We start from the raw sequence: 107,512 nt of genomic DNA, 5'->3' as shown, positions 1-107,512 counted from the left end.
CTAAAAATATCACATGCATCATTGCCTGTATGCTTTTAAAATCACATTTTCCATTTAAGGAACCACTTAAGTAACTGCATGTCGCTGGCCTCTTCCAGGTACAGGACACGTGCACTCCCTCTCACCAACTCCCGCTGTGATTAGACATAGCAGGATTTTGTCAGCAGGTCCTGGCCAATGATTCATGTGATTCATGTGATTCATGGCCAGTACCGGCTGATCAGCTGTGTCCAATCACAGCCAACACAGGGCACTGTACAAAGGAAACAATCTGTTTCTTCTCCCTGCAAAGCAAGGGGAAGGAACAAAGATTTTTAGTAAAATGCAGCACATAATACACACATTAACACTTATTAGGCCCACATTTAACCCCTCAATTACCACAAGATATTAACCTCTGATGTTAACCTCTTCCCACCCAGTGTCATTAGTACAGCGACGGTGTATAGTATTATCAATAATAACTGTATTAGCGTCACTGATGATGTCAGTGTCAGTCTACCTTCCACGCAGTGTCAGATTGCTCACCGCACTATCACAGTCCCACTATATATACACACACACACACACACACACACACACACACACACACACCATACATTGTAGACACTATAACTTTTACACAGACTAATCAATATACTCTTATTGGGATTTGTTTTGCTACCAAACACATGTAGCAGAATACAGTTTGGCCTAAATTTATAAAGAAATTAGATTTGTAAAAAACTTATTGGATATGTTTTATAGCAGAAAGCAAAAAATATTTTTTATTTTTTTTTTTTAACAATTTTCAGTCTTTTTTCGTTTATAGAATAAAAAATAAGAAACCCAGTGGCGATCGAATACCACCAAAAAAAGCTCTATTTGTATGAAAAAAAACTGAATTATATAAATTTTGTTTGGGTACAGAATTGCATGACTGCACAATTGCCAGTTAAAGTAGTGCACTGCTAAATAGCAAAAAAAATCATGAAGGTCATGAAGGGGGTAAAACCTTCCGGAGCTGAAGAGGTTAACATAGGTGTGCTATTACTACAAAGCAATGACAGCAAGTCTGGTTAGTGTTGTTTATAAGCAATATTAAAATAAAAAGTGAATGAACCCAAATGTTTATAACCAAATTTATTTTGTAACATTGCATTGACCATTTACATATTTTCATTTTAAGATAGTTTGGAGTTTCTGTAAAAATGTTTATGAAATTAGATACAGCCTTTGTAATTACAAAGCAGTTCATTTACTTGCTGGCTCCAGGTATTTTGGATTTTTTGTAACTTATATTACACCATTACAACATGAACAGTAAAATACGACCAGAACAAAAAGAAAGAAAACGAAAAATGCATAAAAATTAATCACTTTAAAATAATCCAGTTTCTGTCCATTACAATCATTTTCTAATGATCAGCATTTATTTAAAAACTCATTTAACTCGAGTTATGATCAAACTGTAATGTTTAATTTTTGGTTTTAGCAGAAACAGAACAGATCACTTACTGAATATCATAAATATCAGAGATCATCCAGTTTTATCCAGTTACAATATAAGTATTTATATTGTCCACTATATTGTCTAAATGACAGTTAAGAGTCATCTTGAATACCATGTTCAACTGTTTTTTTATGGATTTACAACAATTTTGTCTTGCAACATAATACCTAGGGTCCACAACACTAAAGGTCTGCGAACCTTTGGCCTCATCGGTAAACACAACCAATTTAGTCTTTTTTGTAAGGGACAGACTTAGGCGGGCCATACATGGATTGATATTCGGCTGGCTCAGCAGCGACCAGTTAAATTCAACTGCTGTACGGCTACCCTGCCCATACTTGCACAGAAGTTGATCGGTAGATCCAATACAACTGCCCTGTTGGATTCTTGCCACTTGACTAGCACTGCCGGCTATAGACAGAAATGCTGATCAGTGTATTCTGACAGCCGGTAAGTTTCCCCACTGTCAGAATACAATAGCGCAGTGGGGAGGATTCCCACATCCATCCTGAATGGGTGGATGGGAGAATGTCTCTTCTATGCCCAACTTTATGTGGACTAAAGAAAGTATACCACAAGTGTGCCAAAGTGTTGCAGTGACTGGTGGGCATGGTGAAAAATGAGAGTTCCTAAATGAATGTTTATTTTGGATACATCTTTTCATATCTTCCAGCTTTCTTTGTGGGTACTGGCATTAGTTCACGTTGACTTCTAAAGGAAGTCAGTACTGGAAGGCTTCACTCTGCCAAAGTCTGTTATTGCAGGTCTGAACAGGGAGCTACACGATGCCCCATTTATTTCACTGACTGCATGTCCAAATCTGATCAATGTCTGAATGATGAAGCATTGCCACTAAGAGAAAACGTCATTATTGGCCCGGGGCAAATCACCCACCATCCCAGTTCTCCCCTTGCTCACAAAGGCCAACAAATTTTGAGACTCTGTTAGAAGCAAGTGGATATTAGAAAACAATTAAATACTCTGGTAAGCATATTAGATTTTATATATATATATATATATATATATATACACACATACATATATACACTTTCTTTTAGTTACTCATATATGACTTTGTGACTTGAATGGAATAGCGCACAATAAACCCATCACAAATCTCACCAAAGCAAACTAAGTAAACTGAGAAATGTTCAGGAGCTACAAAGATACCTACAGCTCGACTAATATCCTGATAATTTTTTTATCCTGTAAAAGTCAAGCTGGATCCAAGGCATATGCCAGTCTTCCCTGTTGGTCAACAAGACCAACAAGTACATTGAAGGATCAATAAAAAGGTAGGAAGGGGCAAGGTAAGGCTCAGTTTTACAGGAAAAGTTTAAAATATCATATAATTTCAACTGCTTAGCTCTCTGGATCAAATAGTTTGTTTACTGAAAGTAATCTCAGCTTATGTGTTTTTTATCATATAGTGTCTATTAAAAAAGTGTTCATCTTGACAAAGAAAACTGGATAAAAATGGGTTCATAACAAAATGCAGAGCTCTGCAAAGTGATTCAAATGACAAAAAAAACCCACAACATAACTGACTTTATAAGTATACACCCCCTTAGTAGATGCACCTTTGACAGCCATTACAGCCTGATGTATTTATCAGTCTATATCAGCTTCGAACAGCTTGCGTTTTTACATATTCCCGTGCAAAATTCCTCAGGCTCGGTCTCGCTTTGTGGGGGTTTTTTAAGACCAGCTACAAATTCTCTATTGGATTAAGATCTGAGCTCTGCCTTGACCATTTCTGATTGTCAACCTTATTGTTTTCGATCCATTCTTGGGTAGCAGCCCGCCTTGGCTTTATGATCAGAGTCATTGGAGTTGATATACTAATGGCAAATAGGCTGTTCACTTTGCAATTAATATTCTCTTTGCTAGGGAATTTTCCTTAACTTAGTGAATGTGGTTAAATTTCACTTTGCAAGGAATACCCAATCACATGCAAGGAAACTTTAAAATAAAATTATTGTTGCATTTACATGATTGGATGATGGAAGTCAGTGGTGCTTTACCTCATTCACTAAATGGAGAGAAATTTCCCTTGAAAACTGAACAGCTTATTTGCCTTTTGTAAATCAACCTCAAGGACTGAACATAAAGCCAAAACTATGAAAGAATGGTTTAAAAATAATGTGACCAAAGATCCATTATCTCCTGCGCTCAAGGACTCAGATCAAACAGGCGTTAGTGACAAGCAGCGTGTTTGTGTATTCATCCACTGGTGATCAGAGGTTGTGCAGCTCTATCATGAAGCTGGGGAAGCTTAATAAAACTGTAGAGGAAGATGAAAGAAAGAGCGCACAAACCTTGCGCATTACCTCAATAAATAGTGACTAATTTTATTAATAAGGAAATATGCTCACAAAATGATTGTATAACAGGCATATGTAACCATAATCCAAACAGGGTTACAGGTAAATCAAAAAGGGGGAAGGGGGAATGAAGGCTAACGCGTTTCGAAGGGTGCTCCCTTCTTCATCAGAGCTGGGTTTGGCAGATAGAAACTGAGGTATGGCAGAGTTCCCATGGCAAGGAGATATTCAGCCACTGAGTGTCAGTATTACAGCAGTTCCCTGTTTGGATTATGGTTACTTATGCCTGTTATACAATCATTTTGTGAGTATATTTCCTTATTAATAAAATTAGTCACTATTTGAGGTAATGCGCAAGGTTTGTGCGCTCTTTTTTTCATCTTCCTCTACAGTTAAAAATAATGTGTCCTGGAATGGCTTAATCCAATAGAGAATCTGTGTCTCGACTTGCAAAGTGAACATCCTATTTGTCTTTAGTAAATCAACCCCATTGTCTTACTTAATAGGAAAAAAAATCCTCCAGCAATTCCCTGTATTTTGCATTCTTTCTACCTTCTACCCCCACTCACCTCTCAGGGCCTGTTGCAGTGAACCATTTTGATAGAATGATGGTACCACCACCAAGCATTAAGGCGGTGCTGGTACATATATGATTATGTGCAGTGTTTGGTCTAATAGCCATAAATTCAATTTTGGTCTCCTAAGACCACATACTCTTCTTCCTGCTGATTTAGGCATCTTCAATGTACCTTCTGACAAACTGTAGGTGAGAGTTTTAGTGAACAGTGGTTTTCTTTTACCACTGTCCTATAAAAGCTGCAACTGGATAAACACTTAGGCAACAGTTGTATGCATAGTCTCTCCAGTCTCAGCCACTGAGGCTTGTAACTCAGAGTGGCCACATATCTCAGCATGGCCTTCCTCAATAGTTTTTGTACACTTCCTCACCAACCTTTTTTGGTAGGTGACCACTTTTTCACAAATTAAAACTTTGCTTTACCCATTCCATTGCTTTTTGCGTGTTTTAGTTGTATTTCAAGGGGTATTCAGAGACTTTGAAATTTAAATTTTTTCATCCTCTAAATTCTGCTTTTCACAGATTTTCTTGGAGTGTTTTTTTCCCTTCATTGTATACGTTATTCCACAATACTAACTCATCAGCAGTTTAACTTCTTAGATACGTTAATCTTTATATTGAAATCACTGGAAAACCCTTGAATTCACACAGGTGATCTCAATTTCACTAATTATGTGACTTTGGAAATGAAATGGCTGAACTGGTAATGATAGTGTATCATATTAAGAGGGGTATACACTCAGATTAAGGTTATTTTGGGGGTTTCTTTATGTAATTAATTTCATTAACTTACTTTGCAGAGATCCGATTTCACATGGAAAAGTATTTGTTGATCAGGGCAAAAAAAAATCTACTGTGATTCAGTGTCATGTGACAATAAAGATGATAACTTCCAAGAGTGTGAATACTTTTTTTTTTTCCAGGCACTGTAAGCACGGTTTGAATTGATTGGTCTTGTGACAGGTTAACATTACTATATTAAGCCCATAGTATAAATCTACAGTGCTTTTAAAAAATGTATCAGCATTAAGTGCATAAATAGACATCTACAAAGGGCATACTTCTGCTTTACTGTATTTTTACCCGTTTGTAGAATTATAGAAACCCTTTATTTGAAATATAATGCTGTATCAGTTTTATTTTTCTTTTAAAATGCTTACTATTGCTTGGCTGGTAATAAAGGAAATATGTCTTTGATTTGCTAAAGTGCATTATCACTGGTATGCTGAGCTTACTAACTAAATAGAGAAGAGCTCATCAGTCATGGTAGACTTTACAAAAAAAAAAAATGCAGAACCGCTCATATGTGCAGATCTTATTTATTTATAAGACCCCATTACAACTTAGATGAAAGAAGTCCCCTTAAGTGTCTCCTAGCTGACCAATGTGTCTTATTGTTCCGATTCAGTTCTTAGCCAAAGATCTGACTTTGCCTTCTAGATGACCATCTTGGAAATGCATCGCTCCCTACAAATGAAAAAAAAAAACAAATAAAAAAATCGGAATATTTAATGAAAAAACAATACTGCAATGTTAATAGGATAAGTAGGTCTAATTGGACAAGTGATTTTCAGTGATAACACTATTATGACTGCAGTGCTAATGTTATCCAGTGAGAGTTAAGCAGAATATACATGGACATATCTCCGCATCCACACAAAACCCCCCCCCCCCCATCAGAATACATTGATTACATTAGCTGCAAGCACTGATCGCATGCTGGTTTTCCAGCAGGACTGTCGACAAAACCAGTCTAATGAATGGCCTCTGTTTAAACAGGTACACACAAAGTGAAATATGGCTGATTTTGGGTCTGTGAAAACACAGCTTTATGCCAGGTTCACACTGCTGCTCTGTGCTTTGGATGCAGTGCGGTTGTATGTGCAAGTATCTGCTGTGCTTTCTGAAAGTTCTACAAACTGCATCTTTGCTGAACTTTCAGAAAACGTGCCATAAATGCACGACCTAAAAAGACCATGGCTAAAAATGTGTGTAAAACGCTGGGAAACTGTGCATACATCCAAGCTGTGCCAAAACACAATGCATCAGTGTGAACTCAGCCTAAGTGTCTGGTAACTTCCTTGCTGTCCTGAGTATTTAGTTATAGCACGCAGTGCAGATCTCAAAGTAGGGTAAGTGTTGAAAAAGGGTGGCTGGGAGCCACATGAAAAATACCATAATCCAGGAAAAGCCATGGCTATCAGATCTTTAGTATAAGTTTACTTAGAGTGATGGATGGTGTTGTGAGGCATCTGTTCTAAATAGTATAATTATCTCAAGAAGGCCAGGGGCAGTATTAAAGGGCACTTTATTTAAAACTTGTAATGTGATAACCATGGAGGTTGCCATTGATCACCTTCCTGTTTGAAAATGCCAAATGGCTGGCTGCAATGATGACCCCCTTGCTTCAATGTTTATATTTACTAACCTGCAACAAACAGTTCTAATGTTTATATCACTTTCCTGATATGCATACAAGTTACAGAATGGTGACTCAAAGTAGTGAAGCAAGTGGGCCACCACAACAGTCAAAATAGTTAAAAGTCAAAATTACAATAGGGGAAAATTAAAACCTCTCAGTTTTTTTTATTATAGTAGTTTAACTCGTTGGGAAGAATTTGTCCCTGTGACTCCAGGACAAGCCATGAAGGTTACAAGCATTACTGGAACAGTGATAAAAATGTGACAGAGATTCTAGCCCTTCTCCATTTAAATCAAAACATAAATTTTGTTGCCACCTTCGCCCCACCACTGGAGAGATTTCCTATCACTTCTTGTCTTTGTGACACCCAAGATTTGCTATACAATTATTACAAATATTTGAGTTAACATCACGTGGATAAAGCTAGATGCCCAGCTTAGGCTCTGGAGAAGACCAAGCTTACAGGTCGAGCTGAAGTATAAATTGTTTGTGCTGTTCCAAATGTAATCTGGATGAGGCTGGACCCTTAGCACAAGTTGTGATATAAACTTGTGAACTGGATAAGGATGGATTCTGGGTTAGACTGGGTCCCAAACAGCAGTTGTGGCATTAACTTTGTGTGCTTTGTGTTAGCATAGATTCTGGGTGAGACCGTATCTGCAAATGAGGTTGTGGTGTAAACTGTTTGTGCTGTGGGTAAAGATGGATTCTGGATAATGCTGGATGCTAGCTCAGGTTGGGTTATTAACTGTGTATTCTGCTAGTAATAATGGAACCTGGGTGAGGCTGGTTTTCTGCCCCGTCTGTCTGTTATTTACATGTTTGCACCGAATGCTGTGATGGACCAAGAGGTAGGGCATCAGTGCCCTGGCAGCATAGTTGCATGGAGAGCTGGTGTTAGAGATGGCTGCTGGAAGGAAGTGAGCAGTGTCAGGGTCTGGGGTTGCCAAGGTGATCAGTAGTGAAAGGGGAGTTAGAGATGATCAGTGATGGAGGAGGAGTTCAAGGGTTGCAGAAGTGCTCAGCGTTGGAGGGGGAATGCAGGGAGGTTCAGGGTGCTCAATGTTGGAGGAGTGCAGGGGGTATGGAGGATGTTCGGTGTTGGGGAAGGAGTGAAAGGGGTGCAACAGTGCTCAGTGGTGGGAGGAGTTTTGTTTTGTGCTTTTCAGCCCTCTTGTAGCAGAAATAAAATTAAGTGGAAAAAAAATAAAAAAAAGCAAAATACAAAGTATATAATAAAATAAATGAAACAAATGGGAAAGAATTAACTCAAGGAACATTATTTATCAGTAATTTAAGGGATGGCATCACTCGGCTGGTCAAGACTCTGGAGGGATCCCGACTTTAATGTCAGGCTGCTGAGAGCCTGCGCCAGTCACTCCCGCCCCCTCCACAGCCAAGAGCTCCAGTGAAGCGCTGGAGGGGCAGAGCAGAGAGCCAGTAACTGACAGTCACTGGCTCTTTGATCTCTGAAGACCGAGAACTGAGAGATCAGTGGTCTTTGATTGCTCAGTTCTCAGTCTTAATTGGCAGAAGAGGAACAGATGCAGCTTCCTCCCAATGCTGCATTCATCTAGGCGACTAAGATTGCTTCTTTGTTTGTTTTTAAATCCCACAATTCTCTTTTAGGATAAAAGCAGCTGCATTGTTCTGAAATTCAGGGTGCCCCCAATTACCCAAAATAAAAATAAATAGCAATGGCAATGGAGATCTATGCTTGCAGGTGATTTGTAGGTAAAAGACCTGGAGAATAAAAATGTTGCAGAGTGCTAAATGCTGGTAGTTCAGTAAAATCACAAGGAACCATTCTTTAATGTGTTCATATCGCAGTTCCGTGTGTTTATGAGACGCTAAATACAAGTGCAGAACAGCGTCTTTAAGTATTGCAAAGAATTTACCAGTGGAAGAACAGTTCTAGGACGGTGGCTGTAGGGAAGTGTGGGCAAACAAATCCAGTGGTTAGAGCTTGCTAAAAAATGCACCTAGAAGAATGCACCTAGAGTAGCAGGTGTCCAAGACATTGCTTATATGTGGCCAGAAAGTTAGATGAGCTCCTGGAAGAAAATCCAATACATTTTGATTATGAAAAAATCAGCTGTCAATCATGTGGTTTTGGAGATGCTCGTTCTCCGTCCTCAAGATTAATCTTGAAGGAGGAGAACAAGTATCTCTGAAATTGACTGAATGACAGCTGATTTCTCCACAGCCAGTACATGCTAGACCAGGGGTGGGCAAACTTTTTGACTTGAGGGCCGCAATGGGTTCATATATTGGACCCGGGGGCCGGACCAAGAGTAAATGAATGATGTGTATGTGTCATCCATAGTAAGTATAGTAATATTCCCCCATAGTAAGCATAGTAATATTCCCCCATATAGTAACTCATCCCCCATATAGTAATTCATCCCCCATAGTAATTCATCCCCCATATAGTAATTCATCCCCCATATAGTAATTCATCCCCCATAGTAATTCATCCCCCATATAGTAATTCATCCCCCATATAGTAATTCATCCCCCATATAGTAATTCATCCCCCATAGTAATTCATCCCCCATAGTAATTCATCCCCCATATAGTAATTCATCCCCCATAGTAATTCATCCCCCATAGTAATTCATCCCCCATATAGTAATTCATCCCCCATATAGTAATTAATTCCCCATATTAATTCATCCCCCATATTAATTCATCCCCCATATTAAGTCCCCAAGTCCCCCCTGTGTCAATTCACTTACCTTTGCTCCACGCGTTCCTCTCGCCGTGTTCCCGCGCCATTCCGGTGTAGCATGAAAATCTGTCTCCTATGAGGATCTGTCCCCCTCGACGTATCTGCGCATGTGCCAGTTTCAGGCATTAGCAGCCGATCGGCGATCTCCGGCACATGCGCAGATACGTCGAGGGGGACATCCTCATAGGAGACAGATTTTCATGCTACATCGGTCTTCAGGGCAGACTGTGAGAGGAGCCTAGCTCTGCGGGCTGGATTAAAAGGTCCGCCAGGCCGTAGTTTGCCCATTGCTGTGCTAGACTGTCTTCCATGTACTTTGCCATCTTGCTGGCCAGAGTAGGCAGTGTGCTGGGCAACCAGTTGCACTAGGGGGATTCTGTTATTTACCAAGCTCTATCAGCTGAGTTTGTTTAGTTACACTTACAAGAAGACGTCTTGGGGAAAATTTACGAAAACTGGAGCACTCAGAATCTGGTGCAGCTGTGCATGGTAGCCAATCAGCTTCTAACTTCAGCTTCTTCAATTATGCTTTGACAATAAAACCTGGAAGCGGATTGGTTTCTATGCAGAGCGGCACCAGATTGTGCACTCTCTAGATTTAGTGAATCTTCCCCCTCCTCTGCATATTCCTGAGGAGGATCACTGCTGTCACAGCACTGATCTCCCATGGGTAATTATTTGTGCTACACTGTTCACCTGTATTTGGCTTCTCAAAACACACACTGTAGAATGTCTGCCTAAACTGCGATTTTACATTGTAAACATTGCAACATTGTTTAGGACTTTTATCCACAATTCACTGGCGAGTGCAGAAAAAAAACTCACAACAGTAGTTATGGTCTGAACAGGGTACATAGAAAACAATTTTACTTAATAAATACGCATGTCCCTACACATGACATGAACAAGCCTATGCAAGTCAAATCTGCACATTTTATTCCATCAGTTTTTATGCATGTATGGTGTGAACGAGTCCTAAAGGCAATTTTTTTTTTATCTAATGCATTGTCTGCATTAAGGTTAAAAAAAAAAAAAAAACACTTTCAGAAGTTGTTCCCCCCCAGTCTCCCCCTAAATACTGAGCGCAATCCAGCGCTGTCCCATCTGCAGAAACTGTTCTCAGCTCTCTCTCCTCATAGGAGACTCAGGAGCAGAGATAGCCATTGATTCCTGCTGCTGTCAGTCAAAAAGTCTGAGAAGGGAGTGGGGGGGGGGGGGGAAGGGGCTGAGCCACACTGTGTGTGTCTATAGACACAAACAGCCCAGGCTCAGGATTAAATCTGCATGAGTGTCCCCCATAGGAGGTGAGTTGCTATGGGGACACTCGGAGAAGAGGAGCCAAGCTTACTGACGGGACTCCAGAAGAGGAGGTTTGTGACTGCTCTTTGCAAAACCTTTGCACAGAAAAGGTAAGTATGACATGTTTGTCAGCTAAAACATCTCACACTGCCCGTTTACCTGCAGCAGTGTAACTGTGGTTTCCTATAGATTTCTATCATGACCCATGTTTTTGGTGCATTTTCTGAAAATGCACCAAAGATGCAGCATGCAGGACATTTGGTGTGCATCCAGAAAAAGTGGGACAGAATAGAAGTTCTTGAGAAACCATGGGTAACCCACATGAAAACTGCACTGCTGCCAAACCACAGTGTGGCAGTGTGAAAAAAGACTAAGCTGGAAAGGCTTTTAAAACAATGTTACCTTTTGACAATTTTTGGCAAGTTTGTGCAGTGTGAATGCATGGAACAATCTGACACGATTGATCCTTTGGTATTGGGAGCATGCTTTTATCATCAGGCCCATCCTGCATTTAGACAAGACGGAGGGGAACTGACTACTTCGCGTTTTTGTGGCTGTGTACAGCTTACAAGTATGGAATGACCACGGAGCACATTTTTTAATGGCTGAAGAGTGAACTGTAATGGGATTCTGCAGTGCCCATAGTGACATCCAGGTTTATTTTATTATTTGGATCTTTTGTTTTTTTATCACTTTACTGATATTTTATTTTGGCCATGACTAAGTACCATCTCTATGCTGATGACACACAAATCTATCTTTCTACTCCTCACCTCACCCCTTCAGTCTCCTCTCGCATTATTAACCTACTAAGTGACATATCGGCATGGATGTCACTCCACTTCCTCAAACTAAATCTTTCAAAAACTGAGCTCATACTATTCCCTCCACCCGTGCCCCCCCCCCCCCCCCCGACTTCTCCCATCAGTTCTTTCAGCCCCAAATCCAATCATTGTCCAAATCTTGTAGACTTCACCTCCGCAACATCTCTAAGATACGCCCGTTCCTAACCTCGGGAACCATTAAACAACTCATTCACTTCCTTGTTATATCTCGCCTTAACTATTGTAACTCCCTCCTCATTGGCCTACCTCATCACAGGCTATCCCCTCTTCAGTCTATCATGAATGCTGCTGCCAGACTCATCCACCTTACTAATGGTTTTGTATCTGCCACCCCTCTCTGCCAATCCCTCCACTGGCTTCCCATTGCCCAACGGATAAAATTCAAAACATTAACAATAACATATAAAGCCATTTATAACTCTGCCCCAAATTACATCACTAATCTTGTCTCCAAAATATCACCCAAACCGTCCTCTCCACTCCTCCCACAACCTCATGCTCTCTAGCTCCCTTGTCTCCTCCTCCCATGCTCATCTCCAGGACTTCTCCAGAGCCTCCCCCATCCTCTGGAACTCTCTATCCCAAACTAAATGACTATCGCCTATTCTGCCCACTTTTAGGCGGTTTTTGAAAACCTCTCTTCAGGGAAGCCTATCCCGCCTTCAGCTAATAATGGAATCTTCTAATCCTCCTAGCAGTCGATCCCCCACAGTTATTACCTTTTGTACCACCAGCCCCTCCCTCTTAGATTGTAAGCCCTGAGGAGCAGGACCCTCCTATCTCTCTTGTATTGAACTGTATTGTTGCTGTATTGTCTCCCTTTATATTATACAGCGCTGAGCAAACTGTTGGCGCTATATAAATCCTGTATAATAATAATGCAACAATAGGAACAGCTGCATTATAGCATTATATTTGTGTTCAGATTTCAACGAAATGGTTTAGGTCTACTTTAGTAAAACACTAGTTTTTATATATATTAGAGCTAATGGTATTCTTTCAAACAAGGCAGAAATAAAAGTTATAAAGGAAACTCTGATAAATAGCTAGAACATCAACAAAACCTTAAAATTGTAATTGACATTTGGACAGTTCATACAAACTCCAGTGTACAGGCCAACACTAAACATAACATTATCATGTTCATTATCATTAAGCTTCATGTACAAACTGGAAGCCACTTAAAGATTATTACCACAGATCATTAGGATTCAGCATCTAGGCCCTATGTCACAGTTCAGTGCTCATGCTTCCAGTGCTAGATATTGAAAATATTCTGCTCAAAAGTTTAAGTCAGTATTAGGGATTTAGATAAGCTATGTTAGTGTTAGAGGGGCTAAAAGTAAAAGTTATGCCAGATTCACATTTATCCGTGTCTGCTTTTATACTTTTTGTGGTACGTTTTTTACCACATATTTTAGCACTTTGAGGTGCGTTTACCATATGCAGTGAAGAGTGTTCTTGATGCATTACCATGCATTTTTATGCATTGTGTGTTTTTATGTCCAGCCAATGAGGTCTACTTCCTGCAGTGACATCACTGGGAATTTGGATCTGCCTCTTGGTTGTCTTGTACACAGAAAAATGTCAGTTTTTATGCCACTTTTTGCAACTGCTACTATATGGGATTGAACAGGAGGCGCAGAGGAAGAGGATTCATCCGATAGTTACCAAAAGAGAACAGGATGGTGACTTCATACTTCTTTCTCACTCTTCTCATAAATTCTGCCTGTTAGCAGCAGCTGTCAATGTATGCCAAATGCATTAAAATGCACTATTTACAGTATGTATTTTAAAGTGTTGCCATAGACTACTAAGGGACATGCAATGTATGAAAATGTAAGAAAAAAAATGGATATGCCTCAATTTCCAAACGGCAACATGACACATAAGATCAGCAAGGTCACATTGAAGAACATTATTTCTTATGACACATGCATTGTTTTGCTTTATAACACAAGTGCTAAAATACAAAAGGTGTGAACTGGGCCTTTGGGCTTCTGTGGTTAAATGTTGGGGGAAAGCTAAGTGTTAAAAATTGAATTCAAGAGTTTAGTCAGGTTGAGAATCAAGGCTTACTGGTTAAAGATTTATGGTTAGTGAAATAGTTAAGAGGGGTAGGTTAGTTGTTAAGTTAGGAAATAATTAATTGTTAGTGTCTGTTTTACAGTTACAAAGAGAGAACAGGTAAGTGCACATGAAGGGAAACACAGCTTTTTTTTTTTTTTTAACGTTGCAGCATCAAAAACTGACAAAAACAAACTTACCAACATTACTGCCCATTTACCTTGATAAAGTTGAATGAGACTTACCTTCTGGGCATATCTGGGAGCCCAATCTTAGTAGAATAGTGAGTACTGTGGTGTTTCGGTTTAGGAGCATCTATGGACAGTTTCTGCTCAAAAGGTTTGAATCTGGAGACTTCTTTGTCCCATTCACTGTTAAATGAAGGTGCCTCCGCTGAAATAGAAGAAATACCTACTTGTATAATAATCCACTTCACCCATTATCAGCGTTTGATGTAATAGAAGCTTGCACATGCATTGTTGTTACAGTTTAAAGAGGCTATATTTAAAGATTCTAAATTTCAGGATCTTGTCATTAATATGCATTGCTAAAATAAATAATTTCCAATAAAATACATGGGCATTCAGGTGAACTTCGCAACACAGTTTAGACCTTACCTTACTGTGACCCTCATAATATTAAATTTATGTATTACATTACTAAAGGCTTTCTGCACAGGCTGAACCTTTATCAGCCAGCTGTGATGTCTCTTGGAAGACAAACAACACACCAAATTCATTCAAATGTTTTCTTCCAGCTGAAACAATTGGTTGACTCACAGATTTATACTGGCTATACACAAATCAGTTTGATATTTTTAATCAATCAGATCTGGAAGGAGGATACTCATAAGTATGTGTCTTAAAGATAAACATACCAACTCATTGCAGATAATGTCCAAGGTGAAAATTAGCCCATGACCTTTGTGGCAGTGATTTAAGTGACTGTAAAGGCTCGGGTTTTTTTTTTTTTTTTTAAACAGGTCATACTTACCTGCTCTGTGCAATGATTTTGCACAGAGCAGCCCCGATCCTCCTTTTCTCAGGTCCCCCACTGGTACTCCTGGCCCTTCCCTCCTGCCAAGTGCCCCCAGAGAAAACAGCTCCGGAGCCGCTGCTCTGTGTGTCCATTCACATGCAGACACAGCTCAGCCCCACCCGGCGCTCTCTCCTCATTGGCTCACTAGCTGTGAATGACAATAGCAGGAGCTGATGCAAATTGCAGCAGCAGTTCCTTCTGTACTTTGCATGCAGCAGTGATCACCGCAAGTAACTGCTGGCAGCACAGTGAGCCACGAAGAGGTGCAGCCATTGGCCAAGAATTTCTCTTCTTCCAATATGGCCCAGGAGGGTCAACAGGTTGGACACCCCTGCACTAATATGATCCACCTACTTGTTTTTTAGTGTAATTTATTTCTGAGAACAATGAACAGAAGTAATTGTTTAAATTGTTTGCTACATCCAAGTCTCCCTCAACATAAGTGTTGCACCCAGTTTTAATTTTTGTGATCATATGGTATTTTTTATTCCCATCCCAGATGTACCTAAAAAGAAAGGTTTTGTCTCCTTTCCTAATGAATTTAGCCATTTCCTCCTCTTTCTGTGCTTTGGCAGCACTGATACTGTGTTTGTCTTACTTTTGTCTGTTTTTACACTTCTCTATCATCCACACTTTGTATTTCCCACATGCTGAACGGAAAGTTCCCTTTGCACTGCTGTATACTTTTTATGTTGCTGATGCTACATACAGTTTATACAGCACATACAGCTGCTGCATGTGTTCACTAAGATCTAGAGTTAAGCTTAAAGATACCATCACATATTACTACTACCACTCACATTCATCCATATTTAAAAACTCCTGGTTAAGTTCACGATCCCCAGTCTTTTTGTTCTGCAATTGCTTGACAATGTGGGCCCGATCTTTGATGTGATGGCCGACAGCTATTTGTTCTACTCCAGTTTCAGAGTCCCTGATGGCTTTTTTAGTTTCCTTGATCTGAATAGAAAAAAATAGAAAAGTGTAAATGTTGGTATGATCACCACATAAACAGTCCATGTTAAATGATTCCAACTTCAACTATTCACTATGATTCTCATTCAGGAGAGGTTTTCACAACCGTTCCGATGCATTCTTCAAAGTAGTAAGTGGATGGCAGTAGAAATTTTTTTTTATTTACACCCTAAAAAAGATTTCACATTTTTCTGCATTTTGACTGCTGGTATAAAGAATTTAGGCGTCCTTGTCAAGGCTTATGCCATATATTTGGGTTGGTAGTAGGAACTTCCCTTGAATGCTCCATTGGCTGGAAGTGATGCTGAAGCTCTTTATTCACATCCAAAGTTGCAACATTCACATGCAATTAGTGTGGGTGTGCACTGCAACATCCTTTGGCTACCACAACATAACAATTGAATATACTATACCCCTGCGGATCTCTGCAGTGTACAAATGACAGTATGTTTTCACCACAGAAAGGAATGTAGATTGTCTTGCACTCACCAACATGTCAAAATGTCGGACATCAGTATTTGTTTCTTCAGAGCTTTTAAATGTTGTTGCCACACAAAACAATTCATATTAACAGGGCACTTAAAATTAACAGGGTCGACTGAATCCCTACCTCAATCTTTATATCTGTACACAAATTAGTGTACAGGTGAAACTCGAAAAATTTGAATATTGTGCAAAAGTTCATTTATTTCAGTAATGCAACTTAAAAGGTGAAACTAATATATGAGATAGACTCATTACATGCAAAGCAAGATAGTTCAAGCCGTGATTTGTCATAATTGTGATGATTATGACTTACAGCTCATGAAAACCCCAAATCCACAATCTCAGAAAATTAGAATATTGCGAAAAGGTGCAATATTCTCCGCTCAAAGTGTCCCACTCTAATCAGCTAATTAAGCCATAACACCTGCAAAGGGTTCCTGAGCCTTTAAATGGTCTCTCAGTCTGGTTCAGTAGGAATCACAATCATGGGAAAGACTGCTGACCTGACAGTTGTGCAGAAAACCATCACTGACACCCTCCATAAGGAGGGAAAGCCTCAAAAGGTAATTGCAAAAGAAGTTGGATGTTCCCAAAGTGCTGTATCAAAGCACATTAATAGAAAGTTATGTGGAAGGGAAGAGTGTGGAAGAAAAAAGTGCTCAAGCAACAGGGATGACCGCAGCCTGGAGAGGATTGTCAGGAAAAGGCCATTCAAATGTGTTGGGTTTATATTGTGGTTTTGTTTTTTTCTGGACACTGTGGGACTATATTTATGCATATTTTTTAAGCCTCCAGTATATGAATGGTACAGAGATTAAGAAGAAAACATCCGTGTAAATATTCCAATATCTGGAAAATGATGGAGGACACTCTGCAGGGAATACAGGAAATTCTGCCATGTTTCGCCATACAGTTGCTTAATAAAATAATATACTCTCAGAACACAAATATCTTACAAAATAGGGATTGTGTACTCCCTGTATATTCATCATAATAACACTGGTGCACTAGTATCCCAATAAGTGTGATGTTGCGCCTCCCTAAAATATATAGATATATATATCTGAAAAATTAGAGCAGGTAACTCCTGTTGTATTGCAGAGCTTATCTGTTGGAGATCTCATTAACGACGGGCTCCAATAATTCCATCCATATAAAACATCCAAAAAGAAATGAGAACAAGATCTCCAAGTTGCAAAAATTCTCTCTTTACTTCAAGTGTATCTTCATACAAAAATTAGTGCTGACTGTGCAGTTTCAAGCATAACACTGCTCTTCATCACGCTACAATTGTAATGCTAGATATCAAAAGATCACTCTATATAACTAAACACAGGGTGTGGTTGCAAAGGTACATCTCATCTATAGCACTATAGCAGCACTATAGCTTTACTCTCATATTAGGAAATACCTTTATATAAAAAATGAAACCATAAACAAATAATTTATCATATATTATAGCATATTATCCATATACTGCAATTCCAACTGTACAAAAACAAAATCTGAAGAATTAATTAACCATCATCATAAATCCAAACAAACTGATACAGAAAATTAATTATTTCACCCTGCCCGTTCTATTCCATTTCTCATAGGTCTAAAAGAAATAATGGACAAAACATAAATATACCAAATTACAAAAATAAATACAAATCATAATCCCTATTCAAACAAAGGGTGCTCCTTTTGTTTTAATTTAAGAATTTATGTCCTTTTTTTTTTTTTTTTTACCTCTTCCAATATCATATATTTTAAATCAGTGTCCTTATGATCATATGCCATAAAATGTTTATGAACCATTTAGGAATGAAGGAGCGATGTTGTGATATGCGATCCTTGATTGTTACAACTCTGAGATCTTGTTTTGAATATATATATATATATATATATATATATATATATATATATATATATATATATATATATATATATATATATATATATATATATATATATATATATATATACACACACACACGCACACACACACACACACACACACACACACAGGTTCATATATATTTGGACACAGGCACAATTTTAATTTTGTTCAGGTATTTACCAAAACATATTCAAGCTATAGTTATATAATGGATATGGGCTGAAAGTGTACACTCTCAGGTTTAATTTGAGGGTATGTACATCCAAATTGGAGGAAGAGTTTAGGAATTACAGCTCGTAAGATTAGCCATCCCCCTTTTTCAAGGGACCAAAAGTAAAAGTAATTGGACAATTGAATCAAAAGCGGTTTCATGGCCAGATGTGGGCTACTCCGTCAATTAAGCAGATGAAAGGTCTGGAGTTGATTCTAAGTGTGGTATTTGCATTTGGAATCTATTGCTGTGAACCTACATCATGCTTCCAAAGGAGCTGTCCAGGCAAGTGAAGCAGGCTATTGTCATTCTTCAAAAACAAAACAAATCCATCAGAGAGATAGCAGCAACATTAGGAGTGGCCAAATCAACAGTTTGGTGCATTCTGAGGAAAGCTCAGCAACATAAAAAGGCATGGACATCCACAGAAGACAACAGTGGTGGATGATCACAGGATCCTCTCTATGGTGAATAAAACCCATTCACAATATCCAGACAAGTGAAGGACACTCTTCAGGAGGTGGACGTATCATTGTCAAAGTCTACAATCAAGAGAAGACTTCACAAGAAAAAATACAGGGGGTTCACCACAAGGTGCAAATCATTCGTAAGCCTGAAGAATAGAAAAGGATGATTAGACTTTGCCCAAAAACATCTAAAAAAGGCAGACCAGTTCTGGAAAAGCATTCTTTGGAAGGATGAAACTAAGATTAATCTGTACCAGAATGACAGGAAGAAAAAAAAGGTGTGGAGAAGGCTTGGAACAGCTCATGATCCAAAGCACATAACATCATCTGTAAGACATGGTGGAGGCAGTGTGATGGCATGGGCATGCATGACTTCCAGTGGCACTGGGTCATTGGTGTTTATTGATGATGTGACAGAAGCAGCTGGATGAATTCTGCAGTGTTTAGAGATATACTGTCAGCCCAGATTCAGCCAAATGCAGCAAAGTTGATTGGACGGAGCTTCACAGTACAGATGGACAGTGATCCAAAACACACTGCAAAAGCAACCCAGGAGCTTTTGAAGGAAAAGACGTAGAATATTCTGCAATGGCCGAGTCAATCACCTGAATTCAACCCAAATGAGCATGTATTTCACTTGCTGAAGGCAAAACTAAAGGCAGAAAGACCCACAAAGAACAACTGAAGACAGCTGCAGTTAGAGCCTGGCAAAGCATAAAGGAGGAAACCCAGTCTTTAGTAATGTCCATGGGTTCCAGACTTCATGCAGTCATTGCGAGTAAAGGATTCTCAAAAAAATATGAAATTGAACATTTTAATATTGATTATATTCAAATTGTCCAGTTACTTTTTGTACCTTGAAAAAAAGGGGGGTTGGCTACTCTTAAAAGCTGTAATTCCTAAACCCTTCCTTCAATTTGGATGTACATACCCTCATATTAAACCTGAGAGTGTGCATTTTCAGCCCATATCCATTATACAACTATAGCTTGAATATGTTTTGGTAAGTACCTGAAAAAATACCAAAATTGTGCCTGTGTCCAAATATATATATATATATATATGGACCTCCTGTGTTATTTCCAAAACATACAATCGTGTTGTCCACCACCGTTCAATCAAGTGCTCACCTCCACTCTTGGACCTGTCCACTTACAGATCATATGCACGTGTTCCCCTTATCTGGGATCCTTAGGTCAGCTCCTCATGTACATGGGCTTCCCTTTTGTTGTTATTCCATCCTATGTCTGCTCTATGCTGTACTCTAATTCTGAGTGGCCTGGTCCTTTAAATGTTCAATCCCTGTTTCTCTCTGTCAGTGTCCGGCTCTCCCTGAACTCAGTTCTTGGTATCCAGGTGTAGATTCCAGTCCTGGGACGTACAGCTCAGCAATAGGCCTGCTACACCACAACACGTCAGCGCAGGAAGAAATTTACTAGATTTGGTCGTTATATATTTTTGCACATTTTGGCACCATATAGATATTTTTTAGGGAGGCGCGACATCACACTTATTGGGATACTAGATCATATTGTGGGAACACTTTGGTTGTATGCAGCCACCTCTGCATATTATCGGTTGACTTGTTCATTAGCATTTATATTTTAGATTTCACACATAGGAGGTGCGGGATATTTATACACTTGTAACAGTGGTGTACTATTGTTCAACCACCTCCCGCCCGCCATATAGTAATATGATGGACGCAAGGTGGTTCTCTCGTTCTGGGAGGACGTCATATGATGTCCTCCCATTCTAACCGCGCATGCAGCGATCGGCGGTGTCCCTCGGACACAGCGGATCACCGATCCACGGAAAGATCCGAAGATGTCGGCTTGGTCATGTGATCAGCTGTGTCCAATCACAGCTGATCACATGTAAACAGGGAAATGCCAGTTATCGGCATTTCTCTCCTCACGAGCTGACACGCTGACAGCTCGTAAGGAGAGGAGAGACTATAATCGGCATTCTTCGGAGGGGACATGTACACAGATCATCAGAGCCCTGATGATCTGTGTAGCCCCAGCTGCACCACCTGTCAGTGTCCATCAGTGCCAGCTCTCAGTGCTCATCAATGTCACCTGCCAGTGCCCATCAGTGCCACATTTCAGTGCCCATCAGTACCACATCAATGCCACATATCAGTGCCCATCTGAGCTGCCTTTCAGTGCCACCCATCAGTGCCAGTCAGTGCTACCCATCAGTAAAAATGAGGAAGAGTTGTAACAGCGCAAACACTGCAAAGTCCTGGGAAATAGTAGTATGGGGTGATCGTGGTATTAGTGGCTACTGTATGAAGAGCGTAGGATTCCATGTGGCACTGAGGGCAAGGCTTCCAAATAAGCTGTAGCAACCTCTGTAGATGAGAAAAGGAGAGAAGCGCCTCTAAGTTTTTTTATTCAAGTCTAAATGTAGAAACACTCACATGTGTGAAGTAATCATAAGCTTAAAAACCGTGGTTAACAATAGTTAACGGTGGGGTGGTAACCCAGGTGAAGAGCCGTCATCTTACTGCGATGTGGGGAGGTCAGCTCTCGGCTGGAACAGCGTGGTGGCTGGAGGGGAACAGCGGTGAGTCCTCCCTCAGATTACTTCACACATGTGAGTGTTTCTACATTTAGACTTGATTAAAAAGACATTGCACTTAGAGGCGCTTCTCTCCTTTTCTTAGTGCCACCCATCAGTACCAGTCAGTGCTGCCTATCAGTGCTGCCAATCAGTGCCGCCTATCAGTGCCCGTCAGTGCCGCCTATCAGTGCCCGTCAGTGCCGCCTATCAGTGCCCGTCAGTGCCGCCTATCAGTGCCCGTCAGTGATGCCTGTCAATGCCCATCAGTGCCACCTATCAGTGTCCATCAGTGTCCATCAGTGCAGCCTCATTAGCGCACATCAGTGAAGGAGAAAAATCACTTATTTACAAAATTTTATAATAAAAACTAAGAAAAAATTTTTTTTTTCAAAATTTTCAGTGGTTTTTGGTTTGTTTAAGAAAAAATAAAAACTTTAGAGGTGATTAAATACCACCAAAATAAAGCTCTGTCACAAAAAAAAAAATTTATAAAAATTTCATATAGGTACAGTGTTGCATGACCGCGCAGTTGTCAAAGTGCAACAGCGCTGAAAGCTGAAAATTGGCCTGGGCAGGAAGGGGGTATAAGTGCCCTGTAGGCTACTGGTTAAACGCAGAAACACAGTCATGGCAGGACAGGAAAAGGGCGCAGCAAAATTGTGGGCAGTAGAAGTGAGAACCACTGTGGCAGCTTGGTAACTGGTAGATTATAAAAAATATATATACATACTGTATATTAAATGACAAAAATCCAAATATTGAATAATAAAGTAGAACTATAGGCAAACCTTTTTTTTTCCTTTTGGATAGAGCAAGGGAGGGTTATAACCCGTCAGAATTTTTTTTCACCATCTAATTGCTTTAGCAAGGAGCATAGGACACATCAGCATCTTTACTGGCCATAACAATGCAACTTATGCTGAGAGAAAAAGTTGCTTAAGTAAAACTTTAGGAAATTATTTTTTTTTTCATTTTGGACAGAGTAAGGATCATAGCTCATGCTGGATTGTTTTGCCATCTGTGTCCCATTGCAGAGATTTCCCTTCACTTCTTGTCCCAAAGCCAAACAGTGGGAAGAAATCCCTTCAAATTAAGGGAATTCCTTGGGGAACCCCAAGTCACCAGAACTCGTGTCCCCATTGGAATATTTCCCCTTTATTACATTTCTGGGGACAACCTAAGGTTGCCTTTAGTTATACTTTAAGGAAAATTTGACCATCTCACACGACAACACTCACTTCAAAAGTGGTAGTAAAAATTCAATGAAAAAAAACAATGATAGATAAATAACTAAAGATAAAAAATATAGCGACGGGGATAAGGGCAACACCGTCTTCACATATAGATATTCAACAGTAAGATCACCCAAGATCACTGCAAGAAAATGTAGTCTCCATTACTTGAAAAGAAAATTATTTTTTCCAAACAAAAATACAAAACTCAAGAATAACAAAAAGATAGATGTAATGGAGTGTGGAAGGATGACAGTACTGACCTTTTAGTCAAGGAAAAACTCAACACTATGCAGTGCAATACCGGTCCACACAGTACTGACAGCCTGACCACCAAAGTTCTTAGTCCATTTATATCCCCTTGAAAATGGTCACCTGACAGGGGACTCCTCCCTACACCCGACACGCAGGATTCCAGCATCAGCGGAAAAGCGGGCGGGTACTCTTCAGGGCATGCGCAGCCTGCAGTGAACGCCACGTATGCCCAGGGGTGGCAGGGCAGCAACAGGATATCCACGAACCACCAAGCCGACGTCGACTGGCAGGCGCCAGACATGTCACACACCCACCATGTGCACCCTCATCCCCTAGACACTGAAACGCAAACAAGGAGGGGTGGGGGTGTTGGAACACAGAAGCCGTCCCTGTCCCGTCAAGCGCCCCCACCAGACACCTCAACTCAGCATCACCCAACCGAACAGCTCACATACACTATTGATACTGACCCAAAAGAAAGAGAGAAAAAAACAAAAAACGGGGGGCGCGCGGAGGGGCTGTGTCGATCTCCCTGCATGAAAAAAGAGACCAGGATTTATCCGCCTAGATGTTTATATAACGTATGTACAGTGCCTTGCAGGCAATTCAGACATATAGTGCCTTGAAAAAGTATTCATACCCCTTAAAATTTTCAGTATTTTGTCATGTTACAACCAAAAACGTAAATGTATTTTATTGGGTTTTTATGTGTTAGACCAACACAAAGTGGCACATAATTGTGAAGTGGAAGAAAAATGATAAATAGTTTTCAAAAGTTTTTACAAATAAATATGTGAAAAGTGTGGCGTGCAATTGTTTTCAGCCCCCTAAGTCAATACTTTGTAGAACCACCTTTCACTGCAATTACAGCTGCAAGTTTTTTGGGGGATGTCTCTACCGGCTTTGCACATCTAAAGAGTGACATTTTTGCCCATTCTTCTTTGCAGAATAGCTCAAGCTCTGGCAGATTGGATGGAGAGCATCTGTGAACAGCAATTTTCAAGTCTTGCCACAGATTCTCAATTGGATTTAGGTCTGGACTATGACTGGGCCATTCTAACACATGAATATGCTTTGCTCTAAACCATTCCATTGTAGCTCTGGCTGTATGTTTAGGGTCATTGTCCTGCTGGAAGGTGAACCTCCGCCCCAGTCTCAAGTCTTTTGCAGACTAACAGGTTTTCTTCTAAATTACCCTGCATTTGCCTCCATCCATCTTCCAATCAACTCTGACCAGCTTTCCTATCCCTGCTGAAGAAAAGCACCCCCACAACATGCTGCTGCCACCACGTTTCACGGTGGGGATGGTGAGAGGCTATAGTAAAAGTTGCCTAAAAAAGGCTTTCAATAGGGCCAAAATGAAAACAAGAGACTCTCTCATTCACTCCAAGACAGTAGAATCTTCAATACAACATACCAGGCTAATACTAAAAGATATTCTCAACAATATTCCCATTTAGGGAAAATTCTTGCATGTCATTAGCATTTCCTTACGGATGATCCAATTGCTGCCAAGTATGTAGGTCCCAGACCAATGGTAACATTTGGGAGAGCTAAATCAATTAGAGACCTCCCAATTAGGATTCATCTTCCTAGTTCACCCACGATTCTGGACAGGGGTGCAGAGGTCATGGCACTTTTAAATGTCATCACTATGAATTTTGTGAATGGGTAAAGGAGGGCACCCAGGTCAGACCTCCAAATGGACAATGTTGGTCACCCTGTTATCATATCGATTGCAAAACCATAGGCATGGTCTACTTTATGAGCTGTAAATGCAATGCCTTTTACATTGGAAAAACCTGTAGACCTTTTTGGAAACAAATTTGAGACCATATATGTTTATTTAAAAATGGCAAAATGGTGACCACAATTAGCAGACACGTTGGACTTTATCATAACTTTGACCTATCTGCTATCGAATGTTTTGCACTGGAACATGTCCCCACCTCTGCAAGGGGTAGGGACATTTGGAAACTAAATGGATTTTACACTGGAGGGCAGAAAAACACCAGGCCTCAATGTACATATTAGTTACAAGCCTTTTTTGTAACACATACCTTAGGAAGTTCTGTTTAGTTCACCATCCTTCCTTTTGTGGCTATATTATAGCTTGACTTTCGAATAATGGGTTAACCCGTTTCTTTTTTTTTCTGTTCTTCCTTTTAGATGTACATTTGGTGTGATGGTTGCCTTCTACAGTATATACATTATGCAAACTTCTAGGCAGATAAATACCAGTCTCTCTTTTTTCATGCAGGGGAATTGACCCCAAACCCCCCCCCCCCCCCACACACACACACTTTTTTTTCCTCTCTTCTTTTGGGTCAGTATCAATAGGGTATGTGAGCTGCTTCATTCTCCTCCTACATTTTGCCTCCTCGATGGCGTGTATGGTTTGGTTTAGACGGCTGGGTGCTGTCCTGTCTGGTTGCCAGTGTATGTGGATTTGTTTACGGATAGGGCTTTTTCTTTTTTCCCCGTCTGCGGATTGGGTGGTGTTGGGTCGAGGTGTCTGGTGGAGGCTAGGACTTGACTCTTGGCATGGATAGCTTCTGTGTTGCACACACAGCCGGTCAGCGTCAGCTTGGTGGTTCGCAGACATCCTGTTCCCGCCTCGCATACCTGCCTGCTCTGCTGACACTGGAATCCTGTGTGGAGGGCACAGGAAGGAGCCCCTGTCAGATGTCCATTTTCAAGGGGATATAAATGAGCTGACAAGTACTATGGTGATCAGGCTGTCAGGACCGGAATTGCACTGCATAGTGTTGAGTTTTTCCTGGACTAAAGGTCAGTACCATCATCCTTTCACACTCCATTTCATCTATTTGTTTACGCTTTTTTTGAGTTTTGTATTTTTGAGCTCCTTCGTTTACAAAACGGTGTACATAAAAAGAAAAACATTTCTAGATTATAGTAATGGCGACTACGTTTTCTTGCACTGATCTTGGATGATCTTACTGTTGGATATGTATATGTGAAGAGGGTGTTGCTGCTGTCTCCCTTATCCAGTCGCTATATTTTTTGGTATTTATCTATAATCAATTTTTTATTATACTTTTTACTACCACTTTTAGAGTATTGTCCTTTGAGATGGTCAAATTTTCCTAAATATTCAATATTTGGATTATTGTCATTGATTACACTGTATGAATATATATATATTTTTATAATCTACCAGTTACCAAGTGCCACAGTGGTTCCTACATCTACTGCCCAGAATTTTGCTGTCCCTTTTTCCTGTCCTGCCATGACTGTAGATTTCTGCATTGAAGTGTTACTATGATGAATATACAGCGAGTACACAATCCCTGTTTTGTAATATATACATGTTCTGATGGTATATATTTTTTTTTTACGTTTTTGTTGTAAATTTACTGAAATTTGCCCCTTTGAAATTATAGGGCCCCCTGAAGAAACAACTGTATGGCAAAACACGTCGGGTTTCCGGTATTTCCTGCAGAGTATCCTCCATCATTTGTCAGACATTGGAATATTCACAAGGATGTTATCTTCTTAATCTATGCACCATTTACATACTGGAGGACATAGCAAGGTTCACTCTACATAGGGCACCTATTATGCAGTAGCATATCTGCGATGTTTTTATGGAATTTTAATCATGTTGTTCAATAAAATATGTTGAATTTTATCAGGGTTCCTGACTACCTTTTGTTAGGTTATGTTTGGTACCAGTTTTTCCTGATCTCTTTTTCTTTGTTTTACGCCAATCTGTTCATGGTTTCAAAAGCCAAGGGCAATTTTTGTCCTATCCTGGACCTGAAGTGCCTGAACATCTTACTTCAGAAGTTTCAAATAGAATCAGCCAGGTCATTCATTGCATCCCTGTAGTAGAGAGATCCACTGGCATCAGTGGAAATCAAGGATGCCTACTTACACAATTCCATTTTCCCCCACACACCAGTGATTTTTTACATTTTCTTGAGGGTGACTATCATTTTCGGTTTGTGGCTCTGCAGTTTGGCCTATCCACTGCTCCTGAGGCCTTCATCAGGGTGTTTACACTGTGGGTTACCTGTATGATCTGCTAGTGAAGGATCAATCAGTCCAGGCTTTCAATGCCAACATACAAAGAACTGTACAGATTCTACAGAACTGCAGTCGGATCCTCAACTCTCAGAAGTCTGCGCTGGATCCCACATACCATCTGGAATACTTGTGACCTGCCCTGGACACCACGGGCTGCAGGAAAGAAAAATCGCTCAATTCCCCCATCAACAGAGTCAGTGTTAATGGGGGAATTCCTTCAAGGTAGCAGTCCCTGCTGGGAGAATACAGTGATTACTGCTATCGCCTATAATAGTCACTAGCAATAATCAAATGTAAAATCCGACAGTATGGTTGAACTTGGGTACTTTCAACCTGCCCATACATGGCTCGAATCTTGGCCGGTCCCTGCCTAACCGGACAATATTTAGGCTATTTATGGCCGGCTTTAAAGATTCTGTTTTTGTCCCAATGGATGGCTCTCACATAGAGCATCCCGCTTCTCGTTTCACTGTCGCTAGGTGGATTCGACAGGTCATTGTTAAAGCCTATTCCCTACAGGACAAGGTTCCCTCCTTTCCTGTTAAGACCAACTCCACTAGGTCTGTGGGAGTTTCTTGGGCTTTTCAGCATAAAACATCTGTTTCACTGATTTGTAAAGCTGCCACCTGGTCTTAGGTTCACAAGTTTTGCCAGGTGAATGTTCAAGCCTCTGCTGATGCCAACATCTGCCGTGAGGTGCTATGAGTAGCTGTCTAGTTAGGGTCTTAAACCCTTGTTTATTTGCTGTGGGCCTGTTGCTCTGTTGCCCACCTCTTTTTATGTATTGCTTCTGGGTGTCCTGGTCAAACTATGCCTATGTCCTGTACTGTACGATCAAAAAAAGAAAGGATTTTTGACTTGCCTGTAAAAATCCATTTCTTGGAGTACAGTATAGTAAACTGGACAGACCGTGTCTCCGTTAATCCTTATTGCTTTATACTGGGGATACCCATCAGTGGGAGGGGTTATAAGGGGATCCTAACAGCTCTGTTTGCCAATGTCCAATAATCTAAATGTAGCAACATATCTAGTCTAAGACCATGCCTGTGGCTTGTACTGCACTCCAAGAAGTTTACAGGTAAGTCATTTAATTTAATACTTACCCTTTTAACATGTAAATATAATAAAAGGAAAAACGAATAAAGAAAGAATATAAGTATAAAACCACTTTACAAAGGGATCTGCAGGCACCTCAAAGTGTCTAACTACTTTTAGGCCTTTGTGTCATGTGATGTAGTGTGCCCCAGCAGCACCCAAACCCAGAAAGCTCAAAGTGTAATAGTTACTTCTACCTCTTTAACCCCCTTTTTCAATGAAAAGCCTCTATGTAAACAGAACATGTACTATAAAAAGCAGTAAGCCAATCACGTGAGCAGGCTATCCTGGGAGATCTATAAACAAACTATGTGAAAGAACATCCGCAGTGTTGCCATCATTGTAATAATTACATGGAAGCAACCTTTGACATGTTTTCAGTATTAGAAAGTTTTATTAACATCAAATATAAAATGGCTAAGGTGTTGCAATATGTTTAAACCACTTGCACATTTACTGCAAGCAGGCAGCAATTGCAGACTCAGTAACGTACACATATGTAGCTGCCTGCTTCTGAGCATGCACCCCCTGCTGTGACTGGACATAACGCGAGCTTGTCAGCAGGTTTCAGCCAATTATTTTGCCTGAAACCTGCTGATTGGCTGTGTCCAATCACCGCACAGAGTTTTGTGTTTATAAAACACACAGAACTCTGTGTACACAGAACAGCGATCTGGCCGTTTCTTCTCCCTAAAAAACGGGGTGAAAAAACAGCCAGATCTGTGAGTAAAAGAAGCATTTATTACACACATTACACTTGTTAAGCACACAGCTAACCTCTTGCTTGCCCCTTGTTAACCCCTTCCCAGCCAGTGTAATTAGTACAGTGTACATTATTATCTCTGATCATTGAATTAGTGTAATTAGCGACATCCGTGTCAGTTAGTGTCCCTCCCAGCCAGTGTCTGTTAGAGTTAGATTGTGCGCCACACTACCAGTCACACTTTAAGTTGCTGATCACGGTCATTATTATTATTATACAGTATTTATATAGCGCCAAAGGGTATGCTCAGCGCTGTACAGTAGCAAGGGGGACAGAACATGAGACAAGACAGTAACAATACACTACACGAGGGGTTCGAGGGCCCTGCTCTTTCGAGCTTACAATCTAGGAGGGAGGGGAAGGTGGTACAGGAGGAGATGCATTATCAGTATAGCATCTATAGCTGTGTAAATTCCAGTATATGTACCATAGTTTGTAGACTACAACGTTCACACAAACCAATTAACATACACTTATTGGGATTTTTTTTTAACCAAAGACATGTAGCAGAATACATTTTGGCCTAAGTTTATGAAGAAATTTGATTTCTTGAATTTTTATTGGATAAGATTTATAACAGAAAGTAGAAAATATTTTTTTTTCAAAATGTTTGGTCTTTTTTTCTTTTATAAAATAAAAATTAAAAACCCCAGTGGTGATCACATACCACTAAAAGAAAGCTCTATTTGTGTAAAAAAAATTACACATTTCATTTGGGTAGTGTTGCATGACCAAGCAGATGCAAGTTAAAGTAGCCCAGTACTGAATAGCACAAAAAACTCTGGCCATGAAGGGGGTAAAACTTTACAAAGGTCTTGTGGTTAAACAAAAGTTAGGCTTTTAATAAAGGCATGGTAATATGATTTGTAAATTGAAACAAAATTGTAGTACACTGCTCAAAAAAATTTAAGGAACATTTTGAAAACACATCAGATCTCAATGGGTAAAAATATCATGCTGGATATCTACTGATAATGACTGGGTAATGTGTTAGGAACATAAGGATGCCCCATTGTTTGAATTCAGTCCTCTGTAGGTTGATCATTTTGATTTCCATCAAAAACACCCAGAAAATCAAAGTAAAAAAATGACGCAGCAGGCTAGTCCATTTTGCTGACATTTCATTGCAGAAACTCAAAATGGTACCCAGTAGTTTGTATGGCCCCCACGTACTTGTGTGCATGCCTGACAAAGTTGCGGCATGCTCCTAATGAGACGACGGATGGTGTCCTGGAGGTATTTCCTCCCAGATCTGGATCAGTGGCCTCCACCTGTAAAACCATTCCTGTTTTGGGGGTCGTCTCATTGTTGCTCATCTAGTGCACCTGTTGTTAATTTCATGAACTCCAAAGCAGCTGAAACTAATTAACAACCCCCTCTGCTACTTAACTGACCAGATCATATCCCGAGTTTACTAGACTCAATGCTATACTCTGATTAAAAAGTGTTCCTTTTACTTTTTTGAACAGTGTATATGTTGAGAGTCAATACCAAGCTTTCCAACTTTAAGCAACAAGCTTGCAGTATGTCAAATGTGTAAAACACAGACCAAAACATAAATGCGAGGACAGATTTACCAATTAATACTCACACCACCGGGAGCTTGACGTGTTTGACTAGTAGCTTGGAAAATCTTTGCTGGCTCATCCCCAGTCTTGGAATATGTCATTACTGAAGAAGACTTAAATGAATGAGTGTCAGGATTGTCTGACAATCCTTCCTACAGGAAGCAAAAGCAAAATGGGTAAATATACTACAACTGGAAAAAAGGACCTCATTGCATATAATTCATGTAACAGTTCTCTGTATTGAATGATGATTTTCACTTGACATTCCAATGCAACTGCTTTAGTAGCCAGTAAAGGCATTTTTGGAAAAGACTGTTGGCGGAGGACCCAAAAGCAAAAGTACAACAAAATCAGAAAAAAATTTTGGCTATTAAAAGGTAATAGCAAGCATCTTCTGGAATCAGCTTTTAGGCAAAAGGTTTACACATACCCATTATAAATTAAGTAGGACATACTTTAAATACAAACAAAATGACCAAAATGTCTGTATGAGTGATTGCTATGGTGGTTTTAATTTAGTGGTGATATCTTTATGCAGTAACTTACAACATACAAGGACACGCTACAGATCTGACAGTGTTTTTTTCATTACTATCAGTTTTGATGTCTATGCAGTTTGTACTTAATTATCTCCAAAACAGTTGGTTTCTTCCACAGTTCCAGAAACACATGAAAGGGCAAAATTAGCAAATACATCATCTGGATGCAACACAGAGAAAACCAATAGCGTGTAAGCCTACATTGCGCTATCATACTATCAACAGTGATTTAAAAAAACTGCAGTCAAATAAAAAAGCTTTATACATTTAATACAGGAACATATATGCCATACACAAAAACAAAGGGTCATTGCACATTTACATTTTTCTCCTTACTATATACATTAAATGCACAAACATTGTAACTTATCTAAGACCCCTTTCCCTGTGGCGATACCATACTATCTGGTCTCCAGTAAGTCTATAAGTAAAATATGTGCGTTTGTTTACACTCAATCACCTCCAAGTCTAGAAAAGAAATGGAAAAGGTCTGTGTCGTTTTACTGTTTGTTGGACCTAAACATGACGGATCAGGGTTAGTCTGATGCAAAAGTCCATTTTCATTCGGCCACCCATAGATCCAAAAAGCAAAAAAAAACAAAACAAAAACTGATCAGGCACAGATGTTCACTAATTCAGCAAGGAATCTGTTCACACCGCTAGTGTGAAAGGGCCCTAATAGTTCAGGTTAAAAAGCAAAACCTTAAAGAAAAAACACATACATAAAAGTACTGCTTACATCACACTAGGGGTGTTTTGATAGTACAGGATGTGTCCAAACATGCAGCCATCTAGCAATATGATAACAGCAGCAGTCACGGGAAGAGGTGCTGCTTAATATACACTTGTTCTACGGTTACTGGAGTGTCTACGTTTTTGGAAGAGCAAATGTGAGCATGAGAGCAGATAGCACGATTATAGTATAATGATCCCAGAGCTAGAGTGTCTGATGTGCGAGTGAAGATTAGGATTTTTTTTTTTTTAAACGCTGGAGATGCAGCCTTAGGAGGGAGATAATATTACTACATTAAAGTATGAGTCATTCATATATAGACTTGGCTGATACACTGTACACATAAGCACCTCACCCAGCCTTGAACTATGACCAAACATGGCAGAAAGCTACAATGGCCTGTATGTGAAGGGAATGTTATTAATAGTGATACATACTCAAGTATAAAAATGATGCATTAAATCAAACGCAACTATAGACCAGGCATTTTCTTGGAAAGGCTAAACAGATCTTTGGCATACACCGAGGATTCCAGGGGCTTGAAAAAAATCTGTTCATCACTGGCAGGGGCAGTGAATGAAACTGTTGTCAGGTCACAGGGAACATGTTTTCTGGCAGCCATAGTGTAGGGGGAGGAAATGCAATACAAATAATACAGGTACACTTGCCATTTAGCTACAACTAGCACCATTAAACACTTTAAAACCTAGATAAAATTGTTTGTTTCTTTTTTTCTTTCTTAGGTTTTGGATAGAATGGGGAGGAGTTACAATTCCAGGTTTGAATGACACCATTTGATAAATTTTCTCTCATTTTCTGTCCCTGTGACACCAGGCAAGAAATGGGATGCAGTGAGATGGGAACAAACAGTAATACAAACATTGCCAGATGTTATAAGCCTGTCCTACTTTCTAAACATGGGGTTTTGTTTTTGTTTGTGTGCTCCATGTCTTAATTAATTGCAGCTCTGTTCAGAAAAAAAGTTTTTTTCTGAAGCTTTTGTTGGACTTTAAACTTCAATGGCAACTGAATGTGTATGCCTCTGTAATTCCCACGTTTTGTTAGGGATGCTACATGAAGCCAAAAATATTTTGGGATATATGCTTTATCACATGGTAACCCAAGTAGTATGAGGTTGTTTTATTGGACTGATCTAAGACAGTCATCTTCCTGATGCTCTTCCAAAAGCACCCCCGCCCTACAAACACCAACCATATCTGTGGCAAAATCACATCTGACTTGTGGCAATCAAAGTTGTTGAAATACCTGTTCAGTTTACCCATGAAGAATGACTGAATAATAAATTGATGGCTCCGGAATGCATACTTCATTTAGCCAGCTATTTTAATGAGAAGAAGTAAAACAACTTACACATTGTTTGTGCATGTCGGTCATTCGGTTTCTAAAGTTGGCCATCATATTATCAAATGAATGGAAAGGGTCCTTAATATCAGAGACCTAAGATATCAAATAAGGCAAAATAAACACAATTTAGGAAAACATAGAGCACATTGATCATATTTACCTATTGAACACTGGCATACATATATTAATTTCAAGTGTTTTCTTAAATGCAAAATCAGGCAAAACTATCTAACATTTATAGGCCTCATAATGGAGAGAAAGCTGAAAGAGAGCTGAACAAAAATAGCATCGACTCTACTTCTACTCTATGGGCAGCACAGTGGCTAAACTTCTGCCTGGCAGTACTAGGGTTGTTGGTTCAAATCCCAACCATGGCACCACTTGCCTGGAGTTTGCATGTTCTCCCTGTGCCTGCGTGGGTTTCCTCCCACACTCCAAAGACATGCTGGTAGATGAATTGGATCCTGTCTAAATTTGCTTTAGTATATGCAAGTTAGGGACCTTAGATTGTACACTCCTTGAGGGTTAGGAACTGATGTGAATGTAAAATATATATGTAAAGCGCTGCGTAAATAGACGGCGCTGTATAAATAACTGTAATAAATAAATAATACTTCTGGTTTCTCTTTACTCCAAATTATAAATGGGTCCTGTGGAGTCACACTAAACCCATCAGATGTACCATTTTATTTATCTGCATTGGTAATAACTACTAGAATCAGGTAAATCATTTTGCTGCAATTTTACATCACCAAAAAGCATAACTGTATCTCCACTGACCTTTATAACCAAGTTGTCCATCAAACATACTCACATGCCTAGGGAATCCCGCATCAATCTGTTTCGCTGCTGCCCACCATGTCCCGCGCCATCATCTCCCTCTCTTAAAGTGATTCTAAAGGTTCATTTTTTTGGGGGGGAAATAATAAACATGCTACACTTACCTGCTGTGTGCAGTAGCCTGCATCCACCTTCTTCTCGGGTTCCACGCAGGCTATCCTGGCCCCTTGCTCCTGTCGGGTGCCCCCACAGCAAGCAGCTTGCTATGGGGGCAAACATTGCTCCGTGTGTCCATTCACACACGGAGCCACGGCTTGGCCTTGCTCCCCCGTCTCTCATTGGTTGACTGGCTGTGATTGACAGCAGCGGGAGCCAATGGCACCTACTTGCGGTCTCAGCCAATGAGGAGGCAGAGAGCCGGGACAGTCGAGGCAGGTGTTCATATCGCTGGCTCGCAATGAGGCTCAGGTAAGTATTGAGGGGGCTGGGTAAAAAACCTTGAGCCTTTACAACCACTTTAAGTCATCTCTGGGCTGGCTCTCTTCCTGGTTGTTGCAGCAGACCCCTTAATGATTTGCCCCTAATGATGCACTGTAGTGTCCCCAAGTATAAGAAAAAAAATATATAAATGTGCAATTGGGGGGGGGGGGGGTTGGTGTTAAGGTCTGCATTAAAGCTGCATTAGTTTTCTTTTTTTTGACCTAGGGATCCTGCCAGTACCACATTTCCCTAGGGTGACCACACTCTCAATATACTGTATCTATTGTGGACAGAAAATGCATTGGGAATACGGAACACCTCTTTCCCATAACAGTGGTGGAGGTGTTCTGTAATCCACAGAAACAACTGAGAATAATGCTGATAACAGTGATGCAAAGGCAATTCACGTTCTTTAATAAAAAAAGCATGCATTCCACATTAATAATTATGCTACAAAAATTAGTGTGTGCTGTAAATTGCCTCCAGCATTGCTCCTATTTCTTCTTGTTGGAAGTCGCCATTTTGTCCAGAGCAATAAATTCCTTATTGGAATCAGTTGCTCTTCTCCTTGGGTCAAAAACTTTACAATTTGGATATGTACATTTACAACTTTTATTACATGACTTGGCTTGCTTAATTTTAATGTTTTACATAACTATACATACAAAAAGGGCCAGTCTGAAGAGATATATCAGGACTTAATTGTTTGACAAAAGTTCCACTTTAAAGGAAGTAAATAAGAAAAAGTTCATTGTTACAGTTTACATATACTTTAATATGACTAACACAGTTTAAAAATGAATTCAGGTAGTTTTAGGGAGGGGGGCACACAGTCTGACATGCAAAACTCTTCATAAAATGGAGTTTTCACAGAAAACTGAAGAACCACGTAAAACTACTGAGTCAGTCGTGGACAAGTTAAAGTGTTACTAAACCCAGGACCCTGCATTCACTATGTCGGGTCCCCCACAGTACACACAACATGGAAATGCAATTATTTAAGTAAATATAAACTGCTAAATCTTTTCTCATCAGCAGTATATAGCAGTCTTGGGATTTCTATCAGTGCCTAGCCAAGCACTGGTTAATCTTGTAAGAGGAGTTTTCATTCTATCCTGACTGTCCTATGAGGCTTCATAACCCGTGACCCCCTCTCTCTGGACAGCGCTAACTGCCCTGTGCTGATCACATGCAGCCTCCCAAGAAGAAGAAAAACTCTCCAGCAATACACACCACACTGAGCATGTGCAGACTTGCCACTGCTGTTTTAACTATGGCAGATGGATTGTGACAGTAAAAGAAGGGAAGGGTCAGAGAAGACAGGAACAAACAGCGTTTTCACACAATGCAGAGGATTAACCCTTTAAGTTCCACAAAGTATAACAAGCATGCTTTATTGCATATACAGACTGATTTTACTAACACTTTAATGTTTCATTCATTTGCAAGTAGCTCCAATACAGAAGCCAACAAGAACTATTAAGAAGCCAGGACACCTGCTTTTACAACAGCTGAAAGTAGTTTGGTACATCTACTACCCAGATCCAGAAGTTTGTAAAGAACTGGTCTGAATAAAGTTATCCTGCATCTCAATAATGTGTATGTCTTCTATAATTCTCTTAATTTAATTGGGTCATATTCCTGTATATATAAGTGGTGATAAGAGATCTAAGATAGCATGGCAGACATTGTTGCTCAAGTCACTGAATAATTTGTTTTAATATATGAAGGGAGTGTCATCCTCGTCTTCTGGCAGGTTAGACATATATAAATTAAGCATGAGAAGGCATACTGAAAGGAAACCGGACACCAATGAAAAAATAGGCTGTGAGAATTTTCTTTAATTAACATAGTGACTGAGATCTCTCAGGTTGCATTACAGATTTCAGTGTTTTTAAATATCTAACTGGAGTTCAACTATGCATGTATGCTTGTAATTGACATACAAAGCTTTTACATAACACTAGCATGGAGACATAGCAGCTACTCAAAAGGACTCTTGCTGTTATCTCAGAAGTCCATTTGTAGTTTAATAAAGATCTGTACTTATCGATTTATGTAATCACACACACGACTGTTTAGGTCTCCACAATAATTTTATTATTGTTCTTTAATGACTTCTATATACAGATCATAATACTCACAATCCTCTTGCAGCTACATAAATTGCTCTCTAAATGCACTTGTTTTAAGACATCCAGACAATACAAAAAAGTATCCCATTTAGTCTTCACTGTTAACACATATACAGTGCATTCATAAAGTATTCAGCCCCCTTCACTTTTTTCAATTTTGTTGTTTCAGCCAGATTGGTGGAGAGCTGCAGTGATGGTTGTCTTTCTGGAACTTTGTACCATCTCCACACAGGATCTCTGGAGCTCAGTCAGAGTGACCATCAGGTTCTTGGTCTCTTACGAATGCCATTCTCCCCTGATTTCTCAGTTTGGGCAGGCCACCAGCTCTTGGAAGAGTTCTGGCTGTGCCAAACATCTTCCATTTGAGAATTATGGAGGCCACTATGCTCCTGGGAACTTTCAGTGCAGCAGACATTTTTTGTAGCCTTCCCCAGATCTGTGTTCCTTTGATCTCATGGCTTCGATACAATATGCAGGGTTAGCTGTGTGACCTTTTATAAAGAGGTGTGCACCTTTCCAAATCATGTCCAATAAACTTAATGTACCGCAAGTGGACTCGAATCAAGGTGCAGAAACATCTCAGCAACGATCAAGAGAAATGGGAGGCACTTGAGCTAAATTTCAAGTGTTGTTGCAAAGTGTCTGGATACTAATGCCAATGTGATATTTCAGTCTTTTTTCATAAATTTGCAAACATTTCTTTAATTCTGTTTTCACTTTGTCTTTGTAGGGTACTGAGTGTAAAGTGGTGAAATATGTGCAAAGCATAATCCCCCTATAGTGGGTACTTGTCTCAATTAAGAGCACAAGTGACATTTCTGTCTGCTGCCTCGTTCCTCTGCTATCAGCAGGAATCCCTTCTGACAAGTTTTCCTGACACCAAGAGAAAAATGGTGACAGTGGAGGGCACAGCTTCAGCTCTGTTCCTGTGTGCTGTGTAGAGGGGTGGGTGGGGGCGAGAGGTGTCCCTTCTCTCCAATCAGCTTTCAGAGCTCTCTTCACAATTCTACATTTTGAATAGAAGTGGAGGAAAGACTGCTGTAGTTAGCAGGTACAACTTTTGTAGGAGGATTTTTTTCATCTCTGTGTATCACCTGAAACCAGTCACATCACTGAGTATATGTAAGGGTTTACATGCACTTTCATGAGAAAAAAAATTATTTTAAAACAACTGTAGTATCAGGCTGCCTACAACATAACAAAATTGTAAAAAAGTGGAGGGGGTCTGAATACTTTATGAATGCACTGGTATTTAGTTGTGTGGTAAAGTAAAGTTGTCCTGGTTTAAAGTGCCTAAAGGCAACAATATAGCTGAAGTTCTCGCCCATAAAGCAATTCCTGTGTCCCTTTCTGCCCGTAATCAGTCTCACGCTGAGAGAATATTAATCATTCCATTTGACAGCCGCACATATGCATACTTCTAGATATTAAACCTATGCCAGACCTAGGATCCAAAGAATAGAAGGATCACAGGATGCAGGTTTCCCACACCACGTTCTGGTGTGAACTGGCCCTAAGCATGGTGGTCAGTGAGAATGATGCTTCTTATATTAGTAGTCAGTGGGAAAAACACCCTCTTTATAGATAACTAAAAAAAAATGCTTGATGTCAGTGGTTAGCTAACAAAGAGGCAGAAATTGTTTTCTTCTCAGGGGACCCTTGGCAACCTCTGGAAGAACCCTGTCTGAGAAAAGAGGCTTTATATTAATCATGTAACAAAGCAGTGTTTATATTCTTAACACACCATGCCATCATTTTTGCAGTTATTTCAGACAGCTTTGAATAAAAGGTGAGGCAAAAAGCAAACTCTGGTTTATGGTTAGAGTAAAAAAAAATGCCATGCTTTCAAATAATACAACACAGACCCAAAGTACTGACCATACTAGAACATGAGGCACTAGGCATGTGGCTTAGACTCGATGCCTGCAAGAAAAGTATCAATGGAAATTAAGATTATTTATTAAATGCTGCTGTTTCAAATGTTTGCTGTAAAAATAGAAACAATCTACAGTTTACAAAGATTGTTACCTTTACTTATTATTAGTTTCTGCAGAGAACTATCCTTGCAGCAAGCAGATCTTATCAGTGAAAAGAACAGGCTGGTTGCCAGAGGTCAGACTTTGACAAATAAAGCTCACACTTATACATTTTCAAAAAGGCAAATAGACATTATAAACATTGTGGGCAAAAGTAGATCTGTTGCAAAAATGAAGTTAACTAGCGTATGTATCAGTAGGGGATATAGTAAATACCTCCCTGGCTGCCTGTGCCAGCACTCTAGTTCAGAGGAATTGCCACCTGCAGTTTATTCTAAACTTACACTTATTGGAATGTGGATCTCCTGTGTCCCCTGCTGCGTTTGGTGGTTCCTCCTGCCAACTCTTCCAACACTACAAAATACGGGGTGGACCCATTGCATATGACAGCCATTGGCCAATCACCAAGCATCATCATCGTCAAACGCTCCTCCATACTCTCATATACCAGGTCTTTATTTTGTTCCCAGTGGCTGAAAGTGCAGTGGGGAGACTGCTGGAGACAGATGCATTAAAGTAAACCTGTTTCTTTGTTGATCATGGACAACGCACAAGTTTGTTTTAAGGATGGTGTTGCACCTTAAATGCCTAAATTAAATGTGATGAAACTGGATTAAATAATAAGCAGCTGTGTATTAAATAAACCTTAAGGCTCCATACACACTAGTGTTTTTTTAAGCTCCTAGAAGCGGTTATCAGCATTTTTTTCTGCTACTAGAAGCTAAATAGTGTTACCCTATGTGTCCATGCACACTATTTTAGGCTAGTAGTGTTTTTCAAGCATCAACATTTAGGACCAGAAAAAAAAAAAAAAGTTTTGTAGAGTTTTTGGGAGTGTTTTTCGGGCAGAAAAAAAAAGTTGAACACTCTTAAGCGCCACTAAAACGCTCCTAACAGCTTTTATTTTTTTACACGTACTGTGAAAACGCTAATAAGATGCTAATGCTCCTAAACATTACTAAAACACTAATACAAAGCCAGCACAAAAACACTTATCAGCGTTTTTCATCCAGCTTTTCTTTCTAGTGTTTTTGAGCTTACAAAAAAAACGCTAGTGTGCATGGAGCCTAAACATCCAAATATCTCACCTGCATGTTAAATGTAACTATTAAGTCATAATAAATGATGAGCTAGGATGTAAGGGAAAAGCACCCTGTGTTATGATACAAGTGAGAACTATTAGTATGAGATCCACCTCACCCCCCAGCATGACCATGCTTTGCTTTTCATTCAGAGATGGTGATCAGCCCAATGTCTGATCCTTACATTCAGATGAGGCTATGTAAAAGACCACTAGCATTTGGTCAAGTAACCTGCTGCTGTAGGAGCATAGAATAGCATTTTCTGCAAGAGAGGAAAGAATTTCCTTTAGCCATTTACAAGATATTGATCATTTCACTATAGCTCCACTTTAAAAGAAAGGATAGAGGGCAAATTAACCTTACTTTAGGGAAATTATGTTTACATCATATCAGGGCATATCATATTATTACTGAGGAAACTGGAAACTGTAGATTCAGAAAAGACACAAATCGTATACATTTGCAATTGAAAAGCAGAATCCAATGTGTCAGATTCAGTACCATCTCTGATTGTGCTAACCTTCCTAAAAAGAAGAAACATATTGCACACTGACCACTACACTTATTAAAGCTTGTCTGAACTACAGCAATATGTCTCTTGGTACAGCTCATATACATAGATAGCATCGTTATACATGTTGTTTCATCAATCGTTAATAAATGACTGCTATATTATTACTTCATTAGCAAGCCCCAGTCAAAATGTATATCTTGTTTTCCAATTTATCTTGATTAGTTTATGGGTGGTTTGCCTCTGAAAATAATCTTTGTACGGTCTTTCCCCCCCAAAAATGAATGCTTATATCATCTCCAGCCTCTTTAGATTTGTGATGGAAGCAGGACATACTAAAACCTTCCGTTTTAGGAAGGCCCAGTTGTGCTTCTACTACAACTGAATGTATTTATTCATAAATGGTTTAATATAGGATATATTTGCATATCACTATCTATATACACACACACACACACAAAATACATATATGTAATATATATATACACACTTACAGTTTAAGTTGCTATGATCGGAACACATTTGGCACATTCCCCTTTTGACCTGCAAATGACTGCTTTCTCTAAAGCCCATTTATTGAGCTACAGATATGCAAGTTCAGATTACAGTACCAGTGACTGGCAGAGCTCCAACAACCCCTAAAGTGTTTATTCTTGAGGTCTTAAGTTCCATGGGCCAGATAAGAGTAGCACCCCTTAAATGAATCTGCCCCTGGCCAAACTTTCCCATGCCGTCTGTGTTGTTTTCCTAACATTTTTTAAGGAAAAAACATTCATGTGTCTGCAAAAGGTTGCTTTCAGCAAAGGGTTTTGGCACACTATATATAGCAGATGGAAGAATGCCAGGCTTGCTTTTATCAGTTACACAGCCAGGAGTATAGGAACTGACATCTGTCGTACAGGCTCAACAGTGCTAAACTTGTACATCAGTGTCTGTAACTGTAATTATGTGCCTGCTAGGTAGTTAAACAGTTAATAGAGTAGAATTAACAAGTGTTAAACTATTATAGGAATAGTACAGGGTAAAAACAGCTGTGGATTAAATCACTAGGAAAGAAAAGAGCAAATTGGGGCAGTTAAAGGTTGGCATTACTGCTGGCAGTGTATACCTAAACTAACAATCAGGTCTTTGAAATTAATCTGGCCATAAAATCTAAGCTGATGACAGCACTGTGATTTGAGGAACTGCCTACCCTGTGATCTTCTCTCAGAGCCACCTGGGAAGAGTTCTGCCCTCTTCGGATATGGGATCTGCCATCTGTGATACTGAAGAAGGGATCCCGGCCAAAGGGATCAGAGAAGCTTCTCATCATCTGTCTGACATGCTCTTGGTGTGCACGCAATGGATCCCTGTGAAAAAAGCAAAAAATAGTATACAACTGCAATGAGAATATACTGTACGATAAATAAAAAGCAGTAATAAGCATTTATTCACACATTTATGCATTAATGCATTCTAATGGCCAAAATAATAATTTATTCTGGCCATTAGAATGCATTAACACACAAATGGACTTGTATGTGTCTAGCATTTATGTGTATTCTGCTTTTTTTCTGCTCAATAAGCTGGTGATGTTTTCTTTTTTGTTCTCTATGGAGCGACGGGTGTAAATGGACATGTGTCTGTTTACACCCGCTGACATCTGACCCGATCCTATCCACTAAAAACAGATGGATGGGTATCATTCATAGTATTTAAAATTTCTGAAAAACATAACTATACATTAATATTTATATTCATCTTCCAAAAAACAAACACTTTAGAAACAAGTGGAAAAATGACATTGCTATTTCCAATGCAGTATCGGATTGATGCTTCCTAGGTGAGAAGAAATCCTTCTAAGGTGGGGGAATCCTGGGGTGTCACCAAATCTAGTGTCCCCATTGGAAGACTCTATTACAGTTCTGGTGTCAACTCAAAATCTGGGCTTTTCTTTTATTTCCACTTTTAGTGATAATAGTAAACGGGGCAAAGACAGCAATGAAAACTGTCAGGTGTACTAATCCCTCTCCACTGTATTCAAAAACAAAGTTATGTATTTTGGTCACAATGGGGTTGATTTACTAAAACTGGAGAGGGTAAAAATCTGGTACAGCTGTGCATAGTGGCCAATCCACTAACTTCAGCTTGTTCAGTTAAGCTTTGACAATAAAACATGGAAGCTGATTGTTTTTTTTTTTTTTGCAGAGCTGCACCAGATTTTGTACTCTCCAGGTGCAGGTCTGGTTCAGACCTATGCAGTTTGCTTTTGATCTGTTTCTGCAGTGCGTTCTGTGTTTTTGCATATATGCAATTTGTGTTTTTTATGCTTTTTTTTTTGGACAATTTGTGGTTCGGCAAATTAATCGCAAAACATCTGAAAAACACGTCAAAAGCGTGTCAAAAACGCACTACATGCTTTTCTGCAGCATTTCCATCAAGGTCCATTGAACCAAAAATGCACTATTTTGTGTTTAAAAAAGTCCCTGGCCCATTCCAAAAATGCAGCAGCTAAATAAAATCGACGTGAACGTGTCTCCGAGGAAACTATGTTAAATGGACTGTAATGCACTTCTGTGAAAATCACCAAAAAACGCATTGGTGTGAACTATCTTGTTGCAGCTCTTGCTCAGAGTCTACTAGTAGATGGGAGAGGTGTGTGAAATTTTAAATCAGTATTTTTTGCTAGGAAATGTCTTAGAACCCCCAAACATTATATATTTTTTTAAAGCAGAGGCCCTAGAGAATAAATGGGTGGTTTTTGCATTTTTTTTATGTCACACACTATTTGCGCATCAATTTTTCAAATACTATTTTTTGAAATACACTTTTTTAATTACATTGCAGAAAAACACAATACATAACCCAATTTTTGTAAAATATAAAATAGGATGTTACACTGAGTAAATAGACACCAAGCAAGTCCTGCTTTAAAACTACGCACGCCTGTGCACTGATGGCACATGATGTAAATTTTACTATTCATAGGAGACGCTCTAAAAGCCTTTACAGGTTACCACTTTAGATTCACAAAGGGGGTCTAGTGCCAGAATTACTATACTTACCTGCTGTGTGTAGTGGTTTTGCACAGAGCAGCCTGGATCTTCCTCTTCTCGGGTCCCCCACAGGCTATCCTGGCCCCTCCCTCTTGTCGGGTGCCCCCACAGCAAGCAGCTTGCTATGGGGGCACCTGTTGCTCTGTATGTCCATTCACACAAGGAGCCGCGGCTCGATCTCACCCCCTCTTTTCTCATTGGCTCACTGGCTGCGATTGACAGCAGTGGGAGCCAATGGCTCCAGCTTCTGTCTCAGCCAATGAGGAGTACGAGGATTGCCGAGACTCCAGTGCACATCGATGAATCAAGAGCGAGCTTAGCTGAGTACTGGGAGGGCTGCTGCACACAGAAGGTTTTTTACCTTAATGTATAGAATGTGGTGGGACAGGAGTTTATTAGAGAGCCGCAGAAGGTGGCAGGAGGGGGGGTACATCCCCTCCCACAGCAGCATCACGCCAGTACAGCCACTTAAAGGCCAGCGACGAATGGGTATGTCGCTGGTCTGGAAGTGGTTAACTGGCACATTCTTATATAAATTCTAATAGCATACTCAGAGCCTCAGTGTAATTTCTCAAAGTATACAGTTATACAGCACATTTTCAACACAACAATGATATGAATTAACGGACTTCTTTTGTAAAATGCCAGCAGTTACTGTCAGTCTTTTTGTAGCATGTAATACTGAAGAGCAGGGGAGTTCAACAGAAAAACAAAAAAACTTTAGCGATTACAAAAACATCTTCCCTCAAAGGCCAAGCTCACTTTTTTTCTAAACTCCAGCTTCCCTACGCACCAACATATTATGGTGTTCTGCTGCAGAAAAGAAAGAGATTTCTTTGCCTTTCAGGACAAGGCCTTACAACAGCCTCCAGTACGTTCCATAAAAATACTCCTCCATTACTTCCAGCCCCATCATGAATTTGCTACTTAGGACATGAACAGTAAAAGGGAGTAGTTCACCAGCTGCCTGTCCTCCCCCTCCTCCAGGAGATTGCTCCCACCTCTGTACTCACATACAATCATTATCAGTCTATACTGTATCATTAATGATCTCACTAAATACAAAGCCAGTGATTTCTTGTGGATGGAGTGTGGATGAGCGGAGCGATCACATAAGAGCTCCACATGTGGAGCAGAGCTTTACTACTGAAAACAGGAGAGGTGTCCCTGGAAGTCTGCACAGCTCACCATACACTACACAATCTGATTGTGCCAATCAATGAAAAGTGAATAGTGATTATCCTGCGCCTACCTGTAAACCGTGTCTAAATCATGTCTATTAAATCACAATAAAAATCAGTGCAAATCAAGCAAAAACTGGGGTGGCTGCAACTGAAGTGTTGACGCTAAATGAAATAAACAAATAAATGTGATGCTGCACCTCCCTGCAACAGTGATCTCCACTCAAATGATAATTATAAATGAATCATATACAAAATAACAGGCACGTAATTGCAGACAGTGGGTCTGCAGCTCCCACGTCACTTTCGGACTCGGCTCCGCCTACACACCGGTGTTATTTTATCATATGGGAGGGTCATTTTAATTTAATAAACCTCTTATTCATACTTACTTGACTTTGGGAACCTCCTTTTCTATATGAGTGTACCTTAGAAACAGAGACTGCATTCTTAAAGGGCCAGGCTACCTATGGTGGGCAACCCGGATTGTGGGCAAAGGAGAGATGGGATACCTAAAAAAGCAGCTATATACAAGAGGAACAGATTTAAAGTGTTACTAAACACACAAGAGTAAAATCAGTGTGTATATGCAGTAAAGCATGCTTGTTATACTCTCTGTGGAACCTAAGGGGTTAATCCTCTGCATTGTGTAAATAGGCCGTTTGATCCTGACTTCTCTGCTCCTCCTTTTGTTCAAATGTCCACGTCTTATCTCCTGATAAGATAGACTGAACAGTAGCCATTCTGCACATGCTCAGTTTAGTGTGTATTGCTAGAGAGGTTTTTTTTTTTCTAGCAAGAGTGCATGTGATCAGCACAGGGCCAATCAGCACTGTCCAGACAGAGGCCAGGTGTTTTGCATCCTCCTTGAGAAGAAAGAAAACTCCTCTTACAAGCTTTAACCGGTGCTCTGCTGAACACCAACAGAAGTCACAAGCCTGCTCTAACTGCTGATGAGAAAAGATATTTAGCAGTTTATATTTACTAAAACCCCAGTGAATGGGTTACCCTATGCGTAACAAGCGGAAACCCTCGAAAATGCCCCGGAGATGTGAACGGAGCCTGGCATCTGAGTGTCTCCATCCTTCTAGGTGATTTTACAATTTGTGTAACATTTCCTTTAGAGGGGATTCACACATATGCGATGCGGATTAAAGCTTAGGTTTCACAGCCAATTGATACAGTAGCTGTTCACAGGTTCATGTCAGGTTTACATCAGGACCTTATCCCATTCACACACATGTGGTATAGAAACGGTTCCCATAGAAGTCAATGCCCTGTAATCTGCACCTGAACCTGAAGCCACTGCTCAGAAATCAAACATGACTTTTTAAAACCGCAGTGAATCTTAAACTGCCGTGCACCACACATATATGAACAGGTACCATAGGAAGCAATGTTATTTCACATGTCATGCAGATTGAATGCGGTTCAAACGCATTCAATCTGCATATACAGTGTCTTAAAAGTATTCATTACCATTGAACCAAAAACGTAAATATATTTTATTGGGATTTTATGTGATAGACCAACACAAAGTGGCACATACCGTATTTTTCGCACCATTAGACGCACCTGACCATAAGAAGCACCTAGATTTTAGAGGAAAACAAACAAAAAAATATATTCTGAACTGCAGACATAGTACAGGAGATGACCAGAGACCGCAGACATAGTACAGGAGATGACCAGAGACCGCAGACATAGTACAGGAGATGACCAGAGACCGCAGACATAGTACAGGAGATGACCAGAGACCGCAGACATAGTACAGGAGATGACCAGAGACCGCAGACATAGTACAGGAGATGACCAGAGACCGCAGACATAGTACAGGAGATGACCAGAGACCGCAGACATAGTACAGGAGATGACCAGAGACCGCAGACATAGTACAGGAGATGACCAGAGACCGCAGACATAGTACAGGAGATGACCAGAGACCGCAGACATAGTACAGGAGATGACCAGAGACCGCAGACATAGTACAGGAGATGACCAGAGACCGCAGACATAGTACAGGAGATGACCAGAGACCGCAGACATAGTACAGGAGATGACCAGAGACCGCAGACATAGTACAGGAGATGACCAGAGACCGCAGACATAGTACAGGAGATGACCAGAGACCGCAGACATAGTACAGGAGATGACCAGAGACCGCAGACATAGTACAGGAGATGACCAGAGACCACAGACATAGTACAGGAGATGACCAGAGACCGCAGACATAGTACAGGAGATGACCAGAGACCGCGGACATACTACAAGAGATGACCAGAGACCACGGACATACTACAGGAGATGACCAGAGACCGCGGACATACTACAGGAGATGACCAGAGACCGCGGACATACTACAGGAGATGACCAGAGACCGCGGACATACTACAGGAGATGACCAGAGACCGCGGACATACTACAGGAGATGACCAGAGACCGCGGACATACTATAGGAGATGACCAGAGACCGCGGACATACTACAGGAGATGACCAGAGACCGCGGACATACTATAGGAGATGACCAGAGACCGCGGACATACTACAGGAGATGACCAGAGACTGCGGACTGCTTTGGGGAGCGTGGGCACTACCCGAATTTGACAGGTACCCACTCCCACTTCCGAAGAGCTGTCCTTTCCGTAGTCCCAGAAGGCTACAGGTGGCCATTCACAAAGCACAGCTCTTCTCGCGCATGCGCAGTGGGCACCCAGCTGTGAAACCGCAAGCTGTCCAAGCTGGGTGCCCACACTGAAGATGCCGAAGCCGGGGAGAGAATACGGCCGGTGAAAGCAGAACACCGCTGGACAGAGGAACAGGTTCTTCTGCACTGTAGAGCAGAGCGGCCGGCCCGATATTCTAACAAGGCGGCGGGCATAAACTGGGCCGGCAACTCCATATTTGCTCCATAAGACGCACAGACATTTCTCCCCATTTTTTTGGGGGGAAAAAGTGCGTCTTATGGAGCGAAAAATACGGTAATTGTGAAGTGGAAGAACAATAAATGGTTTTCAAAATTGTTTTATAAATAAATACCTGAAAAGTGTGGCGTGCATTTGTTTTCAGCCCCCAAGTTAACAATCTGTAGAACCACCTTTCACTGCAATTACAGCTGCAAGTCTTGTTGGGTATGTCCAGCTTTGCACATCTAGAGAGTGAAAGTTTTGCCCATTCTTCTTTCCAAAATAGTTCAAGCATCTGTCAGATTGGATGGAGAATGTCTGTGAACAGCAATTTTCAAGTCTTGCCACAGATTCTCAATTGGATTTAGGTCTGGACTTTGACTGGGCCATTCTAACACATGAATATGCTTTGATCTAAACCATTCCATTGTAACTCTGGCTGTATGTTTAGGGTCGATGTCCTGCTGGAAGGTGAACCCCCAAATCTCAAGTCTTTTGCAGACTCTACAGGTTTTCTTCAAAGGTTGCTCTGTATTTGGCTCCATCCATCTTCCCATCAACTCTGACCAGCTTCCCTATCCCTGCCGAAGAAAAGCATCCCCACAACATTATGCTGCCACCTCGTTTCACAGTGGGGATGGTGTGTTCAGGGTGATGTGCAGTGTTAGTTTTCTGCCACACATAGCATTTGGCTTTTTAGGCCAAAAAGTTCAATTTTGGTCTCATCTGACCAGAGCACCTTCTTCCACATGTTTTCTGTGTCTCCTACATGGCTTCTCGCAAACTGCAAACGGGACTTCTTATGGTTTTCTTTCAACAATGGATTTCATCTTGCCACTCTTCTATAAAGGCCATATTTGTGGACTGCACGACTAATAGTTGTCCTGTGGCCTGTCCTGTCAGTTTAGGTGGCCAGGCATGTCTTGGTAGGTTTGCAGTTGTGCCATACTCTTTTCATTTTCAGATGACGGATTGAACAGTGGTCCGTGAGATGTTCAAAGCTTGTGATTATTTTTTTTTTATAACCTAACCCTGCTTTAAACTTCTCCACAACTTTATCTCTGACTTGTCTGGTGTATTCCTTGGCCTTTATGATATGGTTTGTTCACTTATAAACCTCTGAGGGGTTCACAGAACAGCTGTATTTACACGGAGATTAAATTACACATAGGTGAACTCTATTTACTTACTACTTAGGTGACTTCTGAAGGCAATTGGTCCCATTAGATTTTAGTTAGGGGTATCAGAGTAAAGGGGGCTGAATACAAATGTACGCAACACTGTTCAGATATTTATTTGTAAAAAATTTTTGAAAACCATTTATCAATTTTCCTTCCACTTCACAATTATATGCCATTTTAAGTTGGTCTAGCACATAAAATCCCAATACATTTATGATTTTGGTTGTAATATGACAACACATGGAAAATTTCAAGGAGTTTGAATACTTTTTCAAAGCACTGTATGTGAACGGCACTTAGATTTACCAAAACTATGGCATAGGAGGACACACAACAATATATTCAATTTGTATAAAATCTGACAGGCCCTTGCATACATAGCTGATGGTCGATCTAAAGGAGATTGTACAGAAAGTGGGCAGAAATAAAACAAGAGGTGGTATAGTAATAAAGGAGGTATGGTCTAGACCAGGGGTCTCCAAACTATGGCCCTCCAGCTGTTAAAGTACTACAAGTCCCATCATGCCTCTGTCTCTGGGAGTCTTGCCTGTGACTGTCAGAGTCTTGCAAGGCCTCATGGGACTTGCAGTTACTCAACACCTGGAGGGTCATAGTTTGGAGACCCCTGGTTTAGACTGATGATACATGCCTATTTTGTGATGCACTAAGTCAGAGCATGATGGGATATGATCTACAGGAAAAGGTGAACTTAGCTTGTAAGCTGGCCTTTTCCCTATACTCACTAAGAAGTCTATTTATAAACGTTTTTGCCAAAGCATTCATACAACATTCACACAAGATTCAGAAGATTCTCAGTGAAGAATAAAAACTACTTATCTGCAAAATTTTATAACGGAAACAAAAAAAAAAAAAGATTTGTTTTTTTTTTTTCAAAAATTGTCTTTTGCTTTTTTGCAAGAAATAAAAATCCCAGTGATGATTAAATACCACCAAAAGAAAGCTCAATCTATGTGAAAAAAAATGATAAAAATTTCATATGGGTATAGTGTTGCATGACCACGCAATCGTCAAAGTGAGAGAGTGCTGAAAGCTGAAAATTGGCCTGGGCAAGAAGGGGGTGAAAGTGCCCAGTATTGAATTGGTTAAAGTTGTTTGAATTATGTGTGAAAACATTTATAAATAGACCCCCCCCAATAGTTAACCACCACTTTTAAATCACGTCTGTTTAACCACACGACCACCTGAAGGTGGGCTCTCTGGTGGGAAATTGACACCCCAGTCCAACACAGGTTTTAAGGGGGAGCTATTATATCAGCATTAACAGATATACAATAGAAGCATATTGAGCAACACTGTTGAAGTGGAATGATAACCAAAGCACAGCCATTCAGCTTTCTAGATGGAAGGGTCTGGACTGACCTATCCACTTCTGGCAAATTAAGCTCCCTTTAAAACAACCTTAAACTGTACATTCTGAAACTTAAACCCATAATAAAGCACCAGAGACAGCAGACACATGTTGAAAAAGTTTGGCAGTAAGATAAAACTAGCATGGAACACAGGAAAATGTGTTCCAGTCTGCCCACCATCTGGGACTGGAAAAATATTCACACTTCAGCTGGAGCGTCTTCCTAAGTAAAAGGAAAAAGCAGCACTTGACTTCTTAGCTACTAAAAAGGAATGTCCTTGAGAGGTCCATGTAATGCCCAGACCAAAAAGGATTAGAGTAGCTGTGCAGGATTTGGAGATTTGTGAGTCTTCCTAGTAGTTCACACGACATCTTCAGACCATCTGAAACCATTCCAGAACTGGATCAGGAAAACTGAGCAAATCTTGCAGGCATTTATAATAAGTGACTCAATGTTTTGGATAGAGAACGGGGTTCTGTTAAGGACATATAAGCCTGCTGTACAAGGAAGCATTTTTTCATACACTAGGAAAAAAAAAAAATATTGACTTTTTTGTGGATATAAAAAACAAAAAACAAAACCAAAACAAAAAAACAGACAACATATTCAGTACAGCTCTGCAATACATACCCATTTCCCCACATTTTCTCCGTAAAAAAATGCTTCAAACACAGAAACATAATTGTTTATTTGCCTGAAGTCCATTGTGCTCCTGACTTCCAGTTTTGACCACTTGGCAACTGTGCCTCTGCTCAGGGGCGGACTGACAACTCATGGGGCCCCCGGGCAATAGGGGATCATGGGGCCACTGTGTCCTTGCCCAAACTCAAAAAACCCTATGAAAAAGGTACCAGGTCATCTCATGGGGCCCCCTACTGACCCCGGGCCCTCGGGCAGTGCCCGAGTTTCCAAATGGTCAGTCTGCCTCTGCCTCTGCTGCACTAAAACCCCAAGCAGTGTTTAACCCTGCCCAGTTACCCCTGCTGGACTACAGAACAGAACCATCCTCTGCAACATGGGGGCTATCTGTAGTCCAGAAAGGAGAACTAAGGCAGGGCTGTTACTGATTAGGATTTCAGTAGAAAAGAGATCTCGTGAAGTCAGGTGCTCACTGGATCCCAGTTATATCAATGGGTACTCTGTACTTGTAGCGTTTTGAGAGACAACACAAAGGGAAATGTCAATGCACTGCAGAGAGATTCTGAATAGGTTTGTTTTTTTGTTTTTTTAAATTCTGCCCAGACAAACTCTTTCAAGTTCCTGTTCATCTTTTCACACACCCCTAGTGGACTTACCTCTGTGGGTGAGTAGCTGTCACAGCCCGCACAGTGGTCTAGGGATTTGGAAGAGCTCCTCTTCTTCTCAGTTTTTCATTAGGCTTTCAGGACATATCAGAGCGGTTCCAATACAAAAAAAAAAATCAAAAAATCAAATAATCACTCTGAACCTTCCTATAAGCCGTACGGAAAGAAGAGCATGGCTTTCAAATCCAGGGATCACTGCACTGGCAGTGTAGCCAGTGACAGCTAAACACTCTCAGAGGTAAGTGCAGTGGGGACTGGGAAGGGTGTATGTTGTTAGTGTAAATGTACCTTTTCATAAAAATAAATATTGATCAGATCAAGGGACGGGGAATTTGATTGTAATGTAGGACTAACAGCAAAATGAGTACCTTCTCTACAATCCCACATCACCACCCACTGAATCATGTAACTACCATGAAACCCTGACGTATGATATTAAACTAAAACAGTAACTTTACAAGTCTGCATGGATACATTCCTGACCTATCCTGACATACAGCAACCTAACACTTGATACCTTTTATCATTAAAGAGTTTTCCTGAGTTAAAGTGATTGTAAATCGTTAGTTGAAGCTCTGGTTCACACTGAATGTGGCTTTGAAATCTCGCTACTTCACTTGAAGTAAGGAAATTTCAAAGCGGCTAGTTCGTGTGATTTCATGTGTGGTTTGCCTGACATCCCTGCGACTTCATGCACAGATGTTTATGCAAGTCGCACATGAAATCGCCAAAAATAGTGCAGGAAGTCGCACCAATTTGAACAGTTCCATAGCCATGAACAGAGTGCTACTTGTCATGCAATTTTGAACTGTCAAATCGCATGACAAATAGCATTTGTGTGAACGGGGGCTCCAAAAACCCCCCACAAAAAACAAACATGTCATACTCACCGGTATTGTGCAATGGTTTTGCACAGAGCGGCCACGATCCTCTTCTTATGGGGTCCCCCGCCAGGACTCCAGGCTCCTTCTCTTTGGTGAGTGCGACCCCCAAGCCGCCCTGTGTGTCTATGGAAACAGAAAGCACGGCTCAGCCCAATCCCCACCACAGAATCTGATTGACAGCAGCGGAAGCCAAAGGCTCCCACTGCTATCAATCTGCACTATGAAGATGGAGAGAGACCCTGCTCTTGTGCACAATGCTGTATCGAGATCAAATCAGGTAAATATAAGGGGGGGTATCCTGCAACTCAGGTTTCTTTTATCCTAATGCATATAAAGGCATTAACCTTAAGGCTGTAGAACCACCTTAATATCTGTCGGCTGTAGGCAGGAGGAAGTATTAGCTAATTCTCTTGATCCCCAGACTGTAAGATTGCAAAAATTCACAAAGCGAGGGCCACAGCACGGGATTATCTGTGTCAGACATTGTCTTTAGGATTGTGTTTTCCTCAGGTCAGTATAATAGGTACAGGATGTAAATGTTCATCCTAGACAATGCCTGAACAAAAATGGCACTGTCCTCATGAGAAAAGCAGATGGAGGTAAAGTCAAAGTAGTACTGTGATCTTTGGGAGAGGTAATAAATACCAGGAAGTGCTAAGGCTAGGTTCACACTACTGCGGCTGTGATTTGATCTGATTTTTGGTGTGATTATGTAGTACAACATGGCTGTGCTTTAGATTTGGTTTGATATTCTATGCAGCCAAAATTGTATTGGAATCCCAACAAAGTAGTACAGGACTCTTACAAAAGCAGGCCCTGCTGGGCTGCATTGATGGGAACAAGCACCATTGGAAACAATGTGATTTCCAATTCCATGTGATTCTGCGCAGCTCACGTCATATCTGAGATCAGACAAGTGTGAACCATGCTTTAGACCCTACTTAGCAAGAGTGCAATTACCATGAAGAAGTATATCTGACGGTAGGTCCTCTTTAACCTCTTTCCATCTGGCCCATGTCGATAAACGGCCGAACGGGAGCGCTGCCAATGCGGGTGAATGCCCCCCCCTGCATCCATTGCCTGTGCACGCTCCCTGGAAGCACACGGCACCGCAATAGGTGCTCGCTGTGTCCTCCGGACACAGCAGAACACAGATCGCTGTACAAGACCTCTGTGTGAGGTCCCAATTCATGTGATCACTGATTGGCCAATCAGTGATTACATGAATAGTAGTAACTATTCATGACATTATTGCTTACTAGTGAAATTCGTGAATGATCACAGAGGTCACATGTTACAAGTCTATTCACAACAGCCTTGTACCATGTGACAAGCTGTGACCAATCACAATATTTCTAAATGGCTACAGGAATGCAGCCAGAGAGGAGAAATGATTGCTTTTACAGCCTTTATGGGTGTAAAAGCAATCAGTGTAAAAAAAGAAAAACAATCTTCATCACCTCCAAGTAGTACAGTGTCACTATGGTGACAGTATGTTAAAAAACAAACAAAAAAAAACAAATAATATAAAAAAAAAAAAAAAAAGTTTTGAAAAATTATAATTTTTGGTTATGAACTAATTTGTTTTTTTTTTTTACTAAAAAGATAGATGAATACATTTTGGCCAAGATTTATGAAGATTATTTATTTGCAAATTTTTATAAGAAAAACTTTTTTTTTTTAGATTATGGACTTTTCCATTTATATAGAAAAAAAAAATAAAAATCCCAGTGGTGAATAAATACCACCAAAATAAAGTTGTATCTGTCTCAAAAAAATGCTAAAAAATTCATATGGGTACAGTGCACAATTGTCATTCAAAGTGTGATAGCACTGAAAGCTGAACATTGGCCTGAACTGGAAGGGGGTGAAAGTGTCAGGTCTTGAAGTGGCTAAGCTTATTCAGTAAATGTGTAGTGCAGAGAACAATACAGATTTACACACTGTAGTAGTTCCTAACAGCCGATCAAAAATCCTCTATCACAGAGTACTGTGGGATGAAATGTAACTGACTGCCATGGCTTACTGTAATCTGCACCTTACAATGTCTGTCTTTGCCTTGGAAAATATATAATATGTACCTAGAGGCTCAGGAGACACAAGCATCTGTTGGTATCAGTTTTCTGTAAACTGACTGATTACATGCACACTTGTAAAGTTTTCCTTTCAGCTGGATCCTCTGGTGTGAAGACAGCATTGGCAAATGTTCTTAAGAGCAGCTGGTCCTAACATGGGTCCTGGTCCCTAGACTGCCTTTTCTACTGTTCTGTCCCTGCCGATGGGCAGTGCTTTCATTCATATGAACATACTTTGTCAAGGACATTTTTCAAAAAGTGAAAAAATGAGCAAAGGCTTACTGTTAAAACACCAAGTGACATGAAATGATTGGCAACCAATACAATGTTTGGTGGTTTAGGTTACAACCTTTATGTCTTTGGTCAGTGTCAGACATACCCCACTAGTAGAACATTTGTCAGTCAACCTCCATTCTTTCCTCCAAAATAGGCATTGATGTATAAAGCCACCATCCTCTGGACTTTCACTCTTAAAGTCATACTAAAGATAAAACATTTTTTACCTTGATGCATTTCTTGCATGAAGATAAACATTTTTTTTTTTATTTCTCTGCCCCCCCCCTCCCTGTGTGAAGGGGAAAAGAGGGGAGAATAGATCCAGCGCTGTGCACGGATACATCTCTTCTTCCCTCTCTTCCTCTTTACACAGTACTCGTGGGGGGGATAAGTCCCACTGTGTAAGTCTACGGAGCGTGGATCCATAATCACACAGCTCGGGAGCGCGCAGACACTGTGTGCCCCTATAGCAAACAGCTATAGGGGCACACAGAGCCAAGATCACTGGTGGGGGACCCACGAAGAAGAGGATCAGGACTGCTCTGTGCAGTACCTGAGTATAACATGTTTGTTACTTTAGTTACTTTTTTGTTTAATAACAATTTAAACCAACGTGCTATTATAGTAGAACTTCACCCCAAAGGGGAAATTTCACCCCCCCCCCTTCTTTGCCATATTTGGAGGGCTTTTTTTGGGGGGAGGGGGTGAGCAGGTATCTGTCAAAATAGGATACCCACCTCGACCGCCTAGGCAAATGACACAGAAAATCCCCCTCCCCTTCCCCCACAGCCTCCTGGGACAGGTCAGAGACCCCAAGAGATTGTGGGATTAATCACAGGGTGCACCACAGCTCGTGCATGTGCAGTGGGCAGTCGTCTGTGAAGCCACAAGGAGTCACAGTTAGCTGCCCACAGTTAAGATGCCAGTGTCGGGGACCATAGTAAGAACAAAGGTCTTGGTCAGGTGAGGTCATTGCTGGACTCTGGAACAGGTAAGTGGGTGTTTTTTAAAAGCCAGCAGCTACAGTATTTGTAGAAGCTGATATTTACATTCTGTTTACAGGGTGAAGTTCTGCTTTAAATGTAAGCTTTAAATTGGTCACGATGCGGCTACAACTCAGTTCAATTACATTAGTATGATTTCCTGTGTGTCCCAGTTCAATCTAAACAGAGAAAAGATGATTACAGAAGATAATTTCAATAGAGAAAAAGATCAGCCAGACAGACAAATTATTTGCTCACTGGCATAAATTAGGAAAAAAGGGCAGGTATAAAAATACTGGTCAGACGAGTTGGCTATAAATTTGATTACCGTGTTGCTTTTTTTGGACATGTGATAATTGAAGAATTGTGACAAATATATATTTAGTAGGTGCATACTCAGGTTCCAAGAACTGATGACAAACCTGCCCAGACTTGAAAAGTTTTTGTTATTTTAGGAAAACTATTTTTAAACCACCACATGCTGGCCATTTAAAACTGGCAATATCAAATGACAATTACACTCAAAACTAAGAAAAAAACTGATCCTCCCTCAATTTACTAAACCAGGTGGCACTGGGGAGATATCAGTCTGTGCAGAACTACAACACCAATTCCAAAAAGGTTGGGACACGGTGTAAAATCTACAAAAAACAGAATGCAATGATTTGCAAATCTCAAACTCATATTTTATGTGCAATAGAAAACATGTCAAATGTTTAACCATTTTGCTGCCACAGCTATTTTTGCATTTTTTGCACACGTTTAAAAATCATTTTAGGCCTGGAGATTAAACATAACATCCCCAAACATTATATATTTTCTGAAAGCAGACACCCTAGAGAAAAAAAATAGTGGTAGTTCAAATTTTATATGTCACATGATATTACCGCAAAAGGTCTAAGAAATGCAAAATTTCAGTAAAAAACACACTCAAGTGAATTTTAGGGCAAACAAATGCAATAAATTACCCAAATTTTTGGTAAAATATAAAAGACAAGATTGCACCGAGTAAATACCAAACATGTCAAACCTTAAATTTGTGTGTGCACGTGAAATGGCAACAAACTTCAGCACCTTATATTTTCTATAGGCAACGCTTCAAAAGCCCGCACAGGTCATCGGTTTAGTGTTAAGGAGGTCTTCTTGTAATAGAATTTTTACTTTCACTCAGGCATGAGTGGCAATATGTAACCTGTATTGCAATCAATGTTTTCACGCCTAGGCACCTCCAAGGCAAGCTTACGCTCCTACATGCGCATATGTGGGGGTGGGGGAGTGTCTCAGAAGTAAAGAGGTTCACAAATCTGTGAAAAGCTGTGCCTATAAATTAACAAACAATGTCAGAATAATGTTCTTCAACATAAAATTGCAAAGACTTTATATCATCATCTTCAGTACATAATATTAAAAAATTCAGAGAATTTGGATACATGTATGTGTGCAAGGGACAAGGCCGAAACATGATATTGGAAGACTGTGATCTTTGAGCCCTCAGACAGCACTACATTACAAGCAGACATGATTCTGTGATGGACATCACTGCATGGGCTCAGGAATATTTTGTCTTTGAAAACATCCAAAAATGCAAAGTAAAGCTCCATTATGCAAAGTTCAAAAGCCTGCACCTCTGATGGAATGGGGACGCATTATTGCATATGGAATGGGTAGCTTGCATATCTGGAAGGCACCATCAATGCTGAAAGATATATCCAGGTTTTAGAGCAGCATATGCTCAGGCAAGTATGGGACAACATCCCTGTCCCAAAACTCAATCAACTGGTCTCCTCAGTTCTCAGACATTTATAGAGTTTTGTTAAAAGAAGAGGGGATGATACACCAAAGTAATGGCCTGGCCCAACTTTGTGGGGTTGCACTTCGCCAGCTTTTTGTTGTACCACCTTTATTGTGAAGTGTTGTTACCATCAATTTCAAAATAAATAAAATGGTACATTTTCTCAGTTTAAACTTTTGATATGTTTTTTATTTTCTATTGTGAATAAAATATGGGTTTATGAGATTTACAAATCATTGCATTCTGCTTTTATGTAGATTTTACAGTGTCCCAACTTTTTGGGAATCAGGGTTATACATTATGATAAAACAAACATCTATTTTGACCACTAAAAGCATCGATTCTGGATAGAGCTTTTAATGGAGGGAGACATCTGACCCTGGACTACCAGTGGAATAGATAAGCCAGAAATTATATATATTTATTTTATCATAATGGGGGCATGCTCAACTGGTACTAGTAGTGGTAAACCATGCAGGAGGCAGGGGTACCCAGAAACCTAGGAATGGAGGCGTATATCACTTAAAGCTCTACATGGCCACTGTTCTCCAGTACATTTTTTACAATTCTAAAAAAAAAACCCAAAAAGCTTGCTTTTTCTAAACCCTGAAACCCAGGTGGCACATATACACCAACTACAATTCTGCCAGCCAAAGCCTCATAATATACGTTTCTACTTTATATTCTTAGTAGCCTAAAGGTGTAAAAAAATAGTGCTTGGCGTAACTCAAGGGCAAAGCCTTAGAATTGAAAATAATAGTAGGTTTCAGCTGAAGATACTTTGGCTCTTATTCCAAGGCAGATCTGTTCTATATAAGGCAGCTCTAACTAAAGCATGACATCAAGTTTATCCAGTCTAACAATAATCTAAACCGGTATGTTGTCATCTATTTAAAACCAAACCTCAACGGCTATGTTCCCTAAATAAAGAACTACGTAAGTAATCTAATTTACAGTGTCAGCATAAATTAAAGCATATCCAAAGACACATGTATGCCTACATTAATTGAGCGGATTGTCATTGCCTAAATCATTTACGGTTTTTTTTTCCCTTTAAAGCAGCTGCCACTTGGATTCCCAGACAATATCAACCGTTTAACTTTAAAGTATTCATACCCATTGAAATTTTCCACATTTTGTCATGTTAGTACCAAAAACATAAATGTATTTTATTGGGATTTTATGTGAAAGACCAACAAAAAGTGGCACACAATTGTGAAGTGGAAGGAAAATGATAAATGGTTTTCAAAATTTTATACAAATAAATATCTAAAAACTGTGGCGTGCATTTGTATTCAGCCCCCCTGAGTCAATATGTTGTAGAACCACAATTATAGTGGCAAGTCTTTTTGGATATGTCTCTACCAGCTTTGCACATCTAGAGAGTGAAAGTTTTGTCCATTCTTCTTTGCTGTTCACTGACGCTCTCCATCCAATCTGACAGAGCTTGAGCTATTTTGCAATTTTCAAGTCTTGCCACAGAATCTCAATTGGAATTGGGCCTGGACTTTGACTGGGCCATTCTAACATGAATATGCTTTGATCTAAACCAGGAGTCTCCAAGATTTCTAAATACAGTATAGGGCCAGTTTACTGTCCATCAGACTTTAAGAGGGCCAGACTGTGGCCATTGGGAGTAGAAATTGCCCTGGCATCAGTGGGAGTAAACAACGCATCTTTTGAATTAGGAGGAGGAATAGTGCCCCTTCATTGGTGTAAGTGGGAGGAATAGTGTCCAATTGTTGGTGTCAGCAAGAGGAATAGCGCTCAGCTGTGTCAGTGGGAGAAATAGTGCCCCATCATTGGTGTCAGTTTGAGGAACAGTGTCCTATTGTTGGTGTCACTGGGGGGGGGGGGGGATAGTGCCCCGTCGTTGGTGGCAGGAATATTGCCCCATGATTGGTGTCAGTGAGAGAAATAGTGTCCTATTGTTAGTGTCAGTGGGGGGGGGGGAATAGAGCCCCATCAATAGTGTCAGTGGGAGGAATAGTGCCCCATCATTGGTGTCAATTGGAGAAATAGTGGCTCATTGTTGACGTCAGTAGCAGTAATTATGCCCCATTGTTGGTGGGAGGAAAGGAATCGTGTCTTGTATTGGTGGGAGGAAAGGAATCGTGTCTTGTATTAGTGGAAGGAAAAGTGCCCTGAGGGCCAGGTAAAGGAAAGCAAAAGCCACATCCAGCCCCCGGGCCGCAGTTTGGAGACCACTGATCTAAACTATTCCATTATAGCTCTGGCTGTATGTTTAGGGACGTTGTCACTGGTCGGTGAACCTCCGCCCCAGTCTCAAGTCTTTTGCAGTCTCTCGTCTTTTGCAGTCTCTCACAGGCTTTCTTCTAAGATTGCCCTGTATTTGGCTCTATCCATCCTCCCCATCAACTCTGACCAGCTTCCCTGTCCCTGGTGAAGAAAAGCACCCCCACAGCATGATGCTGCCACCACCATGTTTCACGGTTAGGATGGTGTGTTCAAAGTGATGGGCAGTGTTAGTTTTCCACAACACACAGTGTTTTGCTTTTAGGCCAAAAAGTAAAATTTTGGTCTCATCTGACCAGAGCACCTTCTTCCACATGTCTGCTGTGTCCCTCACATAGCTTCTCGCAAACAGCAAAAGGGACTTCTTAAAGCTGTTAACAATGGCTTTCCTCTTGCCACTCTTCCATAAAGGCCAGATTTGTGGAATGCATGACTAGCAGTTGTCCTGTGGACAGTTTCTCCCACCTGAGCTGTGGATCTCTGCAACTCCTCCAGAGTTACCATGGGCCTCTTGGCTGCCTCTCTGATTATGCTCTCCTGGCCTGGCCTGTCACTTTAGGTGACCAGCCATGTCTTGGTAGGTTTGCAGTTGTGCCATACTCTTTCCATTTTCAGATGATGCATTGAACAGTGCTCCATAAGGCATTCAAAGCTTTGGATATTTTTTTTTTAATTAACCTAACCCTGTTTTAAACTTTTCAAAAACTTTAGCCCTGATCTGTCTTGTGTGTTCCTTGGCCTTCATGATGCAGTTTGTTCATTAATGTTCTCTAACAAACCTCTAAGGGCTTCACCGAATGGAACTGTATTTATACTTACATTAAAATTACTAATTAGGTGAATTAGGCCTTCTGAAGGCAATTGGCTCCACTAGATTTTAGTTAGGGGTATCAGAGTAAAGGGGGCTGAATATAAATGCACTCCACATTTTTTAGATATTTGTAAAAAATGATGACAACCATTTATCATTTTCCTTCCACTTCACAATGTGCCACTTTGTGTTGGTCTACCACATAAGATCCCCAAAAATACATTTACGTTTTTGGTTGTAACATGACAAAATGTGGAAAATCTGAAGGGGTATGAATACTTTTTCAAGACACTGTAGAGTTAGGTGTATATGAAGACCAACCAGAGAAGATGTTGCCTGGAATCAAGGAGACATGGCTATAAGCCAAGGCACAATTACATTTATGGAATTTTGCCTGGGGTTACCAGGGTTTTCATTAGACACAGTATTAGGTCTGAAAAGGAATCTGCCAGCATAGACACATGGGAGCTGCCATATGAAGGTGTATACTCTGGGGCTGTAATTGCTTCACTACTTCAAGTGATTGTACCTGCATAGTCCATCACCGAAGGAAGCTAGCAGGTCAAAATGCAATAACTGCACTATAAAAGGATAAGTTCACCTTTTGTGACAATAATATAAATGCACATATTTTTTCAGGCAGGGAGGAGAGGTTTTCTTAGCTAAGCACACCCTCCTACCTGTATGCCTGAGCTAAGGGCAGATGGATTCCAGAAAGTAAATAATACATTAATCATCTTCATGGGTATATTTTGAAGCCCAGATACACAAAATGTTAAGGAAAGCACAATTTACAGGCACACATTTCCAGAAGAGCTACACATATCTAAACATCGTAAAGTTTCAAATCATGATAACTGTAAGCGCTTATGCTTGATCTACTCCAAACCACCCTGTTATACCATGTGTAAGGAAATATCTCATTAACAGGCATCCATTTTGTATAATGCCTCCATTTCTAGATGTGTGAACAGTTAGTTTCCCTTGTAACTCCTCTCTCGTTTTCTGAAAATAGTTTCATTTCAGTATAAACGGAACTACCTTATATGGTTTTTCCTTTAGCCATTTGTTGTTTCTGTTCTTCACGTAACTATATTGATAAGAATGGAATGGTTCATTGGCTAAGATTAAGCAACACCAGCCTAGTTCTGTAGAACAGTTCTTGTTTTGCATTAAACTCTCAGAGATTTAGCTTCCAGACTTCGGTGTCTGGTACTTTATTTCTCCCAGGACTGCTAATGAAAATAACGAGGACAGGGGCTACAGACATAGGCTGCTTCCTATCAACATGTATAACTAGATTTCAAGAAACCACACCCATTTAGGGAAAGCTTTACCCTTTTCACGGCATAAGAATTAAAAAAATGATACGTTTAGTTAGAGTGAGCAATTTATAACCACTTCTGCTACTAAAGTTCTGGCTGCGTGATGATCTCAGCGGCCGGCTTCCGGTAAGAGGTGGGAGGGATCGCAGTTTAATTTGGTTGTAAACCCTTACATATATCCAGTGAAGTGACTGGCCCTGGGTGATACACAGAGAATTAACAAATCCTTCTATATGACTTGAACCTGTTTTTCTGCAGTGTTCTCTTCTTTACATCCATTCAAAGTGCTGAAATAATGCAAGGGTGCCCACTCTCCTCCTTGTTATTCACCTTGGCGATAGAACCACTTGCAGCAGCCATTAGAGGGGACCCTGACATAGTGGCTTTCAGAGAGGGGATCATGTGGAGAAGATAGCTTTATGCGCACTCTCCTCCCGCTAGACACCCGGTTATACCCTACGCCCCCTGAAGCCACACATATAGCGATAGTTGACTCCAAGTCTTTGGGCATCAATATACACCCTAACTTACTCACATATATTGATCAGAATTTGCTCCTGATACTTAAGAAGTTCCATCAAAACTCGGCCAGTTGGGGTAAACTCCCTCTATCTGCAATAGGTAGGCGCAACTTAAATCAAAATTACTCTACATTGTACACTATGCCCCGGTGTGGATTCCTGTTCAGCTCTTCAAAAGATTTGGCGCTGTATTTATCTCTCTGATATGGAGAAAACATTCCCCTCGCATTAAACTTGTGACAGAACAGAAACCTAAGGATATGGGAGGCCTTGCAGTTCCTAATCCTCTTTTTTTTATTATTTAGCTGCCCAATATACAGCACATTACAGCTTGGCAGGACAACACATATCCACGCCCTATCAAACCTATGCTCATGAAAGTAGTTGCCAATGACAACCTAGTGGAATGTCTGGAATATTTAAAGCTTTAGCCCAGTTCATCACATTGGGTTTGTTATATAAAAGTATGATGTAAGGCTAAGCAGTTTTTTCACTACCTAGGCTTTACTCCATTTACACGCATTTCATCAATTTTAACTATTATTATTATTATACAGTATTTATAAAGCGCAAATAGTTCGCTCAGCGCTGTACATTACAAAGGGAGACAGAACAATACCAATACAATGCAAAACATGAGGGAATTGAGGGCCCTGCTCTTTCGAGCTTACAATCTAGGAGGGAGGGGATGGTGGCACAGGAGGAGAAAGCTGTGGGGGATGGAGTGGTAGGAAGAGTGGAGGAGGTCGGCAAGTTAGCAGGGGGTGGGGTAGGCTTCCCTGAAGAGATGGGTTTTCAGGGTGCGCCTAAAGAAGAGGAGAGTAGGTGATAATCTGATGGGTTGGGCCAGGGAGTTCCAGAGGATGGGTGACACCCTGGAGAAGTCCTGGAGGGGGGCGTGGGAGGAGAACATAGGAGTTCATTATCAAATACTGTATATTTCTATAACAGGCATTTTATTATTATTCACTACTTAGAGCAAATGGTGCCCAAGCTATGGCATGAGGGCAACAGGTGGCCCTTTGGTACTTACTGTAGAACCCTGAGACCCCACCAGGCAGTAGTCATATTCTCTGCCTAGGTGTTTACTCAGGAACGTTAAAAGGAAATATTCATAAAAATATTCCTCTGGATATAATTTATTTCTTTTAGTAATGGCATGTTTGTAGTCTTTGACAATCTCTTGTAGTATACCCACAGTCTCTGACAATATTCTGTAACATTGCATATCCTGCACAATATGTGTGGCCCTTTGGTGAGGTCAGGGGACCTACAGTCAGGTCCATAAATATTGGGACATTGACACAATTCTAACATTTTTGGCTCTATACACCACCACAATAGATTTGAAATGAAATAAACAAAATGTGCTTTAACTGCAGACTGTCAGCTTTAATTTGAGGGTATTTACATCCAAATCAGGTGAACGGTGTGGGAATTACAACAGTTTGCATATGTGCCTCCCACTTGTTAAGGGACCAAAAGTAATGGGACAATTGGCTTCTCAGCTGTTCCATGGCCAGGTGTGTGTTATTCTGTCATTATCCCAATTACAATGAGCAGATAAAAGGTCCAGAGTTCATTTCAAGTGTGCTATTTGCATTTGGAATCTGTTGCTGTCAACTCTCAAGATGAGATCCAAAGAGCTGTCACTATCAGTGAAGCAAGCCATCATTAGGCTGAAAAAACAAAACAAACCCATCCGAGAGATAGCAAAAACATTAGGCGTGGCCAAAACAACTGTTTGGAACATTCTTAAACAGAAGGAACGCACCGGTGAGCTCAGCAACACCAAAAGACCCGGAAGACCACGGAAAACAACTGTGGTGGATGACCGACGAATTCTTTCCCTGGTGAAAAAAACACCCTTCACAACAGTTGGCCAGATCAAGAACACTCTCCAGGAGGTAGGTGTTTGTGTGTCAAAGTCAACAATCAAGAGAAGACTTCACCAGAGTGAATACAGAGGGTTCACCACAAGATGTAAACCATTGGTGAGCCTCAAAAACAGGAAGGCCAGATTAGAGTTTGCCAAACGACATCTAAAAAAGCCTTCACAGTTCTGGAACAACATCCTATGGACAGATGAGACCAAGATCAACTTGTACCAGAGTGATGGGAAGAGAAGAGTATGGAGAAGGAAAGGAACTGCTCATGATCTTAAGCATACCACCTCATCAGTGAAGCGTGGTGGTAGTGTCAAGGCGTGGGCATGTATGGCTGCCAATGGAACTGGTTCTCTTGTATTTATTGATCATGTGACTGCTGACAAAAGCAGCAGGATGAATTCTCAAGTGTTACGGGCAATATTATCTGCTCATATTCAGCCAAATGCTTCAGAACTCATTGGACGCCGCTTCACAGTGCAGATGGACAATGACCTAAAGCATACTGCAAAAGCAACCAAAGAGTTTTTTAAGGGAAAGAAGTGGAATGTTATGCAATGGCCAAGTCAATCACCTGACCTGAATCCGATTGAGCATGCATTTCACTTGCTGAAGACAAAAAACTGAAGGGAAAATGCCCCAAGAACAAGCAGGAACTGAAGACAGTTGCAGTAGAGGCCTGGCAGAGCATCACCAGGGATGAAACCCGCGTCTGGTGATGTCTGTGCGTTCCAGACTTCAGGCTGTAATTGACTGCAAAGGATTTGCAACCAAGTATTAAAAAGTGAAAGTTTGATTTATGATTATTATTCTGTCCCTTTAATTTTGGTCCCTTAACAAGTGGGAGGCACATATGCAAACTGTTGTAATTCCTACACCGTTCACCTGATTTGGATGTAAATACCCTCAAATTAAAGCTGACAGTCTGCAGTTAAAGCACATCTTGTTCGTTTCATTTCAAATCCATTGTGGTGGTGTATAGAGCCAAAAATGTTAGAATTGTGTCGATGTCCCAATATTTATGGACCTGACTATATAACAAACAGTTAGACCACCACAGTCTTAGAGCATCAGATTAGGAGAGGTGAGAAAACAAAGTGGTATAAAACATATTTTATAAGCTAAAGGGTTTTGATCAATGGTCATCTACAGGTCTGTAATACATCACTCAGTTATACCACAGCCAATTAATAAAAAACTTTCAAATTTTGAGCACAGAATATGGCTTGCCCAACTTCGCCTTCTTCCAATATCTACAACTTAAACATGCCATTACAGCCCAAGCAAAAAATCTCCCCGTGGGCTTTGGTCAAAGTGCTGCATTTATAAACCTTCCATGAGAGATCAGAAAAAGGGGACGGAACTGAAATTACACTTTGCTGAGCTCAGTGAAGTGAGTGTGCACAGTGTACATCAGCGCAATTAGTTACAGCTTGTTCCAATATTCAGTAAAATTAAAACCTAAATAAAGTGCCACACAATGTGATACTGCTAAATTATCACAATAACACAACCATATTACTATATACTATGTACAATATACAATATACAATACGTTATGCTATCAAAACGCGAAGTTCAGAATAAAAAAAAAAATTCTTGAAATAATATGCAGAATAATCCTTCTGTTACATATGGTGATCCGCCAATTTCATACTTTGTGCTTATAAACACCCTCACATGTGCTTCCTCCATCGACATACATATATACTCTCACCTACTGTATATGACCTATTACTTTAGGTCAAATAGTGTTTTTTCCCCCCCTTTTAACCTGGGTAGGTACAGCTTCTTGCACTCTCCAGCCTCCAATCTCTGATGTGATTCAATCCATATCCATTCTCTTGAACCATGCAGGATATATCCTCCAAATTTTAGACAGAAAATGACATCATAGTGAGTCAACTGTATCAGCTTGGAGAGCTGATTGGAGGAAAGAGACACCCACCTCCACACAGCACACAGGAACAGAGCTGAGGCTGTCAATCTGCTGGAGGTCCTTCCCTCTCACCGATTTTCTCTTGGTGCCAGGAAAACTTGTCAGAATTGATTCACGCTGATAGCAGAGGAATGAGGCAGCACACAGAAATGACACTTAGTGCTCTTAATTGAGACAAGCACACACTACAGAAGGATATGTTTTGTTCATATTTCATGTATGAGGTTCACAACCACTTTAAGTTTAGTTAGTTAGAGCCATGCACAACAGCTCCATATTCTGACTGCCCCAGTCTTAGTAAATTCCCCTCTATCTGGCTGCTTTATATACTGCAATACGGTACCTGGCAGCCTTTTATTGCAGTAGTATTTTTGTCCACATTATGTATTTTTACTACCCAAAGTGGTTATCTAGCCTTCCAAACATGCCTGTTAACATTGATAATACAATTATCTTCAAAACTGTTTGAAAATCTTTCAGTGCATTTAATCATGGAGAATTATAGTATTTCAAACAGCAAAAACAGGCACAACTCATTTTTTCCTGAACCACAAACATTACATGAACATTGTAAATAGCAATAGCCAAATGTCTTGAACAATTCAGTTAAATGAATCATAAACAAACACCTATTAATTTTTTTTATGTTCACAATATACATACATAAAAAAGTTATAAACAATCTTGTGATGCCATCAACATTTTTAAGAAAATCCTAAACACGGACACTATTTAGTAATATTTTATAGTAATTGCAACTGTTAAATTGTAAGAATATAGACATACACTAAAGTGCCAAAAGTACTGGGATACCCCTCCAAATCATTGGATTCAGGTGTTATAACCACCTCTATGGCCACAGGTGTATAAAATCATGCCTCTAGGCATGCAGACTGCTTCTACAAACATTTGTGAAAGAATGGATCGCTCTCAGGAGCTCAGTGAATTCAAGTGTGGTACCGTGATAGGTTGCCACCTGTGCAATAAGTCCATCCGTGAAATTTTCCTGCTACTAAATATTCCACGGTCAACTGTTAGTGGGATTATAACAAAGTGGAAGCAACTGGAAACAACAGCAACTCAGCCATGAAGTGGTAGGCCACGTAAAATGACAGAGCGGGGTCAGCACATGCATTAGTCACCAACTGTCTGCAGAGTCAATAGCTAAAGACCTCCAAACTTCATGTGGCCTTCAGATTAGCACAACAACAGTGCATAGTGAGCTTCAAGGAATGGGTTTCCATGGCCAAAAAACAAGCTTAAAGCACTGACAAACAGAGGTTTTTATGATAAAACCTGGACCTGGCAGGAAACACAACCCTATTTTTTTTTTAAACCCCTTTTTACTCACTTGTCATTCCTTTGGCTCATCATCCCTTCAACCTTCAAGCATATCTAAAGCCACCTTTTTCCACATTTTGGATACAGTAAGGCAGTGTTTCTCAACCTTTTTCCAGTCAAGGCGCCCTTGAAAAGTATTTCCAGTCTTGAGGCACCCCAGTGTAAGGCAAAATTGCAAGTGTTCCCGACACACAAATGTGCTGCTCTTTAGCAGATGTGTTGGGGTCACTACCATCATGTCAAGCAAGTGGGCACTGCCATGTCACCAGCAACACCTGGGCACCGCCACGTTGCCAACACCTGGGCACCGCCACTTCGCCCGCAACACCTGGGCGCCTACATGTCAACAACACCCACCTGGGCACCTCCATGTCACCAACACCCACCTGGGTACCACCTGGATACCTCCATATCACCAACACCCACCTGGACACCTCCATGTCACCAACACCCACCTGGGCACCTCCATGTCACCAACACCCACCTGGGCACCTCCAAGTCAACAGGAACACCTGGTCAACTCAATGTCAATAGCAACACCTGGTCAACTCAATGTCAATAGTAACACCTGGGCACCAGTGCTTCATCTGTCAGACCAAGTCTCAACTTCATTATCAAAGCAATGGCAGCCTGCATATAGCAGAGTACAGAGCAGGCTGTCCTGGACGCTGTCCTTGCCTGTCACCTCTGGGCTCTGCAAGTCTTGTTAGCCTCACTGGTTGTGTTGGTGGTGTCAGTGATATATTTTCCCACGTCTCCTCTCAGCGTCTCCTCCATGTCAAACAGATCTTCCCCAGCAGAGGCAGTCAGGAACTCCACTCCCTACTGAAGCCGTACAGTGCTACCAGCAACCCTGTCTGCCCAGACTCCCCACTCATTCAGACACCTCCTCCGTCGCTGCCATCGGGATTCAGCCACCTCCTGATTGCTGCAGGACCCCACACATTGGCGGAACTGCTCCTTCTGCCTGTCCTGACCTAAAAATGTCACAGCACTTGTATTGCCCCCTCACCTCCCTATATTCTGATCAAGGTCCTATCTACAGCTGCAGCAGCACTGGTCTATGTTCCTTACAGGACAAAGAGGCTGCATTGGGAGCCATTGGCTCCTGCTGCTTTCAATCAAATCCTGTGAGGAGGGAGGGCAAGGCCGAGCTCCACTATGTACGTACAAAGACGGATGCCCCCATATGAGTTTATCCCCAGCACACACAGCTTGCTATCGGGGGAATACATAGACCAAGGAGTCCACAGCACCAGCGGGGGAACCTAGAAGAGGAGGTTTGGGTCCGTTCTGTGCAATATCATTGCACCGTTCAGGTAAGTATACCATGTTTACTATTTTAGGAGAAAAAAAAAATAAGCTTTAACAACTGCTTTAACCTGTTTGCCCTCCGAAAGATTTATCCCCCTTCATGACCAGGCTATTTTTTGCTGTTCGGCACTGCGCTATTTCAACTGGTAATTGCGCAGTTGTGCAATGCTATACCCAAACAAAATGTATGTCCTTTTTTAACACAAATAGAGCTTTCTTCTGGTGGTATTTAATCACCTCTGCGGTTTTTACTTTTTGCGCTATAAACAAAAAAAACGAACATTTTGCAAAAAAAAAAATATATATATATATTTTTCACTTTTGGTTATAAAAAATATCTAATCAACTCAAACAGTCATAAATTTAGGACAAAATGTATTCCGCTACATGTCCTTGGTAAACAAAAAAAATCCCAATACATATTAATTGGTTTAACTGCCTATCACATTTCTTGAGGTGTTAAAATACCAGAGCAGTACAAATACCCCCCCCCCCCCCCTCAAATGACCCCTTTTTGGAAAGTAGACACCCCAAGGATTTTGCAGAGAGGCATGTTGAATCCATGGAACATTTTATTTTTTTGCCACAAATTTTTTGAAAATTAAATTATTTTTTTTTAAACACCAAGTTGTCATTTAAATGATATATTGCTCATGCATGCCATAGGTATACATGGAATAACACAACACATTCTTCTACTTCTCCAGAGTATGAGGATACCACATGTGAGAGACATTTTGGCAACCTAGCTACATACAGGCCCCAAAAATCCACTGACCTCCTCCAGGCTGTCAAAGAGCATATTTCCTCATATAACGTCCCCACTACCTATCACATTTTTGGAGGCTCTAAAATGCCAGGACAGTACAAACACTCCCCCCCAAATGATCCCTTTTTGGAAAGTAGACACCCCAAGGAATTTGATAAGAGGCATGGTGAGTATTTTACAGATATTATTTTTGTCACAGGGTTTTGAAAAAGAAAAAAAAAAAACACTTTGTTTTCTTCCTTCATTTTCCAAAAACACAAAATGAGATCGTTTTCCAAAAGCAACAAATAAATTGGCAAAATACTCACCATGCCTCTTAGCAATTACCTTGGAGTGTCCACTTTCCAAAAAGGGGTCATTTGGAGGGGTTGCTTCTACTATCTTGGCATTTCAGGGCCATTATTAGAATGGTGGGTGTTGAAACTTTTTATGTTGCACAGTATTTGCACAGCGATTTTTAATACACTTTTTAGAATTTGAATGCACAAAAACACAATATATTGCCCAATTGTTTGATAAACTATAAAAGATGGTACGCCAAGTAAATAGATGCCAAACATAACATGCTTTAAAATTGCGCATGCCCGTGCAATGGCAACAAAGTACTGTAAGGGATTTCCGGCAAGAAGAATCGCGATCAGGAACACGCATGTGCATAGGAATTCCCGCAGAATTGCCAGTTGTGCGCATGCGCTCAGGAACGCGCGATCGCTCACACGCACGGCGAAGATTGGCGCCAGAAGGCCCATTTAAGTAGTGCCTCTGATCAGGTTCAGTGCTGACTGGTCTTCAGCTACCCCGTGTCCTGCTTGTTCCTGTACGATTCCTCTGTTACCAACCTGGCTTGTTCCTGACCCGACTTGGATTGCTCTCCTGCTACCGGTTCCTGACTTCGGCTCTGCTCCTGACTTTGGCTTTTCCTTCTGATTCTGTACCGCGCTGCCCGACTGTTGATGACCCTGGCTATTCCATGACCCTGCTCCAGTCTCTTGTCCTTGCTACCTACCTTGCTCTGCTGCACGTCTGGCAATCCACAGAACCTGCTCTGTCTGTTATTACGGTGCCTAAATCAGAGAATCATCTGCCTTCCAAGGTCATCATCTGCAAGAGCTGCAAACAACATCCACTGGCGCTCTTGTCCCCCTGGTCCCTAGACTCCCTCTGTTCCAACCTCAGCGGGGTCAGGGCTAGTGACACAAGTGAGGCCGACCTTTTCAATTCAGTCTCCCATCAGGTACGTGACAAGTACATACATTTTTCATATCAACAGGTAAAGCTTTAAAAGCCTTTACAGGTCACCAATTTATATTTACACAGGAGGTCTAGAGCCATAAGCACCTCCCTCGATCGGACGTTTGCGGTGATACCTCACATGCATGGTGAAATCTCTGTTTACATACCGACACGGGACCAATGCTTATGTTCGCCTTTGCACACGAGCAGGGGTGATTTTTTTTATTTCCGTTCGCACCCCGAAATAGGAAGTGACGTAAGATTACGTTGCTTTGCCCAGAGCCGCTTTTCACCGCACAATGAGTGTAAGAGGTCGGCAAGTATTGTTTAAAAAAAAAAAAAAAACCCTTAAAAATGTTTTGTTTAAAATTTCTCAATATGGTATTTTTTTTTTTTTACTTTTTATTAAAAGTATTTAAAAAAAAAAAAAAAAGTATCAGAATAGTACAATGTTACCATTTTTACACTTTACTTTGAAATGCAAAGCTTGCTGTCATGAACCTAACTCATTCATGAACTGTCATGAATGAGTTAGGTTTTTGACAGCTCAAGATAGTGATCTGTGATTGGCTGGAGCTGGTTACAAGGTACAGGGTGTTGCAATTGGCCGCATGTATCATGTGAAAGCTGTGGGCTCACAGCTCACTAGGAAGAGAAGCAGAGCTTTTATGAATCAGAATAATTCATAACAGCTTTGCTAACATTGTGATCATGTGATCACATAGCACTGGGTCCCATTCACGGGGCTCCTCATTCCGCTGTGTCCGCCAGACACAGCAGTCGCAGGTGGGGAGCGCTGCACGCCCCCGTGTTAGTACAGCCAGAGCAACGTACCCGTACATCGCTTTGCCTGTAGCTGCCGCCCGTCCGCAGTACATTGCGGACGGGCAGGAAGCGGTTAAGATCACTGTCCATTTTTTGTGTCACAATATAGAGATTTCCTTTTACTTCCTGCTCTGTAATCTCAACAAAAAGTAGGAGAACATCTTTCTCATGTGATAGTTGGCATGGTAAAAAATGACCCTATAGGAAGATTTGCCCTCTAGTCCTGTTGTGCTCGCAACTAAAACACTTTGGATTTACTGTCATCCCTGAGATATTGGTGATCAGGAGAGAGCAAGCCTTCCAACAGTCAGTAATAAAACCCAACAGTGGTTCTATTCCCTCACCACTCACCAAGAAAAAAGGTTTTGCCTTTAGTTATACTTTTATTCACGTCTTTTTAGCTTTTCTTAAAGTATTACCAAACCCAGGACCCTACATTCACTATATCTGGTCTCCCACAGTACACAGAACATGGAAGTGCAATTATTTTAGTGAATATAAACTGCTAAATACCTTTTCTCATCAGCAGTATATAGCAATCTTGTGACTTCTATCAGTGTTCAGCAAAGCACTGGTTAAAGTTTGTAAGAGGAGTTTTCTTTCTGCTCTAGAAGAATGCAAAACTCGACCTCTGTCTGGACAGTGCTGATTGGCCCTGTGCTGATCACATGCACTCTCCCAAGAAATAAAAAACAAAACCTCTCTAGCAATACACACTAAACTGAGCATGTGCAGAATGGCTACTGTTCAGTCTATCTTATCAGGAGATAAGACATGGACATTTGAACAAGGAGGAGGAACAGAGAAGTCAGGACCAAACGGCCTTTTTACACAATGCAGAGGATTAACCCTTTACAATGAATATAACAAGCATGCTTTACTGCATATACAAACTGATTTCACTGCTGTGGGTTTAGTAACACTTTAATAATGATCGTATTCTCTAGAAGTCATTCTGAGGTGGACATTAAGGACCCTGTCACAAGCGCATTCCATCTGTCCATTTTTATACATCAACTGCTAGATGAAAAACAGACAGCAATTATTTCTATGGGCAAACGGATGATTATCCGTGTACATTCGCGTCCATTTTAGAAAAAAAAAAAAAAGGAGCAAGGCACAGTCTAGGTTTGTAGAATTGGACCAGAATGGATTTAAAACAGGCAATGTCCTAAGAACCAGTGACTCATCCCTGAGGGGCATTCCCCAGTGGCATTACAATGTAAACAAAAGAGCCAACATTTTTTTTTTAATGGCACGATGACCCCCCCCCTCCCAAACCAGGCCTTGAGGGTCTGGGATAGATTTTCAGGGGTATTTGATGGCAACAATAAAAAAAACAAAGAAAATAAAGTGAGGACCCCCCCCAAATCTATACCAGGACCCTTATAGCACCTCCCCCCCCCCCGAATCCCAGCCCCCCTATATGAATGATCATACCCCTACTCATTAACCCAGAAAAGTCAAGTAAAGTACACACACAGTTTAAAAAAAAAACAAAAAAAACACAATGTCCCTGATGTATATCTATTACTCATGTTGTCCAGCGATGTAAGTACATCAATCATGATGAACAACAGCCACTAAACCAAAAAAAACCCAAAAAACATGCCACCTACTGACCCCAACAGCTCCTGGTGCTGAATGACACCTCCGTACGCACGCCCCCCCCCCCCCCGCCGCTGAAGTGAACAAAGGAGCCGGGTCGCCTGAAGACGCCCCTACAATGGTGATTTTTTTTTGTATACATTTTTGGACTAAGAATTTAAACATTTGGATCTTGATCACATGTGACAAGTTTGAGTTTTATTGATTTGAGTCTCATCTGCTTCATTGCGGCACATACCAAGCGGTGTGTGCAACTTGTTTCCTCGGTTATTTATACTGCAGTCACTGAAAAAGAGAACAAATTGATACCCTTGGTCCATTTTTCGTCTAAGCACATAAAAGTAACACATAATTTTTAACAAATGTAAATATTGTACACTGAATATTTTTGATTGCTTAAGAATGCAAAAGTAGATGAAACATTTGGTTAAGGAAATTGTGCTGAACTCTAATCCTCATGACTCGCTCACAATTCATACTTTTCTCACCTAATTTTAGGGGTACACCACAATTAATTTTTAGACTGTGACTTAGAAAAGGTATGAAAACAGTGCACTGATGGTAGCAGAAATGGCTCCAATTCCCAGATACTGGCACTTCATGGGAGTGTTGAGCGAATTCATGCCTTCCCACCTGCTGTGTGTCCCTATTGGCCAGCAAGGCTGCCTACTATATATAGGCCAATAAGGATATGTGGGAGGCAGAAAGTGCATGGCAGACTCACGACAACACCAGAAATGTTACAATTATCCAGAATTCAATGCATCTAGCAAACTAGAAGAGTCATTGAAAAAGCATGTACAGGCATCATTAAAATACTAAGCTATTTTTTTAAACCAATTTTCTGTAGTAAAGGTTCAGACTTCATTAGATATCGCTTCTCTTTCCTTCCCTTCCTCTCTGTCAAGTCCTATTACTGCCCTAGCAGGGTCCTATAGAGCCACCCTTTTTTGTGTGTCCATTAGCTCAGAATACAACTCGAGATGAAGATGCTGGCATGCATGGCAGCCTGAGAAGAAAAGAGACCATTATTACTGCTACAAGGTGAAGTTAATGTCAGCAGTTCCAAAGGAAAAGTACTCATGACGGACACATTTTTTTTTTAATGAATGGGCAGGCTGGTGCAATGCATCATGGGACATATGATCCTGATGAAAGAGTTTGTAGGCGACTACTAATGATGGGAAAGCAGCACGCTATTCTGTAGTTGGTGAAAAATCAAATTGTAAGTTTTAATGAACTTTGCTATACAGAATAATTTATTGCAATGTGTCGGAATGGATTAGGCAGATTGTTTTTTGTAACAAACAAGGAGGCTTTAGTATTACAGCAAATACTGCATTATAATGTTGCACCCTATTCAGCACCTTCATTATAGAAGGGTCTAGTTCTGCTTTAACTGCTGCTCAGAGCTCTGGGCTTCAACAAAATGGCAGCCTCCAGTAAGAACAAACAGCAACACTGCTGCAGGCAATTTATAGCACATACTAAGTTTGGTAGCATAATTAATAATGTATGGAATGTATGTTCCTTGCAAAGAACATTATTTTATCAATTGTTATGGAGTAAAGTTCTGCTTTAAACACATATGAAAGAACTGTAATGGTGTAAAATAATGCAAATATACCTTAATTTTCTTTGCATATGCATTCACACTGCATAGAAAAACATCTTTGACTGCATCTGGTGTAAATGAGTCCTCAGACACAGAAAATGTCCACCATGCATTGGTAGTAGTAATATTTCTCAATGCAAGAGTTTAACCACTTGACCTCCGGAAGATTTTACCCCCTTCATGACCAGGGTATTTTTGCTATTTTTATATTTATAAAAAACAAAAAAAGTCTCTTAGAAAGTAGAACGCACTGTATTTTTTATGTTTTATAACAGAAAAATCAAATACAAAAAACTATTTTTAGGCCAAAATGTAACTACATGTCTTTGGTAACAAAAAAAAAAAAAAAAAAAAGTTATAACGTCTACAAACGATGGTATATATACTGGAATTTACGCAGCTATGATGCTATACTGGTAATGGTGGTGATCAGCAACTTATAGTGAGACTGTGATAGCATGGTGGACAATTCGGCTCTAGCCGACGCTGGCTGGGAAGTACACTGACATCAATAGTGACACTAATATAGTGATCAGTGCCTTACACTGTCATTGTACTAATGACACCGGCCTGGGAAGGTGTTAACATGTCAGCATAAGTCTAATCATTGGAAGAGAGCAGGCTATGTTCTCAGCACAGGCAGAATACTACCCACACTGTGCTCTCCTGTCTAGTGTGGTCAGTTTTTAATAGGAAAGCAGAGGGACTGGCAGAAACCAGGGATTTCACACAAAGGAAGCAATACAAAGCGAACAGAATACTTTTTCACACAATTACATGGTATAGCAGACACCTATCATAAATATGAAATGTTGGGTTTACATATTGTTTAACACAGGGATGTTGAATTCCTATCGCCCAACGCCAGGGACATGTAGTTCCGGGCACCGGGCAGGGCTCACCTGTCAGGTGGAAGCATTCGGGTGGCAGCGCTGCTGCCCAAACGCTTCCACACAGTGACAGCCTCTTTTCCCCCCCGCCCACTGTCTCCCGGGCTCCGCTTGCCCATCTGTGGGCGCAGGACCGGCTCACCGCCGGCGGCTACAGGGAAGGGAGCAGAGCGGACACGTCCACTCCCCTCCCGGTCCTGACCCGGAGGTGACGTTATAATGTCACTTTCGGATCCCCGGTGAGAGATTCCTGGCAATTGAGGCCGGGAAAGAATGTAATGCAGTGCGATGTGCACTGCATTACATTCAGGGAAGCAGAGGAGAAACATCCAAGGGCTTTTAGACCTCGGATGTCTCAATAAAGAAAACCTGCCACCAAAAAATCATCACATAGGGGACATTGTCCCCTAAAAAGAATTCAGTAAGAAAAAAAAGTTGTTTTTTTTTTAATATTAAAAAATGAAAGTTACACCCAAGCACATACATTTCCCCCCCCAAAAAAATTGAGCCCCCACCACATATACACACGTACTGTAAAAGCACACGCTGGGGCGCCTACGCATGAAAACGTTGCAAGACACGTTACATATCGCCACGCACGCCAGAATGAGAGCAATAATTCTAGCACCAGAACTCCTCCATAACACTATACTGATGACCTAGAAGGGGCTTTAAAAGCGTCGCCTATAGGAAATATAGGGTACTAAAGTTTGTTTCCGTTTCACGAGCGCATGCAAATTTACGGTTTGACATGTTGGATATATATTTACTCGCTGCAACCTCATCTTCTATATTTATTTTAAAAAAAATAGGGTCATTTACCGCTTTTTTTTGTGCCCTAAAATTAACTAACTTGTATTTTTTACAGAGATTTTGCGGTAATATCATGTGACATAAAAAATTGGAACTACCACTATTTGATTCTCTAGGGTCTCTGATTTCAGAAAATATATCATGTTTGGGGGTTTTGTGTAATCTTCAGGCCTAAAATGATAAAGGATAAGCCGGAAACTCCCCTTTCCTGACGAGCACCCAATCAGTGCTCATTTCACTGCAAGGTCTCTCTGCTCCCTGCTAATCCTGAATGCGGTGCTGGGGACAGGCAGGGAGGGGAGGAGATAAACAGTGCAATGTTAAAAATATTAAACATTTAAGTCACCATAAAACCCCTTTTGTTTTGAAAACATTCCTAATATCACCTCCGATTTAAATATGATTTTGGATAAATAAAAATTTTTTTCTTAATCTGGACATGTAGATTGTCATGAGAGACAAGTAGATTGGGACACAGATTTAGTCCCTTGGACAAGTAGCTTTTTCAAAAATGCCCACACCCGTTAACAGTAATAATTAGATGTATTAATACTATAATGTATAATATATTATTATTATGCAGCTTTTTATTTAGCTTTGAGAACAGATTCTCTAGGCACAATGTTCTCCATACAAATGCTATGAGATTAGACAGGGGCTTTACATGGATTTAACTAACAGAGGCAGTTGCATGCGAGTCCGAAAAGTATAGAGTGTACTGTTTAAAGTCTTCTATCAACACTCTCTATCCACTTTATACTTAGAACACGACTTCCTTCACTTACTTCTAAGGTTACTCTGAGGCCAGGCTCTGCTGTCTTCAGTATATCTATTCCTCTCTACAATGATGTCTCAAACACCATATCTCCAGTTACGATTAATGTTTGTATTTTAATATTTCTGAAAATCCTGCAATGAAGTTTAATAAAGGAAATTCTTTTACATTTGTGAATGGGTGCAGTAACTTCCCCTTAGTCATATTTTCTACCCTGTCTATTCAACCAATCATACAGGCAATGTCCGTTTTCCCATCTAGTACTTTTTTTCCTATAAAGTTACACATTTTTCCAGCACTCCTATTTTCTGTTAACAACTGGAGGAAGTTGATATCTGCATTCTTTTTTCATATGAAAATTAATTACAATAAAACTGCATGTTATTAAGCAAACTGCACTGCAGGTAATCATTGAATGACATTGCCAATAGGCCCCTAGCCCATTCCAGGGTTTTCACGGCTACCTTTATACAGGTATGTGGAAAGCTCACCTGCACTGTCACCACAACACACTGCACAGTGAAGTGTGTTTGCCAATGCAAAGGTGTGATCCAAAGCTCAGCATTTCATTTTCCTGATATGTGCCTGCTGTACTATGCACTCGTATGAAAAATTATCCTGTTCTTTTTGTATTGCTTCCTTTTTGTGAAATCCTTGGTGTTCCTGCCAGTCCCTCTAGTTTCCTGTTAAAAACTGACCACACTAGGCATAAAAACACACGGTGGTCAGTTCTCCAGCTGTGCTGGGAACTCAGCCTTCTCTTCTGCAATGATCAGACTACTGCTCACATGCTCCCGCTGCACAGCCATTCACTGGGAAGATCAGTGTACTACTGTTTCTCCTTCCCCAGCTCTCTCAACTCCTTATGCAGCTGAGAACAGAGGAAATGTGATCACTTATATAAAAAAAAGGGGAAAACAAGGTATTTATGTTTTTTAAATCTATACACACTTATTTTATCTTTCACTTCTATTTTAAAAACTGTATGGGTTCTTTTAGGCTAGGTTCACACCTATACATTTTCAGATATGCAGAAATGCACTACGCTCCATTTAATATGATTTCCTATGGGCCACGTTCATATCTGTGTGTTTCCAACTGGTGCATTTTTTTGGAAAGGGTCAGGGACTTTTTTACAGTTCAGCAGGTTGTGTTTTTGGTTCCATAGACTTCAACGGAAATGCATCAAAAATGCATGTACATGCATTTTTGGTACATTTTCCTGCATGACAACAGATACCTCCCCTTAGCAACATTAACACATCCCAAAAAGCACATCAAAAACGCATGTGAAGAAAACGCACTGGAAAAACACATTAACCGCAACCTGCATAGGTGTGGACCTAGTGTTACAAGGTGAGGGTTGACATATACTTTAATGATTATAGTTTAGATGGTATTGAAAGTTACACTGTAGTCATTAGAGATACATCATCACCTTGTCCATTCAAAACTACAAATGCAGTATTTTAGTTGTGAAAAACATGTTTCAGCATCAGTGGGGTTCCCCACTGACAGCTGAATGTAAAAGAAAGACTTGCCGGCAATTAAAAAATGGCATGGGGTTCCCCCATCCTCCATCTATACCAAGCCCTTCGGGTCTGGTATGGATTTTTGAGGGGAACCCCCCATGTCACAAATTAAAAAAAAAAAAAAAATTTAATTTTGGCATGGGGGTTCCCCTTAAAATCCATACCACACCCGAAGGGCTTGGTAATGGATGGAGGAGGGGGCCCAAGCCGTTTTTTTTTTTTTTTCTTTTTTAATTGCCAGCAATTCTTTTACATTCAGCTGTCAGTAGGGCTAGGGAACCTCGCTGAGATCTGAAACATTAACGCATGTTTTTCACTACTAAAAGACCGTATGACTTGATAAAATAATTCATGCGGTATCTTAGTAGCGTTTTTTAGTGAATTCAAGCTTTTTTAAAAATTGTAAATCACACGATTTCAAAGTCGGCTTGATGTGAACGGAGGGTTAAACATGTGCTATTAGTAAAACTGACATGAAACACCATCTGGATTTTAATTAATTTGGCTAAATGGGCAAAATGCAGGCCTAATTTTCTATGGGACTCTTTCCCACTACTGCAGTACATAGTGGCATGTTGCGAAAACATCTTTCAAGCTACATTGTCATTTGTTTGTGTGGTCCAACTCCATGATGAGTGGGATAACAAAAGTACCAGACACCATAATTTTAAAAAGTTTGAGTTATGCAAGCCACATGTTTGGTCCAAACACACTGTTGATATCTGTGAGACTTCACACACAAGTTCCTGCTATAATCCACCTTTCCAAGGATTCAATAAAACATGTTCATCAAGAGTACTTAGAGTCAACTTTGGTTCTTTGCTGACCATGTGCTAAAATCACCCAGTGTCCCAGCTGAAGAACCTTATCCTTAAGGGCCCATTCACACAATCTGTGGATTAACGTGTATAGCATTAGAGAAGCTTTTGCACGAAACACGTCAGAGGGGAGCCTGCCGCGCTGACGTCACTCACTGCGGAGGCCACATGCTAGGCTGGCGGCCATCTTTCTTCTATTTATGAATGCACATGTGTATTTTCCCCTTATGCTGTATTAGCTGACTTGCTGTCAGAACATTACCACTGGCTGAATAAAATACTACACCATATCAGCTATTTTTGTTTGGTGGCTTAATCTCTGACCTACTCACGGTGGATACCTACCGTTCCTGATATATTTTGATGCCTGGTGTAAGTGAGACCAAGGAGCAGTTCCTGTATGCTATGAGGGTCCTACTAAGAGGTCTGGAGTACCAATGGAGTGCCCTATTCCTACTGGTTCCTAGATGACCACCAGTGCCTTTCCGGATTATACATACATGCGCAATGTTATTGTGCGTCCGGTGAGTGCAAGCATACCGCATTTTCCTTACCACGGAAGTCAAGAGCACCTTATTCCCACACATTACCTGTGAGAACAACTTGTACCCCAAGACACTGGAATATTGATACACTTATTTGATATTCATTCTAGCACGATTGTTTCTTGGCTTTGCATCTACGTTTACACCATACGTTTATGTCACTTTGTCTAAACCACCTCCCACCCGCCATATAGTAATATGATGGACGCAAGGTGGTTCTCTTATTCTGGGAGGACGTCATATGATGTCCTCCCATTCTAATCGTGCATGCGTGGCTCCCGAAGCGCAGCGATCAACGGTGTGCTGTGTCCCTTGGACACAGTGGATCACCGATGCATGGAAAGAGCCGAAGATGTCAGCTCGGTCATGTGATCAGCTGTGTCCAATCACAGCTGATCACAGGTAAACAGGGAAATGCCGGTTTTCGGCATTTCTTTCCTCACGAGCTGTCACGCTGACAGCTCGTGAGGAGAGGAGAGCCAGTGATCGGCATTCCTCGGAGGGGACATGTACACAGATCAGAGCACTGATGATCAGTGTGCCCTGATGATCTGTGTAGCCCCAGCAGCGCCACCTGTCAGTGTCCATCAGTGCCAGCTGTCAGTGCTCATCCATGCCACCTGCCAGTGCCACATTTCAGTTCCCATCTGAGCTGCCTTTCAGTGTCACCCATCAGTGCCAGTCAGTGATACCTATCAATGCCTATCAGTGCCGCCTATCAGTGCCATATATGAGTGCTGCCTTTCAGTGCCCATCTGTGATGCCTGTCAGTGCCCATCAGTGCCACCTATCAGTGTCCATCAGTGCAGCCTCATTAGCCCATATCAGTGAAGGAGAAAAATCACTTATTTACAAAATGTTTTAACAAAAACTAAGAAATTTTTTTTTTCAAAATTTTCAGTGGTTTTTGGTTTAAGAAAAAATAAAAAACCCAGCGGTAATTAAATACCACCAAAATAAAGCTCTGTCACAAAAAAATTATAAAAATTCCATATGGGTACAGTGTTGCATGACCGCGCAATTGTCAAAGTGCAACAGCGCTGAAAGCTGGAAATTGGCCTGGGCAGGAAGGGGGTACAAGTGCCTGGTAGGCAAATGGTTAAATAAGACGATACACTATTGTCACTTTATGGCGCTTGAGTTTATCACTTATCACTTTTATATATGACTGATTTCTTTAGCGCTGCATTTTTTGTTATTTACGGTTTTAAGGATCAAGGGGTTCATCCTTATGCTAGCTGCTCTAATTTTGGAAGCGCTAGTTTTATTTATTTATTTATTATGTATTCAGTTCCCATTCAATCCCTGAGCAAGCTGTAGAGTTTCCCTATGCCTGACTAAGATCATCATGCAGAAACCCATTGTTTGTATGCATTATGCCTATTCACATTTCAACACTCAATCGCTTGTACACTCTAAGTCCTCGTGCACACTGGACGTTTTTACAGCTGCTGTTTTTAGTTTTTGACTTTTTTTCACTTATATAATGGATATAACAAAACCCTTTTTGTTGTATTTATAACGGGCCAAAAAGGGAGCAAATAAAATGAGTTTAATATTACTGTTTACTTACCCTTAGCCCTCATGCACAATGGACGTTTTTACAGCTGCTGTTTTTGGCTTTTGATGTTTTTTTCCTACGTTTTTTACCGCATTTACCAGCGTTAGAGTATTTTTACAGCTAAAAAACTCCTCTAGAAACCCACTAGTTCTGGGGTTTTTTACAGCCAAAAGACACCCCTACCAAAAAAACGCTGATTAAAACCCTATGTGTGCATGGACACGTAGGATAACATGCTGGGGAATTTACTGGCTGTAGGAAAACAAAACCCGTCAAAAGCCAAAAACAACAGCTGTAAAAACATCCAGTGTGCATGAGGACTTATAAATACATGAACTATTTTTCAGGCCTCATGCACACAGGAAGTTTTGAAAACTCTCCTAGAAGCCTTTTTGACTGGCAGCAGCAGAAAAACCACCTGACACTTCTAAACATAACACTTTTACAAGCATTTAGGCATGTTTACAGGTGTCAAGCGCTTGGGCATTAATTCAATTAATTGGCCAGAACAATCATTTATTCTTGCAAATAAGTTCTAAACGCGCCTTGTGTTAACACGTGTGTAGACTCATCTACAAGCATCAAGCATTTTTTTCTGCCAAAATGCTGCTGCTCCTGGACGCACTGGCAGAGGGGTTTTTTCCCTGCTTCTAAACTCTCCTGCCAATAAATGCAGCTAAAGTCTATATGTGCATGGACATGTACTATAGGCTAACATGCAGGGGAGTTTAGAGGCAGAAAATAAAAAACAACACAGACACCCCCCCTAGAAGCAGCTGCAAAAATGGCCAGTGTGCATGTGGCCCCTAGCATCCTCAAGTGTTTTGGGCCCCATAGATGTCCGTGCCTGTAAATACATGACATCTTTTACATACTGTGACAGTGCAGTACTCTGTCACAGTGTTAACAAGCAGTCTGGGCCAGGTTTTGTAGAGAACAGGCACGCTGACAGTGCTGGGTTCTTAGGAGATCCAGGATTAAAGTTCAGTCCCCCGCCCCAAGGGGTCTGTACGTGTGCAAGGGAGCAGAGAGGTGTGCATGTCTGGGATGGGATGAGACAGGACAAAGGCCCGTGTCTGAGAGATGAAGCAGGAAAAGACCGAGGTACAACATTTGTACATGAGCACTGGATTATTGTGTTACATAGTCAGGAGGACCAAGGCACAAGGTCTGAGCAACAGGGCCACTAAAAAGAGACACAAGGCTGCATATTGTTTCTTTCTGTTCGTATTGATGGTGGAAAACCCGGCATGGGAAGCTATGTGCTTGTGAAGTTTTCTATTTTAATAAAAGTAGGCAGAAAAAGCCCTGAAAAGCTATATCTGGAGTGGACTGAACTCCCTGGCAAGCACTATACACAAGTTAAACAACCCTAAGTTATTTGTGTCTTTTTGCACCTAAAAAAATCTCCTCTCCTCCTCTAGAACTGCTCTTACCCCCTTTCCCAGCCTAGAAAACAAGCTGCTGAGGCTTGATACACATGCAAAAACATTCACACAAAACTCGTAAAAAGCTATAAAAACACCGCAAAAATCACCAGGAATACAATCTTACCAAGCGTGAACGCAGGTTTGATTTATGAGCAACACAAAGCCTAGGTTCACACTTGCGAGCTGTGGGGGTCGGGTTTGTATGGGCTGCTGTGCCCGTGTTTTTGCAGAAGAAAGGTGAATGCACCTTTTTAAGTGAGAACGCAGTGGCTGCCGCAAATGCACTGTGGGTTTAGATGCATGAGGGTGCCATTAAGAATGAATGGCAGCCCTGAGCGCCTCGTAAGAACAATGTGATTTAACTGCAGGAGTGGGAACAGCTGCAATTCCCGCACCCACAATCAGCCCGCACAGTGCGGGAAAGTGTGAACAAAGGGAAATACAATATGTGCTGAACCCATGCAAGGCAAAGCAACGGGTTCACCTAAAGTATAATTAACGGCAAAACCTATTTCTTTTTAATTAGAGTGGAGAGGGATTAGAGCAGCTGTCAGGTTTTTCTTGCTTACTGTGCCCCCGGTAGGCAGATTCACCCTCTATTTATCTTGGTGACAGTTATCACCAGAAGTGAAAGAAAATCCCAAATTTTGGGTTGTCCCTAGAACAGGAATAGAAGGGAAATCTTCCAATGGGAACAATGTTTATGTGAGTCTGGTGAACATCAGGGATTTCCTGTTTTGGCTTTAAGGAAGGAAGCGAAGGGAACCGCAGTGTTGTCACCCTAAATCCAAGATGAACTACAGGAGGATGTGCTGAAACAACCAGTGTTGACACACCCCGTGTGATCCTACTGGCAGGAACAATGTGTGATCCTACTGGCAGGAACAACAGGAAATAACATCACATGTTACGCTTTATCCTCTTTATGACGCCCAAAACATATGTGGGGTGGCAAAAGGGAGGGCTTTAATGCCCACACCGCACATAGCGCAGGCAGCACGGTCTATGTGATGGGAGCGCGCAGTGAATGACACGCTGGGCAGCTGATGTTTATGTGCTGAGAGGGTGCTCCAAGCACAAAGACTGAGCTGTCAACAATAGCTTTTGGTCTGGAATAAAGATCAGTAGCAGGTGGGATGGGCTTCTGATCATGTGACATGGGTCACGATTGCCAATCCCTCCAGTCTGGCTTCTGGTCATATGACCACTGTGACACTGGTCACCTGATCACCATTCCTTCTCTTTTCCCCAGCCATGCTCTTCAAAGGGACGCCAGGGCGGACAGGAGGGAATTAAAGCTTAACTCTGGAGAAAACAATAATTCCTTTGCAGTGAGGCTCCCCCCACACTGCAAGGGTTAAATGCTCTAGGGCAGGGCTTGAAATTTCTACTCGCCTGCTCGCCAATGGCGAGTGGAAATTATGGTGGGGGCAAGTGTGTCCCCCAGGGCCGTCTTGCTGAGCAGGCTCAGAGCTCAGGCCGGATCTGTCATTGGCACTGGGAGCCATCAGACTGCTCAATAGCTGAACGCAGTGAAAGCAAAGCAAGGAGTGTGTGCTGTGCTCTCTGCCTCCCCCTAGAGTGCAGTACAAGGATCTGTGAGTGAACAACAAAGTACTGCAACTTTTTATTGGGGGGGGGGGGGGTGTCTGTGTATGTGTACATGTGTGTATCTGTACATGTGTCTGCGTGTATGTACATGTATGTGTGTGTATGCACGTACGTGTCTTTGTGTAAATGTGTCTGTGCATGTGTATTTCTGTGTACGTATATGTATCCGTGTGTATGCGTGTCTGTACGTGCCTGTGCGTGTATACATGTGTCTGTATGTGTGTGTGTGTGTGTGTGTACGTGTGTACAGGTGTCTCTGTTTGTGTGTGTTTGTTGCTGGCGAGTAACTCTAAGAATGGCCATACATGATACAATTTTATTGAGAATTTTGCTTTAGATTTACCAAAAACCATATGAGGTTAAACATGAACACTTTCAATTGTATCCAATTAGGCAGGCCCTTGCACTACATAGTTGAAGGTAAATAAGGAAATTGGGCTATGGAAAATTGTATAGTGTATGGCCAGTCTAAGGCCTGGCTAGTAGCTCAGGACTTGAAATTTTAAGCCCTGCTCTAGGGTACCTGTAACATGGACTTTACTAATCTAACGCCTTCTCTACACTAGAAGACTGGCTGCCATAGCCTCTTCTATAAGGCGCTCTAACAGCCAATAGCTTTGCACTGTATGTGGGAATGCAGCGACCACCCACATTCAGAGGGTCAGAGAGAGGAGTTGAGCAGCAGTGACCAGGGAAGTAATCAGGCCCTGTTCACAAACTGCGCAGTGGGAATGAGCATTCCTGCTCACCATTCTTTCTGTGCAATTTTCACATAATTTTGTGTTATGCATAGGGCAGCCCATTCACTTCAAGGGTTGCCCTATGTGTGTTTGTCACATAAAAGAAGCTCCAGCTCTTTGTTGGGTGACAAGGTCAGCGCACTTTTTAACAGCCTGTTTTGCCATGATTGCTGCTTCTGCTGCGCGGCAGAGTCGTACCGTGTTTGGGGTGCCATTAACAATAATGGCACCCTCACTTTAAAAAAAAAAAATGCATGTACATTGCATGCTTTGCTAGGGATTTGGAACTGCAGCGATTCTGCCAGTGATTCCAAATTGCAGAATGTAAACAGGCCTGAATGTCCTTTCTCTCAGTATCCAGACCATTTAAAGGGCAAGTTCACCTTTGCATTAAAAAAAAAAAAAAAAAGCTGAGATAACTCCAAATACCTTGGGCACTCCTCTGGACCTCACTGCACATAGAATCTGTGATGCCTCCTGTTGCTGGTGTAGCAATCTGTACATCATAATGCTAGCAATGGCAAGTGCTCATTGGTCAGCATGACTGCACTAACCAATGAGAAGCACTTCTTTTTTTTCCTGCAACACGTTACCAGAAGAAGTAACCTCAGATGTGCTTCTCATTGGTCTGCATGGTCACGTGGCAGCATAGCCCTACTGCAAGGGAGGTGCTTTTGCTTTCCTGGAGTTGGCCTTGAGGGCAGAACTAAACCCTCCACTCCTTTACAGCCAAGGAAGCTGCCATCTTGGCCTCTGTTAGATCTGCAGTTGCCACAGTGCTGCACATGTGATCAGCTATGACAGCAGCCTCTTGACAGGCTGATAGTTCAGTTGAGGGCACATGTAACTGTGAGAGTTATCAATCCTGGCATGCCTTGTATGGAACTGTTCTGGGAAACCATTAAATTGATGGATTTAGTTCCAATTTAACTAGTTGCCGAATGACAGCTGCACTGCGGCCGGCCAGTTCTATATGATGTCCCCCCAGAACGCGCTCTCCTGCGCGTCCCCGGCAATCTCCGTGATCGCTGTGTTCTACGGACACAGCTGATCACGTGATGTGGTAAAAGGCCAATCACAGCGGCTTATTACCACGTGATCATCCATGTCCAATGACACACTGATCACAGGGAAATGCAATTGCCGGTTCTCGGCTGCACTTTCCTCACGCTGTCGGATCATGAGGAAAGTAATGCAGAGAACCAGCAGTTGTCAGAGGAGGGATTGGCAATGATCATCAGGGCACTCATGATCAGTACCCTGATGATTGGTGCCCAGCAGTGCCACCCACAAGTGCCCAGCAGTGCCACCAGTCAGTGCCACCTATCAGTGCCGCCTATCAGAGCCGCCTCATCAATGCACATCAGTGAAGGAGAAAAATTACCTGTTTGGAAAATTTTATAATAGAAACAAAGAAACTTTTTTTTTCACATTTTTTGCTCTTTTTTTGTTTATAGCGCAACAAGTAAAACACCCAGCGATGATTAAATACCACCAAAAGAAAGGTCTATTTGTGAGAAAAAAAATGATAAAAATGTCATATGGGTATAATGTTGCATGACCACACAATTGTCAAAGTGCTGAAAGCTGAAAATTGGCCTGGTAAGGAAGGGGGTATAAGTGCTCGGTAGGCAAGTGTTTAAAGACAATAAAGATCCTATTCACACTTGTGCGACTTATTATGCAACTTTGGGGTCTAATGTCGATTGAAAAGTCGCACCCCATGTTTCCCAATGAGTACCATTCAAATCTGTGCGACTCTTGCACTACTTTGGTCCGACTTTCATGTGACTTGAGGGCCATAGACTTCTATGTAAGCCCTCCAAAGTTACACCTGAATGTTATACATACAACTTGGTACAGCACAATCATCCTTGGTCAAAGCCAAAGTCGCACTCATCCAAAGTCGTATTGAAAATCACATGATTTTGAAGTTGCACAAGTGTGAATGGAGCAGTAAATACATACAGCCTTATGTCTATTGTGTGGAGGCGGTGCTTTGCATAGTGGTCAACAAAAGGTACTGTTTACTTTTTTTTTTGAAACTTTATCAAAGCATCTCAAAATGACACTCCATTGGAGTCTATGCCTTACAGGCCAGTTCACACCAGTGTTTTTTTTCTGCCCATAGAAAGTAGGTTACGTGGTTTTCAATGCCATAATTCACACCAGTGCCTGCGGTTCCAGTGCGTTCTGGTTCCAGAACAAAAAAAAAAAAGTAGAACAAGCTGCATTTTACCTGTACTGGAACACAGTAAAATGCATCAAACACACAACATATCCCAGTACAGTGAACAAAAAAAAAAAAAAAAAATAATAATTTGGAACGCATTAAAACGCGCATGCAGAAACGCACCTGGAACAGATGTGGAGTGCATTTTTGTGGCGTGAACTAGCCCTTTGACACGGCGTGGCGAGCTATGTAAGTCTTTTTGACAAAGTCACAGGAATGAAAGCTAAAAAGGATGCAGAGCTGAGCCATACACGTCATTATATTCCTTTACACTGCCACACACGACACAAAACCGACCCCAGAGATCGTCAGACACACATGCTAGGGCAGGATACATGCTGGGGGTTGTAGTCCCCCCAGCAGTAAGCAGAGTACAGGCCTTGTGGTCAGATATGTCATGGACTCACGAAAAGAACGGGTCTTCCTCGAAGTCTCTGAGCAGACTCCCGAACATCTTCCCGCTCGTCCCTCCAGCACCGAGTCCAGCTCCGCTCTGAACTAATCCCCGCAGCCTGCTGCACTGTGTATAAGCCGCCGCCTCACATGACCTGCTGCCAGCATCCTGATTGGCCGGACGGCCTCCCCGCAGAAAACTCTGGAGCTTCTCCTGTCTCAATGGCAACCGCTGTCAACACAGTCATTGCCAAGAGGCCAGGGATGGAAATAACTAGAAGTGAAGGCCGGACAGACTTTAGTGCATAGGGCCTAAATACAGTCTGCCTGGATAATAACAGGACCCGATATCCCATATACACCAACGCACAAATCTCCTCGGCTCAGGGGACACCAATGCTGAGGAGATCATTAGTATTGCAAACTTCAGCCTCTTTTTTGAAGGCAATTAAAGTAGAACTAAAAGCAGAAATTGTTATATTTTGCACAGTGAGAGAAAGTTATAACCACTGTCAGTTTTTTTTTTTTTTGTTTTGCCACCTGTGTGAAGATCTCCCTTAACTTCCTGTCCCACAGCCAAAACAGGAAGTGAGGAAATAGCAGGGTGTCACCAGAAGTAGTGTCCCCACTGGAAGAATTCCCCTCTATTTCCATTCTGGGGACAACCTCAAATATGGGATTAACTTCAACGGTAAACAGGACAAATAGGGACTAAGTCTCCCTAACCCTAGGTTCACATCTAAGCATTCTGCAGAAACGTAGTACAGTCCATTTACCCCTGGTTCACATATCTGCGTTCCTGCAGTCTGCATTTCCGGGGGCACAAGAGCCCATTCATTTGAATGAACTCCTGTGCCCTGGGACACATAGGGAAGAAGTCCCTGCACATCTGAAAACACAGCCCGCACGGGAACCTCGGTTCCCAGTATGGTTGCGATTTCCAGTGCGGGCAGCGTGCCATTAGAATTAATGGCACCCACCCGCAGGTCCGCATTCCTCTGTGTGGGTGGTGCAGCTACACAGATTTTTGTGCGGATCCACAGCAGCACCACCCGCACATATGTGAACCTAGCCCTAACATGATTTCCTAAGGGACATGTTCACACCTGTGCATTTTCACCCGGTGCGTTTTCTGGAACGGGTCAGGGACTTTTTTGAACTCAAAAAGTTGCATTTTTTGGTTCTATAGACTGGAAATGCTGCAGAAAAGTATGTGCTGCATTTTTGCTGTGTTTTTTATGCATTTTGCATTTTAAATCTGCCTAGCAACAAAAAAAAAAGAAAAAAAAAAAACGTGTCAAAAACACATAAAAAAATGCAAGTGCAAAAATACAATGCAGAAACGGTTCAAACACAACCTAGCCTAACAGGAGCACAGACATAAAAAAGAAACCTAACAAGAATTAAAAATGTTTTTGAGGCTCCCAGCACACGGGGCATTTTGGTAACGCTGGTAACGTTAGCAGTGTAAAGTCACGTTAAATATGTGAGTTTTTCAGCTTTTTTTAGCATTTTTGCATTAGCGTTTAGCTGCATTTTTCCATGTTTGCGGTTTTTAGTGTTTTTTTTTTTTTTACAAAAAAAGTTTTTTGTTAAAAAAAGTCCAAAAACGTCAGGCTGCGGCGTTTTTTCACGTTTTGTAGTGTTAGAGCATTTTTACAGCTAAAAAAACTCAGTCCTGGGGTTTTTTTCCCAGCCAAAAAACGATTACAGTCTCTGTGTGCATGGACACATAGGATAACATGCTGGGGGGTTTACTGGCTGTAGGAAAAAACCCAAAAGCCACAAATAGCAGCTGTAAAAACGTCCTGTGTGCATGAGGATTAAATCAATGAGTATTTTTGTAAACAAACAAAAAAGTCCTAACAAACATTCCAAGGCAGTAAAAGTCTTAGGGCTCGTTCACACTTGACTTATTTCTAACTCTTGCCAAACGCCCCTATAGTGTTTGACAGGCGTTAGACAGTTGTTAGGGAAGCGTTTTTAATGCTCCTCAAACACCCCCCAAACACCCTATGCATGTTTGTGAAGCATTTGATAGGCGTTTGCCAAGCGTTAAAACCGCACCACAAACGCCTATAATGAAGTTCAATGGTATTAATGCTCCGCATCCGCCTCGCAAACGCCCCACAAACACCTGCCAGGCGTTTGAGGAGCGTCACCATAGACTTGAATGGGAGTCTTCAACTCCTCCTGACTAAACAGGAGGCATCACGTTTGCCACAATGCTAACATTCAGTGTGAACAGCACTGTGTGCTGCCATGTGCAGAATTTTCATAGGCGTTTGAGAAGCGTTAAAAACACCTGTCTGACGCCTGCTGACAAAGCTAGTGTGAACGTAGCCTAACATGTCCTGTTAGTTTCAGTAGAAAAATAAAATAACCATAGTATAAATATATGAATACCTGTTACCCTGATAGGGTTCACACTGTAACAGGTGTATCCATCATTACAAAAAACACACCAGAAAAATAAAATAAATAAGGTCACACTGTTAATGAAGGTGTACTAATTGGGAGACGATTCATCCATAAAAGTTGTAAAGCGCTGAGCAAACTGTTGGCGCTATATAAATCCCGTATAATAATAATAACACAGGTCTGCGACTAAAAAGCTGATTATTTTCATCTAATTTCCATGTATTTTGGTGTGCTGAAAACAAATAAAATATTGAAAAAACTCCTAGACGTCATGATTTGCCAAAAAATGCAAAATTGTCTTCAAATTTATCAAATATTTTTAATTTTTGGTATTTTTTTTATATTATGGGTTTTTAACCAAACTTAAAGTCCAAAGTACTATTAATTAATTCACATAAGTGCATTTAAGATATAAAATGCCAAAAAAACCTTAAAGGGGTTGTCCGAGTTATGTAAAAAAAAATATAGCACCCGTACTCTTCGCTCCTCACAAGACCTCCTACTTTCTAGCTCCCTGGTCTCCTCCTCCCACGCCCGACTGCAGGACTTCTCCCATCCTCTGGAACTCATTACCCCAATCCATCAGACTATCACCTACCCTCCTCACCTTTAGGCACACCCTAAAAACCCATCTCTTCAGGGAAGCCTACCCCGCCCTCACCTAACAGCCGATCTCCTTCACTCCTCCTACCACTCCATCCCCCACAGCCACTTCCTCCTGTACCACTACCTCCTCCCTCCTAGATTGTAAGCTCCAAGGAGCAGGGCCCTCGAACCTCTCATGTATTGTATTGTTACTGTATTCTCTCCTGTTCTGTCCCCCACTATAATGTACAGCACTGAGCAAACCTTTTGGCGCTATATAAATACTGTATAATAATAATAATAATATAGCACTGTAAATCTGATGGTCAGCAATATATGCATAAGCTAAGCAAGTTTTAGGGAAACAAATTCTATTTCTTCATTTCCCTAGTTCTCTTCTGGTCCTTTGTTGTTATTCGCAGGTAAACCATCTCTGCCCCTCCCCCCCCTGCAAAGGGGGTGAATACAAGTGCTGCTCTGAGTGACATGTCTGACTACTGGGATACTCAGCAACATGCTGTATGTGTAAGCCTCAGCCCTGAGTCTGTGCTTCTAATGGTAGAAGGAGTTAATCTTTCCTGAAGAATCCAGTGGGTGGGAAACCAAATACCCTTGTTTTCTGTGTCTATGGGACAGTCGAGACCGACAAAATCACTGGACCAAGAAGAGTTGGCAGCCGAGGGTGCTAACAATTGGTGAAAAAAATGTCCTGTCAGAAACTTTGGTACCTTCCCATAAAGTTTTTCTACCACCTCTCCACATAAAATTGGGATTGATAAAGCAATTCCTAAAATCACTTTCAAGAGATGGAGAATGCTTCAAATACTTGGTCACCAAGTTTCCAGGCCTGTCGGAGGCAAAATTAAAGGAAGGTGTGTTCATCGGACCAGACATTAGAAGGCTTATAGTTGATCAGGAGTTTGTCAATACCATGACGGATCCTCAAAAAGAAGGGTGGATTGCATTTAAAGAAGTCGTACAGAAATTTTTAGGCAATAACAAAGATCCTCACTACAAAAAGATTGTCGGACGAATGCTGAAAGCATTTCAAGCTTTAGGTTGCCTGATGAGTTTGAAAGTGCATTTCCTCCAGTCCCACCTTGACTACTTTCCTGGAGCTGTGAGTGAGGAACAAGGTGAACGATTCCACCAAGACATTAAAGAGATGGAAAGGAGATACCAGGGAAAATGGAGCATTACAATGATGGCAGACTACTGTTGGATGCTTCAGAGAGACATTCCAGATGCTACTCACAAGCGTAAATGCACCAAGATGAGCCTCACAGGGAAGAATCGAGTTTAGTGTGTGTAGGTGAGCTCATTTCAGTTCAAAAAAGGATTTTCATGAAAAAATTGTAATAAAACTTTAATTTTATAAGTCTATTTCCATTTATTTTAAGGTATTGCCTTATTTAACATAGTTACCTAAATTGTCAGAAAACGTGATGTCCTATGACAAAATGGAGGTCATTTTCGGATTCAGCGCACCAAAAAACATAAAGATTATGTGGAATACCCAAAACAGCTCTTGAAAAAAAAATTTTTTGCAGACCTGTGTAATAACTAGAAAAGCTACAATTTCTGGGGAAATTGTGTGAAGTGTGCTTGCCTCCACCAGTAGTCTACAACTGGAGTGGGCGGAGTAACTGGGTGGAGTGGCTTGAGTAACTGTTGTGTGGTTGGAGTGGCTGGAGTAAGTGTGAAAAGGTTGGACTGGGCAGAGTAACTTTATGGAGTGGGCAGAGTAACTGTGTGGAGTGTTTGGAGTGAGTAAAGATAGTAAACATTACACTAACCAATTGATTGATCAAATGTAAAAAGTGCACATGGCAAGCTTGATAGAGTGAGAAATGCATTTCAACTTTTAATTATTTATATAGCACATTTAATTGCAATGTTGTTGCCCAAAGTGCTTCACAGTTACATTAAAACATACATTTATAAAAACATTAGAAGCATTATCACCTCAAATACTCTCTACTGTAGAAAACGTATTTCCAAACCTTTAACCAGAAGCCGGCCAAACTGTCACAAATTCAAAATTAGATTTCAAATAGGGCAAAGAAGAGCGGTTAAAAACAAACTGCTCCAAATTGCTCACTTCACTGGCATCTTCAAATGGTTGTAGTTTTAAAAACTTTAAATCCTACAGTGAAGAGCTTTATATTGTGAGAATCACAAGATCCAGACCTACATTTTGATACATAGTATGTCTCTGAAATATTAAAAATGAAGGCACAGTCGCAGTTTAGAAATTGCCCTTCAAATTTGAGGTGGCTAGAGTGGAGTTTGAATGAATGTCAATGGGCGGCGTGAGTTGCAAACAAATGGTCATATTGTAAAAACTATCAGGACTATGGCTTAGCCGTGCACATTTTTAGTGGCAGCAGGGATAGCTGAACGTTTTGATATAAGATTTGTGTAGGTGGGCTTGAAAATGAGGGAGTGATGGCAGTTTAGAAATCATGTCCTGATTTTTCAGCTCACACTCTAGCTTTTGTCACTCTGCTGCCTTCTCACACACCTGGGTTCCTATGGCAACTCACTCTACAGCAAGGGTAGAGAACAGCGGTTAAAAACAAACTGCTCCAACTCGCTCACTTCACTGCCGGTTGCCATCTTCAAATGGTTGTAGTTTAAAAATTATAAATCCTACACCGAAGAGCTTTATATTATGAGAATTACAAGACCCAGGCCTACATTTTGATGTATAGTATGTCTCTGAAATATTTAAAATGAAGGCATAGTCGCAGATTAGAAATTGCCCTTCAAATTTTTAGTGGCAACAGGGATAGCAGAACGTTTTGATATAAGATTTGTGTAGGTGGGCTTGAAAATGAGGGAGTGATGGCAGTTTAGAAATCATGTCCTGATTTTTCTGCTCACACTCTAGCTTTTGTCAGCTCCCACTCCAGTTTTGAACATTCCGCCATTCATTCCTATTGGACCAATTTCATCACAAAAACGGCAATATTTCGTGAACCATTCGGCGAAACGTTCCACAAAGTAATAGCACACCAATCGGGAATAATCCGCACGTTTCGGTATATTACTGTCTATGTAGTGTAAAAAACGTGGGAGGAGTTAGGGTGGTAAATTTGGCTATAATAATAGGAATATATATGTGAGATGCCATGCAAGAACACTTAAATATGGACTCAGGATGGCAGTGTGTCTCCTGCTGTATAACTTCTCCACATTGGTGATCACTCTGCTCCAGTTTATGGTGCCTCTACATCTCTCTCCTCCACTCGGCATCCCCATAAGAAAGAAAAATAGAATAGCCTCCAATCGTATAATACCGTTTGAGTAAAAAAGCCAAATTTACAAAATAAAAAGACAGAAAAGAGTGTTTTACATATAACAAAACTTCCAGTCTGCAGCTCTGTGCCACCACGGACGTCACTAAGCTCCACCCCACGTGGTTTCGTCAGGGAAAATATGCAAGTTATTGGCCATAAAAGGGGTATGGGGACTTGGGTACTGCCCTGAGGGACATGAATCAGTGAAAATTTTTTTCAAAAAGTACCATTTTTAAAGGGGCAGTCATTTTTAATTTCTTAAAGGAAAAAAAGGGGGAAAAAGAATTCCTTTAAACATCATGCCTGCAAAGTTGCACATTTGTACAATGTATCGAACCTGCTGCAGCAGGACTGACATTTTTATTAAAAAAAAACAAAACATTGTTGGTCCCCCCCAATCTATACCAGACCATTTAGGTCTGGTGGGAAGGTTAGTAGGGACCCCACAGTAAGAAAGGAGTCCCCCCTAAAAGCCATACCAGGCCCTTTAGGCTTTGTAGGACTTTTAAGGGGAACAACACTCCCAAAAAATGGGGGGGGGTGGAAGTGTGGGGTCCCCCCTAAATTTCTACCAGACCCTTGATCCGAGTACAGGCCTGGCAGGACAGGAAAGGGGGGGTGGACAAGCGAGCGCCCCCCTCGAACCATACCAGGCCACATGCCCTCAATCTGGGGGGGTGTGCTTTGGGCGAGGGAGGCTCCCCTCCTCCAAAGCACCTTGTCCTGACCTCCCAAAAATGGGGTTAACAAAAATGCATAGGGTTCCCCCTAAAAGCCCTACCAGGCCCTTTAGTTCTTGTAGGATTTAAGGGGAATTCCACTCCCCCAAAAATGGGGGGAAAAAAAGCGTGGCGGTTCTTACCAGACCCTTGATCCGAGCTCAGGTCTGGCAGGCCAGGAAAGGGGGGGGGGGACAAGCAAGCAACCCCCCTTGAACTGTTCCAGGCCACATGCCCTCAATCTGGGGGGGCTCTCCTCTTCCAAAGCACCTTGTCCCCATGTTGATGGGGACAAGTGCCTCTTCCCCACAACCCTGGGCTGTGGTTGTCGGGGTCTGCGTGGGGGTGATTTATTGGAATCTGGAACCCCTTTAACAAGGGGGCCCCCAGATCCCACTCCCCCTTGTGAATGAGTATGGGGTACATAGTACTCCTACCCATTCACCAAAAAAGTGTAAAATGTGAATAAAAAAAACTCAAAGGTTTTTGACAAGTCCATAATTTAAAAAAAAAACAACCAAAAAATAGTTCTCTTGTTGTAATCCAGTAAATCACAGCATCTAGTGTTGTCACAACGACACTGACTTGCTGAAATAAAAAAGAACCGTCGCCCACCGACCCGTCCTCACCTGCCGCTGACATTTGGGGGTCAGATGTAAACAATTGGTCGGAGCTACCGGTGACGTCACCGCTAGCTCTGCCCATTTGTACTGTGATTGGCCAAAGCATTGCACCTGCCCTGTGGTCAGGTGCATTGCTTTGGCCAATCACAATGTACTGTCAGAGCATAGTGCACTGTGGAGAGTGGTGGGCAAACAGCCTGCAGATCGCCCTTACCGTTTGACTCGAACATCAAGGACATCACTACTGTTTGATAAAGGATGGGATCGCACAATAATCTGATTGGTAGTGCACAGCTTTCAACAGCCATTCATGACAGTTCATCTGACAATATCAGAAGGGACAAACACAAAAATGTTTCTTGTACAATACCAGAACAAATGATTTTCATTCAATCAGTACAGGATTCGTCCAAAAAAAATTGAGAGACCAAGACTGGGCATGCTCAGAAACAAAAGAATGCACTACAATACAATACTTTACATCACTTCGGAAGCTGTATTCTGTCATATGAGAATTTTCATAACTTTAGTAATCTCTTCATTTTGAATATAAGACTAGCACGCAAAAATAAAAACAGCGCATGGCCATTTGTCCAATATTCTCATTATTGTAGGGGCCATCAGGCTAGGTTCAAACCTATGCATTTTGCAAATTATGCATTTTTCCAGCACGTTTTGCGTTGTGTTTTTTATTTTTGAACACACGTTTTTAATGCATTTTGCATTTTTTTGGAAGTTTGTTGTTAGAGGAAAGTGTTTGTTGTCATGCAGGTGAAAAATGCAAAATGCAGCAGTAATGCATCAAAAAACGCAATACCTGCATTTTTGATGCAGCTCCATTGAATTTTATTGAACCAAAAACACAAACTGTTGCGGGTAAAAAAGTCCCTGATCCTTTCCAAAAAATGCAGATGTGAATGTAAACCATAGGAAATCATGGACTGTAGTGCGTTTCTGTAAACTGTGAAATGCACTGGAAACCGCACAAGTGTAAACCTATCCTAAGTGCTGACGCCTTTCTGGTAGGGATGGGGCTGCATTTGCTGGTCTGAAGGCCAGCCATTGTATTGCACTTTGGCACCCAAAGCATGTGCCCCTACCTTTGTTCCTTTTTCACTTCTGCACTTCTTTGCTCAGCACTCTGCACCTAAAGTGTTACTAAAACCCAGCACCTCTTATGATCTGATCACTCCCTGTGCTGATTGTTTTCAGTTGCCATTGTTCTTAACCATCTCTAAGGCCCCATGTACACGGGACACTTCTGAGCGACGGAAACTGACTGCTGGAAAACGTAGGTTGAAAAATGCCTGTTTAGCCGGTTTGCATAACGCGTTTATGTGCGTTTTCTAAAAGATAAGCACAGAAGAACCTCCCAAATGCCCAGAATGCACTGGAAAGTGGTAAATGATTAACTATTTCAGAGAGATACAGAGAGTAGAAGCAGAGACAGCAGTTTGTGTTGAGATTAGCGTAGGTGTGAGCTGCTCATTAACATTTCTTTTGTTTCCAAGGGTGTGAAAGGTGTCTGGTGGAGTGAGTCATTAAGGTCACATGGCAGGGGGTCTTCATGAGGAATTTGAGGTGTGAATGGTCATTAACATATCTTTTGTTTCCAAGGGTGGGAGAGGTCTGAGGTGTGAATTGTTCATTACAATGTATGAGGAGCTTGGTAGGAACATCCTGTGTTCAGTGTTTTGTCCATCTGAGTACCTTGAAAACGCTTTGCATGCATTTTTCATGATGCAAAAAGGCTCTGGACAGCATTGGGAACTGGAAGAGTTAAAAAAAAGTTTAAACGTAAACATTTATGAACGCAGTTAGCCGCGTATACAAGTGTTTTGCGTTTGAAACTGCTGAACACAAGTTTTCTGCGTTCCAAAAAAACGACTGTAAACTCAAATGCCTGTAAACGACTGTAAACGAAGATGTGTACATGGACACATAGGAAAACATTAGGGTGAGTTCAGGGGCTGCTGAAAAATACGCTGAACAGCTCCTAAACGTGAGTTTACCAGCTGCAGTGTACATGAGCCTTAAGAACTACAAAGCACACCCCTTGATGGTATGGAGAAAAGCAGATAGTCCTCTAGTCCGATCTTGTTTCTATTTTCCAGATACAGAAGAAGAGTGAGGGTTGTCACCTTAGGAAAGAAAGTGTGTTAGGGACAGGATCAGCAGGTGAAAATAAAGGTGAGAAACCTGAAAAAGGTAAACAAATGCAGCCACCCCATCTAAGGACTGGTATGCTGCAACACATTATGCTTTTGTTTTGGGGTTTAGATATGCTTTGACCACTTGCCCTCCAGAGGATTTACCCCCCTTACCAGGCCATTTTTTGTGTTACGCACTGTGTTACTTTGACAATTGTGCAGTCATACAACGCTGCACCCAAATGAAATTTAGGTCCTTTTTTTTCCCCACGAATTGAGCTTTCTTTCAGTGGTATTTGATTGCCTGTGCGTTTTTTTTTTTTTTTGCGATATAAAAAAAAACGACAATTTTGAGAAAAAAACAATATTTTTTACTTTTTGCTATTAAGCACGTCCAGTAAAAAAAATTTAAAAATCATATTTTGTCATAAATTTAGGCCAGAATGTATTCTGCTACATGTCTTTGCTAAAAAAAAAAAATCCCAATACGTGAAAATTAATTGGTTTACGTGAAAGTTATAGCATTTACAAATGGTGGAATATATACTGGATTTTTAAAATTTTTTTATTTTTACTAGTAATGGTGACAATCAGCGACTTATAGTGGGACTACAGTGGGCATTCTGACACTGGGGGGGGAACTGACTTGATGACCGTGACATCCCCAGTGACACCAATACAGTGATCAGTGCTAAAAAAAAAAAAAAAAAAGCACTGACACTGTACTAATGGCACTGGGCAGGAAGGGGTTAACACGTGGGGCGACCAAAGAGTTAAGTGTGTGCTGTTTTACTCTGTGCCATGTCTGTGTGCTTCACTGTAAGCACACAGCTTTGGATGGATGTGCTATACACAGCCATCCAAAGCAATGTGCACAAACTGACAGGGAGAACTGTATTGTTTGAGATACCCATGAATCACCGGCCAGGATCCAGTAATTGACAGCCACGGCCGCGAATGGCAGTGCGGGTAGGGCACGCGCCCCTTTCCTGGAAATGCGAAATCACGTACAGTGGGGATCGAAAGTTTGGGCACCCCAGCTAAAAATGTGTATTAATGTGCATAAAGAAGCCAAGGAAAGATGGAAAAAATCTCCAAAAGGCATCAAATTACAGATTAGACATTCATATAATATGTCAACAAAAGTTAGATTTTATTTCCATCATTTACACTTTCAAAATAACAGAAAACAAAAAAATGGCATCTGCAAAAGTTTGGGCACCCTGCAGAATTTATAGCATGCACTGCCCCCTTTGCCAAGCTGAGACCTGCCAGTGTCATGGATTGTTCTCAATCATCGTCTGGGAAGACCAGGTGATGTCAATCTCAAAGGTTTTAAATGCCCAGACTCATCTGACCTTGCCCCAACAATCAGCATCATGGGTTCTTCTAAGCAGTTGTCTAGAAGACTGAAACTGAAAATAGTTGACGCTCACAAAGCTGGAGAAGGTTATAAGAAAATAGCAAAGCGTTTTCAGATGTCAATATCGTCTGTTCGGAATGTAATTAAGAAATGGCAGTCATCAGGAACAGTGGAAGTTAAAGCAAGATCTGGAAGACCAAGAAAAATATCACACAGAACAGCTCGCAGGATTGTGAGAAAAACAATTCAAAACCCACGTTTGACTTCACGATCCCTCCAGAAAGATCTGGCAGACACTGGAGTTGTGGTACACTATTCCACTATAAAGAGATACTTGTACAAATATGGTCTTCATGGAAGAGTCATCAGAAGAAAACCTCTTCTACGTCCTCACCACAAAAATCATCGTTTGAACTTTGAAAATGAACATATAGACAAGCCTGACCTCAACATAATTGAAAATCTATGGATAGACCTTAACCACATGCCGCCCAGCCACCGCATATAAACGGTGGCAGGGCGGCGCTCGTAGGCAAAAGCACGTTTTAAAACGTGTGCCTACAAAACAGGCAGGGGGCGTGCGCGAGGCACGCGCCCGCCCTACCTGTCCCACGGGTGTCAGCAGCGGGTCCCCGCCGCCGGGTCACGGCCGGTTTTTACCGGCCATTTTCCCGCGATGAGCGGTAAACACTGAAACAGAGCAGGGCTGCATTGTTTACACACAGCCTGCTCTGTGACAGTTCGCCGCCAAGCTGCAGAGGGAGAATACAGTTTCTCTCCCTCGATCAGCTCCCCCCTCCCTCCCCCGTCCAGCACACACCCCCGCCTCCTTAGTAAAACACTCCCCTCACACAGTGAACACTAAAAATGTTAACCCCTTCCTCCCCAGTGACATTAATACAGTTTCAGTGGTTTTTTTTCACTGATCACTGTATTGGTGTCACTGGGGATGTCAGTGACCCCAAGTCAGCTGCCCCCCAGTGTCAAAATGTCCGCCTCAGTCCCGCAGTCCCGCCATAAGTCGCTGGTTGCCGTCATATGTCGCTGATTGCCGCCATATGTCGCTGATCGGCGCCATTATTAGTATAAATAAAAATTAAAAATTCCAGTATCTTTCCCGCCATTTGTAAACGCTATAACTTTCACGTAAACCAATTAATTTACACGTATTGGTTTTTTTTTAGCAAAGACATGTCGCAGAATGCATTTTGGCAGAAATTTATGACTAAATTTGATTTTTGCATTTTTTTTTTACTGGACATGTTTTATAGCAAAAAGTCCAAAATATTGTTTTTTTTTCCTCAAAATTGTCAGCCTTTTTTTTTATAGCGCAAAAAATAAAACCGCACAGGCGATCAAATACCACCGAAAGAAAGCTGAATTTGTGGGGGAAAAAAGGATGTAAATTTCATTTATGTACCGTATTGCATGACTGCGCAATTGTCCGTTAAACTAGCGCAGCGCTGTATAGCAGAAAAATGGCGTAAATTGCAGTATTTATACCATAGTTTGTAGACGCTATAACTGTCACACAAAGCAATCAATATACACTTTTTGGGATTTTTTTTACCAAAAACATGGAGCAGAATACATTTTGGCCTAAATTTATAACTAACTTTGAGTTTACTGTATATTTTTTATAGCTGAAAGTAAAAAATATTGTTTTTCTTCAAAATTTTTGGCCTTTTTTTGTTTATAGCGTGAAAAATAAAAAGCGCACAGGTGATCAAATACCACCAAAAGAAAGCTCTATTTGTGTGAAAAAAAGTACGTAAATTTTGTTTGGGTGCAGCATTGCATGACCGCGCAATTATCAGTTGAATTAGTGCAGCGCCGAGTAGCAAAAAGAGGCCTGGTCATTAAGGGGGGTAAATCCTCTGGAGCTCAAGTGGTTAAAAGAGCAGTGCGTGACAGACAGCTGAGAAATCTCAAAGAACTGGAAGACTTTTGTAAGGAAGAATGGGTAAAGATACCTCAAACAAGAATTGAAAGACTCTTGGCTGGCTACAAAAAGCGTTTACAAGCTGTGATACTTGCCAAAGGGGGCAGTACAAGATATTAACTCTGCAGGGTGCCCAAACTTTTGCAGACGCCATTTTTTTGTTTTCTGTTATTTTGAAAGTGTAAATGATGGAAATAAAATCTAACTTTTGTTGACATATTATAAGAATATCTAATCTGTAATTTGATGCCTTTTGGAGATTTTTCCATCTTTCCTTGGCTTCTTTATGCACATTAATACAAATTTTTAGCTGGGGTGCCCAAACGTTCGATCCCCACTGTATATATACGTGATTTTGTGTACCCATGCCGCACTGTAGCAGTATATCTGCTATAGGGCAGTCAGGGAGCAGTTAATGTTGCCCTGTCACAGGATGTCATACAGTAATATTGCTCTAAATGTAGACCCTACAGCTAGGTTTCCACTAGCCCATGCTCTGAGAAGCAATCCATGATGGATCACTTTTCAGAGTGCGGCTAAGAAGCCACTGTCTGGTGTCCAGGAGCTGATCCTGCAGGCTCATGCATGGCTTTTTTTTCTATACTGAAAGGCAACCTATAATGAGGCTATTGTACCACAACTGCAAGCCAAACCTTTAGCTCCCAGTTGTTACACGGCCCCATAGCCTTTAATGGTGCTGCCTGTCAACTTGGCATATTGCGTTAAATTTGTAGCGGCCATGGAGCGAAGCAACCGCTGCATGTGAACAGCCTCCTCCTGCTGCTATTTAGCCTCTAGGTGGGCAGCCTCAAGTGTGAAAAAGTCCAACCTGAATGACATTTCTATGGGACATCTAAAAATTTTAATGTTTCTAAGAAGTATCAAGAAAAAATATACATTTTCAAAAATTTCAACTGTCCCTCATTTGGCGGGACTGTCCTTCTTTAGAGACCAAAATCCCTCTGTCCCTTGTGCAGCCTCAGTTGTCCGTTTTTTTGGTCTGATGTGTACATCTCTATACAAATTGTACTATTTTACTACCAAAAGTGTTATACTGCACTAATTTTTATTATTATAATACAGGATTTATACAGCACCAACAGTTTGTGGAGCACTTTACAATATAAAGGAAGACAGTACAGTTACAATAAAATAAAATACAAGAGGGTTAGGGAGACCTGCTTATAAGAGCCTACAGTTTTTTATCCAACCTCTATACTCACCGGCCACTTTATTAGGTACACCTGTTTAATTGCTTGGTGACACAAATTGCTGGGCAGTACAGTGGATAAATGGTTAGCACTTCCGCCTGGCAGTACTAGGGTCGTTGGTTCGAATCCCAGTTACGGCACCACCTGCCTAGAGTTTGCATGTTCTCCCTGTGCCTGCGTGGGTTTCCTCCGGGTACTCCAGTTTCCTCCCACACTCCAAAGACATACTGGTAGGTGAATTGGATACTGTCTAAATTGGCCCTAGTATGTACAGTGGGGATCGAAAGTTTGGGCACCCCAGCTAAAAATTTGTATTAATGTGCATAAAGAAGCCAAGGAAAGATGGAAAAATCTCCAAAAGGCATCAAATTACAGATTAGACATTCTTATAATATGTCAACAAAAGTTAGATTTTATTTCCATCATTTACACTTTCAAAATAACAGAAAACAAAAAAATGGCGTCTGCAAAAGTTTGGGCACCCTGCAGAATTTATAGCATGCACTGCCCCTTTTGCCAAGCTGAGACCTGCCAGTGTCATGGATTGTTCTCAATCATCGTCTGGGAAGACCAGGTGATGTCAATCTCAAAGGTTTTAAATGCTCAGACTCATCTGACTTTGCCCCAACAATCAGCACCATGGGTTCTTCTAAGCAGTTGTCTAGAAAACTGAAACTGAAAATAGTTGACGCTCACAAAGCTGGAGAAGGCTATAAGAAGATAGCAAAGCGTTTTCAGATGTCAATATCCTCTGTTCGGAATGTAATTAAGAAATGGCAGTCATCAGGAACAGTGGAAGTTAAAGCAAGATCTGGAAGACCAAGAAAAATATCACACAGAACAGCTCGCAGGATTGTGAGAAAAACAATTCAAAACCCACGTTTGACTGCACGATCCCTCCAGAAAGATCTGGCAGACACTGGAGTTGTGGTACACTATTCCACTATAAAGAGATACTTGTACAAATATGGTCTTCATGGAAGAGTCATCAGAAGAAAACCTCTTCTACATCCTCACCACAAAAATCATCGTTTGAACTTTGCAAATGAACATATAGACAAGCCTGATGCCCTTTTGGAAACAAGTTCTGTGGACTGATGAGGTTAAAATTTAACTTTTTGGCCGGAATGAGCAAAGGTACGTTTGGAGAAGAAGGGGCACAGAATTTAATGAAAAGAACCTCTGTCCAACTGTTAAGCATAGGGTTGGATCAATCATGCTTTGGGGTTGTGTTGCAGCCAGTGGCACAGGGAGCATCTCACGAGTAGAAGGAAAAATGGATTCAATAAAATTTCAGCAAATTTTGGATGGTAACTTGATGCCATCTGTGAAAAAGCTGAAGTTAAAGAGAGGATGGCTTCTACAAATGGATAATGATCCTAAACACACCTCGAAATCCACGGGGGATTACATCAAGAGGCGTAAACTGAAGGTTTTGCCATGGCCTTCACAATCTCCTGACCTCAACATAATTGAAAATCTATGGATAGACCTTAAAAGAGCAGTGCGTGACAGACAGCCCAGAAATCTCAAAGAACTGGAAGACTTTTGTAAGGAAGAATGGGCAAAGATACCTCAAACAAGAATTGAAAGACTCTTGGCTGGCTACAAAAAGCGTTTACAAGCTGTGATACTTGCCAAAGGGGGCAGTACAAGATATTAACTCTGCAGGGTGCCCAAACTTTTGCATTTTTTTGTTTTCTGTTATTTTGAAAGTGTAAATGATGGAAATAAAATCTAACTTTTGTTGACATATTATAAGAATGTCTAATCTGTAATTTGATGCCTTTTGGAGATTTTTCCATCTTTCCTTGGCTTCTTTATGCACATTAATACAAATTTTTAGCTGGGGTGCCCAAACGTTCGATCCCCACTGTATATGTATGAATGTGAGTTAGGGACCTTAGATTGTACGCCCCATGAGGGTTAGGGACTGATGTGAATGTACAATATATATATGTAAAGCGCTGCGCAAATTGACGGCGCTATATAAGTACCTGAAATAAATAAAAATAAAATAATCAGCCAGTCACTGGAATTGGCTGTGTGATTAACAGAGTGCTGCTCATTCATATAAGGTGCATTGATCTTCCATGATCACTGCAGACACATAGAAGCCCTGTTCATGCCATACATGTGTGGTGGTGTATGTTGCATTATTACGCAGCCCAATGCACGTCACCACGTATCAACGCACGTATCAACGCACCACAGTGCATAAAGTTTAACCACTTGCCCTTCAGAGGATTTACCCCACTTCCTGACCAGGCCATTTTTTGCAAAATGGCGCTGTGTTATTTTAACTGACAATTGCATGGTCATGCAACACTGTACATAAATGAAATTTATGTCATTTTATTTCCCCACAAATAGGACTTTATTTTGGTGGTATTTGATCACCTCTGCGGTTTTAATTTTTTGCGTTATAAACAAAAAAAGACCAACAATTTTGAAAAAAAACCCCGATCTTTTTGACTTTTTGTTATAAAACATATACAATAAAAAAAATCAAAATTTTCATACATTTTGGCCAAAATGTATACTGCTACATGTCTTTGCTAAAAAAAAAATCCAAAAAAGTGTGTATTAATTAGTTTATGTGAACGTTATAGCATCTACAAATGATGGTATATATATATATACTAGAATTTTTATTATACTAGTAATGGCAGCAATCAGCAACTTATAGCGGGACTGTGGTGGGCATTCTGACACTGGGTGGGAACTAACTGCCACTGACATCCCCGCTGACACTATAACAGTGATCAGTGCTAATAAAAAGCACTGAGACTGTACTAATGACACTGGGCAGAAAGGGGTTAACCACTTGCCCTCCACCCTAATGCAGAAGTACTGGGGACTGATCATCTGAGAGGGGAGAGATCTCTGTGTAAACACAGATCTCTCTCCCGTCAGCATGGACATGCTACTTTCTATCTCTACCCTATGCACAGCAGAGAGCTAAAAAGCAGCATGTCTCCCAAGTAAACCAGCACACATAGTAAAATACACACAGCACACTGTTAACCCTTTGATCGCCCCAGATGTTAATTATGTTTTTCTTTCACTTTCAATATAGTTTAAAAAAAGAAAAGAAAAAAGTATACCATGTGAATAATTGTTATAACGCATCGCTCCACCCTTAACAACACCACACCAATGTGTGCGTGTTATATGGTGCACTACATGCGTGGGCTGATGTGAACGAGCCTTTAAAGTAATGTTTTTCCAGTGAGTTGATTACATCATTCCTTATATTACGCACATTTCAAATTCAATTGAATCCTTTTATATGACGTGATCCTGGTGTGTTGTACTTTCCTGTATTCGGAATCATGGAACATTTTCAGAACGATTCAGCCTCTCCACTGTTTTCCAGATGTGACTTCTGACATTACAACTCTTCAAACTGAAGTGATATTGTACAGAAGCAGCAATGGTCATTTTCAATACTAGTTATATTTTATGGATGTGACATCACTGGGGATACTTTCATAAATGTGCAAATTGTTAGACATGGGTTTATGTAAAACCATATGGTAATACACTTTCCAATTGTATATTTCTAGTCCAGAGGTTCACATTTCTTTCCTTTATCCATGTCCTTATTGACAACGGCGAATTTATATTTGAGATGTGTAGAGTTAAAGTCCATTATGCTAAACTCTCTATTGTTAAATTTCTGAGTAATAGACTGGTGTTTTCAATGAAAGTTGGCATGTTAAACGTCTTAGAGGAAATGTAATTTACCTCTTTAATATTAAATGTAGCTGGGAAGCTGGATTTATCATGAACTCTGCTAAATAGAGAATGAACAGAGCATATACACAATTTAACTAAGCTCCTGCAGATAGAACAATGTGCTGTCAATCTAAAGGACTTCAATTGGAACTAGGCATTGAGAGGGCTATCAAGAGTGCCAGCATTAAGCTGCTACAGCAGCAAGGGTGACAACACTGCAGTGATATCACAAAAAAAGAGTACAAGCGTTGTCACCATATCAAAGTAAGTATCTATCCAATGGTTCTAATAGCAAATTAAAAAAATATTCCAAGGGGTATTTAGAAAAAAAGAGAAAAACGTAGAGCACTGGCAGTTTACATTTACAGATGTGACTTTGTAGTTTGATCATAGTTTAATTTTTTTTTGTAATTAACTTTTTATTGATTTTTCAAACATTTACAACAAACAGGGTTGCATAGGAACACAGTATGGCAAACACAAAGCAGTAGAAGAGAAAAAACAAAACAAAACAGAAAAATAGGCGCATCGATGAGAGGTACATACAATGTCAATACAGAACTGTGAAATGGCAATCAATTTCAGACAATTTGAGCAGACAAGTCAGAGGTAGGAGTATCCCGTGAGTCTCAAACTGCTTCAAATTCAGGAACAGAATTAGCATGTAAAGCAGTTAGGTACTCCATTTTTCTAATCTCTACTATAACCTTCATCAATTTCAATAGCATAGGGGGCGTAGAAGAAAGCCAATGCATGGGAATGGTTCTCCTGGCCGCCGTTAAAGCGTGAGAGGAAAGTTTCCTTGCACATTTGGAGAGGCATGAAAAAGGTAGGTCCAACAGAAAGTGAATGGGCTCAAATGGGATTGGAGCACGCAAAAGTAGCCGCAGTAGGGCAAGGACCTCTCTCCAAAAGGGTGCAATGTACTGGCAGGCCCAGAAAATGTGGAAAAGAGTGCCAGTTTCCTCGCCACAAAGCCAGAGACAGAAGAAACATTCGGATCACGAGCATGGAAAACCTCAGGAGTCCTATACAAAAATATCAGGATTTTATAAGTGTTTTCTTTATATACTACACATATAGAAGATCTGGAAGTACCCTCCCAAATCCTGCTCCATGGATCTAAGGCAATGTCACATTGGAGGAATCGGGGCATATTACGCATATAAAGGTGGGTATCAATAGAAAGGGGGCAGGAGTTTAAAAAGCAGCTTATACGTGGAGGAAATTATGCCCCATTGGTATGGGCCTTGGATGCAGATACGTTCAAAGGGGGTAGGCTTCTCAAGAGTCAGAGAAGAGGCTTTGGAGGAAAAGAATTAGCACACTATGACAGACCTACCTGGAAGGTGCTGCGATGTAACCTCTCCCACTGGTCCCAGGTGTGAATGCCTGTGATAACATCACTCCTGCGCACGGGAGTCACACCACTACAGCACAGAGCAGGTTTTGTAAATGTAAGCTGTATCAAAGCACATTAATAGAAAGTTATGTGGAAGGGAAAAGTGTGGAAGAAAAAGGTGCACAAGCAGCAGAAATGACCGCAGCCTGGAGAAGATTGTCAGGAAAATGCCATTCAAAAGTGTTGGGGACTTTCACAAGGAGTGGACTGAGGCTGGAGTCAGTGCATCAAGAGCCACCACACACAGACGGATCCTGGACATGGGCTTCAAAT

General features: G+C 41.1%; 1 protein-coding gene across 3 annotated transcripts; it reads right to left on the bottom strand.

Annotated features, from left to right (window-relative positions):
- Positions 1–5,696: 5,696 nt before the first annotated feature.
- MLF1 (myeloid leukemia factor 1) lies at positions 5,697–87,949 on the bottom strand. 3 transcript variants are annotated; one of them, XM_089675416.1, is made up of 8 exons: positions 87,795–87,949; positions 41,204–41,360; positions 38,261–38,305; positions 32,994–33,080; positions 30,374–30,502; positions 15,596–15,755; positions 14,003–14,150; positions 5,697–5,860 (listed from the first exon to the last, which is right to left on the bottom strand). In XM_089675416.1, the coding sequence occupies exons 1-8, from the start codon at positions 87,839–87,841 to the stop codon at positions 5,830–5,832; spliced, it is 804 nt and encodes a 267-aa protein (XP_089531542.1). In that variant the 5' UTR covers positions 87,842–87,949; the 3' UTR covers positions 5,697–5,829. The 3 variants fall into 3 exon arrangements, with proteins under 3 accessions (XP_089531542.1, XP_089531544.1, XP_089531543.1); XM_089675418.1 differs by lacking the exon at positions 87,795–87,949 and adding an exon at positions 65,744–65,851; XM_089675417.1 differs by lacking the exon at positions 38,261–38,305.
- Between the last annotated feature and the right edge of the window lie 19,563 nt (positions 87,950–107,512).

Source organism: Staurois parvus, unplaced genomic scaffold (assembly GCF_062004578.1).
Source record: "Staurois parvus isolate SC_StPar_1 unplaced genomic scaffold, SC_StPar_1.0 ptg000155l, whole genome shotgun sequence".
NCBI lineage: Eukaryota > Metazoa > Chordata > Amphibia > Anura > Ranidae > Staurois > Staurois parvus.
Note: the sequence above shows the minus strand (reverse complement) of the source record. Positions and strands in the feature narration are given on the sequence as shown.

Bases quoted from the DNA above. Each gene is read 5' to 3' on its own strand.
- MLF1 (XM_089675416.1), bottom strand. From the start codon at position 87,841: ATGTTCGGGAGTCTGCTCAGAGACTTCGAGGAAGACCCGTTCTTTTC. The intron at 33,081-38,260 runs GTCAGTACTTTG...TTGATATCTTAG, and splicing joins GTGCCTCATGTTCTAGTATG to GTCTCTGATATTAAGGACCC. The intron at 5,861-14,002 runs GTAAGTCTCATT...TTTCATTTGTAG, and splicing joins CTCCCAGATATGCCCAGAAG to GGAGCGATGCATTTCCAAGA.